The sequence below is a fragment of the Salmo salar genome, unplaced genomic scaffold (genome assembly GCF_965601325.2).
Source record: "Salmo salar unplaced genomic scaffold, fSalSal1 ptg000619l, whole genome shotgun sequence".
Taxonomy (NCBI): Eukaryota; Metazoa; Chordata; class Actinopteri; order Salmoniformes; family Salmonidae; genus Salmo; species Salmo salar.
Genome location: NW_027675443.1, coordinates 232,436 through 376,614, shown reverse-complemented (window position 1 = coordinate 376,614; position 144,179 = coordinate 232,436). Strand labels below are relative to the sequence as shown.

Below are 144,179 nucleotides of genomic sequence, written 5' to 3'. Positions count from 1 at the left end.
TTGTTGATAACACACCTTACCTACATTATTCACTGTTGTTGATAACACACCTTACCTACATTATTCACTGTTGTTGATAACTCACCTTACCTACATTATTCACTGTTATAACACACCTTACCTACATTATTCACTGTTGTTGATAACACACCTTACCTACATTATTCACTGTTGTTGATGACACACCTTACCATCATTATTCACTGTTATTACACAAATTACCAACATTATTCACTGATGTTGTTAACACACCTTACCAACATTATTCACTGTTATAACACACCTAACCTACATTATTCACTGTTGTTGAGAACACACCTTACCAACATTATTCACTGTTGTTGATAATACACCTTACCAACATTATTCACTGTTGTTGTTAACACACCTTACCAACATTATTCACTGTTATAACACACCTTACCTACATTATTCACTGTTGTTGTTAACACACCTTACCTACTTTATTCACTGTTATAACACACCTTACCTACATTATTCACTGTTGATAATAGCAAACCGTACTAACATTATTCACTGTTATAACACACCTTACCTACATTATTCACTGTTGATGATAGCAAACCGTACCAACATTATTCACTGTTATAACACACCTTAACAACATTGTTCACTGTTGATACACACATTACCAACATTATTCACTGTTGTAACACACCTTAACCAACATTATTCACTGTTATAAAACACCTTACCTACATTATTCACTGTTGTTGATAACACACCTTACCTACATTATCCACTGTTATAACACACCTTACCTACATTATTCACTGTTGATGATAACACACCTTACCAACATTATTCACTGTTATAACACACCTTACCTACATTATTAACTGTTGTTGTTAACACACCTTACCTACATTATTCACTGTTGTTGATAACACACCTTACCTACATTATTCACTGTTGTTGATAACACACCTTACCTACATTATTCACTGCTGTTGTTAACACACCTTACCTACATTATTCACTGTTATAACACACCTTACCTACATTATTCACTGTTGTTGATGACACACCTTACCTACATTATTCACTGTTATAACACACCTTAACTACATTATTCACTGTTGTTGATAACACACCTTACCTACATTATCCACTGTTATGACACACCTTACCTACAATATTCACTGTTGTTGTTAACAGACCTTACCTACATTATTCACTGTTGTTGATAACACACCTTACCTACATTATTCACTGTTGTTGATAACACACCTTACCTACATTATTCACTGTTGTTGATAACTCACCTTACCTACATTATTCACTGTTATAACACACCTTACCTACATTATTCACTGTTGTTGATAACACACCTTACCTACATTATTCACTGTTGTTGATGACACACATTACCATCATTATTCACTGTTATTACACAAATTACCAACATTATTCACTGATGTTGTTAACACACCTTACCAACATTATTCACTGTTATAACACACCTAACCTACATTATTCACTGTTGTTGAGAACACACCTTACCAACATTATTCACTGTTGTTGATAATACACCTTACCAACATTATTCACTGTTGTTGTTAACACACCTTACCAACATTATTCACTGTTATAACACACCTTACCTACATTATTCACTGTTGTTGTTAACACACCTTACCTACTTTATTCACTGTTATAACACACCTTACCTACATTATTCACTGTTGATGATAGCAAACCGTACTAACATTATTCACTGTTATAACACACCTTACCTACATTATTCACTGTTGATGATAGCAAACCGTACCAACATTATTCACTGTTATAACACACCTTAACAACATTGTTCACTGTTGATACACACATTACCAACATTATTCACTGTTGTAACACACCTTAACCAACATTATTCACTGTTATAAAACACCTTACCTACATTATTCACTGTTGTTGATAACACACCTTACCTACATTATCCACTGTTATAACACACCTTACCTACATTATTCACTGTTGATGATAACACACCTTACCAACATTATTCACTGTTATAACACACCTTACCTACATTATTAACTGTTGTTGTTAACACACCTTACCTACATTATTCACTGTTGTTGATAACACACCTTACCTACATTATTCACTGTTGTTGATAACACACCTTACCTACATTATTCACTGCTGTTGTTAACACACCTTACCTACATTATTCACTGTTATAACACACCTTACCTACATTATTCACTGTTGTTGATGACACACCTTACCTACATTATTCACTGTTATAACACACCTTAACTACATTATTCACTGTTGTTGATAACACACCTTACCTACATTATCCACTGTTATGACACACCTTACCTACAATATTCACTGTTGTTGTTAACAGACCTTACCTACATTATTCACTGTTGTTGATAACACACCTTACCTACATTATTCACTGTTGTTGATAACACACCTTACCTACATTATTCACTGTTGTTGATAACTCACCTTACCTACATTATTCACTGTTATAACACACCTTAACAACATTATTCACTGTTGTTGATAACACACCTTACCAACATTATTCACTGTTGTTGATAACACACCTTACCAACATTATTCACTGTTGTTGTTAACAAACCTTACCAACATTATTCACTGTTATAACACACCTTACCAACATTATTCATTGTTGTTGATAACACACCTTACCAACATTTTTCACTGTTATAACACACCTTACCTACATTATTCACTGTTGTTGATAACACACCTTACCTACATTATTCACTGCTGTTTTTAACACACCTTACCTACATTATACACTGATGTTGATAACACACCTTACCTACATTATTAACTGTTGTTGTTAACACACCTTACCTACATTATTCACTGATATAACACACCTTACCTACATTATTCACTGTTGTAGATAACACACCTTACCTACATTATTCACTGTTGTTCATAACACACCTTACCTACATTATTCACTGTTGTTGATAACACACCTTACCTACATTATTCACTGTTGTTGATAGCACACCTTACCTACATTATTCACTGTTGTTGATAACATACCGTACCTACATTATTCACTGTTGTTGATAACACACTTTACCTACATTATTCACTGATGTTGATAACACACCTTACCTACATTATTAACTGTTGTTGTTAACACACCTTACCTACATTATTCACTGATATAACACACCTTACCTACATTATTCACTGTTGTAGATAACACACCTTACCTACATTTTTCACTGTTGTTCATAACACACCTTACCTACATTATTAAATGTTGTTGTTAACACACCTTACCTACATTATTCACTGTTGTTGATAACACACCTTACCTACATTATTCACGGTTGTTGATAACACACATTACCTACATTATTCACTGCTGTTGTTAACACACCTTACTTACATTATTCACTGTTGTTAACACACCTTACCTACATTATTCACTGTTGTTGATGACACACCTTACCTACATTATTCACTGTTATAACAAACTTTACCAACATTATTCACTGTTGTTTATAACACACCTTAACTACATTATTCAACGTTGTTGTTAAGACACCTTACCAACATTATTCACTTTTATAACACACCTTACCTACATTATTCACTGTTGTTGTTAACACACCTTACCTACATTATTCACTGTTATAACACACCTTACCTACATTATTCACTGTTGATGATAACACACCTTACCAACATTATTCACTGTTATAACACACCTTACCAACATTATTCACTGTTATAACACACCTTAACTACATTATTCACTGTTATAACACACCTTACCTACATTATTCACTGTTGTTGATAACACACCTTACCTACATTATTCACTGTTGTTGATGACACACCTTACCATCATTATTCACTGTTATTACACAAATTACCAACATTATTCACTGATGTTGTTAACACACCTTACCAACATTATTCACTGTTATAACACACCTTACCTACATTATTCACTGTTGTTGCGAACACACCTTACCAACATTATTCACTGTTGTTGTTAACACACCTTACCAACATTATTCACTGTTATAACACACCTTACCTACATTATTCACTGTTGTTGTTAACACACCTTACCTACTTTATTCACTGTTATAACACACCTTACCTACATTATTCACTGTTGATGATAGCAAACCGTAAAAACATTATTCACTGTTATAACACACCTTAACAACATTGTTCACTGTTGATAACACACATTACCAACATTATTCACTGTTGTAACACACCTTAACCAACATTATTCACTGTTATGACACACCTTACCTACAATATTCACTGTTGTTGTTAACAGACCTTACCTACATTATTCACTGTTGTTGATAACACACCTTACCTACATTATTCACTGTTGTTGATAACACACCTTACCTACATTATTCACTGTTGTTGATAACACACCTTACCTACATTATTCACTGTTATAACACACCTTAACAACATTATTCACTGTTGTTGATAACACACCTTACCAACATTATTCACTGTTGTTGATAACACACCTTACCAACATTATTCACTGTTGTTGTTAACAAACCTTACCAACATTATTCACTGTTATAACACACCTTACCAACATTATTCATTGTTGTTGATAACACACCTTACCAACATTTTTCACTGTTATAACACACCTTACCTACATTATTCACTGCTGTTGATAACACACCGTACCTACATTATTCACTTTGGTTGTTAACACACTTTACCTACATTATTCACTGCTGTTTTTAACACACCTTACTTACATTATACACTGATGTTGATAACACACCTTACCTACATTATTAACTGTTGTTGTTAACACACCTTACCTACATTATTCACTGATATAACACACCTTACCTACATTATTCACTGTTGTAGATAACACACCTTACCTACATTATTCACTGTTGTTCATAACACACCTTACCTACATTATTCACTGTTGTTGATAACACACCTTACCTACATTATTCACTGTTGTTGATAGCACACCTTACCTACATTATTCACTGTTGTTGATAACACACCGTACCTACATTATTCACTGTTGTTGATAACACACTTTACCTACATTATTCACTGCTGTTTTTAACACACCTTACCTACATTATTCACTGATGTTGATAACACACCTTACCTACATTATTAACTGTTGTTGTTAACACACCTTACCTACATTATTCACTGATATAACACACCTTACCTACATTATTCACTGTTGTAGATAACACACCTTACCTACATTTTTCACTGTTGTTCATAACACACCTTACCTACATTATTAAATGTTGTTGTTAACACACCTTACCTACATTATTCACTGTTGTTGATAACACACCTTACCTACATTATTCACTGTTGTTGATAACACACATTACCTACATTATTCACTGCTGTTGTTAACACACCTTACCTACATTATTCACTGTTGTTAACACACCTTACCTACATTATTCACTGTTGTTGATGACACACCTTACCTACATTATTCACTGTTATAACAAACTTTACCAACATTATTCACTGTTGTTTATAACACACCTTAACTACATTATTCAATGTTGTTGTTAAGACACCTTACCAACATTATTCACTTTTATAACACACCTTACCTACATTATTCACTGTTGTTGTTAACACACCTTACCTACATTATTCACTGTTATAACACACCTTACCTACATTATTCACTGTTGATGATAACACACCTTACCAACATTATTCACTGTTATAACACACCTTAACTACATTATTCACTGTTATAACACACCTTACCTACATTATTCACTGTTGTTGATAACACACCTTACCTACATTATTCACTGTTGTTGATGACACACCTTACCATCATTATTCACTGTTATTACACAAATTACCAACATTATTCACTGATGTTGTTAACACACCTTACCAACATTATTCACTGTTATAACACACCTTACCTACATTATTCACTGTTGTTGCGAACACACCTTACCAACATTATTCACTGTTGTTGATAATACACCTTACCAACATTATTCACTGTTGTTGTTAACACACCTTACCAACATTATTCACTGTTATAACACACCTTACCTACATTATTCACTGTTGTTGTTAATACACCTTACCTACTTTATTCACTGTTATAACACACCTTACCTACATTATTCACTGTTGATGATAGCAAACCGTACCAACATTATTCACTGTTATAACACACCTTAACAACATTGTTCACTGTTGATACACACATTACCAACATTATTCACTGTTGTAACACACCTTAACCAACATTATTCACTGTTATAACACACCTTACCTACATTATTCACTGTTGTTGATAACACACCTTACCTACATTATCCACTGTTATAACACACCTTACCTACAATATTCACTGTTGTTGTTAACAGACCTTACCTACATTATTCACTGTTGTTGATAACACACCTTACCTACATTATTCTCTGTTGTTGATAACACACCTTACCTACATTATTCACTGTTATAACACACCTTACCAACATTATTCACTGTTGTTGATAACACACCTTACCAACATTATTCACTGTTATAACACACCTTAACAACATTATTAACTGTTGTTGTTAACACACCTTACCTACATTATTAACTGTTGTTGTCAACACACCTTACCTACATTATTCACTGATATAACACACCTTACCTACATTATTCACTGTTGTAGATAACACACCTTACCTACATTATTCACTGTTGTTCATAACACACCTTACCTACATTATTCACTGTTGTTGATAACACACCTTACCTACATTATTCACTGTTGTTGATAGCACACCTTACCTACATTATTCACTGTTGTTGATAACACACCGTACCTACATTATTCACTGTTGTTGATAACACACTTTACCTACATTATTCACTGCTGTTTTTAACACACCTTACCTACATTATTCACTGATGTTGATAACACACCTTACCTACATTATTAACTGTTGTTGTTAACACACCTTACCTACATTATTCACTGATATAACACACCTTACCTACATTATTCACTGTTGTAGATAACACACCTTACATACATTTTTCACTGTTGTTCATAACACACCTTACCTACATTATTAAATGTTGTTGTTAACACACCTTACCTACATTATTCACTGTTGTTGATAACACACCTTACCTACATTATTCACTGTTGTTGATAACACACATTACCTACATTATTCACAGCTGTTGTTAACACACCTTACCTACATTATTCACTGTTGTTAACACACCTTACCTACATTATTCACTGTTGTTGATGACACACCTTACCTACATTATTCACTGTTATAACACACTTTACCAACATTATTCACTGTTGTTTATAACACACCTTAACTACATTATTCAATGTTGTTGTTAAGACACCTTACCTACTTTATTCACTGTTATAACACACCTTACCTACATTATTCACTGTTGATGATAGCAAACCGTAAAAACATTATTCACTGTTATAACACACCTTAACAACATTGTTCACTGTTGATAACACACATTACCAACATTATTCACTGTTGTAACACACCTTAACCAACATTATTCACTGTTATGACACACCTTACCTACAATATTCACTGTTGTTGTTAACAGACCTTACCTACATTATTCACTGTTGTTGATAACACACCTTACCTACATTATTCACTGTTGTTGATAACACACCTTACCTACATTATTCACTGTTGTTGATAACACACCTTACCAACATTATTCACTGTTATAACACACCTTACCAACATTATTCATTGTTGTTGATAACACACCTTACCAACATTTTTCACTGTTATAACACACCTTACCTACATTATTCACTGCTGTTGATAACACACCGTACCTACATTATTCACTTTGGTTGTTAACACACTTTACCTACATTATTCACTGCTGTTTTTAACACACCTTACTTACATTATACACTGATGTTGATAACACACCTTACCTACATTATTAACTGTTGTTGTTAACACACCTTACCTACATTATTCACTGATATAACACACCTTACCTACATTATTCACTGTTGTAGATAACACACCTTACCTACATTATTCACTGTTGTTCATAACACACCTTACCTACATTATTCACTGTTGTTGATAACACACCTTACCTACATTATTCACTGTTGTTGATAGCACACCTTACCTACATTATTCACTGTTGTTGATAACACACCGTACCTACATTATTCACTGTTGTTGATAACACACTTTACCTACATTATTCACTGCTGTTTTTAACACACCTTACCTACATTATTCACTGATGTTGATAACACACCTTACCTACATTATTAACTGTTGTTGTTAACACACCTTACCTACATTATTCACTGATATAACACACCTTACCTACATTATTCACTGTTGTAGATAACACACCTTACCTACATTTTTCACTGTTGTTCATAACACACCTTACCTACATTATTAAATGTTGTTGTTAACACACCTTACCTACATTATTCACTGTTGTTGATAACACACCTTACCTACATTATTCACTGTTGTTGATAACACACATTACCTACATTATTCACTGCTGTTGTTAACACACCTTACCTACATTATTCACTGTTGTTAACACACCTTACCTACATTATTCACTGTTGTTGATGACACACCTTACCTACATTATTCACTGTTATAACAAACTTTACCAACATTATTCACTGTTGTTTATAACACACCTTAACTACATTATTCAATGTTGTTGTTAAGACACCTTACCAACATTATTCACTTTTATAACACACCTTACCTACATTATTCACTGTTGTTGTTAACACACCTTACCTACATTATTCACTGTTATAACACACCTTACCTACATTATTCACTGTTGATGATAACACACCTTACCAACATTATTCACTGTTATAACACACCTTAACTACATTATTCACTGTTATAACACACCTTACCTACATTATTCACTGTTGTTGATAACACACCTTACCTACATTATTCACTGTTGTTGATGACACACCTTACCATCATTATTCACTGTTATTACACAAATTACCAACATTATTCACTGATGTTGTTAACACACCTTACCAACATTATTCACTGTTATAACACACCTTACCTACATTATTCACTGTTGTTGCGAACACACCTTACCAACATTATTCACTGTTGTTGATAATACACCTTACCAACATTATTCACTGTTGTTGTTAACACACCTTACCAACATTATTCACTGTTATAACACACCTTACCTACATTATTCACTGTTGTTGTTAATACACCTTACCTACTTTATTCACTGTTATAACACACCTTACCTACATTATTCACTGTTGATGATAGCAAACCGTACCAACATTATTCACTGTTATAACACACCTTAACAACATTGTTCACTGTTGATACACACATTACCAACATTATTCACTGTTGTAACACACCTTAACCAACATTATTCACTGTTATAACACACCTTACCTACATTATTCACTGTTGTTGATAACACACCTTACCTACATTATCCACTGTTATAACACACCTTACCTACAATATTCACTGTTGTTGTTAACAGACCTTACCTACATTATTCACTGTTGTTGATAACACACCTTACCTACATTATTCTCTGTTGTTGATAACACACCTTACCTACATTATTCACTGTTATAACACACCTTACCAACATTATTCACTGTTGTTGATAACACACCTTACCAACATTATTCACTGTTATAACACACCTTAACAACATTATTAACTGTTGTTGTTAACACACCTTACCTACATTATTAACTGTTGTTGTCAACACACCTTACCTACATTATTCACTGATATAACACACCTTACCTACATTATTCACTGTTGTAGATAACACACCTTACCTACATTATTCACTGTTGTTCATAACACACCTTACCTACATTATTCACTGTTGTTGATAACACACCTTACCTACATTATTCACTGTTGTTGATAACACACCTTACCTACATTATTCACTGTTGTTGATAACACACCGTACCTACATTATTCACTGTTGTTGATAACACACTTTACCTACATTATTCACTGCTGTTTTTAACACACCTTACCTACATTATTCACTGATGTTGATAACACACCTTACCTACATTATTAACTGTTGTTGTTAACACACCTTACATACATTATTCACTGATATAACACACCTTACCTACATTATTCACTGTTGTAGATAACACACCTTACATACATTTTTCACTGTTGTTCATAACACACCTTACCTACATTATTAAATGTTGTTGTTAACACACCTTACCTACATTATTCACTGTTGTTGATAACACACCTTACCTACATTATTCACTGTTGTTGATAACACACATTACCTACATTATTCACAGCTGTTGTTAACACACCTTACCTACATTATTCACTGTTGTTAACACACCTTACCTACATTATTCACTGTTGTTGATGACACACCTTACCTACATTATTCACTGTTATAACACACTTTACCAACATTATTCACTGTTGTTTATAACACACCTTAACTACATTATTCAATGTTGTTGTTAAGACACCTTACCAACATTATTCACTTTTATAACACACCTTACCTACATTATTCACTCTTGTTGTTAACACACCTTACCTACATTATTCACTGTTATAACACACCTTACCTACATTATTCACTGTTGATGATAACACACCTTACCAACATTATTCACTGTTATAACACACCTTACCAACATTATTCACTGTTATAACACACCTTAACTACATTATTCACTGTTATAACACACCTTACCTACATTATTCACTGTTGTTGATAACACACCTTACCTACATTATTCAATGTTGTTGATGACACACCTTACCATCATTATTCACTGTTATTACACAAATTACCAACATTATTCACTGATGTTGTTAACACACCTTACCAACATTATTCACTGTTATAACACACCTTACCTAAATTATTCACTGTTGTTGCGAACACACCTTACCAACATTATTCACTGTTGTTGTTAACACACCTTACCAACATTATTCACTGTTATAACACACCTTACCTACATTATTCACTGTTGTTGTTAACACACCTTACCTACTTTATTCACTGTTATAACACACCTTACCTACATTATTCACTGTTGATGATAGCAAACCGTACCAACATTATTCACTGTTATAACACACCATAACAACATTGTTCACTGTTGATAACACACATTACCAACATTATTCACTGTTGTAACACACCTTAACCAACATTATTCACTGTTATGACACACCTTACCTACAATATTCACTGTTGTTGTTAACAGACCTTACCTACATTATTCACTGTTGTTGAGAACACACCTTACCTACATTATTCACTGTTGTTGATAACACACCTTACCTACATTATTCACTGTTGTTGATAACACACCTTACCTACATTATTCACTGTTATAACACACCTTAACAACATTATTCACTGTTGTTGATAACACACCTTACCAACATTATTCACTGTTGTTGATAACACACCTTACCAACATTATTCACTGTTGTTGTTAACAAACCTTACCAACATTATTCACTGTTATAACACACCTTACCAACATTATTCATTGTTGTTGATAACACACCTTACCAACATTTTTCACTGTTATAACACACCTTACCTACATTATTCACTGTTGTTGATAACACACCGTACCTACATTATTCACTTTGGTTGTTAACACACTTTACCTACATTATTCACTGCTGTTTTTAACACACCTTACCTACATTATACACTGATGTTGATAACACACCTTACCTACATTATTAACTGTTGTTGTTAACACACCTTACCTACTACATTATTCACTGATATAACACACCTTACCTACATTATTCACTGTTGTAGATAACACACCTTACCTACATTATTCACTGTTGTTCATAACACACCTTACCTACATTATTCACTGTTGTTGATAACACACCTTACCTACATTATTCACTGTTGTTGATAGCACACCTTACCTACATTATTCACTGTTGTTGATAACACACCGTACCTACATTATTCACTGTTGTTGATAACACACTTTACCTACATTATTCACTGCTGTTTTTAACACACCTTACCTACATTATTCACTGATGTTGATAACACACCTTACCTACATTATTAACTGTTGTTGTTAACACACCTTACCTACATTATTCACTGATATAACACACCTTACCTACATTATTCACTGTTGTAGATAACACACCTTACCTACATTTTTCAATGTTGTTGTTAAGACACCTTACCAACATTATTCACTTTTATAACACACCTTACCTACATTATTCACTGTTGTTGTTAACACACCTTACCTACATTATTCACTGTTATAACACACCTTACCTACATTATTCACTGTTGATGATAACACACCTTACCAACATTATTCACTGTTATAACACACCTTAACTACATTATTCACTGTTATAACACACCTTACCTACATTATTCACTGTTGTTGATAACACACCTTACCTACATTATTCACTGTTGTTGATAGCACACCTTACCTACATTATTCACTGTTGTTGATAACACACCGTACCTACATTATTCACTGTTGTTGATAACACACTTTACCTACATTATTCACTGCTGTTTTTAACACACCTTACCTACATTATTCACTGATGTTGATAACACACCTTACCTACATTATTAACTGTTGTTGTTAACACACCTTACCTACATTATTCACTGATATAACACACCTTACCTACATTATTCACTGTTGTAGATAACACACCTTACCTACATTATTCACTGTTGTTCATAACACACCTTACCTACATTATTCACTGTTGTTGATAACACACCTTACCTACATTATTCACTGTTGTTGATAGCACACCTTACCTACATTATTCACTGTTGTTGATAACACACCGTACCTACATTATTCACTGTTGTTGATAACACACTTTACCTACATTATTCACTGCTGTTTTTAACACACCTTACCTACATTATTCACTGATGTTGATAACACACCTTACCTACATTATTAACTGTTGTTGTTAACACACCTTACCTACATTATTCACTGATATAACACACCTTACCTACATTATTCACTGTTGTAGATAACACACCTTACCTACATTTTTCAATGTTGTTGTTAAGACACCTTACCAACATTATTCACTTTTATAACACACCTTACCTACATTATTCACTGTTGTTGTTAACACACCTTACCTACATTATTCACTGTTATAACACACCTTACCTACATTATTCACTGTTGATGATAACACACCTTACCAACATTATTCACTGTTATAACACACCTTAACTACATTATTCACTGTTATAACACACCTTACCTACATTATTCACTGTTGTTGATAACACACCTTACCTACATTATTCACTGTTGTTGATAGCACACCTTACCTACATTATTCACTGTTGTTGATAACACACCGTACCTACATTATTCACTGTTGTTGATAACACACTTTACCTACATTATTCACTGCTGTTTTTAACACACCTTACCTACATTATTCACTGATGTTGATAACACACCTTACCTACATTATTAACTGTTGTTGTTAACACACCTTACCTACATTATTCACTGATATAACACACCTTACCTACATTATTCACTGTTGTAGATAACACACCTTACCTACATTTTTCACTGTTGTTCATAACACACCTTACCTACATTATTAAATGTTGTTGTTAACACACCTTACCTACATTATTCACTGTTGTTGATAACACACCTTACCTACATTATTCACTGTTGTTGATTATACACATTACCTACATTATTCACTGCTGTTGTTAACACACCTTACCTACATTATTCACTGTTGTTAACACACCTTACCTACATTATTCACTGTTGTTGATGACACACCTTACCTACATTATTCACTGTTATAACAAACTTTACCAACATTATTCACTGTTGTTTATAACACACCTTAACTACATTATTCAATGTTGTTGTTAAGACACCTTACCAACATTATTCACTTTTATAACACACCTTACCTACATTATTCACTGTTGTTGTTAACACACCTTACCTACATTATTCACTGTTATAACACACCTTACCTACATTATTCACTGTTGATGATAACACACCTTACCATCATTATTCACTGTTATTACACAAATTACCAACATTATTCACTGATGTTGTTAACACACCTTACCAACATTATTCACTGTTATAACACACCTTACCTACATTATTCACTGTTGTTGCGAACACACCTTACCAACATTATTCACTGTTGTTGATAATACACCTTACCAACATTATTCACTGTTGTTGTTAACACACCTTACCAACATTATTCACTGTTATAACACACCTTACCTACATTATTCACTGTTGTTGTTAACACACCTTACCTACTTTATTCACTGTTATAACACACCTTACCTACATTATTCACTGTTGATGATAGCAAACCGTACCAACATTATTCACTGTTATAACACACCTTAACAACATTGTTCACTGTTGATACACACATTACCAACATTATTCACTGTTGTAACACACCTTAACCAACATTATTCACTGTTATAACACACCTTACCTACATTATTCACTGTTGTTGATAACACACCTTACCTACATTATCCACTGTTATAACACACCTTACCTACAATATTCACTGTTGTTGTTAACAGACCTTACCTACATTATTCACTGTTGTTGATAACACACCTTACCTACATTATTCTCTGTTGTTGATAACACACCTTACCTACATTATTCACTGTTATAACACACCTTACCAACATTATTCACTGTTGTTGATAATACACCTTACCAACATTATTCACTGTTATAACACACCTTAACAACATTATTAACTGTTGTTGTTAACACACCTTACCTACATTATTCACTGTTGTTGATAACACACCTTACCTACATTATTCACTGTTGTTGATGACACACCTTACCATCATTATTCACTGTTATTACACAACTTACCAACATTATTCACTGATGTTGTTAACACACCTTAACAACATTATTCACTGTCATAACACACATTACCTACATTATTCACTGTTGTTGCGAACACACCTTACCAACATTATTCACAGTTGTTGATAATACACCTTACCAACATTATTCACTGTTGTTGTTAACACACCTTACCAACATTATTCACTGTTATAACACACCATACCTACATTATTCACTGTTGTTGTTAACACACCTTACCTACATTATTCACTGTTATAACACACCTTACCTACATTATTCACTGTTGATGATAACAAACCGTACCAACATTATTCACTGTTATAACACACCTTAACAACATTGTTCACTGTTGATAACACACATTACCAACATTATTCACTGTTGTAACACACCTTAACCAACATTATTCACTGTTATAAAACACCTTACCTACATTATTCACTGTTGTTGATAACACACCTTACCTACATTATCCACTGTTATAACACACCTTACCTACAATATTCACTGTTGTTGTTAACAGACCTTACCTACATTATTTACTGTTGTTGATAACACACCTTACCTACATTATTCTCTGTTGTTGATAACACACCTTACATACATTATTCACTGTTATAAAACACCTTACCAACATTATTCACTGTTGTTGATAACACACCTTACCAACATTATTCACTATTGTTGATAATACACCTTACCAACATTATTCACTGTTGTTGTTAACACACCTTACCAACATTATTCACTGTTATAACACACCTTACCAACATTATTCACTGTTGTTGATAACACACCTTACCAACATTATTCACTGTTATAACACACCTTAACAACATTGTTCACTGTTGATAACACACATTACCAACATTATTCACTGTTGTAACACACCTTAACCAACATTATTCACTGTTATAAAACACCTTACCTACATTATTCACTGTTGTTGATAACACACCTTACCTACATTATCCACTGTTATAACACACCTTACCTACAATATTCACTGTTGTTGTTAACAGACCTTACCTACATTATTTACTGTTGTTGATAACACACCTTACCTACATTATTCTCTGTTGTTGATAACACACCTTACATACATTATTCACTGTTATAAAACACCTTACCAACATTATTCACTGTTGTTGATAACACACCTTACCAACATTATTCACTATTGTTGATAATACACCTTACCAACATTATTCACTGTTGTTGTTAACACACCTTACCAACATTATTCACTGTTATAACACACCTTACCAACATTATTCACTGTTGTTGATAACACACCTTACCAACATTATTCACTGTTATAACACACCTTAACAACATTATTAACTGTTGTTGTTAACACACCTTACCTACATTATTCATTGTTGTTGATAACAAACCTTACCTACATTATTCACTGTTGTTGATAACACACCTTACCTACATTATTCACTGTTATAACACACCTTACCAACATTATTCACTGTTGTTGATAACACACCGTACCTACATTATTCACTGTTGTTGATAACACACTTTACCTACATTATTCACTGCTGTTTTTAACACACCTTACCTACATTATTCACTGATGTTGATAACACACCTTACCTACATTATTAACTGTTGTTGTTAACACACCTTACCTACATTATTCACTGATATAACACACCTTACCTACATTATTCACTGTTGTAGATAACACACCTTACCTACATTTTTCACTGTTGTTCATAACACACCTTACCTACATTATTAAATGTTGTTGTTAACACACCTTACCTACATTATTCACTGTTGTTGATAACACACCTTACCTACATTATTCACTGTTGTTGATTATACACATTACCTACATTATTCACTGCTGTTGTTAACACACCTTACCTACATTATTCACTGTTGTTAACACACCTTACCTACATTATTCACTGTTGTTGATGACACACCTTACCTACATTATTCACTGTTATAACAAACTTTACCAACATTATTCACTGTTGTTTATAACACACCTTAACTACATTATTCAATGTTGTTGTTAAGACACCTTACCAACATTATTCACTTTTATAACACACCTTACCTACATTATTCACTGTTGTTGTTAACACACCTTACCTACATTATTCACTGTTATAACACACCTTACCTACATTATTCACTGTTGATGATAACACACCTTACCAACATTATTCACTGTTATAACACACCTTAACTACATTATTCACTGTTATAACACACCTTACCTACATTATTCACTGTTGTTGATAACACACCTTACCTACATTATTCACTGTTGTTGATGACACACCTTACCATCATTATTCACTGTTATTACACAAATTACCAACATTATTCACTGATGTTGTTAACACACCTTACCAACATTATTCACTGTTATAACACACCTTACCTACATTATTCACTGTTGTTGCGAACACACCTTACCAACATTATTCACTGTTGTTGATAATACACCTTACCAACATTATTCACTGTTGTTGTTAACACACCTTACCAACATTATTCACTGTTATAACACACCTTACCTACATTATTCACTGTTGTTGTTAACACACCTTACCTACTTTATTCACTGTTATAACACACCTTACCTACATTATTCACTGTTGATGATAGCAAACCGTACCAACATTATTCACTGTTATAACACACCTTAACAACATTGTTCACTGTTGATACACACATTACCAACATTATTCACTGTTGTAACACACCTTAACCAACATTATTCACTGTTATAACACACCTTACCTACATTATTCACTGTTGTTGATAACACACCTTACCTACATTATCCACTGTTATAACACACCTTACCTACAATATTCACTGTTGTTGTTAACAGACCTTACCTACATTATTCACTGTTGTTGATAACACACCTTACCTACATTATTCTCTGTTGTTGATAACACACCTTACCTACATTATTCACTGTTATAACACACCTTACCAACATTATTCACTGTTGTTGATAATACACCTTTCCAACATTATTCACTGTTATAACACACCTTAACAACATTATTAACTGTTGTTGTTAACACACCTTACCTACATTATTCACTGTTGGTGATAACACACCTTACCTACATTATTCACTGTTGTTGATGACACACCTTACCATCATTATTCACTGTTATTACACAACTTACCAACATTATTCACTGATGTTGTTAACACACCTTAACAACATTATTCACTGTCATAACACACCTTACCTACATTATTCACTGTTGTTGCGAACACACCTTACCAACATTATTCACAGTTGTTGATAATACACCTTACCAACATTATTCACTGTTGTTGTTAACACACCTTACCAACATTATTCACTGTTATAAAACACCATACCTACATTATTCACTGTTGTTGTTAACACACCTTACCTACATTATTCACTGTTATAACACACCTTACCTACATTATTCACTGTTGATGATAACAAACCGTACCAACATTATTCACTGTTATAACACACCTTAACAACATTGTTCACTGTTGATAACACACATTACCAACATTATTCACTGTTGTAACACACCTTAACCAACATTATTCACTGTTATAAAACACCTTACCTACATTATTCACTGTTGTTGATAACACACCTTACCTACATTATCCACTGTTATAACACACCTTACCTACAATATTCACTGTTGTTGTTAACAGACCTTACCTACATTATTTACTGTTGTTGATAACACACCTTACCTACATTATTCTCTGTTGTTGATAACACACCTTACCAACATTATTCACTATTGTTTATAATACACCTTACCAACATTATTCACTGTTGTTGTTAACACACCTTACCAACATTATTCACTGTTATAACACACCTTACCAACATTATTCACTGTTGTTGATAACACACCTTACCAACATTATTCACTGTTATAACACACCTTAACAACATTATTAACTGTTGTTGTTAACACACCTTACCTACATTATTCACTGTTCTTGATAACAAACCTTACCTACATTATTCACTGTTGTTGATAACACACCTTACCTACATTATTCACTGTTATAACACACCTTACCAACATTATTCACTGTTGTTGATAACACACCTTATCAACATTATTCACTGTTGTTGATAACACACCTTACCAATATTATTCACTGTTGTTGGTAACACACCTTACCAACATTATTCACTGTTATAACACACCTTAACAACATTATTCATTGTTGTTGAAAACACACCTTACCAACATTTTTCACTGTTATAACACACCTTACCTACATTATTCACTGTTGTTGATAACACACCTTACCTACATTATTCACTGTTGTTGTTAACACACCTTACCTACATTATTCACTGTTGTTGTTAATACACCTTACCTACATTATTCACTGCTGTTGTTAACACACCTTACCTACATTATTCACTGTTGTTGATAACACACCTTACCTACATTATTAACTGTTGTTGTTTACACACCTTACCTACATTATTCACTGTTGTAGATAACACACCTTACCTACATTATTCACTGTTATAACACACCTTACCTACGTTATTCACTGTTGTTGATAAGACACCTTACCTACATTATTCACTGTTATAACACACCTTACCAACATTATTCACTATGTTGATAACACACCTTACCAACATTATTCACTGTTGTTGATAACACACCTTACCAACATTATTCACTGTTATAACACACCTTACCTACATTACTCACTGTTGTTGATAACAGAACTTACCTACATTATTCACTGTTATAAAACACCTTACCTACATTATTTACTGTTGGTGATAACACACCTTACCTACATTATTCACTGTTATAACACACCTTATCTACATTATTCACTGTTGTTGATAACACACCTTACATACATTATTCACTGTTGTTGATGACACACCTTACCATCATTATTCACTGTTATTACACAACTTACCAACACTATTCACTGATGTTGTTAACACACCTTACCTACATTATTCACTGTTGTTGTTAACACACCATACCTACATTATTCACTGTTGTTGATAACACACCTTACCTACATTAATCTCTGTTGTTGATAACACACCTTACCTACATTATTCACTGTTATAACACACTTTACCAACATTATTCAATGTTGTTGCGAACACACCTTACCAACATTATTCACTGTTGTTGATAATACACCTTACTAACATTATTCACTGTTGTTGTTAACAAACCTAACCAACATTATACACTGTTGTTGATAACACACCTTACCAACATTATTCACTGTTGTTGATAACACACCTTACCTACATTATTCACTGTTATAACACACCTTACCTACATTATTAACTGTTGTTGTTAACACACCTTACCTACATTATTCACTGTTGTTGATAACACACCTTACCTACATTATTCACTGTTGTTGATAACACACCTTACCAACATTATTCACTGTTATAACACACCTTACCTACATTATTCACTGTTATAACACACCTTACCTACATTATTCACTGTTATAACACACCTTACCTACATTATTCACTGTTGTTGATAACACACCTTACCTACATTATCCACTGTTATAACACACCTTACCAACATTATTCACTGTTGTTGTTAACACACCTTACCTACATTATTCACTGTTGTTGATAACACACCTTACCTACATTATTCACTGTTGTTGATAACACATCTTACCTACATTATTCACTGTTGTTGATAACACACTTTACCTACATTATTCACTGCTGTTTTTAACACACCTTACCTACATTATTCACTGATGTTGATAACACACCTTACCTACATTATTAACTGTTGTTGTTAACACACCTTACCTACATTATTCACTGATATAACACACCTTACCTACATTATTCACTGTTGTAGATAACACACCTTACCTACATGTTTTACTGTTGTTCATAACACACCTTACCTACATTATTAAATGTTGTTGTTAACACACCTTACCTAAATTATTCACTGTTGTTGATAACACACCTTACCTACATTATTCACTGTTGTTGATAACACACATTACCTACATTATTCACTGCTGTTGTTAACACACCTTACCTACATTATTCACTGTTGTTAACACACCTTACCTACATTATTCACTGTTGTTGATGACACACCTTACCTACATTATTCACTGTTATAACACACTTTACCAACATTATTCACTGTTGTTTATAACACACCTTAACTACATTATTCAATGTTGTTGTTAAGACACCTTACCAACATTATTCACTTTTATAACACACCTTACCTACATTATTCACTGTTGTTGTTAACACACCTTACCTACATTATTCACTGTTATAACACACCTTACCTACATTATTCACTGTTGATGATAACACACCTTACCAACATTATTCACTGTTATAACACACCTTACCAACATTATTCACTGTTATAACACACCTTAACTACATTATTCACTGTTATAACACACCTTACCTACATTATTCACTGTTGTTGATAACACACCTTACCTACATTATTCACTGTTGTTGTTAACACACCTTACCAACATTATTCACTGTTATAACACACCTTACCTACATTATTCACTGTTGTTGCGAACACACCTTACCAACATTATTCACTGTTGTTGATAATACACCTTACCAACATTATTCACTGTTGTTGTTAACACACCTTACCAACATTATTTACTGTTATAACACACCTTACCTACATTATTCACTGTTGATGATAGCAAACCGTACCAACATTATTCACTGTTATAACACACCTTAACAACATTGTTCACTGTTGATAACACACATTACCAACATTATTCACTGTTGTAACACACCTTAACCAACATTATTCACTGTTATAACACACCTTACCTACATTATTCACTGTTGTTGATAACACACCTTACCTACATTATCCACTGTTATAACACACCTTACCTACAATATTCACTGTTGTTGTTAACAGACCTTACCTACATTATTCACTGTTGTTGATAACACACCTTACCTACATTATTCTCTGTTGTTGATAACACACCTTACCTACATTATTCACTGTTATAACACACCTTACCAACATTATTCACTGTTGTTGATAACACACCTTACCAACATTATTCACTATTGTTGATAATACACCTTACCAACATTATTCACTGTTGTTGTTAACACACCTTACCAACATTATTCACTGTTATAACACACCTTACCAACATTATTCACTGTTGTTGATAATACACCTTACCAACATTATTCACTGTTATAACACACCTTAACAACATTATTAACTGTTGTTGTTAACACACCTTACCTACATTATTCACTGTTGTTTATAACACACCTTACCTACATTATTCACTGTTGTTGATGACACACCTTACCATCATTATTCACTGTTATTACACAACTTACCAACATTATTCACTGATGTTGTTAACACACCTTACCAACATTATTCAATTTCATAACACACCTTACCTACATTATTCACTGTTGTTGCGAACACACCTTACCAACATTATTCACAGTTGTTGATAATACACCTTACCAACATTATTCACTGTTGTTGTTAACACACCTTACCAACATTATTCACTGTTATAACACACCATACCTACATTATTCACTGTTGTTATTAACACACCTTACCTACATTATTCACTGTTATAACACACCTTACCTACATTATTCACTGTTGATGATAACAAACCGTACCAACATTATTCACTGTTATAACACACCCTAACAACATTATTCACTGTTGTTGATAACACACCTTACCAACATTATTCACTGTTGTTGATAACACACCTTACCAATATTATTCACTGTTGTTGTTAACACACCTTACCAACATTATTCACTGTTATAACACACCTTAACAACATTATTCATTGTTGTTGAAAACACACCTTACCAACATTTTTCACTGTTATAACACACCTTACCTACATTATTCACTGTTGTTGATAACACACCTTACCTACATTATTCACTGTTGTTGTTAACACACCTTACCTACATTATTCACTGTTGTTGTTAATACACCTTACCTACATTATTCACTGCTGTTGTTAACACACCTTACCTACATTATTCACTGTTGTTGATTACACACCTTACCTACATTATTAACTGTTGTTGTTTACACACCTTACCTACATTATTCACTGTTGTAGATAACACACCTTACCTACATTATTCACTGTTATAACACACCTTACCTACGTTATTCACTGTTGTTGATAAGACACCTTACCTACATTATTCACTGTTATAACACACCTTACCAACATTATTCACTATGTTGATAACACACCTTACCAACATTATTCACTGTTGTTGATAACACACCTTACCAACATTATTCACTGTTATAACACACCTTACCTACATTACTCACTATTGTTGATAACACAACTTACCTACATTATTCACTGTTATAAAACACCTTATCTACATTATTCACTGTTGTTGATAACACACCTTACATACATTATTCACTGTTGTTGATGACACACCTTACCATCATTATTCACTGTTATTACACAACTTACCAACACTATTCACTGATGTTGTTAACACACCATACCTACATTATTCACTGTTGTTGATAACACACCTTACCTACATTAATCTCTGTTGTTGATAACACACCTTACATACATTATTCACTGTTATAACACACTTTACCAACATTATTCAATGTTGTTGCGAACACACCTTACCAACATTATTCACTGTTGTTGATAATACACCTTACCAACATTATTCACTGTTGTTGTTAACACACCTTACCAACATTATTCACTGTTATAACACACCTTACCAACATTATTCACTGTTGTTGATAATACACCTTACCAACATTATTCACTGATATAACACACCTTAACAACATTATTAACTGTTGTTGTTAACACACCCTACCTACATTATTCACTGTTGTTGATAACACACCTTACCTACATTATTCACTGTTGTTGATGACACACCTTACCATCATTATTCACTGTTATTACACAACTTACCAACATTATTCACTGATGTTGTTAACACACCTTACCAACATTATTCACTGTCATAACACACCTTACCTACATTATTCACTGTTGTTGCGAACACACCTTACCAACATTATTCACAGTTGTTGATAATACACCTTACCAACATTATTCACTGTTGTTGTTAACACACCTTACCAACATTATTCACTGTTATAACACACCATACCTACATTATTCACTGTTGTTGTTAACACACCTTACCTACATTATTCACTGTTATAACACACCTTACCTACATTATTCACTGTTGATGATAACAAACCGTACCAACATTATTCACTGTTATAACACACCTTAACAACATTGTTCACTGTTGATAACACACATTACCAACATTATTCACTGTTGTAACACACCTTAACCAACATTATTCACTGTTATAAAACACCTTACCTACATTATTCACTGTTGTTGATAACACACCTTACCTACATTATCCACTGTTATAACACACCTTACCTACAATATTCACTGTTGTTGTTAACAGACCTTACCTACATTATTCACTGTTGTTGATAACACACCTTACCTACATTATTCTATGTTGTTGATAACACACCTTACCTACATTATTCACTGTTATAACACACCTTACCAACATTATTCACTGTTGTTGATAACACACCTTACCAACATTATTCACTATTGTTGATAATACACCTTACCAACATTATTCACTGTTGTTGTTAACACACCTTACCAACATTATTCACTGTTATAACACACCTTACCAACATTATTCACTGTTGTTGATAACACACCTTACCAACATTATTCACGGTTGTTGATAACACACCTTACCAATATTATTCACTGTTGTTGTTAACACACCTTACCAACATTATTCACTGTTATAACACACCTTAACAACATTATTCATTGTTGTTGAAAACACACCTTACCAACATTTTTCACTGTTATAACACACCTTACCTACATTATTCACTGTTGTTGATAACACACCTTACCTACATTATTCACTGTTGTTGTTAAAACACAAATCATGGCACTGCCATCTGCATGATAATGAATTCAGTGTCATTGTCTACAATATCCTGAACAGACATAGGACCTATGATAATGCTCCTGTATCGTCTTTAGGGGGTTTATTAATGGCCACACATATAATATAGACTAAATATTAGTTTTATTTTGATGTTTGTTGAGGCTCTAATGTCGATGTAACTGTGGTTTTATATTTACATTTACATACTTGTTTGACCTTTTTTTCAGCTGTTGACTTCCTGAAACCCCATGTGTTTATCAACACTATTATTCAGCTGTTGACTTCCTGAAACCCCATGTGTTTATCAACACTATTATTCAGCTGTTGACTTCCTGAAACCCCATGTGTTTATCAACACTATTATTCAGCTGTTGACTTCCTGAAACCCCATGTGTTTATCAAGACTATTATTCAGCTGTTGACTTCCTGAAACCCCATGTGTTTATCAACACTATTATTCAGCTGTTGACTTCCTGAAACCCCATTTGTTTATCAACACTATTATTCAGCTGTTGACTTCCTGAAACCCCATGTGTTTATCAACACTATTATTCAGCTGTTGACTTCCTGAAACCCCATGTGTTTATCAACACTATTATTCAGCTGTTGACTTCCTGAAACCCCATGTGTTTATCAAGACTATTATTCAGCTGTTGACTTCCTGAAACCCCATGTGTTTATCAACACTATTATTCAGCTGTTGACTTCCTGAAACCCCATGTGTTTATCAACACTATTATTCAGCTGTTGACTTCCTGAAACCCCATTTGTTTATCAACACTATTATTCAGCTGTTGACTTCCTGAAACCCCACTCACTTTATATAAACAACATTGATGATGATGTCAAATATTGTAAATGTACTCTATTGCTCCAACAGCGGACCAAGCTTTAATGCAGTTGGAGTCTGATTTTAGGATACTACAGGGGTCTCTTTTACAGCTTAAACTTGTTTTAAACGCTAAGAAAACAAATGTCATGTTTTTTTCTAGGTCTAAACTCTCAGTTAGAAACACTTTTGTAATCACTAGCTTGGATGGTCCTCAAATCAAACAGGTCTCTGCATATAAATATTTAGGGGTATGGTTAGATGATAAGCTTTCTTTTAAAAAACATGTTACTGAATTGGGAAAAAAGCTCAAATTCAAGATAGGGTTCCTTTACAGAAACAGGGCTTGTCTGTCCTTTGTAAATAGAAAACACTATTATTCAGCTGTTGACTTCCTGAAACCCCATGTGTTTATAAACACTATTATTCAGCTGTTGACTTCCTGAAACCCCATGTGTTTATCAACACTATTATTCAGCTGTTGACTCCCTGAAACCCCATGTGTTTATCAAGACAGATCTGGTCATGTCTGGAACAATGGACTTTGTTGTCTTGGGGTTTGGACAAATACATCTTTGGGATGATTCTTAGATAATATTCCAACCCCATAACCCTGGTGCACATGGGGGGCTCAGTGCCCCCCCCCCCCCCCACCCCCCCAACCCCCCAAATGTCAAGTTTAACCACACTTTAACGATTTGTAAATCATGAATAGATTGACATATCATAACGTAGCTGCACATGAAGGTTCACTAAGGGACACTTATGAAATAATGTCAGCCCCACATTTGGCGCTTGAATTTTAATGACCGAAAAACACATTTAGAAAAGTGCACCACTTAAAACATTGAAATGGCATGTTCTGATGTAGTACAGATTTATTTATGTGTTAATAAAATGACATGTGATGTTACACGTGAATTGTAACGATATTGAAGAAAATATTGATATAGCAGATCAACCGAGCTAGGGTTAGGGTTAGGAAGAAAACTACAAAATTACGCCATATTTGTAGTTCACAAGTCTTCTGGTTTCTTTAACAATGTCAGTTGTTTAGCCTATTTGTTACATACATTATTTAAAACAGTCCCACGTTATATACGAAAACGTAGCTGTGATTCAAACTAAAGAACGATGGAGCAACAAGAATTGATTCATCAGAAAATTCTGAAAGATTTCCAGCTGAGACATCGGTGATAGAAATGTAAATGTGATTTCAGACTAAGCTGACATATGCAGCATTTACCGTGAATGCAGTCTCCACGACAGCGGGAACATTTCCTTTAAATTTCAACAACTTGTAGGTCTATGTATGCTGTATGTATGCTGTATATATTCTGTATGTATGCTGTATGTATGCTGTATGTATGCTGTATGTATGCTGTATATATGCTGTATGTATGCTGTATATATGCTGTATATATGCTGTATGTATGCTGTATGTATGCTGTATGTATGCTGTATATATGTTGTATGTATGCTGTATGTATGCTGTATGTATGCTGTATATATGCTGTATGTATGCTGTATGTATGCTGTATGTATGCTGTATATGAATATGTGTAGCCTGGCCTATATGATGAGTAACGTTATATTCAACCCAGCCCATGTAGTGTTTCAGGGGTTCAGATAGTGAAAACTGATGTGTTTTAAGCTCTCGCCCAAAGCCTGTTGGCTTGGCATGTGGACATAAACTTTCTGATCAATCAAATATGTTCTTATTCTTCTCATTACAAGTCTCTAGTAGAACAATCAATCTGTTTCCCTAGTTTACTGAGGAGTATATTCAACCCCAGCTAAAAGACTACAGACCTATTTATTAACATAAAGTACACCACTGTAACAGTCCTCAGTTGTAGTGAGAACATTGTGTCATATGTTTAAGGGGGGTTTCATGATTGTGATTCCAAAATGTTCCAGTGCTTAGGAACTGTAATGGTTTGAATACACCTGCTCTTTCTGGGAAGAACTACAAGTCCCTGTTTCATGTTGCATCGCGTCCAGCGGCGGCGACCGGAAATGGCGCCGAAATTGTAGTTCTAACCCCTTTGTGGTTTGTTTAGAATAATATTTATTAAATGTGCTACTTCAACCACATCATGGCCTCCAGTCTCCCCTCTCCAGCAAAGTGAATTTATCTGAAATGACGAGTCTACAAGGCTTGATCTCTAAATGTGTTTCTCTGTAGGCCACATACTGAACCCTTAAAGCTAGAATCCTTAGTTACTAAACCCATTATTGGAGGTTAAATGTTGAGGAGCCAGACAGGATCAGCTGCAGAAGTTATTATTTATTTAAAGATGACAATGGTGATCTAGATATTCACATGACAATATTTACACAATAATCTACATTGATGATGGTGATCTAGATATTCACATGACAATATTTACACAATAATCTACATTGATGATGGTGATCTAGATATTCACATGACAATATTTACACAATCATCTACATTGACTTGCCTAGGTAAATAAAGGTTAAATTAAAATATATATATATATATTTACAAACTTCACAACTAACAGAATGAAAAGACAATACTTTGGAGGAAGCAAACCTGTCTATTCCATTAGACTCTTGGGGTATATCAGGCTCAAGTCAGGTTCTCCTCACCATGACATAAATAGTGAATGACATGCAACAATGGCCTGTATCACATCTAACAATTAAACAGAAATGTGCTTCTTTTAACCCCATAAGAGCAATAAAACATAACATTATAAAGAAAGGGCAGAAATATAAAGACATTAGTTAAAACAGGATGGACATGTTAAAAAAACAACACACCCTCAGCCTCATTAATCTGTTCCTCCATCAATATCACCATTGTTGTTGTAGTCATCACCCTCAGCCTCATTAATCTATCCTCCATCAATATCACCATCGTTGTTGTAGTCATCACCCTCAGCCTCATTAATCTATCCTCCATCAATATCACCATCGTTGTTGTAGTCATCACCCTCAGCCTCATTAATCTATCCTCCATCAATATCACCATCGTTGTTGTAGTCATCACCCTCAGCCTCATTAATCTATCCTCCATCAATATCACCATCGTTGTTGTAGTCATCACCCTCAGCCTCATTAATCTATCCTCCATCAATATCACCATCGTTGTTGTAGTCATTACCCTCAGCCTCATTAATCTATTCCTCCATCAATATCACCATCGTTGTTGTAGTCATCACCATCAGCCTCATTAATCTATTCCTCCATAAATATCACCATCGTTGTTGTAGTCATCACCCTCAGCCTCATTCATCTATCCCTCCATCAATATCACCATCGTTGTTGTAGTCATTACCCTCAGCCTCATTAATCTATTCCTCCATCAATATCACCATCGTTGTTGTAGTCATCACCCTCAGCCTCATTAATCTATTCCTCCATCAACATCACCATCGTTGTTGTAGTGTCACAATTGTCGTTGAAGGGGGACCAAAACGCAGCGGGTAAAGTGCTCATCTTCTTCTTTATTAAAGACAACACTAAAGCAAAATAAACAAACAAACGACTAAACAGTCCCATCAGGTACATAGACTAAACAGGAATCAACCACCCACAAACACAAGTGAAAAACACACACACTTAAATATGGCCTCCAATTAGAGACAACAACAACCAGCTTCCACTAATTGGAGGTCATTGCCAAAACTCAACATAGAAATAGAAAAACTAGATAATTTAAACATAGCAATAGAAAACATAGAATGTAACCAGTATTTAAAAATGTAATAAAATGTATGCACTCTACTGTAAGTCGCTCTAGATAAGAGCGTCTGCTAAATGACTAAAATGTAATGTAAAAATGTAAAATGTAAACTAAAAAAACAACACACACAAAACAAACACCCTCTGCCATGCCCTGACCAACTATAATGACAAATAACCCCTTTTACTGGTCAAGACATGACATGTAGTCATCACCCTCAGCCTCATTAATCTATTCCTCCATCAATATCACCATCATCATAATAGTCATCATCCTCCTCCTCTTCATAGTTTCTGCCACTGGCCTCAATAAAAGCCCTTCTGAACAATTCACATTGTCCTTCTGCCTGCTGGAGCTCATCAAGCTTTCCAGCAAGGACAGCTCTTTCCCCAAGACAACATCCATCTTCTCTGTGTAATGTTGTAAGGCCTCCACGATCAGTTCCTGCTCATGTGAGTAGAACATCTTGGCAGTGAAGACATCATCCTCAATGTAGCGCTTCTCTTCACAAAGAGAACAAAGAGCCTTTGCTTGAGGTGAACCTTCCCAGCATCCTCTGCTCCTCCTGCTCTCCAGGACCAAGCAGTGTTGTCCACCTGCACTGCATCCTCATACATTTCTACCGCAGGCTCTGGACTTTTACACCTGGATCTTGCAGCGAGCTAGCTGCTACCTGAGTGACTACTGGCAAACGTCGGTCCTGAAGAGTTCCTTCAGCCACTCCTGGGCTATTCCGGAGCTAGCCAGCTGAAGACTTTCATCAGCCACATATCTGCCCGAGGGAATTATCCAACTGGCCCCTCCGTCACGACGTAACCTGAAAGACCATCTGCGGCCCGCTAATCGTTAGCTGTCTTGTTGGCTGCTATCTGAATAGGTCTATCGGACAATTTTTTGGGGGCCACTATAACTATAACTATTTTGCCAATTAGACTGGTCCCCCCTACCACACGGAACCCCAATAATCTACAGACGGAAACGCACGAGGTGGATAAAAACAGACCTCCCTCCATCTTCTACCAGCTTGCTACCTATGGCTCGGCTAGCTATCTAATTCTTACTGGACCCTCTGATCACTCGGCTAAGCATGCCTCTCCTTAATGTCAATATGCCTTGTCCATTGCTGTTCTGGTTAGTGTTTATTGGCTTATTTCACTGTAGAGCCTCTAGCCCTCCTCATTATACCTTATCCAACCTCTCAGTTCCTCCACCCACACATGCTATGACATCTTCTGGTTTCAATGATGTTTCTAGAGACAATATCTCTCTCATCATCACTAAATGCCTAGGTTTACCTCCACTATATTCACATCCTACCATACCTTTGTCTGTACATTATACCTTGAAGCTATTTTATCGCCCCCAGAAACCTGCTCCTTTTTCTCTCTATTCCGGACGTCACAGACGACCAATTCTTATAGCTTTTAGCCGTACCCTCATCCTCATTCTTCTCTGTTCCTCTGGTGATGTTGAGGTGAATCCAGGCCCTGCAGTGCCTAGCTCCACTCCTACTCCCCAGGTGCTCTCTTTTGATGACTTCTGTAACCGTAATAGCCTTGGTTTCATGCATGTTAACATTAGAAGCCTCCTCCCTAAATTTGTTTTATTCACTGCTTTAGCACACTCTGCCAACCCGGATGTCCTAGCCGTGTCTGAATCCTGGCTTAGGAAGTCCACCAAAAACTCTGAAATCTTCATCCCTAACTACAACGTTTTCAGACAAGATAGAACGGCCAAAGGGGGCGGTGTTGCAATCTACTGCAGAGATAGCCTGCAGAGTTCTGTCCTACTATCCAGGTCTGTACCCAAACAATTTGAACTTGCTATAGACCACCCTCGGCCCCCAGCTGTGCTCTGGACACCATATGTGAACTGATTGCCCCCCATATATCTTCAGAGCTTGTGCTACTAGGTGACCTAAACTGGGACATGCTTAACACCCCAGCCATCCTACAATCCAAGCTTGATGCCCTCAATCTCACAAAAATTATCAATGAACCCACCAGGTACAACCCTAAAGCCGTAAACACTGGCACCCTCATAGATATAATCCTAACAAACTTGCCCTCTAAATACACCTCTGCTGTTTTCAACCAAGATCTCAGCGATCACTGCCTCATTGTCTGCATCCGTAATTGGTCAGCGGTCAAACGACCTCCACTCATCACTGTCAAACGCTCCCTGAAACATTTCTGCAAGCAAGCCTTTCTAACCGACCTGGCCCTGGTATCCTGGAAGGATATTGACCTCATCCCGTCAGTAGAGGATGCCTGGTTATTTTTTTTAAATGCCTTCCTCACCATCTTAAATAAGCATGCCCCATTCAAGAAATTTAGAACCAGGAACAGATATAGCCCTTGGTTTTCCCCAGACCTGACTGCCCTTAACCAACACAAAAACATCCTGTGGCGTTCTGCATTAGCATCGAACAGCCCCCGTGATATGCAACTTTTCAGGGAAGTTAGAAACCAATATACACAGGCAGTTAGAAAAGCCAAGGCTAGTTTTTTCAAGGAGAAATTTGCTTCCTGCAACACAAATTCAAAAAAGTTATTGGACATTGTAAAGTCCATGGAGAATAAGAACACCTCCTCCCAACTGCCCACTGCACTAAGGATGGGAAACTCTGTCACCACCGATAAACCCACTATAATTGAGAATTTCAAGAAGCATTTTTCTACGGCTGGCCATGCTTTCCACTTGGCTACCCCTACTGCAGTCAACAGCACTGCACCCCCCACAGCTACTCGCCCAAGCCTTCCCCATTTCTCCTTCTCCCAAATCCATTCAGCTGATGTTCTGAAAGAGCTGCAAAATCTGGACCCCTACAAATCACCCGGGCTAGACAATCTGGACACTTTCTTTCTAAAATTAACTGCCAAAATTATTGCAACCCCTATTACTAGCCTGTTCAACCTCTCTTTTGTGTCGTCTGAGATTCCCACAGATTGGAAAGCAGCTGCTGTCATCCCCCTCTTCAAAGGAGGGGACACTCTTGACCCAAATTGCTACAGACCTATATCCATCCTACCCTGCCTTTCTAAGGTCTTCGAAAGCCAAGTCAACAAACAGATTACCGACCATTTCGAATCCCACCGCACCTTCTCCGCTATGCAATCTGGTCATGGGTGCATCTCAGCCACGCTCAAGGTCCTAAACGATATCGTAACCGCCATCGGTAAGAAACAATACTGTGCTGCCGTATTCATTGACCTGGCCAAAGCTTTCGACTCTGTCAATCACCACATCCTCATTGGTAGACTCAATAGCCTTGGTTTCTCAAATGATTGCATCGCCTGGTTCACCAACTACTTCTCAGATAGAGTTCAGTGTGTCAAATCGGAGGGCCTGTTGTCCGGACCCGTGGCAGTCTCTATGGGGGTGCCACAGGGTTCAATTCTTGGGCCAACTCTTTTCTCTGTATACATCTATGATGTCGCTCTTGCTGCTGGTGAGTCTCTGATCCACCTCTACGCAGATGACACCATTCTGTATACTTCTGGCCCTTCTTTGGACACTGTGTTAACAACCCTCCAGACGAGCTTCAATGCCATACAACTCTCCTTCCGTGGCCTCCAACTGCTCCTAAATACAAGTAAAACTAAATGCATGATCTTCAACCGATCGCTGCATGCACCTGCCCGCCTGTCCAGCATCACTACTCTGGACGGTTCTGACGGTTCTGTAAACTCTCCTTCCAGACTCACATCAAACATCTCCAATCCAAAGTTAAATCTAGAATTGGCTTCCTATTTCGCAACAAAGCATGCTTCACTCATGCTGCCAAACATACCCTCGTAAAACTGACCATCCTACCGATCCTCGACTTCGGCGATGTCATTTACAAAATAGCCTCCAATACCCTACTCAACAAATTGGATGCAGTCTATCACAGTGCCATCCGTTTTGTCACCAAAGCCCCATATACTACCCACCACTGCGACCTGTACGCTCTCGTTGGCTGGCCTTCGCTTCATAATCGTCGCCAAACCCACTGGCTCCAGGTCATCTACAAGACCCTGCTAGGTAAAGTCCCCCCTTATCTCCGCTCACTGGTCACCATAGTAGCACCCACCTGTAGCACGCGCTCCAGCAGGTATATCTCTCTGGTCACCCCCAAAGCCAATTCCTCCTTTGGCCGTCTCTCCTTCCAGTTCTCTGCTGCCAATGACTGGAACGAACTACAAAAATCTCTGAAACTGGAAACACTTATCTCCCTCACTAGCTTTAAGCACCAGCTGTCAGAGCAGCTCACAGATCACTGCACCTGTACATAGCCCATCTATAATTTAGCCCAAACAACTACCTCTTCCCCTACTGTATTTATTTATTTTATTTATTTCGCTCCTTTGCACCCAATTATTTATTTCTACTTTGCACTCTCTTCTACTACAATTCTACCATTCCAGTGTTTTACTTGCTATATTGTATTTACTTTGCCACCATGGCCTTTTTTTGCCTTTACCTCCCTTATCTCACCTCATTTGCTCACATTGTATATAGACTTATTTTTCCACTGTATTATTGACTGTATGTTTGTTTTACTCCATGTGTAACTCTGTGTTGTTGTATGTTGTTGAACTGCTTTGCTTTATCTTGGCCAGGTCGCAATTGTAAATGAGAACTTGTTCTCAACTTGCCTACCTGGTTAAATAAAGGTGAAATAAATATATATATATTTTTTTTAATCTTTATTTTAACAGGGAAAACAGACTGAGACCTGGATCTCTTTTACGGCTGTGCCCTGTGTAAACATGTTGACATGTACAGTTTTAGGCATACAGACAAGAACATTTCAAACATACAAAACAAAGACACAATTCAACAGAAACAATCACAGACAACATCATATTGATCCTCCATAACATTTTTGAAATGGGCAAGGGACACCAGAGTGTCTAACTTAAGTTGGATCTGCAGTTTGTTCCATAAATAAGGCGCAAAGGAACTAAAGGCAGTCCTACCCAACTCTGTGGAGACCGCAGGAGTCTCTAATGTAATCCACATCTGTGATCTGGTTTTAAAATGTGTATATCTAGTGGAAATTAATGATGATATATATGGAGGTAGTTTTAAAAGAAGCGCTTTATAAATAAACAAGAGAGCATGTTGCTCTCGCCTCACAGATAGAGAGGCCCAACCCACATGTTGATATAGGATACAGTGATGAGTTTTGTAACTATCACCCGTGATAAACCTGAGTGCACAATGGTAAATAGCATCCAGTGGTTTTAATGTGTTTGCCGATGCATGCATATAGATAATATCACCATAATCTAAAACGGACATAAAAGTAGCCTGCACAATTTGTTTTCTATTTACAAAGGACAGACAAGCCCTGTTTCTGTAAAGGAACCCTATCTTGAATTTGAGCTTTTTTCCCAATTCAGTAACATGTTTTTTAAAAGAAAGCTTATCATCTAACCATACCCCTACGTATTTATATGCAGAGACCTGTTTGATTTGAGTACCATCCAAGCTAGTGATTACAAAAGTGTTTCTAACTGAGAGTTTAGACCTAGAAAAAAACATTACATTTGTTTTCTTAGCGTTTAAAACAAGTTTAAGCTGTAAAAGAGACCCCTGTAGTATCCTAAAATCAGACTCCAACTGCATTAAAGCTTGGTCGGCTGTTGGAGCAATAGAGTACATCACTGTGTCATCTGCATATAAATGGAATTTACAATATTTGACATCATCACCAATGTTGTTTATATAAAGTGAGAACAATAGTGGGCCAATTATTGAACCCTTAGGCACCCCTTTAAGTAACTGTAAGGAGTCAGACTTGACCCCGTCGACCATGACGGCCTGAGTTCTATCTTTAAGATAGTCATAAAACCATCGGCAGGCATCAGTGCCCACTCCTATAGATGACAGCTTACTCAAAAGGATAGCATGGTCTACAGTGTCAAAAGCTTTTGACAAATCTACAAACAACGCAGCACTGTGCTTTCTATCATCTAAGGCATTTGCAATATCATTTACAACAAGCATAGTGGCCGATGTGGTACTGTGTTTAGATCTAAAACCAGATTGATTGGTGCTAAGAATACTGTTAGCAGAAAGAAAAGACTGTAACTGTTTGTTGACTATAGATTCTAGGATCTTTGCCAGACAAGGGAGCCTAGAGATGGGTCGATAGTTATCCAAATCACTACCGTCACCTCCCTTATGTAATGGCAGAACAAAAGCTGCTTTCCACACCTTAGGGATAATTCCTGTGCTTAATGTTAGATTAAAAATGTGTGTCACTGAACCAGCAATGATAGGTGCAGCACACTTAAGTAAGAACGGGTCTAAATTGTCAGCGCCTAAGGATTTCTTAGTATCAATGGCACACAGGGCAGCTAGAACCTCTGCTTCGGTAATTTTCGGGAAACTAAAAACAGGGTTACCATTTTTCAGAGTAACGGTTGAAAAGCAAGACGAAAAATCAACTAACTGGCTAGTGCCACAATGGCCACTTTTCCTTTCAAATAAAAAACCAGCAGAGATGAAATGCTTATTAAAAGCATCACAAATATCATTTTTTTCACTTAGGATACAGGAATCTGAGGTAATTTGCTTAGGAAGAGAAACAGCAGAATTCCCCCGTTTCAGTGAATTAACGGTTTTCCAGAATTTTGCAGGATCTCCTGCAGAATCTGTCATAGCATTAAGGAAGTAATTTGATTTTGCCTTTTTGACAGCTGCAGTACATTTATTTCTCAATTGCCTAAAAAACAGCCAATCAGCTGGAGTACCTGTTTTCCTCGCCAATGCCCAGGCCCGATTCTTTTGCAGGAAAAGACCTGACAATTCAGGAGAGAACCAAGAACTGGTTCGGTTTCTTACTCTGTGATTCTTAAGCGGGGCATGTTTATCAGACATAGAGGTAACAATAGAAGAGAAAAAAGCAAGGGCTAAAACCGGGTCCAGAAAGCAGCAAGTGGATAAAAACTCAGAGTGATATAAGTCAAGGGTAAAGCTTGCTGTGAGAAATGTTTATAATTTCTCTTAGAGATTATACAGGGATCAGAGTGTTTCAGCCTGGTATCTCTAATACAAGCAATAGGGCAGTGGTCACTGATATCATTTGCAAAAACCCCACTGGCTGTGTATTTATGGGGGGTGTTTGTTAGAATAATTTCTAGTAGAGTAGATTTTACTGGGTTCTTAAAGTTGGGACGGGTTGGTTTAGTTATCAGCTGAGTTAGATTTTGCTCAGTACAAATGTCTTTTCATTTATCGGATCTTGGTGAAAGCCAATCCAGGTTAAAATCTCCCAAAATCAGTAATTCAGAGTTTGCATGATTAGACAGTATATCAGATAATTTGCATAGAGTACAAGGAGGAGCTGAGGGGGGGCGATATACCCCTCCTAGAGTTAAACGAGCATTATTACCAAGTACCAAATTTAAAACTAGACATTCATATTGCTTTGGGACAGAGGTTGATATGGACACAGAAACTTTTAAGCAGCATTTTACATAAATCGCGATTCCACCACCTCTACCAACTCTATCAGCTCTATAAATATTGTACCCAATCATCTGAATCAGGCACAGAATCACACAGCCACGATTCAGATACAACCAATACGTCAACATTTGATTGTGAGACCAAAATTTTAAAAAAGTCCAACTTTTGTATCAGGCTTCTAGCATTCAAATGAATTATTCCAATGCCATTGCTACAGGAATTCATATCAGATGGAGTATCCAAGGTCGCACCTGAAGCTGCACTGGATGAGCAATAAACCATTTTCGAGCTATTGACAGAGCTCAATTTTATGGGGACAAGATTACTACTAACAATACCTCTCTGCATGTGAGTAGTATTCGCAATACGGTGATTGGACAATAATCTAGGAATTGCAGAAAGGTTGTTAACTGTAGTTTGTTCCATATTTGCAATTGAGGGACTAATTAATGAAACTGGGAGAGGAGCATTGAACGTAGTCTGATAGGGGAGCGTACAATCCCAAAAGTCAACCCCCGAAAATACACAACGTCAGGTATCAGAGGCTCTACATGAGGCAAGAGTAAGAGACATGTTGGTGGAGAGGATGCTGGAGCCGTACCTGTTAAGATGTAAATTGTCCCGAAGAAATAGACCTGGTCGGTCTGTAAAAGCTGCAAAGTTATCCACAAATGGAATTCCCATCGTGCAGCAGTATCCCTTAAGCCAGGTGTGTAATTGGCGTATACGACTAAAAATCATATCCGTGTAGCGTGGGGATGGAAATGGACCGGAAACAACGCACTGCTTCCCAGATTCCAGCAGCGTATTTATCAATGTTTTAAAATCGTCTCTCAATTTCTCTGACTGCTGGAGTTTAATGTCATTAGACCCAACATGGACAATGACAGTTGAAGCGGCGGAGTGCTTGCTAATAAGTAGCGGTAGCATGGAATTTAGGTCAGGGATCCTAGCGCCAGGGTAGCAGAAGGTCTCAGCTTTCCGGATGGAAACGTTTCGGACCATGGATGAACCCACCACGAGAACGGAAGGACTACAGATGGGTTTACTGGGTAAATGACAGGGCCTCTCCCGGGTGATCTGCCTCCTAGCAGGTTGAGGGGGGCTAGCAGCTGAGTCTGACGACCTAGCGGCGGGCAAGGAGCGCAGATGAGTATGCTTGGGCACTTCCACCTGAGAGTGAGACGGCAGCAGTAGAGATGTAGCGGAGGGACCCTGTACAGTATGATTGGAATGCACTTCCAGGTCTTCCAGGACCTCGAATCTTCTCCCCAATTGTAGCATCTCCGAAACATTTGATGGATTCCGTTTCCTGGAGTGCTTTACTCCCCGGACAGCAATCCAGGCATCCTGAGGCGGAGCAGAAGGGGTGGAACAGACCAGGCCCTTCGGTTTAGCTCCTAGCCTGGGCCATGGCTCGTTTAAGGGAACCGAATGGAATTTCTCCTTTACAGGCTCCCCAAAAGTTGAGGTGCCGAGCCAGGGGCAGGTGACGTCGTCGATTTTGGAGGTGGTTTGTGCAACCATGGAGTCCAGGAGTTCTTCGTCCTCCTTGATCTGGCGCAAGACAGATACTCTCTCCTCCAGCTCAGCGACTCTCTGGCTCAGATACTGGCAGGTGGTACATCCAGGGGTGAGCGAAGCCATGAGAGACAGGTGGTTTTGGGCCCGGAGGCTAGCAGTTAGCAGTTTGTTTTTAGCCTAAAGCCAGCTTTAAAATAAATCCTCAAATAACATTATAAAAATGGAAGTGTAGTAAAATAAAACGTCTAGAGCTGCCGCTTTCAATTGTTCTCTGCTTCCAATTCTTAGAATAGCCTAATTGACTTTCCAAGTGGCACAGCGGTCTAACGATGTGTGCTAAGGCGTGGAGAGTGTTGCATTCACGTGAAATAAATAAATACACCAGGGCCTGTAGGAGCTGTGAGGACAAACCTTGTCTCCTCAGGTTGTTGTCCTTCACATGTTTTTTATGTTGCTAAAACATAACAACAGTGACAGATGTGACAACATTTCTAATCAATACTGAAATTATTTGCTTACATTATTGATACAATGGTTTACCTGGAAGAGACTGCAATTTCTGCCATTTCCCTTTCTGCCTCTGTTGTAACTTCTGTTGCTGGGGAAACGTCTGTGGCAGAGAGTCCACTACAACAAAACAACAGGAAATGTTAGGAACATCACTACAGTCAACCAGCATCATGTAAATTAATAACAATTCCAAGTGTACTAAGGTAGCCTCTGGCGTTTTCCCATGGTGGAGAAGTGCATCAGTCAGGAGGTCAATACGATGGGACGGCCTCATTTCTTTGGTGACCTTCCCAAAGCGCTTCAGATACGACCACAGCCTCTCCATCTGCTCTCCATCTGCCAGTCCAGCACCTTCCACATATCGGGTGTTGAATTTCATCTAAAAATATAAAATCATGTCATACCATGGTAAAAGGGTTATTTAAAATATGAATAAATACCTACTGACAATAATAATGATCCTGTTCAAGTACCTGACATGGCAAGTCATGTCCATCAGCATGGAAAACTGGAACAACCAATTTGGTCCCATGCTTCAATTCAGGAAAGTTTCTCTAAAAAGTTATGGACAAAATGTTAATGTTAAAACTATTTTTGGAGAAAACTGCTTTTCAAATGTTAAAGTCAATGAGATCTTGAATAAAAAAGGCTCATTACTTGCAAATGTGGCTGCATCTTGCGTCAATGTCCTCCATGAAGATGAGACTGATGTTCTGGCCTCTCATCCCCTCCTTCATCTCTCAGCAGGTTCACTGCATCTGGCATCAATGTCCTCAATGAGCTGTTGCCTGAAGCAGATCACACAGTGGTACCAGGTTCAGTGTCTAAATGGATGTTGCATGAGACAACCAATAATATTACATTCAACATACACAATACCAACATACCGTCTCCAACCATCAGACCACTGAGTCAACCAATAATATTACATTCAACATACACAATACCAACATACCGTCTCCAACCATCAGACCACTGAGTCAACCAATAATATTACATTCAACATACACAATACCAACATACTGTCTCCAACCATCAGACCACTGAGTCAACCAGATGAAGTGGAGGGACAACTGCATCATTTAAATATGAATTAGTGGCCAGGTTTGATATCATCAGTTCAAATAACTCTAGATTTTGTTCACATTCACTTCCAGTCGTCCATAAGGTAACAATGGAAGGTATCCTTAAAATGCAGCGCATATTACATTCAGGCATTACCCCTGTCGGTGATATGGGCTTACAAACGAATCAATCCACATCAGCTTGGTTTGCAAAGTACTTTCTCCCATGTTTTGGTGGCTCAGAACTTGAACCAGACGGCTGTTTCCAAACCAAAAAGTCCATCCACTGCTACCACCACTGTTCCATTGTCCTGTAAAGAGATGTCTAATATACCTGGATACAACTTTATAGTTGTTGGACTCCAGGAAGAGTAGCTGCTGCTACCACCACTGTTCCATTGTCCTGTAAAGAGATGTCTAATATACCTGGATACAACTTTATAGTTGTTGGACTCCAGGAAGAGTAGCTGCTGCTACCACCACTGTTCCATTGTCCTGTAAAGAGATGTCTAATATACCTGGATACAACTTTGTAGTTGGTGGACTCCAGGAGGAGTAGCTGCTGCTACCACCACTGTTCCATTGTCCTGTAAAGAGATGTCTAATATACCTGGATACAACTTTATAGTTGTTGGACCCCAGGAAGAGTAGCTGCTGCTTTGTAACAGATCATGGGGATCCCAATAAACAAATAAAATGAAAGACTATAAGTCTATTAGTCTGTACAATTGTTTGACAAAAAATGGAACAGATGTTTGTAATAGATCATTTGTGTTTATAAAAGAGGTAGACATCACAATTGATATGTTATGCTTTGAAGTGTTTTTTAGGGGTGATAAAACATTTAATAGGTCAAAAAAATACAACCAACCTTGGGACAGAGCGGGCACTTTGTTCAATCTGCAGTTTCTGGGGCCAGACGGTGCAACATATCAAGTTACAATATAGCACGTCAGAACTCCTCATAGGACTCATTTGTCAGGCCAGTATACAAGCCTCTTCCCTGACATGAATGAACAGAGTCACTTAAAGCCACTCTGATTCATTACTGCATTCCATCAGAGTAGGACATCAATACTCTGATTCATTACTACATTCCATCAGAGTAGGACATCAACACTCTGATTCATTACTACATTCCATCAGAGTAGGACATCAACACTCTGATTCAGTACTACATTCCATCAGAGTAGGACATCAACACTGATTCATTACTACATTCCATCAGAGTAGGACATCATCTCAATCAGCAAATTCATATTCACATAGAAGTATCAAATGGTTTCTATGACACATCTTTTCATCAAAACAGTAATTTGGTTCTCAACTTTTGCAGACAAAGGAGACATAGTATAGAATCAGATTATAAAAGTGATGACTTACTGTCCTATGAGGAAAACATAATAACAGGCATATGGCCCTCAGTGAAACACCACTCTCAAGCTGCAGGCTGGTTATCCTCTTGAGTAGTGAGCAGACCACTGCAGTCTGAGGCTGGCGGGGTGTGCAAGGCCAGAGCATTTACCTGACCAATGACACTGCTTCTGTCTCATGTACCTGACCAATGACACTGCTTCTGTCTCATGTACGTGACCAATGACACTGCTTCCTGCTCATGTACCTGACCAATGACACTGCTTCCTGCTCATGTACCTGACCAATGACACTGCTTCTGGCTCATGTACCTGACCAATGACACTGCTTCTGTCTCACCCTATAAGAGCTCTATTCTCACATTATGTACCTGACCAATGACACTGCTTTTGTCTCACCCTATAAGAGCTCTATTCTCACATCATGTACCTGACCAATGACACTGCTTCTGTCTCACCCTATCAGAGCTCTATTCTCACATCATGTACCTGACCAATGACACTGCTTCTGGCTCATGTACCTGACCAATGACACTGCTTCTGTCTCACCCTATCAGAGCTCTATTCTCACATCATGTACCTGACCAATGACACTGCTTCTGTCACCCTATCAGAGCTCTACTCTCACATCATGTACCTGACCAATGATACTGCTTCTGTCACCCTATCAGAGCTCTACTCTCACATCATGTACCTGACCAATGACACTGCTTCTGTCTCACCCTATCAGAGCTCTACTCTCACATCATGTACCTGACCAATGACACTGCTTCTGTCACACCCTATCAGAGCTCTCCTCTCGTCTAGTTCGTCATGAAAAGTTCCATTAAAAGAAAGGAGCAAAAACATGTTTTTGTCCCTCAATGCAAATATAAATCGTTTTCTATGACATATCTGTGGTGTGTAACTGTACAATCCACAGTCAGGAATTCAGTTTTTACCATCATTCGGGGTTAACAACATAGAAAACATTGCATTTCACACAGTAAACATAACCAACAAGTGTAAGAAGTTTAGGTTTGGTGAAAAATGTATGGTAAATAACGTTACCTCTGGGTTCATTATAATTAGTCTTGTCCCAGCCATGAGAGCCCATAGGGCAGAGACTATCTCCTGTTTCAGTAGTGTGAGGTAACTTGATATACCAGTATACCCCTTGGACAGGATGCTAGTCTGTCACAATGCCTTACCCCAAATCCACTAGCTTAATGCGGAGAGCCAAGCAGAGACACATCAGGTCTCACTTTTTAGAGTCTTTGGTCTGACTGAACTGGGGATGGCACCCAACCTTCTAATCTCAGGGCCGACACGAACCCCAAGGCCACTGAGTTGATGGAGGCATTCTGCTCTAAATAAACAACATCCTCTGCAGATTGTCAGCTGTTGGAACCTAAAACCTCAGTTTTGAGGGCAGTCACTTACCGAAACTGTCTTGTTCACTTTTACTATCTGCAAAGCCATGCCTTCTGAGTTGTAAAGGGGTGGCCAGCCACATAATTAGTTTATAAAGTCTACCATGACAACAGGGATGCTAACTGGTGACCATGACAACAACAACTATCCCATTGACTATATCCAGTAATAGTTTCTCATTGTTCTAGTTATGACATCACAACACAGTTAGCTACTACTATTAATCCATAAGCAGGGAACCATGACAACAGGGATGCTAACTAATGACCATGACAACAGGGATGCCAACTGGTCACCATGACAACAGGGATGCTAACTGGTGACCATGACAACAGGGATGCAAACTGGTGAGGACACCTTTTTTTGCACAGAAACATCCCTGCTAACCTCCCTGCTAAAAATAAAATAATATCAGCTTTAAAATGCTAATTTCTAGTGGTTTAGGCTGGATCCCTTCTTGAAATTCAGGTTTTAACTAATGAAACAACATAGAATATGATCTACATCAGGTATTCACAAACTGGGGAATGCCGTCGGGGGTACGCCAAATAAAATATATATATATATCATTTTTTATTTTTTTTATTTTATTCACATTTTCAAACAGTCCATTTATATTTTCCAACATGGCTATACATTTCAGTGAGATTTATTCTCACCTGAGTATCCTCACTTCACTGCCAAATATACAATTTAACCATCTATTGTTCAGCGAAATAACAACACAATTTCAAATACATGTACCCTAGTAATTTCTTTATAGATCCAATCACAATAACCGTTACTGTCTCGCGGGAATTCCACTAACGGTCAGTATGTAGCCAAACGTAGCTGGTGCTCATTCCATTTGCAAAAAAATTGATAAATGGTTAAAAAAAGTAAGGCCCGCGTCCATAGACAAACATACCAGCTCTACTGGTAGTACTGCTACTACCAGCAGTACTACACCTGCACCTGTCGACGACACAAGTTGTTCTGCTTCCACGAGCACATCCAATGTTAGCCCAGCTAGCATGGACACCAGCATGGACACTGACAGTTGTGAATCTGATGCAGCTGAAGAGCTACTGCCCCCTTACCCGGGAAAGCACCGAACAACAGACAGGGACGTTGGACCTTCGAAGAGGTGCAAATATGATGAGAACTACATTGATTTGGGGTTCACTTATATTGTGAGTAGTGCCTTTCTTTAGCCACAGTGTGTTATATGTGCTAAATAACTATCTCACGACTCAAGGAAACCTTCACACTTGTGCAAACAAAACATGCCAATTTGAAAAATAAGCCACAAAATTCTCGTTTTTTTAACGAGAATTAAGACGACTTTTGAGTAGTAAGACATGCATAAAAGCAACAAATACCATTAATAAGAAGGGCCTAGAAGCATCTTATATGGTGAGCTACAGAGAGGATAGGACAGGCAAGCCCCATACTATTGTGGAGGACTTAAATCTGCCGCGGATATGGCTGGGACAATGCTGGGGGAAAAGGCCAAAGAAACTATACAGACAATGCGTGTGTGTCCAGTGTGTGTGTGTGTGTGTGTGTGTCCAGTGTGTGTGTGTGTGTCCAGTGCATGTGTGAGTCCAGTGCATGTGTGTGTTCAGAATGTGTGTGAGTGTCCAGTGTGTGTGTATGTCCAGCGTGTGTGTGTGTGTCAGTGTCTGTGTCCAGTGTGTGTGTCCAGTGTGTGTGGGTGTGTGTGTGTGGTTAAGGTATTTTTCACAGGGACACGGAGACGTCACCCCAAACCCCAAAGTAGTCTTCCCAAAGCCTAAACCCTGGATAGAGGGGCTCAGTGAATGTGGAGGTGAATGTGATCAGGTGGGTCAGTGTGTCAGAGGAGGCTCTATAGAAGGACAGAGTGCCGGCTGGCCAGTCCAGATACACTCCTACTCTGTGGGAGCTGGAGGAGGGGACGTATATGGTAGTGGCATTATTATTGTGCCAGACAGTGTAACGGTTGTCAGAGCAGTCCAGACTCCAGGACTTGTCATTGTATCCAAGACAGCAGTCATCACACCCTCCTCTCCTGTTGATTCCTTTATATGTCACTCCTATTCCAGCCTCTCTCCCACTCCACTCTACCTCCCAGTAACAGCGCCCAGTCAGACCCTCTCTACACAGCACCTGTCCACAGTCCTCAAATCTCTCTGGGTGATCAGGATACGGCTGCTCCTCTATCCTCCATGTCACCTTTCTGTTCTCCTCAGACAGAGAGAGGTGTCGGTTTACTGTGTTTAGGTCCAGTGTGAGATCACAGACATCTGATGGATGAAACCAGACACAATATTAGAAATCATCATCATTCACATTAGAATGTGTCACGTCCTGACCAGTAAAGGGGGTATTTGTTTAGCGTGTTTCGGTGTTTATTAGATTATGTGTTTATGTAGAGGGTTGTTTGGTTAGAGTGTTCCGGGGTTTTGGGGGTATTGTCTATGTTATGTATTTCTATGGTCTAGTCTAGTTTCTTTAGTTCTATGTTCAGTTTCTTGATTTGACCTTCAATTGGAGGCAGCTGTTCCTCGTTGCCTCTGATTGAAGGTCCTATGTATAGGGGTGTTTTTGTATGGGGAATTGTGGGTAATTGTTTCTTGTTTCTGCATAGGTGTGTATAGCCTGCAAGACGGTTTGTCGCGCGTTTGTTTTTCTTGGTTTTGTGAAGTGTTCGTGTTTATTTAAATACAACGTTAAAATGAGCACTCAACCCACTGCACCTTGGTCCAGTATATACGACGATCGTGACAGAATGTTAACTCACTTTTCACAAATTCTTTTAATGTAGATGTTTCTAGGTATCAAAAGAAGACTTGTAACTTGAGACTTGTTGAATGATCATATGTTATACTGTATGGTAATATAAAACACACTTATTCCCATTAATTACACACACACACCTGTATGCATGCATGAACACAAACACACATTTCTAATTTAACATGAACGCACCACACACACACACATTGTCAAAGCAACTGTTTGTAAACATTGGTGTCCCTGATTTCTGCTTCTGTAGAAGTACAGCTGATATTTAATATGACCAAGTCAGTAATGATGGTTGTCTTTGACTTTGACTTAACTTGAATTAAGACTTATTCTTAGTTATATTCTTCACATCAGTCAACACTCACATTTTCTAAGCCCAGGTTTCATTGTGCTCTCTCCACCATGTTCCACACTGTAGCGGTAAGCAGAAGAACAGACAGTCATTGAGGGACACACACACACACACACACACACACACACACACACACACACACACACACACACACACACACACACACACACACACACACACACACACACACACACACACACACACACACACACACACACACACACACACACAGTCAGCATATAACTTTGTCCAAGTGGTGGTAAGAATGTTTGTCTTAACTAGCCTGATAAGTCAAACATGTCTGATATGAACATTGACATAAACCCTCTACATACTTGAGTTTCTCCAGTCTGCATTGTGGATCCTCCAGTCCAGCAGAGAGCAGTCTGACTCCTGAGTCTCCTGGGTGATTGTAGCTCAGGTCCAGCTCACTCAGGTGTGAGGGGTTTGATCTCAGAGCTGAGACCAAAATCATGTTAAAATCACACTGCTATTCTCTGGTGGTGAAAATGGTGGCAGTATATATTTTTCAACATATTCAGATATATCAGTGTCCTTACAACATCTCACCATTACCAATAACAGAGGCTACAACAAAACATGCTAACCTCTCACCATTACCAATAACAGAGGCTACAACAAAACATGTTAACCTCTCCCCATTACCAATAACAGAGGCTACAACAAAACATGCTAACCTCTCACCATTACCAATAACAGAGGCTACAACAAAACATGCTAACCCCTCACCATTACCAATAACAGAGGCTACAACAAAACATGCTAACCCCTCACCATTACCAATAACAGAGACTACAACAAAACATGCTAACCTCTCACCATTACGAATAACAGAGGCTACAACAAAACATGCTAACCTCTCACCATTACCAATAACAGAGGCTACAACAAAACATGCTAACCTCTCACCATTACGAATAACAGAGGCTACAACAAAACATGCTAACCTCTCACCATTACCAATAACAGAGGCTACAACAAAACATACTAACCTCTCACCATTAACCTCAAATTAAAGGTGACATTCTATACTGTCACCTAATATTAAACATTCTATCTCAAATTCAAAATGCTGGAGCATAGCACCAAATGTAAAACTGTAAGCTTCACTGTCCAAACACATATGGTGTGGACTATGTTTGTCTGGTAAACACATGTGGATCTGGTGAACAGTTATCACTTGTTGACCAACTACAGGAATACTGACCTCAGAGTCTCCAGTTTACAGTGGGGATTCCCCAGTCCAGCAGAGAGCAGCTTCACTCCTGAATCCTTCAGGTCATTATTACTCAGATCCAGCTCTCTCAGGTGTGAGGGTTTTGATCTCAGAGCTGAGACCAGAGTAGCACAGCCTTCCTCTGTGACTAGACAGCCTGACAGCCTGCAAAAAGTAAAATCATGTTAAAATCACACTGCTATTCTCTGGTGGTGAAAATGGTGGCAGTATATATTTTTCAACATATTCAGATATATCAGTGTCCTGAAACATGCCATATCTATTCATAAATGAAGGAATTAATCATTATTATAAATTATCATAATATTACTTGTAGAGAAAAAAATGTATAGTACAAATATTTGAGTAGACTGACCAGATCAGTATAAAAGCAGTATCAGTCAAAAGACAGACATTGAGGTATCAGATTTAGATTGTATTGAGTAAACAGTCCACACCATATCTATTTTGACAGTGAAGCTAACATTTTAAATGGGTCTCTATACGCCAACATTTTGGATTTCAGATCAAATGTGTCATATAAGTTGACAGTATATAATGTTACCTTTTATTTGAGGATATTTTAATACATATCTGTTTCACCATTTGAAAAACAAAATCACTTTATGTATCTAGTCCCCCTATTTGAAGAAGTCATAAGTATTCTGACCAATTCACTTAAAGTGTATTAAAGTAGTCAAAAGTATAGTATTTGGTCCCATATTCTTTGAACGCAATGACAACATCAAGCCTGTGACTGCCATGATTGAGAAAGATCATGAATGAATCATGAATAATATTAAGTGAGAGAGTTACAGAGGCCACAACAAAACATACTAACCTCTCACCATTAACCTTAAATAATAGGTGACATTCTATACTGTCACCTAGTATGAAACATTCTATCTCAAATCCAACATGCTGGAGCATAGCACCAAATTTAAAACTGTAAGCTTCTCTGTCCAAACACATATGGTGTGGACAATGTGTGCCTGGTAAACACATGTGGATCTGGTGAACAGTTATCACTTGTTGACCAACTACAGGAATACTGACCTCAGAGTCTCCAGTTTACAGTAGGGATTCCCCAGTCCAGCAGAGAGCAGCTTCACTCCTGAATCCTTCAGGTCATTGTTACTCAGATCCAGCTCTCTCAGTTGTGAGGTGTTTGACCTCATAGCTGAGACCAGAGAAGCACAGCCTTCCTCTGTGACTCCACAGCCTGACAGCCTGACAAAGAGATAATCATGATTTCACAAACACACACAATTTCAGATGCATTTGGTTAATTCTCCCAAACAAAATATAGATTCATCTTCCGTCTCCTAGAATTGTATGGTAAAAATGTTATACTAATGTGAAAATCAATGCATTGATTCAATATTTGTTTTAATATAATATTATATTAGTATTATAATACATATATACATTTCTCTAAACTGAACATTTCTTCCTGATGATTAGTTTGTATATGTCATTGTATTTACTCACAGAACAATTCTGTAGGCTTTGACCACTGGCAGCAGCCTCAGAAGACCTTCCTCTGATCTGGAGTATTTCTTCAGGTCAAACACATCCAGCTCCTTTTCTGAAGTCAGCAACACAAAGACCAGAGCTGACCACTGTGCAGGTGACAGGTTGGCTCTAGAGAGACTTCCTGATCTCAGGTAGCTTTGGATCTCCTTCACCAGAGAATGGTCATTCAGTTCATTCAGACAGTGGAACAGATTGATGCACCTCTCTGGAGAGGGATTCTCCCTGATTTTCTTCTTGATGTACTTGACTGTTTCTTCATGGCTCTGTGAGCTGCTTCTTGTCTTTGTCAGAAGACCTCGTAAGTTCTTCTGATTGGACTCCAGTGAGAGGCCCAGAAGGAAGCGGAGGAAAAGGTCCAGGTTTCCTGTCTCACTTTGTAAGGCTTTATCCACAGCACTCTTGTAGACAGTAACTTCATAAACTTGCGGTTCGGCCATTAGATTCTCATTGTTTTTGATGAATGAGAGGAACACATATACAGCAGCCAGAAACTCCTGAATGCTCAGATGAACAAAGCAGTACACCTTGTCCTGGTACAGCCCACATTCCTCTTTAAAGAGCTGTGTGCACAATCCTGAGTACACTGAGGCTTCATTGACATCAATGCCAGCCTCTTTCAGGTCTTCTTCATAGAAAATCAGATCGCCCTTCACAAGATGTTGAAAATCCAGTTTTCCCAGTGACAGAATGCTCTCTTCATTCCAGTGTGGACCTGTCTCTTCTTTCCCAAGATACTTTTCATTCTTCTGTTTGGTATGAAACACCACAAGGTGTGTGTACATCTCAGTCAGAGTCTTGGGCATCTCTTCTCTCTTATGTTTCAGCATGTGTTCAAGGACTATTGCAGAAATCCAACAGAAGACTGGAATGTGGCACATGATGTGGAGGCTCCTTGATTTCTTTATGTGTGAGATGATTCTGCTGGCCAGGTCCTCATCACTGAATCTCTTCCTGAAGTACTCCTCCTTCTGGGGTCATTGAACCCTCGTACCTCTGTCACCTGGTCAACACACCCTGAAGGGATCTTATTGGCTGCTGCAGGTCGGGTAGTTATCCAGAGGAGAGCAGAGGGAAGCAGATTTCCCTTGATGAGATTTGTCAGCAGAACATCCACTGAGGTTGACTCTGTGACGTCACAGTCTTCTGGAAGTCTAGGGGCAGTCGGCACTCATCCAGACCATCAAAGATGAACAGAACTTTGTACTTGTCGTAGTTGGAGATTCTTGATTCTTTGCTTTCCATTGAGAAGTGATTAAGAAGTTCAATGAAAGTGTTTTTGTACTCTTTCATCAAATTCAGCTCCCTAAAAGGGAATGAAAATACAAATTGGATATCCTGATTTGCTTTTCCTTCAGCCCAGTCCAGAATGAACTTCTGCACAGAGACTGTTTTTCCAATGCCAGCGACTCCCTTTGTCAGCACAGTTCTGATAAGTTTGTCTTGTCCAGTTATGGGTTTGAACATGTCGTTACATTTGATTATAGTCTCTGGTCTTGCTTGTTTCCTGGTTGTTGTCTCAATCTGTCTCAGCTCATGTTCATTATTGACCTCTCCTGTTCCACCCTCTGTGATGTAGAGCTCTGTGTAGATCTTATTGAGAAGTGTTGGGTTTCCTTGTTCAGCGATCCCCTCAAATACACATTGAAACTTCTTCTTTAGATTAGATTTGAGTTCACGTTGGCAAATCACAGCAGGATCACCTGAATCTAGAAATAACAAAGAGGATATTAATATTACTCCTGTTTTAATGCATACAGTATTGTAGGACTGTTATAAAGTTTTAAATTATAATAATTTCTTCTCTTAACTGACTGTATAAACGTGTAAATGTTTTCATAATGCATTACAGACTGGTGAGACTGATTATATTATTATTGGTATTGTTGATGTTATTATTAATGTTGTCTCTCTCTCTCTCTCTCTCTCTCTCTAAATTAATCACCACAACACATCCCTGCTGCTACTTGATGAGGTCACTAGGTGTTGTGTTAAGGCTGCTACAATATCATTGAGTTACACAGCTACTTTAGCTGTACTTTAGCTACAGCTTTTAAAGGTTATAAAACAACATTCAACATGAGGCAGACAGATCTTACTTTTCTCCAGTGTGTCAGCAAGCTCCTTCTGGTTCATTTTCCTCAGGACATGCATATGAGCACCACTGAATATGGAGAGTGCACACACAGGGAGGGAATGTTGTGTTTGTTTAATATTGTTTAAGGACTATGAAAATGTAAAAAAAGGATTAGCCTATGGATTATGAATACAACAAAAATAAATGGGAAAATGGGAGAGGAGAAATGACTAGAGGAAGTGTTGTTTAACTCACTGACCATGACCCATGAGTTCTTCTTACCTTTGTTCAGTAGAAAAGTCTCCCTCTCTAAACTGTATAGGTAGACCCATAGACTGGTCACTCTTCATGGACACACAGCTGGGAACAGGGGAGGCTGGTCTCTTCTGCTTGATTGGGCTTCAACACAACAGAAGAAAACATTTGATTGCTCATCTACTCTGAGCTCAGATGGGGAAACATAAGAAGAGTTTTATTACAAAACGCTGTATATTCATTTTCAGAAATGTTGGTAAATTAGATTTTATTGTTTAAAGAAATTATTTAACCACTACAAGGCTTTACAAAAGGATTCTAAAGTGGGTAATATACACTTCAAAATGTCAACGCTAATGAAAAAAGGATCAGCCACTACAAAAAATGTCTCTTAATTATAATCCACATAAAAATGCACATTTGCAATTCTTTTCCTGCTGTGAGAAACTGGTTCAAATTAAGATATGGCATCTGTAAATGTCTGTATATACATTGATGTTGACACGGACACGGTGACTGAGTTCATCAGGAAGTATAGGGGATGTTGTTCCCACTGTGACTATCAAAACCTACCTAAACCAGAAACCGTGGATAGAGGGCCGCATTCGCGCTAAACTGAAGGCGTGAAACACCGCATTTAACCGTGGCAAGGTGACTGGGAATATGGTTGAATACAAACAGTGTAGTTATTCCTTCCGTAAGGCAATCAAACAGGCAGAACGTCAGTAGAAGAACCCTGCCCTAGATCCATTCCAATTTGATTACCGCCCCAATACATTTCTGCCCCCACAGACAATGCAATCGCCACTGCACTGCAGACTGCCCTATCAAACCTGTACAAGATGAATACCTATGTAAGAATGCTGATCATTGACTATAGCTCAGCATTCAGTCTGAACCCAGCCCTGTACAAGTGGGTCCTGGACTTCCTGACGGGCCGCCAACAGGTGGTGAAGGTAGGAAACAACACCTCCACTTCACTGATCCTCAACACTGGGTCATCACAAGTCTGCATGCTCAGTCCCCTCCTGTACTCCCTGTTCACCCATGATTGCGTGGCCACACACGCCTCCAACTCAATCATCAAGTTTGCAGACGACAACCATAGTAGGCCTGATTACCAACAATGACGAGAGGAGGTGAGGGCACTGGCGGAGTTGTGCCGGGGAAATAACCTCAACCTCAATGTCAACAAAACGAAGGAGCTGATCGTGGAATGAGGGAGCACCCCCTATCCACAGAGGGATCACCTCCTATCCACATTGACGGGACCGCAGTGGAGAATGTGGAAAGCTTCAAGTTCCTCGGCGTACACATCACTGACGATCTGAAATGGTCCACCCACACGGAGTGTGGTGAAGAAGATGCAACAGCGCCTCTTCAACTTCAGGAGGCTGAAGAAATTTGGCTTGGCCCCTAAAACCCTCACAAACTTTTACAGATGCACAATTGAGAGCATCCTGTTGGGCTGTATCACCGTCTGGTACGGCAACTGCACCGCCCACAACCGCAGGGCTCTCCAGAGGGTGGTGTGATCTGTCCAACGCATCACCGGGGGCATATTGCCTGCCCTCCAGGACACCTACACCACCCGATGTCACAGGAAGGCCAAAAAGAAAATCAAGGACTACATCCACCCAAGCCACTGCCTGTTCCCCCGGTATCATCCAGAAGGCGAGGTCAGTACAGGTACATCAAAGCTGGGAATGAGAGACTGAAAAACAGCCTCTATCTCAAGGCCCTCAGACTGTTAAATAGCCATCACTAGCCGGCTACCACCCAGTTACTCAACCCTGCACCTTAGAAGCTTCTGCCCTAAATACATAGACAGGGAATCACTGGCCACTTTAATAATGGAACACTAGTCACTTTAACCTCTATGGGCTAGGTGGGACGCTAGCGTCCCCCCCGTGGTGCACTCCATCAACAGCAGGTGCATTTCAAGAGCGGCAAATTTGAAACCAAATAAATGTCAAAATTCAAATTTTTCAAACATACAACTATCTTACACCCTTTGAAAGATAAACATCTCCTTAATCTAACCACGTTTTACGATTTCAAAAAGGTTTTACGGCGAAAGCATAAAGTTAGATTATGTTAGGAGAGTACATTGACAATAGCTGTGTGTAATGTTTTGTCAATTCAAAGACAGGGTCACCAAAACCATAAAACCAGCTAAAATGATGCACTAACCTTTTACAATCTCCATCAGATGACACTCCTAGGACATTATGTTAGACAATGCATGCATTTTTAGTTCTATCAAGTTCATATTTATATCCAAAAACAGCGTTTTACTATGGCATTGATGTTGAGGAAATCGTTTCCCTCCAATAACCGGCAGTCAAGTCAGCACCACAAATTAAATAATTAAAATTAGAAAACATTGGTAAAATATTATATTGTCATTTAAAGAATTATAGATTTACATCTCTTGAACGCAATCAACTTGCCAGATTTAAAAATAACCTTACTGGGAAATCACACTTTGCAATAATCTGAGCACTGCGCCCAGAAAAATACGCGTTGCGATACAGACTAGCCGCCATGTTGGGGAGATCTAAAATCGAAAATACTATGGAAATAATCCATTACCTTTGATTCTCTTCATCAGATGTCACTTCCAGGTATCACAGGTCCATAACGAATGTAGTTTTGTTCAAAAAAGCTCATCATTTATGTCCAAAAATCTCCGTCTTATTAGCACATGATCTAAGCCCGCCGGACTTCACTTCATGAACGAGGGGAAAAAATATATTTACGTTCGTTCAAACATGTCAAACGTTGTATAGCATAAATCATTAGGGCCTTTTTTAACCAGAACATGAATAATATTCAAGGTGGACGAATGCATTCTCTTTTATAACGTATTGGAACGAGGGTACCCAACATGAACTCGCGCGCCAGAGTCTAATCGGCCATCACCGTTCCATGGCACTTGTTCGGTCAGATCTCACAGTAAAAGACTCAAAACATTTTGTAAAGGCTGGTGACATCTAGTGGAAGCAATAGGAAGTGCCAAAACATTAATCAACCCCTGTGTGTTTCAATGGCATAGGCTTAAAGGTAATTCAACACATCAGGTATCCACTTCCTGTCAGAAAATGTCTCAGGGTTTTGCCTGCCAAATGAGTTCTGTTATACTCACAGACACCATTCAAACAGTTTTAGAAACTTTAGGGTGTTTTCTATCCATATATAATAAGTATATGCATATTCTAGTTACTGGGTAGGATTAGTAACCAGATTAAATCGGGTACGTTTTTTTATCCAGCCGTGAAAATACTGCCCCCTAGCCCCAACAGGTTAATAATGTTTAAATACTGCTTTACTCATTTCATATGTATATACTGTGTTCTATTCTACTGTATTTTAGTCAATGCCACTCCAACATTGCTCATCCAAATATTTATATATTTCTTAAATCCATTATTTTACTTTTGGATTCGTGTGTATTTTTTTTTGAATGGTTAGATATTACTGCACTGTTGGAGCTAGGAACACAAGCATTTCGCTACAGCCGCATTAACATCTGCTAAACATGTGTATGTGACCAGTAACATTTGATTTGATTTAATTAATCTTGAGGTAGCTAGGTGAGACAACCACATATCACAGTCAAGTATAAAGGATACAAACATTCCATTCCAGCTAAACAACGGATAAATAGCATTTTGCAAAAAAACTAACATTTTCATACACATCTACAATCTGGTACAGAACTATTGAAGGTACCAATAAGCAATCATGTCTGATGAAAAAAGACAAATGTGAATTTTCTTTGTATATCGTTTTGGTGTATAAATTCTTAAACAATATTGTCAGCTCACCTCTTAGTTTTGGTGTCACGTCCCTCAGAGATACTCATTTTAGAGGCAGGGCCCCCCTCCTCTCTCTCCCCAGAGAGACTCATTTTAGTGGCAGGGACCCCCTCATCTCTCTCCCCAGAGAGACTCATTTTAGAGACAGGACCCCCCTCCTCTCTCTCCCCAGAGAGACTCATTTTAGAGACAGGACCCCCCTCCTCTCTCTCCCCAGAGAGACTCATTTTAGAGACAGGACCCCCCTCCTCTCTCTCCTCAGAGAGACTCATTTTAGAGCACTGACCCCTAAACAGAGATCCAACATGTTGGTTGTGGTTAACACAGTGACAACTAAACAGAGATCCAACATGTTGGTTGTGGTTAACACAGTGACAACTAATTATTGAAGGTCAATTGTTCTCTTTTATTCATTATTCATTCATTATCTCTTAGAAATAAAAAATGTACTAACAGACAAATCCAAACAGTCAGGTGATTTAATTACTTTTTGTTGCCCAATGACTACTCAAAACCTGAAAACTAGGCCAAAAAGTGTGCCCCTGATGGGCCTACATGTTATTTCAGATAGCCTACAGTAGTCTGGGCAAGAAGTAGGCAAGATGTAAGCTGAATGATTTAGCAGCTTGCTTAATTCAAATTGACAGATTCATTTATTTAACATGAATAGCAAGGTGATTTTGAGGTAAGAAGTGCTTCTGTTGCCCAGTAGCCTGCTGCAATAGGCTACTGAGGATGGGGTCATAATTTCAATCAATTAATCTAATATTAATACTATGGTAATGAACTGAACAGGTCTATGAATCTAATATTAATACTATGGTAATGAACTGAACAGGTCTATGAATCTAATATTAATACTATGGTAATGAACTGAACAGGTCTATGAATCTAATATTAATACTATGGTAATGAACTGAACAGGTCTATGAATCTAATATTAATACTATGGTAATGAACTGAACAGGTCTATGCATCTAATATTAATACTATGGTAATGAACTGAACAGGTCTATGAATCTAATATTAATACTATGGTAATGAACTGAACAGGTCTATGAATCTAATATTAATACTATGGTAATGAACTGAACAGGTCTATGAATCTAATATTAATACTATGGTAATGAACTGAACAGGTCTATGAATCTAATATTAATCCTATGGTAATGAACTGAACAGGTTTATGAATCTAATATTAATACTATGGTAATGCACTGAACAGATCTATGAATCTAATATTAATACTATGGTAATAAACTGAACAGGTCTATGAATCTAAAATTAATACTATGGTAATGAACTGAACAGGTCTATGAATCTAATATTAATACTATGGTAATGAACTGAACAGGTCGATGCTTGTCAACAACAGCCAGTGTTTTATTACCTGTAACCTGATCTGACTGTTACCTTCAATCTAATGTATTCTAACATCTGATCAGCCATTGAGACAGAACTGTTACCTTCAATCTAATTCATTCTAACATCTGATCAGCCATTGAGATAGAACTGTTACCTTCAATCTAATGCATTCTAACATCTGATCAGCCATTGAGATAGAACTGTTACCTTCAATCTAATGCATTCTAACATCTGATCAGCCATTGAGATAGAACTGTTACCTTCAATCTAATGCATTCTAACATCTGATCAGCCATTGAGATAGAACTGTTACCATGGTCACACCTGATAACTTCCAATTGAATTAACTCAACATGGACATTAATGGTTGCATAATAACACAAGGCTACAACAACAATAAACTAAAGTTACAGGCTTACTTTAATGACAATCTAAATAGTCTACCTTACAACATGTAGGCCTACTGATTAGTTTCCACTTTGAAAACTGCTGTCTGTCAGCAACTCAGTTCACGTAGTTGTTGTATTAACTAGTTATATATCATTCCAGTTATTCATTCACATACTCTGTCCTTTAGAATAGATTATTGTTCAGAAATACTTAGAAATACTTACTTTATTTTTTAGTTCTCTCCATATAGTGTTTTCAGCTCTGTCGTTTCAAAATGGATCCTGTACAAAATAACAACTTTACTTTCTGTTTCATTCAGGCATCTCTCCACGCTGATAATAAAACGTTTTATTGGCATGTTCCACTAGATGGCAGTAAACACCTGCTGTAACTAGACTTCACGTTACAACGGTGTTTAGTTTATTGGTCCTGGTGACTCCTGGGAAGTGTCTCAGAGGAGGAGTGCTGATCTAGGATCAGGCCCCCCCTCTCCATGTAATCTGATTCATTATGATCTAGGATCAGGTCCCCCCTCTCTGTGTAATCTGATTCATTATGATCTAGGATCAGGTCCCCCTCTCCATGTAATCTGATTCATTTAATCTAGGATCAGGTCCCCCTCTCCATGTAATCTGATTCATTATGATCTAGGATCAGGCCCCCCCTCTCCGTGTAATCTGATTCATTATGATCTAGGATCAGGTCCCCCTCTCCATGTAATCTGATTCATTATGATCTAGGATCAGGTCCCTCCTCTCCATGTAATCTGATTCATTATGATCTAGGATCAGGTCCTCCTCTCCATGTAATCTGAATCATTATGTTCATGGATCAGGTCCTCTTCTCCATGTAATCTGATTAATTATGATCTAGGATCATGTCCTCCTCCATGTCATCTGATTCATTATAATCTAGGATCAGGACCCTCCTCTCCATGTAATCTGATTCATTATGATCTAGGATCAGGTCCCTCCTCTCCATGTAATCTGATTCATTATGATCTAGGATCAGGTCCCCCTCTCCATATAATCTGATTCATTATGATCTACAAGGCTAAACTGATCCTAGATCAGCTCTCCTACTCTTATGAATACTGTCACAAGTGACTCCTCAAGATGAGGTTCATGATTTAGAAGTTATATTCTTTAAGAATCAATTAGTATCACTCATTGAACTGCTTTTCCATGAACTGATCTGTGAGGTCTTAATTTAAAGGTACTATATAGACCTTATGGTGATTTTAATGTGGTTGAACATCCATCCCATCAGATTGTATCAAGGATTTTATGAGTTCAGAAAAATACTGACTTTTAGTCTGATGGGCCACAGTGTCTCCTGACCCCTCCTGTCTCAGCCTCCAGTATTTATGCTGCAGTAGTTTATGTGTTGGGGGGCTAGGGTCAGTCTGTTACATCTGGAGTATTTCTCTTGTCTTATCCGGTGTCCTGTGTGAATTTAAATATGCTCTCTCTAATTCTCTCTTTCTTTCTTTCTCTCTCTCGGAGGACCTGAGCCCTAGGACCATGCCTCAGGACTACCTGGCATGATGACTCCTTGCTGTCCCCAGTCCACCTGGCCGTGCTGCTGCTCCAGTTTCGACTGTTCTGCCTGCGGCTATGGAACCCTGACCTGTTCACCGGACGTGCTACCTGTCCCAGACCTGCTGTTTTCAACTCTCTAGAGACAGCAGGAGCGGTAGAGATACTCTCAAAGATCGGCTATGAAAAAGCCAACTGACACTTACTATTGAGTTGCTGACTTGTTGCACCCTCGACAACTACTATGATTATCATTATTTGACCATGCTGGTCATTTATGAACATTTGAACATCTTGGCCATGTTCTGTTATAATCTCCACCTGGCACAGCCAGAAGAGGACTGGCCACCCCTCATAGCCTGGTTCCTCTCTAGGTTTCTTCCTAGGTTTTGGCCTTTCTAGGGAGTTTATCATAGCCACCGTGCTTCTACACCTGCATTGCTTGCTGTTTGGGGTTTTAGGCTGGGTTTCTGTAAAGCACTTTGAGATATCAGCTGATGTAAGAAGGGCTATATAAATACATTGGATTTGATTTGATTTGAATGAAGAGGTCTTATAACTTATTCCATTCAACAGGTCCATTGTTTTGTCTCATGTCTTTATATTCATATAGTCTGGGGGCTATGTAGCTGTATTGAAATGACCTTGTTTTATAACCTTCTTTGTTGCTCAGGGGTACTTCAGTTGTCCTGACCGTGCCCAATTCTTTCACACAGTAATGCTCCAGCATCCACTCAGAGCTGATCCATCTAATGCATTCCTCAAATACTGCAGAGTTGTTCAGCAAGTCCCTGAGATTGTTATGTTCAACCACATTTATTTGCTTATTTGTCAGATGGAACCTGAGGGGATCACTGTAGTGGGTCATAATGCATCAACAATGGTTCTGAAGTCCTCAACAATGTTATTCTGTACCGTAGCTGGGATTCTTTATTTTATTTATTTTATTTCACCTTTATTTAACCACGTAGGCAAGTTGAGAACAAGTTCTCATTTGCAACTGTGACCTGGCCAAGATAAAGCAAAGCAGTTCGACACATACAACAACACAGAGTTACACATGGAATAAACAAACATACAGTCAATAATACAGTAGGAGAAGTCTATATACAGTATCTGCAAATGAGGTAGGATAAGGGAGGTAAGGCAATAAATAGGCCATGGGGGTGAAGTAATTACAAAATAGCAATTAAACACTGGAATGGTAAATGTGCAGAAGATGAATGTGCAAGTAGATATACTGGGGTGCAAAGGAGAAAGATAAGTAAGTAAATACAGTATGGGGATGAGGTAGATTGGATGGGCTATTTACAGATGGGTTATGTACAGGTGCAGTGATCTGTGAGCTGCTCTGACAGCTGGTGCTTAAAGCTAGTGAGGGAGATATGAGTCTCCAGCTTCAGTGATTTTTGCAGTTCGTTCCAGTCATTGGCAGCAGAGAACTGGAAGGAAAGGCGGCCAAAGGAAGAATTGGCTTTGAGGGTGACCAGTGAGATATACCTGCTGGAGCGCGTGCTACGGGTGGGTGCTGCTATGGTGACCAGTGAGATATACCTGCTGGAGCGCGTGCTACAGGTGGGTGCAGCTATGGTGACCAGTGAGCTGAGATAACGCAGGGCTTTACCTAGCAGAGACTTGTAAATGACCTGGAGCCAGTGGGATTGGCGACGAGTATGAAGCAAGGGCCAGCCAACGAGAGCGTACAGGTCGCAGTGGTGGGTAGTATATGGGGCTTTGGTGACAAAACGGATGGCACTGTGATTGACTGCATCCAATTTGTTGAGTAGGGTGCTGGAGGCTATTTTGTAAATGACATTGCCGAAGTCGAGGATCGGTAGGATGGTCAGTTTTACGGGGGTATGTTTGGCGGCATGAGTGAAGGATGCTTTGTTGCGAAATAGGAAGCCGATTCTAGATTTAATTTTGGATTGGAGATGCTTAATGTGACTCTGGAAGGAAAGTTTACAGTCTAACCAGACACCTAGGTATTTGTAGATATCCACATATTCTAAGTCAGAACCATCCAGAGTAGTGATGCTGGACAGGCGGGACGGTGCGTGCAGCGATCGGTTGAAGAGCATGCATTTAGTTTTACTTGCATTTAAGAGCAGCTGGAGGCCACGGAAGGAGAGTTGTATGGCATTGAAGCTCGTCTGGAGGTTAGTTAACACAGTGTCCAAAGAAGGGCCAGATGTATACAGAATGGTGTCGTCTGTGTGGAGGTGGATCAGAAAATCACCAGCAGCAAGAGCGACATCATTGATGTATACAGAGAAGAGAGTCGGCCCGAGAATTGAACCCTGTTGCACCCCCATAGAGACTGCCAGAGGTCCGGACAACAGGCCCTCCGATTTGACACACTGAACTCTATCAGAGAAGTAGTTGGTGAACCAGGCAAGGCAGTCATTAGAGAAACCAAGGCTGTTGACCAGGGATGCAGTGAAACCAGGGAAAACAGGGATGCAGTGTTCTTTCCTGATTTTCTAAATAAAAATATATTGTTTTAGTGACCTTCAATTAGCTGCTCAGTGTTGATCTCTGTGGCTTGAACATATTCAGCCTCTGGCAGACTCTCTACATCACTCATGTCATCTTCAATGGGATCAGTCCCAGTCTCAAATTCATCATGAGGGCAATTCTCATCTAAGTTGTCTCTTAAAAGCTCTGTGTGGTTTTGGTAGATGTGTGACATGTAATCTTTATAACATGTGGTCTACTCCAGTTTACGAGCTTTAACCATCTTTATAAAAAAAATACTATTCAACCTGCTAAAATTGCGGGAATAAGTCAATTATAAGAAATGCATGGCATACACTTGACAACAGTTAGTAAAATAATGCATTAATATTAACCATCTTTATAACATGTGTCCGTCATTCAGTTTAGGAGCTGTAACGATCTTTATAGCATGTGTCCGTCATTCAGTTTAGGAGTTGTAACCATCTTTATAACATGTGTCTGTCATTCAGTTTAGGAGCTTTAACCATCTTTACAACATGTGTCTTGCATTCAGTTTAGGAGCTTTTGTCATAATCGTCGTAATGGACTGACCAAGGCACAGCGGGTAAAGTGCTCATCTTCTTAATTTAAAGAAAACACTTAAACAAAATAAACAAACGACGAAAACCAGTTCCATAAGGCTCCCAGGCTGCACAGAAAATAACCACCCACAAAACACAAGTGAAATTAACACAACTAAATATGGCCTCCAATTAGAGACAACGACAACCAGCTGCCTCTAATTGGAGGTCCTACCAAAAACCCAACATAGAAATAGAAAACTAGACTAAAACATAGAAATAGAAAACATAGAACCTAAACAAAAAACACACAAACAAACACCCCCTGCCACGCCCTGACCATACTACAATGACAAATAACCCCTTTTACTGATCAGGACATGACAGCTTTAACCATCTTTATAACATGTGTCCGTCATTCAGTTTAGGATCTTTAACCATCTTTATAACATGTGGTCTTCATTCAGTTTAGGAGCTTTAACCATCTTTATTACATGTGGCCTTCATTCAGTTTAGGAGCTTTAACCATCTTTATAACATGTGGTCTTCATTCAGTTTAGGAGTTTTAACCATCTTTATAACATGTGGTCTTCATTCAGTTTAGGAGCTTTAACCATCTTTATAACATGTGGCCTTCATTCAGTTTAGGAGCTTTAACCATCTTAATAACATCTGTCTGTCATTCAGTTTAGGCGCTTTAACCATCTTTATAACATGTGGCCGTCATTCAGTTTAGGAGCTTTAACCATCTTTATAACATGTGTCCTTCATTCAGTTTAGGAGCTTTAACCATCTTTATAACATGTGTCCGTCATTCAGTTTAGGAGCTTTAACCATCTTTGTAACATGTGTCCGTCATTCAGTTTAGGAGCTTTAACCATCTTTATAACATGTGTCCGTCATTCAGTTTAGGAGCTTTAACCATCTTTATAACATGTGTCCGTCATTCAGTTTAGGAGCTTTAATTAACCATCTTTATAACATGTGGCCGTCATTCAGTTTAGGAGCTTTAACCATCTTTATAACATGTGGCCGTCATTCAGTTTAGGAGCTGTAACCATCTTTATAACATGTGTCCGTCATTCAGTTTAGGAGCTTTAACCATCTTTATAACATGTGGCCGTCATTCAGTTTAGGAGCTGTAACCATCTTTATAACATGTGTCCTTCATTCAGTTTAGGAGCTTTAACCATCTTTATAACATGTGTCCTTCATTCAGTTTAGGAGATTTAACCATCTTTATAACATGTGTCCGTCATTCAGTTTAGGAGCTTTAACCATCTTTATAACATGTGTCCGTCGTTCAGTTTAGGAGCTTTAACCATCTTTATAACATGTGTCCGTCATTCAGTTTAGGAGCTTTAACCATCTTTATAACATGTGTCCTACCCCACTATGAGATTTGTAGTTCATCCCAGTTCTTCAACTGGAGTTGAATTTTGTTCCTCCTTGAGGACTGTCATAGACTGTTATTGTTATTATTGACATACCTAGATAGTTATCTTTGTTATGCTACACTATTCTCACTCAATCATTTAAATCTATATGGAGGTCTGGCAGTTATCTTTGTTATGCTACACTATTCTCACTGAATCATTTAAATCTATATGGAGGTCTGACAGTTATCTTTGTTATGCTACACTATTCTCACTCAATCATTTAAATCTATATGGAGGTCTGGCAGTTATCTTTGTTATGCTACACTATTCTCACTGAATCATTTAAATCTATATGGAGGTCTGGCAGTTATCTTTGAGTGAGAATAGTGTCAGCATAACAATAATTTAAATCTATATGGAGGTCTGGCAGTTATCTTTGAGTGAGAATAGTGTCAGCATAACAATCATTTTAATCTATATGATGTCCAGCTCTGGTTTCTTCTCAGCTTTACTGGAGGTTGTAATTGTTGTTTAGCTCGTAGTACTTTCTGTTCTATATTCCACTTTGTCGTTGTCTATAGTTTCACTCAATGCTAGGGGGTTAAGAAATAATGTATAGCGCAATGACTTATTTTTATATTGCCAAACAGATTTACGTCAACTTCTGCAGATGTCAGTGGGGAAATGATTTCTGTCTCATGGTTCTGAACTCTCTGCTGGAGTCACCACTCTAAAAATAATACAATTCAGTAATGAAATATGACCGGTCTCATCAGAGATGATCCCACATTAACTGGAAGAACCTAGAAAGGTATGTTCGACAATTTAACTAAATAAATTGAATGAGGCAATGATACCCAAGCAATTCAGATTGCGGGGTTATCATAACAGTAATGTAGTTTAAATGTTTAGGGTACATTCACCACTATACTTTCCCTTAAGGCTGAAGCCACATGGGATTCACTCCCGTCAGTAATGGGTTTTACTGAATGTGCTTTGCTAAAGCAGATTTTACTGATTAATCTATTTATGATAAATCAAACCTGTATAGGCTATCTGGGAATTAACTTTCAATTAACCTGAGAGCATTGCTTCATCTAAGTTAAGTTTGGAAAAAGTTAATCATGTCTCATTGTAGATGCCCAATCAATTTGGGATATTATTTAAAAGATCCACTTGAAAAGGTAAATCTGGCAATTTCACTTGTTAGTTAAATTGAATGAGACGTCATATCCAGTCAATTGCGATTGTCTGGATATCTTACCGTGATCCACGTTTGGATTTCCCCTAGAGATGTACTGGCAATTCTTCACCACCAGGGTATAGAATGCTGGAATTAAACGGAAGTACAAAGGTCGGGACTTCCGTCGCGCTAGCGGAGGAATTTTAAACGTGGCACAGGGAGGGTAAAATGTTCCCTCTCTGTTAGCTTGCAGTAATGCTAAGCTCTTCCTAACTTTGTTCAGGAGTATCACTTCCAAGCACCAAAATAGGGTCCTCTCACAATGGAAAGGGTGGGTTTTCTAGTGACGTCTCACCTTAACCCCATTCAGCATATTCTGCTAGCGTTTATGTTGACCGGAGCGACACGGTACTTAAATACAGATACGCATATACGGTCTGTCCACACTGCCTTAGTGCGGTAGACAAATTTTTCGGCTCGGTCACCGGACAGTTATCTTCTAATTTCTAACCTTACTCTAGAAGTTAATATTGACCGACAGAAATAGTACCGTTTGGCCTAACGGACTAAATCTGGAATTTATCCCTCACTGCTATCGACGTACGACCGGAGCCACTCTAAATAGCTTCTCCCAATGGAAAATACACAATCACTTTGTTTAGATAGCAGGCTGTTTGTACAATTTTGTTCGCACAATTGATATATAGAATTTCACAGCAAAGTCCAATTCTATCTTAGATTCCTCACACGGGGGCTCCATAAATGTCGTGTCTTTGGGATACCATTAAACTGAAGACATGTTTATCAATTAACTCCCTGCAATTATTATCATGCGATTAAACTGATTAATCGTTTAATTGTAATTAACTAGGAGATCGGGGCACCAAGGAAAATATTCAGATTACAAAGTTATAATTTTCCTAATATAACTTTCCTATATTATAACATTATATATTATATTCTATTATAGTATAGGCCGATTATCTTCTGGTTTAAATGATGTATTTTACCTCGCGTCCAGTCTCATTCCAAACGTCGTAAATTGTTGTATCTGCACGAACCCAGTCTTTACTAAAGTCATCCATACATCAATTGTCTTAAAATCATTTATTTACTAAACTAAGTAATTCACAGAAAGCATACAAACAGTAATTATCATCACAAAGAATCGGTAGAGTAATGTGCCCTAGTGGGCTAAACAGGCATGGCGGCCTGTTGAACAAAGGGTCATAAACGGTCAGCTGAGGAGGCACACAGAGTTCATTAATATTAACAATTGATATGCTAATCCTTTGTACATGAACGCTCACTCATTCGGGAACAACTGCAATCAATATATATTTACGCTCAGTGTGTCGTCGGGATCCTTGTTGGAGCGTCGTTCTGCTGGAGAGTTCTCTCTCTCTCTCTCTCGGTTAGAATGGATCTTTCAAAGCGACATTCATTAATGTCGTTATAGATGGATGTTTCGTCGGTCTTCGCGTTCAATGATATAATTTCTAGCTGCAGACTATTAATTCATATCAAAGACTTGTTCTTATTCTGTCGGTATCGATAGTCTAAAAGTTAACCTGTTAGGGCTAGGGGGCAGTATTGACACGGCCGGATAAAAAATGTACCCGATTTAATCTGGTTACTACTCCTGCCCAGTAACTAGAATATGCATATAATTATTGGCTTTGGATAGAAAACACCCTAAAGTTTCTAAAACTGTTTGAATGGTGTCTGTGAGTATAACAGAACTCATATGGCAGGCCAAAACCTGAGAAGATTCCATGCAGGAAGTGGCCTGTCTGACAAGTTGTGTTTCATCTTGGCTCTTTTTATTGATGACTGAGGATCTTTGCTATAACGTGACACTTCCTACGGCTCCCATAGGCTCTCAGAGCACGGGAAAAAGCTGAACAATATCGAGGCAGCCTCTGGCTGAAACACATTATCACTTTTGGCAAGTGGCCGTGCCCGAGTCGACCCCATGCTTTATTTTCTTTCGTCTGTTTACCTAAACCCAGATTCCCGGTCGGAATATTATCGCTTTTTTATGAGAAAAATGGCATAAAAATTGATTTTAAACAGCGGTTGACATGCTTCGAAGTACGGTAATGGAATATTTAGATTTTTTTTGTCACGAATTGCGCCATGCTCGTCACCCTTATTTACCCTTTCGGATAGTGTTTTGAACGCACGAACAAAACGCCGCTATTTGGATATAACGATGGATTATTTGGGACCAAACCAACATTTGTTATTGAAGTAGAAGTCCTGGGAGTGCATTCTGACGAAGACAGCAAAGGTAATAACATTTTTCTTATAGTAAATCTGACTTTGGTGAGTGCTAAACTTGCTGGGTGTCTAAATAGCTAGCCCTGTGATGCCGGGCTATCTACTGAGAATATTGCAAAATGTTCTTTCACCGAAAAGCTATTTTAAAATCGGACATATCAAGTGCATAGAGGAGTTCTGTATCTATAATTCTTAAAATAATTGTTATTCTTTTTGTGAACGTTTATCGTGAGTAATTTAGTAAATTCACCGGCAGTGTTCGGTGGGAATGCTAGTCACATGCTAGTCACATGCTAGTCACATGCTAATGTAAAAAGCTGGTTTTTGATATAAATATGAACTTGACATAATCTAATGTTTTGCTTTCGTTGTAAAGCCTTTTTGAAATCGGACAGTGTGGTTAGATTAACGCGAGTCTTGTCTTTAAAATGCTGTAAAGTAGTCATATGTTTGAGAAATTGAAGTAATAGCATTTCTAAGGTATTTTATAACGCACCACAGGATTCCACTGGCTGTTACGTAGGTGGGACGATTTGGTGCCACCTACCATAGAGAGGTTAACCACGTGATATAGTTCACTTTCAGTAGAGGAATTGGATGGTCAAACCTATTGGCCAACTCGCAAACCTTCGGCCTGGTCCGAAGAAAGTAAATCAGGGTGGGGTTTTATAGTGAACACAGAACAGGCTTGTCACATGACGCCTGGTCCTGTCTGTGTCCCTGGGGGCGTGCCGATGACTGATTTAATCTTTGAACATAAATACATTCTATCACATTAACATCAGTACACAGCATCTCAATGTATAACAAAATAGCTTTATCCTTATTAACCTCTATGGGACCGGCGGGACGAATTCGTCCCACCTACGTAACAGCCACTGCCAGCCTGTGGCGCGATTTTCAAAATCTTCAAAATCCTATTACTTCAATTTCTCAAACATATGACTATTTTACAGCCATTTAAAGATAAGACTCTCGTTAATCTAACCACACTGTCCGATTTCAAAAAGGCTTTACAACGAAAGCAAAACATTAGATTATGTCAGCAGAGTACCAAGCCAGAAATAATCAGACACCCATTTTTCAAGCCAGCATATAATGTCACCAAAACCCAGAAGACAGCTAAATGCAGCACTCACCTTTGATGATCTTCATCAGATGACAACCCTAGGACATTATGTTATACAATACATGCATGTTTTGTTCAATCAAGTTCATATTTATATCAAAAACCAGCTTTTTACATTAGCATGTGACGTTCAGAACTAGCATACCCCCCGCAAACTTACGGGGAATTCGCTAACATTTTACTAAATTACTCACGATAAACGTTCACAAAAAGCATAACAATTATTTTAAGAATTATAGATACAGACCTCCTCTATGCACTCGATATGTCCGATTTTAAAATAGCTTTTTGGTGAAAGCACATTTTGCAATATTCTAAGTACATAGCCCAGGCATCACGGGCTCGCTATTTAGACACCCGGCAAGTTTAGCACTCACCATAATCATATTTACTATTATAAAAATGTCATTACCTTTTGTTGTCTTCGTCAGAATGCACACCCAGGACGTCTACTTCAATAACAAATGTTGGTTTGGTCCAAAATAATCCATCGTTATATCCGAATAGCGGCGTTTTGTTCGTGCGTTCCAGACACTATCCGAAATAGTAAAGAAGTGTCGCGCGCTTGGCGCAATTCCTGACAATAAAATTCAAAGTATTCCATTGCCGTACGTCGAAGCATGTCAACCGCTGTTTAAAATCAATTTTTACGTCATTTTTCTCGTAGAAAAGCGATAATATTCCGACAGGGAATCTCCTTTTCGGCAAACAGAGGAAAAAATCCCAAAGGCGGGGGCGGTCGGGGTCACGCGCATAAGCTAGTGTCTCTTGATGGGCCACTTGAGAAAGGCGATAATGTGTTTCAGCCTGGGGCTGGAATGACGACATTCTCTTTTTTCCCGGGCTCTGAGAGCCTATGGACGACGTGGGAAGTGTCACGTTAGAGCAGAGATCCTTAGTAAATGATAGAGATGGCAAAGAAGTTCCAGAAATGGTCAGACAGGCCACTTCCTGTAAAGGAATCTCTCAGGTTTTGACCTGCCATTTGAGTTCTGTTATACTCACAGACACCATTCAAACAGTTTTAGAAAATTTAGGGTGTTTTCTATCCATATGTAATAAGTATATGCATATTCTAGTTACTGAGTAGGAGTGGTAACCAGATTAAATCGGGTATGTTTTTTATCCAGCCGTGTCAATGCTGCCCCCTAGCCCTAACAGGTTAATACATTCTATACAACCATTTGGATGCCAGTCCCACAGCTGAGGCTCTTATATCAACAGTTTTATGGTAATATTGCAATATTGTCTCTTCTGAGTATCACAAAGTTGTATCAAGCGGACCAGTTCGTAGCTGGATTCTTCACCAATCTTCCATACCTTCTCCAGAACATAAATGTTGTTTGGTTCCCCAATTCTGTGAGTTGGAAGAATTTCATGTGTGTCTCTATGGGCCATGTGGCAAGAGATTATCCTCTGGAATTTTACCACCCCTTCACACAGGGACTGGGTGGGGGGAGGTAGGTTGGGGGATGGTGCAAGGGGGAGGGGGAGGGGGTCAACTGTCCTCCCTGTACTCAAAGAGGCCAACGTCATGACACCATGTGCAGTTGCAAACTGTAGTCCAGCTTTTTAATGGCGGTTTTGGAGCAGTGGCTTCTTCCTTGCTGAGCGGCCTTTCAGGTTGTGTTGATATAGGACTCGTTTTACTGTGGAAATACATACTTCTGTACCTGTTTCCTCCAGCATCTTCACAAGGTCCTTTGCTGTTGTTCTGGGATTGATTTGCACTTTCCGCACCAAAGTACCTTCATCTCTAGGAGACAAAACGCGTCTCCTTCTTGAGCGGTATGACGGCTGCGTGGTCCCATGGTGTTTGGAAATTGCTTCGAAGGATGACCAGACTTAGGGAGGTCTACATTTTTTTCTGAGGTCTTGGCTGATTAATTTGATTTTCCCATGTGTCAAGCAAAGAGAGTTTGCAGGTAGGCCTTGAAATACATCCACAGGTACACCTCCAATTCACTCAAATTATGTCCATTAGCCTATCAGAAGCTTCTAAAGCCATTACATAATTTCTGTAATTCTCAAAGCTGTTTAAAGGCACAGTCAACTTAGTGTATGTAAACTTCTGACCCACTGGAGTTGTGATACAGTGAATTATAAGTGAAATAATCTGTTTGTAAACAATTGTTGGAAAAATTACTTGTGTCATGCACAAAGTAGATGTCTTAAACAACTTGCCAAAACTATAGTTTGTTAACAAGAAATTTGTGGACTGGTTGAAAAACGAGTTTTAATGACTCCAACCTTAGTGTATGTAAACTTCTGAGATCAACTGTATCTGTTTGACAGTAACCCTGGATGATGAATGTGTGAACGATCTTGACATCTTTTTGGGTGACCACATTGGAACATTCTAGTCTTTAAGGACACGAACTGGCAGAACAGGTTTCAGCGAAGTATGGTGTCATTGTTTTCAGGAAGGTGTACCCATGACGATAGGAGTGACTGGTGGCAGACTAAGTGCAAGGGCTGGAATGTTGTATTGTAGTATCCCTCAAATGTTGTGAATGTTGTATTGTAGTAACCAACTGTTTTTAATGGTGTTACGTAGTTGTGTTGTCATGTTGTGAATGTTGTATTGTCGTAACCAACTGTATTTAATGGTGTTACGTAGTTCTGTTGTCATGTTTTGAATGTTGCATCGTAGTAGACCTTACCCTCACCTATTTTTCAGGTGACGGAGAGACACCAGACAAGACAGAGAGACAGCAACAGAAGAAAAGGATATGATGGAGAGACACCAGACAAGACACAGAGACAGCAACAGAAGAATAGGATATGATGGAGAGAGACACCAATCAAGACACAGAGACAGCAACAGAAGAAAATAAAATGATGGAGAGAGACACCAGACAAGACACAGTGACAGCAACAGAAGAATATGATATGATGGAGAGACACCAGACAAGACACGGAGACAGCAACAGAAGAATAGGATATGATGGAGAGAGACACCAATCAAGACACAGAGACAGCAACAGAAGAATAGGATATGATGGAGAGACACCAGACAAGACACAGAGACAGCAACAGAATAATAGGATATGATGGAGAGACACCAGACAAGACACGGAGACAGCAACAGAAGAATAGGATATGATGGAGAGAGACACCAGACAAGACACGGCGACAGCAACAGACGACACAGAGAAAGTGATGGAGAGAGGCAGAGGAGGGGAGAGCACACAGCAGACTGTATCAGTAAGCTGCTATAGGGATTCTAATTACTGCATTGTGTGTGTGTGTGTGTGTGTGTGTGTGTGTGTGTGTGTGTGTGTGTGTGTGTGTGTGTGTGTGTGTGTGTGTGTGTGTGTGTGTGTGTGTGTGTGTGTGTGTGTGTGTGTGAGTGTGAGTGTGTGAGAGAGAGAGAGAGAGAGAGAGAGAGAGAGAGAGGGTGGTTAGGTACTGTGGGATTCTTTCATCAGTTTGGTTCATTGGACAGGTCAGAGTCTATGTTTGAAGTGGTGGAGTGGGTTTTGGCAATACAATTTAGATGTATTCATGGATTTAGCTGTTGAAATTTCGTCCCAGACCCCCCTACTGGCTGTAGGCTAAGCCACCAATGTCTTCAAATCCTGGGGGAGAGAGGAGCTACTACCCCTGGGGAGAGAGGAGCTGCTACCCCTGGGGAGAGAGGAGGTGCTACCCCTGGGGAGAGAGGAGCTGCTACCCCTGGGGAGAGAGGAGGTGCTACCCCTGGGGAGAGAGGAGCTGCAACCAGGAGAGACTGCGACCATGCTCTATAAGAGCTTAACGTTTGTTGATTGTTGTGGAACGTTTGTCAGGAGCTTCAGTGATGAAGACTGCTGAACTTGCTGATGTTTCACAATATGCCATGGCCGTCTCAGTCACCAGGTCTCAACCTAATTGAACACTTACCACCAACAAAACACCAAATGATGGAATTTCTTGTGGAAGAATGTGTCACATCCCTCCAATAGAGTTCCAGACAGTTGTAGAATGTATGCCAAGGCACATTGTAAGAGCTGTTAAGAGAGAGGGAGTGGAGAGAGAACAGGCAGAACCTGATATGTAAATGAGCAGAGTAAACGAAAGCAACTTCGACGACCTAATGATCATTCCAGACTCTGTTTCTATTGAGAGATAAAAGGTAAGACAACGAATGTGTATTCATGTAGTTGATGATATTGTTATGTGTATTCATATAGTTGATGATATTGTTATGTGTATTCATATAGTTGATGATATTGTTATGTGTATTAATATAGTTGATGATATTGTTATGTGTATTAATATAGTTGATGATATTGTTATGTGTATTCATATAGTTGATGATATTGTTATGTGTATTAATATAGTTGATGATATTGTTATGTGTATTCATATAGTTGATGATATTGTTATGTGTATTAATATAGTTGATGATATTGTTATGTGTATTCATATAGTTGATGATATTGTTATGTGTATTCATATAGTTGATGATATTGTTATGTCTGTTCAAATAGTTGATGATATTTTTGATATAAATTAGATGTGTGGGGTGAATTCGTTCTGTGCCCATCTGTGTGCCCCAGGGTGATCGCTCCTACACTATCGAGAATCTAAAAAGGTTATTTGGCTGTCCCCATAGGAGAACCCTTTGTAGAACCCTTTTTGGTACTAGGTAGAACCCTTTTGGGTTCCATGAAGAACCCTTTCCACAGAGGGTTCTACATGGAAGCCAGAAGGGTTCTACCTGGAACCCCAAATAATCTCTTATGGGGACAGCCGGAGGACCCGTTTGGAACCCTTTATTCTAAGTGTGTACTGTATCATAGGTCTATAGACTTGTCTTCTCAAAACAGGCTTAAAACACAACAAGCAACAAACATTTTCTCTTTCTAGTCTAAAGTTTATGCTTTTCACTCAGGAAGGTATGTTGTGTGAAAGAGAGACAGATAAATATTGTGGAAAGACTAACAACAAATTACACTTCCTCAAAACAGATTGTGTGTATTCATTAGTGCCCACCGTAGCAAAACGTTTGGCAACAGAAACCGTTTAGTCCACATTGTACAGTGTTTGGAGTAAACTGTTAATTTAAGTAACATTTAAAACTGCTGGCTGTGGAGTAAACTAATGAATACAACCCAGGTTGTAGCCAACAACTTGGCTGTTGATGCCTACCTGATGCTGAAACCTGAACGTAGCCTGAGGGGTATATATGATGCAAGCTAGATATACTGGTTTTCTAAAGTTAGCCAGCTTCAGTTAGCTTCACATTCCAGCTCAGGCCTCATCCATCAGAATATACAGAGCTCTAGTCATCAGGAAGCTGCTCTCTCAGCAGAACAGAAAATATCTCAATGACTTGACATGTTCTGGTTGTGAATTCAGGCTACAAGGTGAGAATCCTGATACTAATACTGGGTTAACCTTGTTAATACTGATACTGGGTTAACACTATTTATACTGATACTGGGTTAACCCTATTGATACTGATACTGGGTTAACACTATTTATACTGATTTCTGGGTTAACACTATTTATACTGATACTGGGTTAACACTATTTATACTGATACTGGGGTAACCCTATTGATACTAATACTGGGTTAACCCTATTTATACTGATACTGGGGTAACCCTATTGATACTGATACTGGGTTAACCCTATTTATACTGATACTGGGTTAACACTATTTATACTGATATTGGGTTAACCCTATTGATACAGATACTGGGTTAACACTATTTATACTGATTTCTGGGTTAACACTATTTATACTGATACTGGGTTAACACTATTTATACTGATACTGGGGTAACCCTATTGATACTAATACTGGGTTAACCCTATTTATACTGATACTGGGGTAACTCTATTGATACTGATACTGGGTTAACCCTATTTCTACTGATACTGGGTTAACACTATTTATACTGATACTGGGTTAACACTATTTGTACTGATGCTGGGGTAACACTACTGATACTGATACTGGGTTAACACTATTGATACTGATACTGGGTTAAAACTATTTATACTGATACTGGGTTAACACTATTTATACTGATACTGGGTTAATACTATTGATACTGATACTGGGTTAACCCTATTTATACTGATACTGGGTTAACCCTATTTATACTGATACTGGGTTATGTGGTGGCTAATTTAGGAACGGCTCACAAAGAAAGACTGTTTACTTTAGAAAGGAGTATCTACAGCCAGATAGCTTTCGCTATAAATTATCGTTCAGTTTGATCCCTAATGACGAGGTTCTAATCTCGTCCCTGGTACTTCATAGAACAAAAACACAACTTCATCCAATGGCATATATCAATTGTCAACTCTAGATACTTCCATCTCAAGCAAACCCCCTCTTGACCCCACTCCTGGACAAGCTCACTGAGGGGAGTGACCTGTGCATAGACATTGTAGAGACAAATAATTGGTTCCCCATTAATCACGCCATCCCTTCACATGGTTTAAGAATAGGTAAAGACATTCACATATGAAGACAGTTTCATTCTGTCCTCCTCTCTTGCTGATATTCAGCATAGCAACAGAGACATGTAAAAAACAAGTCTGACCTCTCCCCTCTCTGGGCCCCAGGTGATTGAGCCCCAGCTTAGGGAAACGTGCAACTGAAAGACACCAGAGTCCAAAGGACACTTTCTAATGACAAGTATCTCACATAAGCATATTATAATAATAAAACATCTTAATTATCTATGTTACCCAACTAATTCTGATTCATCCACCACAGTTAACACTATTGTTGCGATGCATAGGGTGTTTGCCTTTTTCACCAGCAACCTGGGTTCACTGCCCTGCCCCACTGTTTTCTACAATGTTAATAGCATAGGCTACCTGTTGAACAAAGAGACACAATAATATGAGGGAAAGTATTTTAGGATAATATTGGTAAGTTTTGATTAAGACTTGTCTTCTGTGTTCAGAATTTGGAGATAACCAGTCCCAGTTTAAATCACCATGAGAACCATTTCATTATTTCTCCAGAGCAGCAAGGGAATCTAGAGACTCAACCTTTGGAGAATTAGAATCACCTTTATTCACAAAGTACATTTTCACATACATATGTTGGATCTTAATTTGAGTCAGTTTGCTACAGCAGGAAAATGTGAATTATTATGTGAATTATAATTAATGGACGTTATTGTAGGGGTTGATACAAGTCTGAAGTCTGAAATTTCTAAGTGAGAATTACAAACTTCAGAAGCCTTTTTAAACCTCAAATACACTACAAGTGTATATGCTGCTGCTATTGACAGACAACATTTATAGAGAGAATACAGGCAGAAGAGTTTACTCAACGTTTCCATACTACATTATAAACAACTATGTAGAGTGAGCATAGAGCTATAAGAGAATGAACAGTGGATATACACATATACAGTAAAGTGGCTATACAGTGGATATACAGTAAAGTGGATATACAGTTGATATACAGTACAGTGGCTATACAGTTGATATACAGTACAGTGGATATACAGTTGATATACAGTACAGTGGCTATACAGTTGATATACAGTACAGTGGATATACAGTTGACATACAGTACAGTGGCTATACAGTTGATAAACAGTGGCTATAGACTTGATATATATATATGCATGTTAACATTAGAAGCCTCCTCCCTAAGTTTGTTTTATTCACTGCCCTAGCACACTCTGCCAACCCGGATGTCGTAGCCGTGTCTGAATCCTGGCTCAGGAAGACTACCAAAAACGTTGAAATTTCCATCCCTAACTATAACATTTTCCGACAAGATAGAACTGCCAAAGGGGGCGGTGTTGCAATCTACTGCAGAGATAGTAAGACAGAACTCTGCAGGCTATCCAGGTCTGTACCCAAACAATTCGAGCTTCTACTTTTAAAAATCCACCTTTCCAGAAACAAGTCTCTCACCGTTGCCGCTTGCTATACACCACCCTCGGCCCCCAGCTGTGACCTGGACACCATATGTGAACAGATTGCCCCCCATCTATCCTCAGAGCTCGCGCTGCTAGGTGACCTAAACTGGGACATGCTTAACACCCCAGCCATCCTACAATCTAAGCTTGATGCCCTCAATCTCTCACAAATTATCAATGAACCCAACAGGTACAACCCCAAATCCGTAAACACGGGCACCCTCATAGATATCATCCTAACCAACTTGCCCTCCATATATACCTCTGCTGTTTTCAACCAAGATCTCAGCAATCACTGCCTCATTGCCTGCATCCGTAACGGGTCTGTGGTCAAATGACCACCCCTCATCACTATCAAATGCTCCCTGAAACACTTCAGCAACCAGGTCTTCCTAATCGACCTGGCCCGGGTATCCTGGAAGGATATTGACCTCATCCTGTCAGTAGAGGATGCCTGGTCATTCTTTAAAAGTGTCTTCCCCAACATCTTCAATAAGCATGCCCATTTCAAAAAATGTAGAACCAGGAACAGATATAGCCCTTGGTTCTCTCCAGACCTGACTGCCCTTGACCAGCACAAAAACATCCTGTGGCGTTCTGCATTAGCATCGAATAGCCCCCGTGAAATGCAATTTTTCAGGGAAGTTAGAAACAAATATACACAGGCAGTTAGAAAAGCTAAGGCTAGCTTTTTCAAGCAGAAACTTGCATCCTGTAGCACAAACTCAAAAAAGTTCTGGGACACTGTTAAAGTCCATGGAGAATAAGAGCACATCCTCCCACCTGACCACTGCACTGAGGCTAGGAAACACTGTCACCACCGATAAATCCACTATGATTGAGAATTTCAATAAGCCTTTTTCTACGGCTGGCCATGCTTTCCACATTGCAAACCCTACCCCGGTCAACAGCCCTGCACTCCCCACAGCAACTCGCCCAAGCCTCCCCCATTTCACCCAAATCCAGATAGCTGATGTTCTTAAAGAACTGCAAAACCTGGACCCCTACAAATCAGCCGGGCTAGACAATCTGGACCCTCTCTTTTTAAATTATCTGCCGAAATTGTATCAACCCCTATTACTAGCCTGTTCAACCTCTCTTTCGTATCGTCTGAGATTCCCAAAGATTGGAAAGCTGCCGCGATCATCCCCCTCTTCAAAGGGGGAGACACTCTAGACCCAAATTGCTACAGACCTATATCTATCCTACCCTGGATTTCTAAGGTCTTTGAAAGCCAAGTCAACAAACAGATTACCGACCATTTCGAATCATTTCGAATCCTTGCAGTCTCTATGTGGGTGCTACAGGGTTCAATTCTCGGGCCGACTCTCTTCTCTGTATACATCAATGATGTCGCTCTCGCTGCTGGTGATTCTCTGATGCACCTCTACGCAAACGACACCATTCTGTACACTTCTGGCCTTTCTTTGGACACTGTGTTAACTAACCTCCAGATGAGCTTCAATGCCATACAACTCGCCTTCCGTGGCCTCCAACTGCTCTTAAATGCAAGTAAAACTAAATGCATGCTCTTCAACCGATCACTGCCCGCACCTGCCCGTCCATCCAGCATCACTACTCTGGACGGTTCTGACTTAGAATATGTGGACAACTACAAATACCTAGGTTTCTGGTAAGACTGTTAACTCTCCTTCCAGACTCACATTAAGCATCTCCAATCCAAAATTAAATCTAGAATCGGCTTCCTATTTTGCAACAAAGCATCCTTCACTCATTCTGCCAAACATACCCTTGTAAAACTGACCATCCTACCGATCCTCGACTTCGGCGATTTCATCTATAAAATAGCCTCCAACACCCTACTCAACAAATTGGATGCATTCTGTCACAGTGCCATCCGTTTTGTCACCAAAGCCCCATATATCACCCACCACTGCAACCTGTACGCTCTCGTTGGCTGGCCATCGCTTCATACTCGTCGCCAAACCCACTGGCTCCAGGTCATCTACAAGTCTCTGCTAGGTAAAGCCACACCTTATCTCGTCTCACTGGTAACCATAGCAGCACCCACCCGTAGCACCCGCTCCAGCAGGTATATCTCACTGGTCACCCCCAAAGCCAATTCCTCCTTTGGCCGCCTTTCCTTCCAGTTCTCTGCTGCCAATGACTGGAATGAACTGCAAAAATCACTGAAGCTGGAGACCCATTTCTCCCTCACTAGCTTTAAGCACCAGCTGTCAGAGCAGCTCACAGATCACTGCACCTGTACATAACCCATCTGTAAACAGCCCATCCAACTACCTCATCCCCATACTGTATTTATTTATTTATCTTGCTCTTTTGCATCCCAGTATCTATACTTGCACATTCATCTTCTGCACATCTACCATTCCAGTGTCAAATTGATATATTGTAATTACTTCGCCACCATGGCCTATATATTGCTTTACATCCCTTATCTTACCTCATTTGTACTCACTGTAAATAGATTTTTCTTTTTTCTACTGTATTATTGACTGTATGTTTGTTTATTCCATGTGTAACTCTGTGTTGTTGTATGTGTCAAACTGCTGTGCCTTATCTTGGCCAGGTCGCAGTTGTAAATGAGAACTTCCCTGGAGTGCCTACCTGGTTAAATAAAGGTGAAATAAAAATACAAATAATAATAAATACAGAACCGTGGATATACAGTTGATATATATTATAGTGGATATACAGTTGATAAACAGTACAGTGACTATAGAGTTGATATACAGTACAGTGGCTATGCAGTTCATAAACAGTACAGTGGCTATACAGTTGATATACAGTACAGTGGCTATACAGTTGATAAACAGTGAATGTCCACATTTACAGTATCAGTATAAATATATCTAAGAGAGATGAACAGAGATTTAATGCAGTATAGTTCAGTTATTTAGTGTCCAGTTGGCTTGATGTGGTGTGCATTGTAGAGTGCATAGTCCTTTAGTCTCTATGGGCCAGATGGCCAGTTGGTGAGGGCCACATCATAGTCCTTTAGTCTCTATGGACCAGATGGCCAGTTGGTGAGGGCCACAGCATAGTGCTTTAGTCTCTATGGGCCAGATGGCCAGTTGGTGAGGGCCACAGCATGGGGAAAGAAACTGTTCAGATGGGGGTCTATAACATCCAATCACAGAGGTTTACATTATTGCTAATAACTCAAACTGACTTATTCAGATAAAGACATAATCTCTATACCGATGTAGGATCTAAGTTTGATCACCCTGTTGCAGGAAAACGAAAATGTGTAGTGCGTTTGAGTGTATTTAAGCTTTAAAAAAAAAATCTGAAGATGATAAATTCCACTTTTCCATTTTAAAATGTTTAATTATAATCCACATAATATTTAAAAGGTCTTGTTGCTGTAGGATTATTTTCCTGCTGTAGCAAACTGGCTCAAACTAAGATCCAACGTCTTTAACCTGTTAGGGTTACACGGCTGGATAAAAAACGTACCCGGTTTAATCTGGTTATTACTACTGCCCAGAAACAAGAATATGCATATAATTATTGGCTTTGGATAGAAAACACCCTAAAGTTTCTAAAACTGTTTGAATGGTGTCTGTGAGTATAACAGAACTCATATGGCAGGCAAAAACCTGAGAAGATTCTGTACAGGAAGTGCCCTCTCTGACCATTCCTTGGGCTTCTTGGCTCTGTTTATTGAAAACTTAGGATCTTTGCTGTAACGTGACACTTCCTACGGCTCCCATAGGCTCTCAGAACCCGTGAAAAAGCTGAATGATGTAATTCCAGCCCCTGGCTGAAAAACATTAGCGCCTTTGGTAAGTGGTCTATCAGAGGGCCATCAGACTGAGGCGCGTGCACGGGGCGACACCATGTTTTTATTTTCTCTCTCTTTGTACTAAAACACGATTTCCCGGTTGGAATATTATCGCTTTTTTACGAGAAAAATGGCATAAAAATTGATTTTAAACAGCGGTTGACATGCTTCGAAGTACGGTAATGGAATATTTAGAATTTGTTTGTCACGAAACGCATCGGGCGCGTCACCCTTCTTTACCCTTTCGGATAGTGTCTTGAACGCACGAACAAAACGCCGCTATTTGGATATAACTATGGATTATTTTGAACCAAACCAACATTTGTTATTGAAGTGGAAGTCCTGGGAGTGCATTCTGATGAAGAACAGCAAAGGTAATAACATTTTCTTATAGTAAATCTGACTTTGGTGAGGGCTAAACTTGCTGGGTGTCTAAATAGCTAGCCCTGTGATGCCGGGCTATCTACTTAGAATATTGCAAAATGTGCTTTCACCGAAAACCTATTTTAAAATCGGACATAGCGAGTGCATAGAGGAGTTCTGTATCTATAATTCTTAAAATAATTGTTATGTTTTTTGTGAACGTTTATCGTGAGTAATTTAGTAAATTCACCGGAAGTTTGTGGGGGGTATGCTAGTTCTGAACATCACATGCTAATGTAAAAAGCTGGTTTTTGATATAAATATGAATTTGATTGAACAAAACATGCATGTATTGAATAACATAATGTCCTAACATTGTCATCTGATGAAGATCATCAAAGGTTAGTGCTGCATTTAGCTGTGATTTGGGTTTATGTGACATTCTATGCTAGCTTGAAAAATGGGTGTCTGATTATTTCTGGCTGGGTATTCTGCTGACATAATCTAATGTTTTGCTTTCGTTGTAAAGCCTTTTTGAAATCGGACAGTGTGGTTAGATTAACGAGAGTCTTGTCTTTAAAATGGTGTAAAATAGTCATATGTTTGAGAAATTTAAGTAATAGCATTTCTAAGGTATTTGAATAACGCGCCACGGGATTCCACTGGCTGTTCCGTAGGTGGGACGAAATCGTCCCACTGGCCCTAGAGAAGTTAACAATATACCTCTCTCTAATGTATATGGCTATATCAGGATTCACTTTTGACCATTTGACATCTTTTATTTAATGAGTTGCCTGTGAAAGATACTTCATCTGCAAGAAAACAGGCAGCTGCAACAGTGACTTTCAGAAGTTATATGATTTCCTCACATGAATGTGAAAGGAAGTGTGTAGCCTACGCAGTTACAAAACGGCTGTTGAAACTGTGTAGCACATGTCTCGGATGATGGCTAGATGCGTTGATATGTAGGAAAGACGGGCAGACTCTCGTACTGTAGGTCTAGGCTACCTACAAACTATTATAAGGTTAGGTCGACGTCAGGCATTCAAAAGTCAGAGTAGGTTTGAGCTATGATCACTTACCATGCCGACCGACCTGATGGCCTCCATTGAAAATGTAAAACATATCAGGTCTAGCCTCTTAGTGACCCTTTAACACGCGAATCCCGTTAGCGGGATTGGTTTGACAACAGCCAGTGAAATAGCACAGCGCCAAATTCAAAAAACAAAAATCTCATAATTCAAATTTCTCACACATACAAGTATTATACATCATTTTAAAGATAAGATTCTCGTTAATCTAACCACAGTGTCCGATTTCAAAAAGGCTTTATGGCAAAAGCAAAACATTAGATTACGTTAGCACATCATTGAGCAGGCTTTCTTTCATGATTTGTTTTATTTTGACTGGAGCAAGATTGAGCTTATCCCTGATGTGGAAACTGCCTGGAAATTCTTTCATGATGGTTTTCTCCAAATAGTAAACAGACATGCTCCATTCCGCAGGTTCAGGGTTAAAGGGAGGGATAATCCATGGTTTTCGTCTGAGCTTTCTTGCATTGTTCACGACCGTAATCTAGCCTGGGCTAAAGCAAGGAAATCGTGTTCTGATGCTGGTTGGCTTGTTTTTAGGCAGTTACGAAACAAGTGTTCTTTTCTTCTTAGGAAGGCCAAGTCTGAATATTTTATGTCTGTTACCACTGATAACCTGAATGACCCTACAAAGTTTTGGAAGGCTATTAAGTCTATGTCTGGTAACAGTAATGTTAATGAATTACCGTCATGTGTATTGAAGGACTCTGTTGCTATATATGACAAAACTGAAATGCTGAATTGTTTCAATGAGCACTTTGTATCATCTGGTAGGCTGTTTGATTCAGTGTCCTCTGTCTCTGTACAACCTTGTGTGGATGAACCAGTGAGAGCTGGTCAAACTTTTAGCTTTTTGCCATTCTCAGTGCAGGTGGTACATAAAGCCCTGAAATCCTTAGATCAGAGAAAGCCTGCAGGTCCTGATCTTTTGGATCCCTGCTTTTTAAATCTGGCAGCTGATTTCATAGCTGAACCACTTACATATCTGTTTAATCTAACCCTGGAATGTAATGAAATACCAAAGATCTGGAAATCAGCATTTGTCCTGCCACTTTTAAAAGGGGGAGATCCAACTCTTTTAAATAATTATAGGCCAATCTCAAAGCTGTCACCCCTGGTGAAAATACTTGAAACCCTTGTGAGTGAACAGCTAAAATATTTTTTATTTACTAACTCTATTTTGTCAATGTACCAATCGGGTTTCAGGAAGAAGCATATCACAATTACAGCAGCCATAAAGGTTTTAAATGGTATCACTGAAGCTCTTGACAAAAAACAGCATTGTGTCTCACTTTTTATTGATCTCTCTAAGGCTTTTGATACAGTTGATCATGCTATACTAAGGCAGAGATTGTCGAGTGTAGGTCTTTCAGAGCATACAGTTGCATGGTTTGTTAACTATCTGTCTGATAGAACTCAGTGCACTCAATTTGATGGGCTTAGGTCTGTTAAATTGTCTGTCTTAAATTGTGTGCCCCAAGGCTCTGTACTTGGTCCTCTCTTATTCACTATTTATATAAATAATTTAGACAAAAATGTCCAAAATGCACAACTTCATTTTTATGCTGATGATACTGTTATTTACTGTTGTGCTTCATCTCTTACAAAAGCTTTCCAGAACTTGCAAACTGCTTTTAATACTGTTCAACATACCTTGTCTCGATTGAAGCTTATCCTCAATACTGACAAAACTAAACTACTGGTGTTTTCTAAAGCAAGAAATAGACCTCTGAACCTTTCACCTATTACTACCTGTCAGGGCAAGGAGATTGAGATTGTAACCTCATATAAATATCTTGGAATTTTGATTGATGATGGCCTCTCTTTTAAAATGCATATTCAACAACTTAGAAAAAAATTGAAGCTGAAATTAGGATTTTATTTTAGGAATAAGGCTTGTTTTTCTTTAAAAGCCAGAAGGAGGCTAGTATCAGCTACATTTATGCCTTTACTAGACTATGGGGATATTTTATATATGAATGCTTCCGCTCAGTGTTTGAGATCAATTGACACCCTTTACCATGGCACTCTGAGATTTATTTTAAATTGCAAAACCCTTACGCACCACTGCACTTTGTATACCAGGGTTGGCTGGCCTTCTCTAGTCTCTCATAGGCTCATTCACTGGTATACTTTTATTTACAAAGCCATTTTGGGTTTACTACCTTTTTATTTGGGCATTTTTATTGTTCAGAAATGTGGTGGGTACTCTCTTCGTTCGCGGGACTTTATCCTGCTAACTGTTCCAAATGTCCAAACTGAATTTGGTAAAAGGGCTTTTATGTTCTCTGCGCCATCGTCTTGGAACGCTTTACAAAATACTTTTAAACTGGAAGAACTTGTCCCGATTGGTATTTTGAAATCACTGATGAATGATCTTGAGACTGATTCCCTGACATGTCAATGTTTTTAATTTGCTGTTTTTGACTTTAGTTATATTCTTTGTGAATTCTATGGTTTTTACTAGATTACTTGTAGTTTTTCATTAGGTTTTTCTGTAATTTTTGTAATGACTTGGCGCTGCCTATCTTGGCCAGGACGCTCTTGAAAAATAGATTTTAAATCTCAATGAGCCCTTCCTGGTTAAATAAAGGTTAAATAAAATAAATAAAATAAAAACATCACCTAAACAAGAAAAGCCAAACAGCCATTTTGCAAGTAAGGAGAGGCGTCACATAAACCACAAATACAGCTAAAATGAATTACTAACCTTTGACGATCTTCATCAGATGACACTCCCAGGACTCAATGTTAGACAATACATGTATGTTTTGTTAGATAAAGTTCATATTTATATCCAAAAACCCCATTTTACATTGGTGGGTGAAGTTCAGAAAATGTATTGCCACCCAAAACGTACGGTGAATGAGCACATCAATTTACAAAAATACTCATCATAAACGTTGATAAACTTTACAACAGTTATTGAAAGAATTATAAATATACTACTCCTTAATGCAACCGCTGTCTCAGATTTTAAAATAGCTTTTCGGCAAAAGCACATTTGTCAATATTCTGATTACATAGATCAACCATCAAAGGAAGCTATACAGTTACCGGCAAGTCATGGCATCAATAAAACTCAGAATTAGTATTATAAATCTTCCCTTAGCTTTGCTGATCTTCATCAAAATGCACTCCCATGGCTCCTAATTCCACAAGAAATTTTTGTTTTGTTTGAAATACTCCATATTTATGTCCAAATACCTCCGTTTTGTTCGTGCGTTCAGATCACTATCCAAAGGCATAACGTGCGAGTGTAAATCCAGACACGAAACGTTAAAGTGTTCCATTACCGTTCGTAGAAACATGACAAATGTTGTTTACAATCAATCCTTAGGGTCTTTTTAACATAAAACGTTGATAATATTCCAACCGGACAATAGCGTATTCATTCAAGAAGAAAAAGAAGGAACGGCGCCCTCGCGGGCTCGCTCATAACCAAGTCCTTTGTCCTCAAACAGGCCACTGATTGACTGAGCTCCTATTTTCTGCCCAGTAACAGGAGACGGATGAAACAAGTTTCTAAAGGCTGTTGACAGCCAATGGAAGCCTTAGGAAGTGCAACGTGACCCCACAGACACTGTAGTTTCGATAGGGATTCAAAAGAAGAACTACAATTCTCAGATTTCCCACTTCCTGGTTGGATTTGTCTCAGGTTTTTGCCTGCCATATGAGTTCTGTTATACTCACAGACATCATTCAAACAGTTTTAGAAACTTCAGAGTGTTTTCCATCCAAATCCACTAATAATATGCATATCCTACCTTCTGAGTCTGAGTAGGAGGCAGTTTAATTTGGGCACGTTTTTCATCCAAACGTGAAAATACTGCCCCCTATCTTTAACAGGCTCCATTCTCTGTCCTGCTACTGGTAGTCCTATAACATTATGTTGATCTGAACAGGTTTAGGCTGGTCATCTATGATATGTAGGTTATATACAGTACATTCTCTGTCCTGCTACTGGTAGGACTATAACATTATGTTGATCTGAACAGGTTTAGGCTGGTCATCTATGATATGTAGGTTATATTCAGTACATTCTCTGTCCTGCTACTGGTAGGACTATAACATTATGTTGATCTGAACAGGTTTAGACTGGTCATCTATGATATGTAGGTTATATACAGTATATTCTCTGTCCTGCTACTGGTAGTGCTATAACGTTATGTGAACTGATCTGAACAGGTTTAGACTGGTCATCTATGATATGTAGGTTATATACAGTACATTCTCTGTCCTGCTACTGGTAGGACTATAACATTATGTAAACTGATCTGAACAGGTTTAGACTGGTCATCTATGATATGTAGGCTAAAGCCAAGGTATAGACCTCGATCTGCATATCACTAACAAACCTCTATTATACATTATAACCTAGTCTACTTTACATAATATAAAATCTCTTACTTGTTGCAAAAAAACTTTCTGAATGGATCAATGATTTCCCCCTCAGATCAATTAGCCCTTCTGACTATATTCTCAGATATGTTTAAAAAATAACAGATTGAAAGACAATAAATAGTCTACTGTTAATGAATACAAATAATTGTGAGACATGGCCTTGTGTTGCTGTACTGTCTATAACTACCTTAACAAACAGTGACTTATTATTATTATTATTATTATTATTATTATTGTTGCCGTACTGTCTAGAACTACCTTAACAAACAGTGACTTACTATTATTATTATTATTATTATTATTATTTTTATTATTATTATTGTTGTTGCTGTACTGTCTATAACTACCTTAAAGTGACTTATTAATATTATTGACAGTTACCATGGAGATGAAATGTCACAACTACATGTTCACGTGATTGCATTAAATCACCTGACTGCTTCTATGTCTGTTAGTAAATGTTTTATAAGAGATAATTAATAAATGATAACAATTGACATTCAAGAATAACTGTGTTAACCACAACCAACATGTTGGATCTCTGTTTAGTTGTCACTGTGTTAACCACAACCAACATGTTGGATCTCTGTTTAGTTGTCACTGTGTTAACCACAACCAACATGCTGGATCTCTGTTTAGTTGTCACTGTGTTAACCACAACCAACATGTTGGATCTCTGTTTAGTTGTCACTGTGTTAACCACAACCAACATGCTGGATCTCTGTTTAGTTGTCACTGTGTTAACCACAACCAACATGCTGGATCTCTGTTTAGTTGTCACTGTGTTAACCACAACCAACATGCTGGATCTCTGTTTAGTTGTCACTGTGTTAACCACAACCAACATGCTGGATCTCTGTTTAGTTGTCACTGTGTTAACCACAACCAACATGCTGGATCTCTGTTTAGTTGTCACTGTGTTAACCACAACCAACATGCTGGATCTCTGTTTAGTTGTCACTGTGTTAACCACAACCAACATGCTGGATCTCTGTTTAGTTGTCACTGTGTTAACCACAACCAACATGTTGGATCTCTGTTTAGGGGTCCGTTCTCTAAAATGAGTCTCTCTGGGGAGAGAGAGGAGGTTGGGGAACATGACACCAAAGCTAAGAGGTGAGATTACAATTTTGTTTTGGAATTATTAAGAATTTATTTCAAAAATGCTATTTATAAAAATGTTCACATTTGTTTTTTAATCAGACATGGTTGCTCTTGGCTACCTTCAATATTAGTGTCCTCAGATTATTTATTAATAGATTTTAGATGTATATAATTTATTTTTTTTCTTCTTCAAAACGCTATATATCAATTGTTTAGCTGGAATGGAATATTCGTATCTGTATTTTTGACTGTATTATGTGGTTGTCTCAGCTAGCTATCTTAAGATGAATGTACTTACTGTAAATCGCTCTGGATAAGAGCATCTGCTAAATCAGGGGTTCTCAATCCGGGGTCTGTGGAGGTACTGCAGGGGTTCCACGGCACCCTGACTGTACTCGTTGCAATGTAAGACATTAGATAGAATTTTCACATGACACGACCACTTTGCCTACTCCTAAATATTGACTAATAGGTTGGCATGCATGTATTTTTTTTACCAGTTCTGATGGTTCTTACAAGCGGAATTTTGACCATATTACCGCTATATCAAAATACTCTTCACTCCCATTTAACAACTCTAAATAGCTTTGGCATAGTAGGCATCAAGTCCCTTGCCAATAAGGTTGCCTACAACGTTGCATACAATGTTCATTTTCATCTAACACATATTACGCCCTAGATGCCTGCAATTGCCCAATTTATAGCCATGTCCAATTTAGGAATATTTTTTTAACAACGTGATGTTCCGCTCCACTCTACACGCAGAGTGGCTTGAGGTGATCTTGGGGAATAACGACGGAATTTGTTACAGTGTTGAGACGCCAAAGTTTATTGTTCAATTTGCTTTTTGCTTTACGGTCAGGGACAGTATGTGTAGCCAGATCCTTTTCACTCTCTATCCTTGTTGCATTTTGTGGTTAACCAGATTCGTCATTATCCTCGAGACGAGGGACAGATGAACGAGCTGCTAGCTAACCAAGCTAGTCAGTACAGCTAGGTAATTTTTTACTATTTTTTACATTTATTTAACCTTAACCAGGCAAGTCAGTTAAGAACAATTTGTTATTTACAATGACGGCCTACCAAAAGGCAAAAGGCTTCCTGCATGGACAGGGGGCTGGGATTATAAATAAATAAAATATAAATATAGGTTTCACGGCTGTCTGAAGAATGGGACCAAAGCACAGCGTGTGTATCGTTCCACATTTTATTATAACTGTGAAAGTATGCAAGACATACAAATAAACTCATAAACAAAACAACAAACCGTGACGAAAAGGTGCAACATACACTACTCAAAATACAATCTCCCACAAACCCAGGTGGGAAAAACACCTACTTAAGTATGATCTCCAATTAGAGACAATGATGACCAGCTGCCTCTAATTGGAGATCATCCCCCCAAAAAACAAGAAATACAGAAACAAGAACATGACAACATAGAAAATCTAAACTAGACACAACCCCGTCACACCCTGACCTACTCTACCATAGAAAATAAAAGCTTCTGTTGTCAGGACGTGACAATAGGACAAAACACACATCACAACAAGAGAGACAACAGTACATACATGTTAAGCTAGCTACTCTACCAGCAGCATCCTAGTTATTCTAGCTAGTCGGTACAGCTAGGTAAGCTAGCTAGCTACTCTACCAGCAGCATCCTAGTTAACCTAGCTACCACTACATCATCACCGGCTGCCTGCATTTCTTGTGGACCGATGGAGCTCCCCGGTTGTTTCTTCCACCTGTTAAATCCCGTGGAGGGCTTCTCCCTCTCTCATTGACGGATGCTGGCTACCTCTGTCCGGTTCTCCTCTCTTCACTAGATGGACGGTAACTTTAGTATTTAACCCTTCTATGTCCAAGGACCGAACTTTTGAATATTATTTTTGTGGTGCCTCAAGTAGGCTGGACACATTCCATTTTTAACAAAGTTTTTTTTTCTGATAAAAACTACTTAATTGCATCCACCATGGAGCCCAGTTTCATAACACTAACTTATGTCTCTAGTTGTGAAGTAATCGCGAAACAACATGCCATATTTTAGGTGATTTTTCAACCTGCCATCTCCTATTAGTTCTATTGAGCACCGTGGCACCAACTCACCTTCTGAACGTTCTATTCCCAGCCCATTGTTCTGCATCACAATGGCAGCATCGCTATTGGCATCAACGAGAACTGCCTGCATTCACATTGTAGGCTTACCTCAGGTAACTTATTATTAACAGGTTTACGGCTACTTTGTGAGGATGCTCCCTGTTCTCCTCAGTACAAGTTTTTATGACCTACAGTGCTAGGGATGGCTTAATAGCCATCAAACATTAAACATTTTCTGGTCATGGTTAACCATATTTGTTTTCAGAAAAAGGTATACAACCTAAACAAAACCCATGTCCCTGTCCTCTTTTTCAAGATGTGGCCGATTTAAACGGCGAAGAATAGCTTTTTTTATTAAGAAATAATTTTGACGACTTGTTGTTTCTAAATGGCTGCTGGGTAATTTGATATCCATCAAAATCTTTGTTCGTAGACATCGAATTGAGTGAATAATGAAAAAAAACTAAAAACTGTTCATTATACCACTTACAACCATAAAATAACAATTTATTACATAACAAACAATGAAACTGACATAAATCAAAAACAACATACATTTAGTTAATTATATAAAGTAAAATAGATATTTAGAAGGGTGACATTATCTGCCAAAGTAACACCCCTGTAGACAAATAAGAGCTCTCCAGTAGGTGCCAAAAAATTCAAAGGCCATTTTCTCAAAAGTGAGGGTACAAGTTCATCAAAGTTTATTAAAGCAGATTTACTTTCCCACTGATCCTCAACTGTAGTGTATGCTATACAATTTCTAGCGCTGAGTATCTGCATATATCCAAAGTGAAAACACTATTTCGAATTTTGCTACATAAGACCGAATCGAGCCGGTCGATCACATTTCACTGTATAAAACCTAGCAGTAATACTGATTTCTCTGAGAGTAAGGCAGATATATAGCATTTAGCAAGAAAACATGATTATTTGTCTCTCTGAAATGAAACCATCAAGTGATAGATTTTAAACAAATACATGTCTGTCATTGAACAACCCCATGCCATGATTAGATAGTGAAAAAACACACCAATCTCTTTCAAAATGTCTTTAAGAAATAAAAGCTTATTAACAAACATTTCTGAAAAGTGATATATAGCGTTTTGGAATGAAACTCTTGTTTCCCCATCTGAGCTCAGAGTAGATGAGAGATGTAATGTTTTTCTCTGTTGTGTTGAAGACCAATAAAGCGGAAGAGACCAGCCTCCCCTGTTCCCAGCTGTGTGTCCATGAAGAGTGACTGCTCTATGGAACCTCCTATATTCTTTAGAGAGGGAGACTTTTCTACTGAACAAAGGTAAGAAGAACTCATGGGTCATGGTCAGTGAGTTAAACACCACTGTCTCTAGTCATTTCTCCTCTCCCATTTTCCCATTTATTTTGTTGTTTTCATAATCCATAGGCTAATCCTTTTTCCCATTTTCATAGTCCTAAAACAATGTTAAAGAAACACAACATTTCCTCCCTGTGTGTGTGTGTGTGTGTGTGTGTGTGTGTGTGTGTGTGTGTGTGTGTGTGTGTGTGTGTGTGTGTGTGTGTGTGTGTGTGTGTGTGTGTGTGTGTGTGTGTGTTTTGTCCACAGAAACCAACAGGAGAGATCCGAGTCAGATATTGTCAGTGGTCAGTCTCCCCCAAGTCATCAAACAGACCTGGACTCCATATTCAGTGTATGTGGTCCTGTTACGTACATTTGTTTTTGTTTACCTCAAGTAAAGTTGATCTGTCAATTATTCATTAATGTGTTAATGAGAAATCAAATAAAATTTATTTATATAGCCCTTCTTACATCAGCTGATATCTCAAAGTGCTGTAGAGAAACCCAGCCTAAAACCCCAAACAGCAAGCAATGCAGGTGTAGAAGCACGGTGGCTAGGAAAAACTCCCTAGAAAGGACAAAACCTAGGAAGAAACCTAGAGAGGAACCAGGCTATGAGGGGTGGCCAGTCCTCTTCTGGCTGTGCCGGGTGGAGAGTATAACAGAACATGGCCAAGATGTTCAAATGTTCATAAATGACCAGCATGGTCAAATAATAATAATCATAGTAGTTGTCGAGGGTGCAACAAGTCAGCAAATCAAGAGTAAGTGTCAGTTGGCTTTTTCATAGCCGATCTTTGAGAGTATCTCTACCGCTCCTGCTGTCTCTGGAGAGTTGAAAACAGCAGGTATGGGACAGGTAGCATGTCCGGTGAACAGGTCAGGGTTCCATAGCCGCAGGCAGAACAGTTGAAACTGGAGCAGCAGCACGGCCAGGTGGACTGGGGACAGCAAGGAGTCATCATGCCAGGTAGTCCTGAGGCATGGTCCTAGGGCTCAGGTCCTCCGAGAGAGAGAAAGAAAGAAAGAGAGGAAGAGAGAATTAGAGAGAGCATATTTAAATTCACACAGGACACCGGATAAGACAAGAGAAATACTCCAGATGTAACAGACTGACCCTAGCCCCCCGACACATAAACTACTGCAGCATAAATACTGGAGGCTGAGACAGGAGGGGTCAGGAGACACTGTGGCCCCATCTGATGATACCCCCGGACAGGGCCAAACAGGCAGGATATAACCCCACCCACTTTGCCAAAGCACAGCCCCCACACCACTAGAGGGATATCTCCAACCACCAACTTACCATCCTGAGACAAGGCTGAGTATAGCCCACATAGATATCCGCCACGGCACAACCCAAGGGGGGTGCCAATTCAGACAGGAAGACCACGTCAGTGACTCAACCCACTCAAGTGACGCACCCCTCCAAGGGACGGCATGGAAGAACACCAGTAAGCCAGTGACTCAGCCCCTGTAATAGGGTTAGAGGCAGAGAATCCCAGTGGAGAGAGGGGAACCGGCCAGGCAGAGACAGCAAGGGCGGTTCGTTGCTCCAGAGCCTTTCCGTTCACCTTCACACTCCTGGGCCAGACTACACTTAATCATAGGACCTACTGAAGAGATGAGTTTTCAGTGAAGACTTAAAGGTTGAGACTGAGTCTGCGTCTCTCACATGGGTAGGCAGACCATTCCATAAAAATGGAGCTCTATAGGAGAAAGCCCTGTCTCAAGCTGTTTGCTTAGAAATTCTAGGGACAATTAGGAGGCCTGCGTCTTGTGACCGTAGCGTACGTGTAGGTATGTACGGCAGGACCAAATTGGAAAGATAGGTAGGAGCAAGCCCATGTAATGCTTTGTAGGTTAGCAGTAAAACCTTGAAATCAGCCCTTGCCTTAACAGGAAGCCAGTGTAGGGAGGCTAGCACTGGAGTAATGTGATCAAATTTTTTGGTTCTAGTCAGGATTCTAGCAGCCATATTTAGCACTAACTGAAGTTTATTTAGTGCTTTATCCGGGTAGCCGGAAAGTAGAGCATTGCAGTAGTCCAACCTAGAAGTAACAAAAGCATGGATACATTTTAATGCATCATTTTTGGACAGAAAGTTTCTGATTTTTGCAATGTTACATAGATGGAAAAATCTGTCCTTGAAACAGTCTTGATATGTTCTTCAAAAGAGAGATCAGGGTCCAGAGTAACGCCGAGGTCCTTCACAGTTTTGTTTGAGATGACTGTACAACCATCCAGATTAATTGTCAGATTCAACAGAAGATCTCTTTGTTTCTTGGGACCTAGAACAAGCATCTCTGTTTTGTCCGAGTTTAAAAGTAGAAAGTTTGCAGCCATCCACTTCCTTATGTCTGAAACACAGGCTTCTAGCAAGGGCAATTTTGGGGCTTTACCATGTTTCATTGAAATGTACAGCTGTGTGTCATCCGCATAGCAGTGAAATTTAACATTATGTTTTCGAATGTCATCCCCAAGAGGTAAAATACATAGTGAAAACAATAGTGGTCCTAAAACGGAACTTTGAGGAACACCGAAATTTACAGTTGAATTAAAAATGTATTTTAAACAGCGTTTGACATGCTTCGAAGTACGGTAATGGAATATTTAGAATTTTTTTGTCACGATATGCGCCGGCGCATCACCCTTCGGATAGTGTCTTGAACGCAAGAACAAAACGAAGCTATTTGGATATAACTATGGATTATTTGTAACAAAAACAACATTGGGTGTTGAAGTAGAAGTCCTGGGAGTGCATTCTGACGAAGAACAGCAAAGGTAATCCAATTTTTCTTATAGTAAATCTGAGTTTGGTGAGTGCCAAACTTGGTGGGTGTCAAAATAGCTAGCCATGATGGCCGGGCTATCTACTCAGAATATTGCAAAATGTGCTTTAACTGAAAAGCTATTTTAAAATCGGACACCGCGATTGCATAACGGGAGGAGAAGAGACCAGAGAAGTCTCGGCCTCTGACTCCGACTCACTGCTTAATGGGGAGAACCAATTGAAAGTTTCTGTCGGCTGAATAAGCGACACCGGTTGAGCATTCCTACAGCGTTTCCCTCCAGAAGCCATGAGAAAGTTGTCCGGCAGCAGGGACCATGCGAGGGGGTTTATACTAACGTTACTATCTGTACTTACTGGTGGCACAGACGCTGTTTCATCCTTTCCTACACTGAAATTACCCTTGCCTAACGATTGCGTCTGAAGCTGGGCTTGCAGCACAGCTATCCTCGACGTAAGGCGATCGTTCTCCTGTATATTATGAGTACAACAACTGCAATTAGAAGGCATCATGTTAATGTTACTACTTAGCTTCGGCTGTTGGAACTCCTGATGAACCATGTCCAGATAAAACCTCTGGAGTGAAAAAGTTGAATGAAAAAAGTTGAGTGAGGAAAAAACAAAAAATATAAATGGTAATCAAAAAGTAAAAACCGTAAAGTTGTCAGGTAGCAAAGTAGATTGGCAACAAAACGCACAGCAGCACGTAAACAAGTCTGCAAGTTGTGACCGGAAACAGGAAATTAGAAAGCATTTCTTCTCTTGCTTATCTTATTTACTTGATTTATTTCAGTTGCTTGAAGAGAATATTATGACATTTATGAAGAACGAGCTGAAGATGTTCAAGAGGATTCTTAGTCCAGAACTCCCAGAAGGCTTTGAGAGTCAGAAGCAGGATAAGGAAGTGGTGGATGCTGAAGATGAGAAGCAGGAGAGCAGTGCCAGAGAGGGGGCTCTGAAGATCACACTGCACGTCCTGAGGAAAATGAACCAGAAGGAGCTTGCTGACACACTGGAGAAAAGTAAGAGCTGTCTGTCTCATTTTGAATGCTGTTTTATAACATTTAAAAGCTGAAGCTAATGTACAGCTAAAGTAGCTGTGTAACTCAATGATATTGTAGCAGCCTTAACACAACACCTAGTGACCTCATCAAGTAGCAGCAGGGATGTGTTGTGTTGATTCATTTTTTGAGACAGAGAGAGGGAGAGAGAGAGAGAGACAACATTAATAATACCATCAGTAATACCAATAATAATATAATCAGTCACACCAGTCTGTAATGCATTATGAAAACATTTACACATTTATACAGTCAGTTAATAGAATAAATGATTATAATTTAAACTTCATAACAGTCCTACAATACTGTAGGCATTAAAACAGACCTAATATTAATATCCTCTGTGTTATTTCTAGAGCCAGATGAGCTTGTTGTGATTTGCCAACGTGAACTAAAATCTAATCTAAAGAAGAAGTTTCAATGTGTATTTGAGGGGATCGCTGAACAAGGAAACCCAACACTTCTCAATAAGATCTACACAGAGCTCTACATCACATTTTTTTTACATTTTAGTCATTTAGCAGACGCTCTTATCCAGAGCGACTTACAAATTGGTGCATTCACCTATAATATCCAGTGGAACAAACACTTTACAATAGTGCATCTAAATCTTTTAAGGGGGGGGTTAGAAGGATTACTTTATCCTATCCCAGGTATTCCTTGAAGAGGTGGGGTTTCAGGTGTCTCCGGAAGGTGGTGATTGACTCCGCTGTCCTGGCGTCGTGAGGGAGCTTGTTCCACCATTGGGGTGCCAGAGCAGCGAACAGTTTTGACTGGGCTGAGCGGGAACTGTGCTTCCTCAGAGGTAGGGAGGCGAGCAGGCCAGAGGTGGATGAACGGAGTGCCCTTGTTTGGGTGTAGGGCCTGATCAGAGCCTGAAGGTACGGAGGTGCCGTTCCCCTCACAGCTCCGTAGGCAAGCACCATGGTCTTGTAGCGGATGCGAGCTTCGACTGGAAGCCAGTGGAGAGAGCGGAGGAGCGGGGTGACGTGAGAGAACTTGGGAAGGTTGAACACCAGACGGGCTGCGGCGTTCTGGATGAGTTGTAGGGGTTTAATGGCACAGGCAGGGAGCCCAGCCAACAGCGAGTTGCAGTAATCCAGACGGGAGATGACAAGTGCCTGGATTAGGACCTGCGCCGCTTCCTGTGTGAGGCAGGGTCGTACTCTGCGAATGTTGTAGAGCATGAACCTACAGGATCGGGTCACCGCCTTGATGTTGGTGGAGAACGACAGGGTGTTGTCCAGGGTCACGCCAAGGCTCTTAGCACTCTGGGAGGAGGACACAAGGGAGTTGTCAACCGTGATGGCGAGATCATGGAACGGGCAGTCCTTCCCCGGGAGGAAGAGCAGCTCCGTCTTGCCGAGGTTCAGCTTGAGGTGGTGATCCGTCATCCACACTGATATGTCTGCCAGACATGCAGAGATGCGATTCGCCACCTGGTTGTCAGAAGGGGGAAAGGAGAAGATTAATTGTGTGTCATCTGCATAGCAATGATATGAGAGACCATGTGAGGATATGACAGAGCCAAGTGACTTGGTGTATAGCGAGAATAGGAGTGGGCCAAGAACAGAGCCCTGGGGGACACCAGTGGTGAGAGCACGTGGTGCGGAGACAGATTCTCGCCACGCCACCTGGTAGGAGCGACCTGTCAGGTAGGACGCAATCCAAGCGTGCGCGGTGCCGGAGATGCCCAGCTCGGAGAGGGTGGAGAGGAGGATCTGATGGTTCACGGTATCAAAGGCAGCAGATAGGTCTAGAAGGATGAGAGCAGAGGAGAGAGAGTTAGCTTTAGCAGTGCGGAGAGCCTCCGTGACACAGAGAAGAGCAGTCTCAGTTGAATGCCCAGTCTTGAAACCTGACTGATTAGGATCAAGAAGGTCATTCTGAGAGAGATAGCAAGAGAGCTGGCCAAGCACGGCGCGTTCAAGAGTTTTGGAGAGAAAGGAAAGAAGGGATACTGGCCTGTAGTTGTTGACATCGGAGGGATCGAGTGTAGGTTTTTTCAGAAGGGGTGCAACTCTCGCTCTCTTGAAGACGGAAGGGACGTAGCCAGCGGTCAAGGATGCGTTGATGAGCGAGGTGAGGTAGGGGAGAAGGTCTCCGGAAATGGTCTGGAGAAGAGAGGAGGGGATAGGGTCAAGTGGGCAGGTTGTTGGGCGGCCGGCCGTCACAAGACGCGAGAGTTCATCTGGAGAGAGAGGGGAGAAAGAGGTCAAAGCACAGGGTAGGGCAGTGTGAGCAGGACCAGCAGTGTCGTTTGACTTAGCAAACGAGGATCGGATGTCGTCAACCTTCTTTTCAAAATGGTTGACGAAGTCATCCGCAGAGAGGGAGGAGGGGGGGGGAGGGGGAGGAGGATTAAGGAGGGAGGAGAAGGTAGCAAAGAGCTTCCTAGGGTTAGAGGCAGATGCTTGGAGTTTAGAGTGGTAGAAAGTGGCTTTAGCAGCAGAGACAGAAGAGGAAAATGTAGAGAGGAGGGAGTGAAAGGATGCCAGGTCCGCAGGGAGGCGAGTTTTCCTCCATTTCCGCTCGGCTGCCCGGAGCCCTGTTCTGTGAGCTCGCAGTGAGTTGTCGAGCCACGGAGCAGGAGGGGAGGACCGAGCCGGCCTGGAGGATAGGGGACAGAGGAAATCAAAGGATGCAGAGAGGGAGGAGAGGAGGGTTGAGGAGGCAGAATCAGGAGATAGGTTGGAGAAGGTTTGAGCAGAGGGAAGAGATGATAGGATGGAAGAGGAGAGAGTAGCGGGAGAGAGAGAGCGAAGGTTGGGACGGCGCAATACCATCCGAGTAGGGGGAGAGTGAGAAGTGTTGGATGAGAGCGAGAGGGAAAAGGATACAAGGTAGTGGTCGGAGACTTGGAGGGGAGTTGCAATGAGATTAGTGGAAGAACAGCATCTAGTAAAGATGAGGTCAAGCGTATTGCCTGCCTTGTGAGTAGGGGGGGAAGGTGAGAGGGTGAGGTCGAAAGAGGAGAGGAGTGGAAAGAAGGAGGCAGAGAGGAATGAGTCGAAGGTAGATGTGGGGAGGTTAAAGTCACCCAGAACTGTGAGAGGTGAGCCATCCTCAGGAAAGGAACTTATCAAGGCGTCAAGCTCATTGATGAACTCTCCAAGGGAACCTGGAGGGCGATAAATGATAAGGATGTTAAGCTTGAAAGGGCTGGTAACTGTGACAGCATGGAATTCAAATGAGGAGATAGACAGATGGGTCAGGGGAGAAAGAGAGAATGTCCACTTGGGAGAGATGAGGATTCCAGTGCCACCACCCCGCTGGCTCGATGCTCTAGGGGTATGCGAGAACACGTAGTCAGACGAGGAGAGAGCAGTAGGAGTAGCAGTGTTATCTGTGGTGATCCATGTTTCCGTCAGCGCCAGGAAGTCTAGGGACTGGAGGGTAGCATAGGCTGAGATGAACTCAGCCTTGTTGGCCGCAGACCGGCAGTTCCAGAGGCTGCCGGAGACCTGGAACTCCACGTGGGTCGTGCGCGCTGGGACCACCAGGTTAGAGCGGCAGCGGCCACGCGGTGTGGAGCGTTTGTATGGCCTGTGCAGAGGAGAGAGAACAGGGATAGGCAGACACATAGTAGACAAGCTACAGAAGAGGCTACGCTAATGCAAATGAGATTGGAGTGACAAGTGGACTACACGTCTCGAATGTTCAGGAAGTTAAGCTTACGTTGCAAAAATGTTATTGACTAAAATGATACAGTACTGCTGGCTGGTGGAGTAGGCTAGCTAGCAGTGGCTGCGTTGTTGACTTTGAACGTGTAGCTGGCTAGGTAACCTCGGTAGTTTCAGTACTACACCTTGTCATGATACAAAGCAACTTTGTAGCTAGCTAGCTAACATAACACTAATCAAGACGTTCCTTGTAGTGTATTTAGTTTCAACAATGCTGCTCGTCGGTAATAGTTGGCTAGGTTAGGAAAAATGGCGTCGCGGGGGACGGAAATAGCTGGCTAGCTAACCTCGATGGCTGGCTAGCTAACAATTATCAATTAACAATTATCAAGATATGACAAAGACAACTAGGTAGCTCGCTAGGTAACACTGCACTAGTCAAATCGTTCCGTTGTGAAGTATTAGTAACTACAGCGCTGCTAGTCGGTAACGGATGGCTATCTGGCAGTGGGTTAATGATGACTAGGTGTGTTGAGTAAGTCTGGCGCCGCGTCGCGGCTGGCTAGCACACCTCGATAATACTCAAACTCAAACTACACAATTATCTTAGATACAGAGACAGCACAGACAACTATGTAGCTGGCTAACTAACACTAACACCACACTAATCAAGTCGTTGCGTTGTAATGTAATAGTTTCTGCGGTGCTGTTAGTCGGTAGAAGTTGGCTAGCTAACAGTGATGACTAGCTAGCTAGCAGCTAGCAGTGTTGACTACGTTAGGAGGACGAAGATAGCTAGCCTCGATAATTACTCAGTTACTCTAAACTACACAATTATCTTTGATACAAAGACGGCTATGTAGCTAGCTAAGAAGAATTGCTCAGATCAAACAAATCAAGCCGTTGTAATGTAGCGAAGTGGAATATTACCTGTGGAGCGAAGCGTGGTGCGACTGCTCGCTCCAAACCAGTCCTGAAACCACAGAGGGTGGAAAAGGAGAGGTCAATAATGAACATGAGCTGAGACAGATTGAGACAACAACCAGGAAACAAGCAAGACCAGAGACTGCAATCAAATGTAACGACATCTTCAAACCCTTAACTGGACAAGACAAGCATATCAGAACTGTGCTGACAAAGGGAGTCGCTGGCATTGGAAAAACAGTCTCTGTGCAGAAGTTCATTCTGGACTGGGCTGAAGGAAAAGCAAATCAAGATGTCCAGTTTGTATTTTCATTCCCTTTTCGGGAGCTGAATTTGATGAAAGGGGAAAAACACACTTTGGTTAATCTTCTCAATCACTTCTCAATGGAAACCAAACAATCAAGAATCTCCAACTACGACAAGTACAAAGTTCTGTTCATCTTTGATGGTCTGGATGAGTGCCGACTGCCCCTAGACTTCCAGAAGAACAAGATCTGTTGGGACGTCACAGAGTCAACCTCAGTAGATGTTCTGCTGACAAATCTCATCAAGGGAAATCTTCTTCCCTCTGCTCTCCTCTGGATAACTACCCGACCTGCAGCAGCCAATAAGATCCCTTCATGGTATGTTGACCAGGTGACAGAGGTACGAGGGTTCAATGACCCACAGAAGGAGGAGTACTTCAGGAAGAGATTCAGTGATGAGGACCTGGCCAGCAGAATCATCTCACACATAAACACATCAAGGAGCCTCCACATCATGTGCCACATTCCAGTCTTCTGTTGGATTTCTGCAACAGTCCTTGAACACATGCTGAAACATAAGAGAGAAGAGATGCCCAAGACTCTGACTGAGATGTACACACACCTTGTGGTGTTTCATACCAAACAGAAGAATGAAAAGTATCTTGGGAAAGAAGAGACAGGTCCACACTGGAATATGGAGAGCATTCTGTCAATGGGAAAACTGGCTTTTCAACCGCTTGTCAAGGGCAACCTGATTTTCTATGAAGAAGACCTTAATGAAGCTGGCATTGATGTCAATGAAGCCTCGGTGTACTCAGGATTGTGCACACAGCTCTTCAAAGAGGAACGTGGGCTGTACCAGGTCAAGGTGTATTGCTTCGTGCATCTGAGCATTCAGGAGTTTCTGGCTGCTGTATATGTGTTCCTCTCATTCATCAACAACAATGAGAATCTAATGGCCGAACTGCAAATAAAGTCGAGTAACTTTTCTTTGCAGTTCAGAGACGAGCCTGAAGTTACTTTCTACAAGAGTGCTGTGGATAAAGCCTTACAAAGTGAGACAGGAAACCTGGACCTGTTCCTCCGCTTCCTTCTGGGCCTCTCAATGGAGTCCAATCAGAAGCACTTACGAGGTCTACTGACAAAGACAAGAATCAGCTCACAGAGCCATGAAGAAACAGTCAAGTACATCAAGGAGAAGATCAGGGAGAATCCCTCTCCAGAGAGGTGCATCAATCTGTTCCACTGTCTGAATGAACTGAATGACCATTCTCTAGTGGAGGAGATCCAAAGCTACCTGAGATCAGGAAGTGTCTCTAGAGCCGGCCAATCACCTGCACAGTGGTCAGCTCTGGTCTTTGTGTTGCTGACTTCAGAAAAGGAGCTAGATGTGTTTGACCTGAAGAAATACTCCAGATCAGATGAAGGTCTTCTGAGGCTGCTACCAGTGGTCAAAGCCTCCAGAGCTGTTCTGTGAGTACATAAAATGACATATAAGAATTAATCATCACAACAAAATATTCAGTTTAAAGAAAAGTATGTATTATAATATGTATATAATATTATATTGAAAAACATATTGAATCAATGCATTGATTTTCACATTGGTATAACATTGTGACCATACAATTCTAGGAGACAGAAGGTGAATCTATATGTTGTTTGAGAGAATAAACCAAATGCATCTGCCATTGTCCATCTACACTACTCGTTAAATTAACAGTTGTTAAATTTTTTATTTCACCTTTATTTAACCAGGTAGGCTAGTTGAGAACAAGTTGTCATTTACAACTGTGACCTGGCCAAGATAAAGCAAAGCAGTGCGACAAAAAGACAACAACACAGAGTTACACATGGTATAAACAAGCGTACAGTCAATAGCACAATAGAATAATCTATATACAGTGTAAGCAAATGAAATAAGATTTGGGAGGTAAGGCAATAGATAGGTCATAGTGGCGGAATAATTACAATTTAGCAATAACACTGGAGTGATTAGATGTGCAGATGATGATGTGCAAGTTGAAATACTGGGGTGCAAAAGAGCGAAAAAAACAATATGGGAATGAGGTAGGTTGTTGGATGGGCTATTTACAGATAGGCTGTGTACAGCTGCAGCGATCGGTAAACTGCTCTGATAGCTGATATTTAAAGTTAGTGAGGGAGATATGTCTCCAACTTCAGTGATTTTTGCAATTCGTTCCAGTCATTGGCAGCAGAGAACTGGAAGGAAAGGCGGCCAAAGCCCGTGTTGACTTTGGGGATGACCAGTGAAATATACTTGCTGAAGTGCGTGCTATGGGTGGGTGTTGTTATGGTGACCAGTGAGCTGAGACAATGTGGAGCTTTACCTAGCAAAGACTTATAGATGACCTGGAGCCAGTGGCTTCAACGAATATGTAGCGAGGGCCAGCCGATGATAGCATATAGATCGCAGTGGTGGGTAGTATATGGGGCTTCGGTGACAAAACGGATGGCACTGTGATAGACTACATACAGTTTGCTGAGTAGAGTGTTGGAGGCTATTTTGTAAATGACATCATTGATATATACAGAGAAAAGAGTCGGCCCGAGAATTGAACTCTGTGGAACCCCATATAGACTGCCAGAGGTTTGGACAGCAGGCCCTCCGATTTGACACACTGAACTCTGTCTGAGAAGTAGTTGGTGAACCAGGTGAGGCAGTCATTTCAGAAACCAAGGCTGTTGAGTCTGCCGATAAGAATACGGTGATTGACAGAGTCAAAAGCTTTGGCCAGGTCGATGAAGACGGCTGCGCAGTACTGTCTTTTATTGATGGGGGTTATGATTTAATTTAGGACCATGAGCGTGGCTGAGGTGCACCCATGACCAGTTCTGAAACCAGATTGCATAGCGGAGAAAGTATGGTGGTTTTCGAAATGGTCAGTGATCTGTTTGTTAACTTGGCTTTCGAAGACTTTAGAAAGGCAAGGCAGGATGGATATACAGTTGAAGTCGAAAGATAAAATATACTTAGGTTGGAGTCATTAAAACTCCTTTTTCAACCACTCCACAAATGTATTGTTAACAAACTATAGTTTTGGCAAGTCGGTTCCTTTTAGGGCTGGGCGTCCCGCTTGCTCGTTCAAACTGCAGAGAAAGGAATCCTAAAATCTACTCCTAAACTTTGTTTCAACAAGTCAAAACAAGTTTCTATTTACTCCTCAGATACCCTAAAATGTAATCAAACTATAATATTTCTTCAGATAGAAGTATGTTCAATAGGAAACCGATTTTAGCAGGTGAGTCCTGCCTTTATAGTGCGCGCAAACACGAATTTCCAAGACTGTGTCCCTGTACTAAAAGTGATATTTCTTATTCGTACTTTTTGGAGAAATGTCCTCTGGCCTGATTAAACAAAAATAGAACTATTTGGCCATAATGACCATCGTTATGTTTGGAGGAAAAAGGGGGAGGCTTGCAAGCCGAAGAACACCATCCCAACCATGAAGAACGGCGCTGGCAGCACCATGTTGGGGGGGTGCTTTGCTGCAGGAGGGACTGGTGCACTTCACACAATAGACAGCACCATGAGGCAGGAAAATTATGTGGAAATATTGAAGCAACATCTCAAGACATCAGTCAGGAAGTTAAAGCTTGGTCGCAAATGGGTCTTCCAAATGGACAATGACCCCAAGCATACAGTACTTCCAAAGTTGTGGCAAAATGACTTAAGGACAACAAGGTCAAGGTATTGGAGTGGCCATCACAAAGCCCTGACCTTAATCCCATAGAAAATGTGTGGGCGGAACTGAAAAAGCATGTGTGAGCAAGTAGGCCTACAAACCTGACTCATTTACACCAGCTCTGTCAGGAGGAATGGGCCAAAATTCACCCAACTTATTGTGGGAAGCTTGTGGAAATCTACCCGAAACATTTCGTGATACGAATAAGAGGTTGAACAGACTAGTAATAAGGGTTGCAAAATTGCGGTGGATAATTTTAGAAAGAGAGGGTCCAGATTGTCTAGCCCAGCTCATTTATAGGGGTCCAGATTTTGCAGCTCTTTCAGAACATCAGCTATCTGGATGTGGGTGAAGGAGAAGCTGGGGGGGGCTTGGGAAAGTTTCTGCGGGGGGTGCAGAGCTGTTGGCCGGGGTAGGGGTAGCCAGGTGGAAAGCAAGGCCAGCCGTTGAAAAATGCTTATTGAAATTCTCGATTATCGTAGATTTATTGGTGGTGACAATGTTTCCTAGCCTAAGTGCAGCGGGCAGCTGGGAGGAGGTGCTGTTATTCTCCATGAACTTTACAGTCTTTTGGAGTTAGTGCTACAGGATGAAAAATTTAGTTTGAAAAAGCTAGCCTTTGCTTTCCTAACTGACTGTGTATATTGGTTCCTGACTTCCCTGAAAAGTTGCAAATCGCGGGGGCTATTCTATGCTAGTGCAGTACGCAACATGATGTTTTTGTGCTGGTCAAGGGCAGTCAAGTCTGGAGTGAATCAAGGGCTATATCTGTTCTTAGTTCAATTTTTTTTGAATGGGGCATGCTTATTTAAGATGGTGAGGAAAGCACTTTTAAAGAACAACCAGTCATCCTCTACTGACGGGATGAGGTCAATATCATTCCAGGAAACCCGGGCCAGGTCGATTAGAAAGGTCCTGCTCGCTGAAGTGTTTTAGTTTGACAGTGATGAGGGGTGGTCGTTTGACGGTGGACCCATTACGGATGCAGGCAATAAGGCAGTGATCGCTGAGATCCTGGTTGGAGACAGCAAAAGTGTATTTAGAGGGCAAGTTGGTCAGGATGATATCTATGAGTGTCACGTCCTGACCAGTAAAGGGGTCATTTGTAATTGTAGTATGGTCAGGGCATGGCAGGGGGTGTTTGTTTTTTGGGTTTTTTGGGGGTTTTTTGGTTCTAGGGGATTTTGGTTCTAGTTTTCTATTTCTATGTTTCTTTTTCTATGTGTGGCCAAGTATGGCTTCCAATCAGAGGCAAGTGTCTTTCATTGTCTCTGATTGAAAGCCATACTTAGGCAGCCTGTTTTTCCTGTGCTTTTGTGGGTGGTTGTTTTCTGTATAGTCTATGTACCTTACAGAACTGTTGATTGTCGTTTGTGATTTTGTTTAAGTGTTCACTCTCTTTAAATAAATACACGAAGATGAGCACTATACCCGCTGCATTTTGGTCCCCTTTTATCGACGCCTGTGACAATGAGGGTGTCCATGTTTACGAATTTAGGCTTGTACCTGGTAGGTTTCTTGATAATTTGTGTGAGATTGAGGGCATCTATCTTAGATTGTAGGACGGCCGGGGTGTTAAGCATATCCCAGTTTAGGTCACCTAACAGTACGAACTCTGAAGATAGATGGTGGGAAATCAACTCACATATGGTGTCCAGGGCACAGCTGGGAGCTGAGGGGGGTCTATAACAAGCGGCAACAATGAGAAACTTGTTTCTGGAAAGATACATTTTTAAAAGCTCGAACTGTTTGGGCACAGACCTGGATAGTATGACAGAATTCTGCAGGCTATCTCTACAGTAGATTGCAACTCCGCCCCCTTTGGCAGTTCTATCTTGACGGAAAATGTTGTAGTTGGGGATGGAAATTTCTGAATTTTTGGTGGCCTTCCTAAGCCAGGATTCAGACACGGCTAGGACATCAGGGTTGGCGGAGTGTGCTAAAGCAGTGAATAAAACGAACTTAGGGAGGAGGCTTCTGATGTTAACATGCATGAATCCAAGGCTTTTCCGGTTACAGAAGTCAACAAATGAGAGCGCCTGGGGAATGGGTGTAGTACTCGGGGGTAACCTCTACATTACCAGAGGAACAGAGGAGGAGTAGGATAAGGGTGCGGCTAAAGGCTATAAGGACTGGTCGTCCAGTACGTTGGGAACAGAGAATAAAAGGAGCAGATTTATGGCCGTGGTAGAATAGATTCAGGGCATGATGTACAGACAAGGGTATGGTAGGATGCGAGTACAGTGGAGGTAAGCCTAGGCATAGAGTGACAATGAGAGAGGTTGCATCTCTGGAGGCCCCAGTTAAGCTAGTTAAGGTCTCCGCATGTGTGGGGGGTGGGACAAAAGAGCTATCTAAGGCATGTTGAGCGGGACTGGGGGCTCCACAGTAAAATAAAACAATAACAATAAACAGCAGTAGACAAGGCATATTGACATTAGAGAGAGGCATAAAGCAAACACAGGTGTTGATTTGGAGAGCTAAGACAACTGCGGGTAAGACAACAACAACAATGGGTAAACAGCTAAGGCAACAACAATGGGTAAAAGGCGATGAATGGGCAGAGAGGGTCAGTTAGGTACACACAGGACCTGAGTTTGAGGCTGGGGCCGACAGTTAAACAAAATGAAGTACCGTGTTAGTGAACAGTCCAGGAGGCATCAGCTGTGTAGCCGAGTGATCATAGGGTCCACTGAGCAGCAATAGGTGAGAAAGGGAGCCGTTCAGTAGTCGCTACTACGGTAGGCGAGCAGTAAACACTGTGTTCAGAAAGCTAGCGGGCCGGGAGACACGGCGTTCAGAAAGCTAGCGGGCCAGGGCTAGCGGATGGCTCTTCTGCAACATCGCAATGGAAAAGCATGTTGAAAACCATCGGACGATTACGCCGGCAGACCAGTCGTGATGGATCGGCTGGGCTCCGTGTCGACAATAAAGGGTCCAGGCCAATTGGCAAAAGAGGTATTGTAGCCCAAAAGTTAGCTGGTATACTTCGTTGGCTAGCCGGGAGATGGGCCTAGCTTGAGGCTAGCTGGTGCTAGCTTCGGGGCAGAGCCACTCGGTAGCAGCTAGCTAGCTGTGATGATCCGGTATAATGGTCCAGAGCTTGCGGAAGGAATCCGGTTATGTAGTGGAGAAAAGCAGTCCGATATGCTCAGAGGTGATATCGCGCTGTGCAGACTAGCAGGTATTATCCGGGATAAAAGCAGCTGGAGTTTGAGCTAAAGGTAATTGGGTGAGGCTGGTTGCAGGAACGTATATTTAATTTGAAAAATGAAAAAGAGATTGAAATAAATAGAAATATATGCAAAAAAAAACGAACAAGTCATGATGATCTCTTTGTCAGAATGTCAGGCTGTGGAGTCACAGAGGAAGGCTGTGCTTCTCTGGTCTCAGCTCTGAGGTCAAACCCCTCACACCTGAGAGAGCTGGATCTGAGTAACAATGACCTGAAGGATTCAGGAGTGAAGCTGCTCTCTGCTGGACTGGGGAATCCCCACTGTAAACTGGAGACTCTGAGGTCAGTATTCCTGTAGTTGGTCAACAAGTGATAACTGTTCACCAGATCCACATGTGTTTACCAGGCGCACATAGTCCACACCATATGTGTTTGGACAGAGAAGATTACAGTTTTAAATGTGGTGCTATACTCCAGCATTTTAGATTTGAGATAGAATGTTTCATATTAGGTGACAGTACAGAATGTTAGCTTTAATTTAAAGGTATTCATACATATCTGTTTTACCGTTTAGATATAAAAGTACTTTATGTATGTAGTTCTCCCATTTGAAGAAGTCCTAATTATTTGTACAAATCATTTAGTCAAAAGTTTAGTGTTTGGTCCAATATTTTTTTCCTGCAGTGATTATATCAAGCTTGTGATTCCACAAACTTGTTGAATGCATTTGCAGGTTGTCTTACTTGTGTTTTGGATGATATTTTTCCTAATAGAAACTGAATGTTGAATAATGTCCTGTCACTTTAGTCCGCTCACTTGAAGAAGTCATAAGTATTTTGACCAGTTCACTCATAGTATATTAAAGTAGTCAAAGTAGTCAAAATCTTATTAAAATATCCTAAAATAAAAACATTTGAAACATCCACAATGTTGGAGTATAGAGCCACATTTAAAACGTTAGCTTCACTGTCCAAATAGATATGGTGTGGACTGTATACTCAATACAATCTAAATCTTATACCTCACTGTCTGTCTTTTGACTGATACTGCTTTTTAAACTGGTCTGGTCAGTCTACTCAAATATTTGTAATATGCATTTTTCTCTCTACAAGCAATACCTTGATAATATGTAGTTTATAATAATGATACATTCATTTATGAATAGATATGGAATGTTTCAGGACACTGATATCTGAATATGTTGAAAAAATATACTGCCACTATTTTCACCACCAAAGAATAGCAGTGTGATTTTAATATGATTTGACTCCTTTGCAGGCTGTCAGACTGTCTAGTCACAGAGGAAGGCTGTGTTTCTCTGGTCTCAGCTCTGAGGTCAAACCCCTCACACCTGAGAGAGTTGGACCTGAGTAACAATGACCTGAAGGATTCAGGAGTGAAGCTGCTCTCTGCTGGACTGGGGAATCCCCACTGTAAACTGGAGACTCTGAGGTCAGTATTCCTGTAGTTGGTCAACTAGTGATAACTGTTCACCAGATCCACATGTGTTTACCAGGCACACATAGTCCACACCATATGTGTTTGGACCGTGAAGATTACAGTTTTAAATGTGGTGCTATGCTCCAGCATTTTGGATTTCAGATCGAATGTTTCATATTAAGTGACAGTACAGAATGTCACCCTTTATTTGAGGGTTTTCATACATATCTGTGCTACCGTTTAGAAATGAAAGCATTTTCTATATCTAGATCTCCCATTTGAAGAAGTCTTAATTATTTGGATAAATTCACTTATATTGTATTAAAGTAGTCATCATTTAAGTATTTGGTCCCATATTCCATTCCTGCAGTGATTACATTGAGCTTGTGATTCTACAAACTTGTTAAATGTATTTGCAGTTTGTCTTGGTTGTGTTTTGGATGATGTTTTTCCTAATAGAAACTGAATGGTGAATAATGTCCTGTCATTTTGGAGTCACTTCACTTGTATTGTCAGTAAGAATAGAAGATGTTTCTGAACACTTCTACATTCATGTGGATGCTACCATGATTATGAATAATCATGAATGAATCGTGAATGATGATCAATGAGAAAGTTACAGAGGCACAAAGATCAGAATAAATGCTAACCTCTCATGTTATTGGTAATGGTGAGAGGTTAGCATGTTTTGGTGTAGCCTCTGTTGTTGGTAATGGTGAGAGGTTATCATGTTTTGTTGTAGTCTCTGTTATTGGTAATGGTGAGAGGTTAGCATGTTTTGTTGTAGTCTCTGTTATTGGTAATGGTGAGAGGTTAGCATGTTTTGTTGTAGCCTCTGTTATTGGTAATGGTGAGAGGTTAGCTGTTTTGTTGTAGCCTCTGTAACTTTCTCACTCATCATTTTTCATGATTGATTTATGATTTGTATTAATCATGGCATCATCACGATTAATTTAGTAGTGTTTAGAAACATGTTATCTACACACTTAAACAGACAATTACCCCAGTCATCATCCAGCATTCAGTTACTTTTGGGCAAAACATAACCCAAAACAAACTGCAAATTCAACCATATTTACAACCAAATACTCATCTGTTGACTACTTTAATACACTATAAGAAAATGTTTCAGAATACCTATGACTTCTGCAAATGGGCGGACTAAATCAAATCAAATATAACAATTGCGCCTAATACAACAGGTGCAGACCTTACAGTGAAATGCTTACTTACAAGCATTAAGGATACTCCCCTTTTTTTAAATGTTGCCTAAAACGACACATCTAACTGCCTGTAGCTCAGGACCTGAAGCAAGGATATGCATATTCTTGATACCATTTGAAAGGAAACACTTTGAAGTTTGTGGAAATGTGAAATGAATGGAAGAAAATATAACACATTAGATCTGGTAAAAGATAATACAAAGATAAACCAAGCGTTTTTTTTGTACCATCATCTTTGAAATACAAGAGAAAGGCCATACTGTATTATTCCAGCCCAGGCGCAATTTAGATTTTGGCCACTAGATGACAGCAGTGTATGTGCAAACTTTTAGGCCGATCCAATGAACCATTACATTTCTGTTCAAAATGTGTGTGTCAAGACTGCCAAATGTGCCTAATTGGTTTATTAATAACTTTTCAAGTTCATAACTGTGCACTCTCCTCAAACAACAGAATGGTATTATTTCACTGTAATAGCTACTGTACATTGGACAGTACAGTTAGATTAACAAGAATTTAAGCTTTCTGCCAATATCAGATATGTCTATGTTCTGGGAAATTGTCTTGTTACTTACATCCTCATGCTAATCACATTAGCCTACAACAATTAATTCGTATTTTTTATTTAACCTTTATTTGACTTGGCAAGTCAGTTAAGAACAAATTGTTATTTACAATGACGGCCTACCCCAGCCAAATGCAGACGACGTTGGGCCAATTGTGCGCTGCCCTATGGGACTCCCAGTCACTGCTGGATGTGATGCAGCCTGGATTCGAACCAGGGACTGCATTGACACCTCTTGCACTGAGATGCAGTGCCTTAGACCGATGCGGCACTGGGAAGCCCTAACAATGCAGTTTTAAGAAAAAATAGATACGTAAGTAAAAATAACAAATAATTAAAGAGCAGCAGTAAAATAACAGCAGCGAGGCTATATACAGGGGCTACCGGTACAGAGTCAATGTACCGGTACCAGAGTCAATGAGCACAGGTTGGTTGAGATAATTGAGGTAATATGCGCATGTAGGTAGAGTTAAAGTGACTACGCATGGATAATAAAAAGAGAGTAGCAGCAGCATAAGAGTAGCAGTAGCCATTTGATTAGCTGTTCAGGAGTCTTATGGCTTGGGGGTAGAAGCTGTTTAGAACCCTCTTGGACCTAGACTTGGCGCTCCAGTACCGCTTGCCGTGCGGTAGCAGAGAGAACAGTCTATGACTAGGGTGGCTGGAGTCTTTGACAATTTTAGGCCTTCCTCTGACACCGCCTGGTATAGAGGTCCTGGATGGCAGTAAGCTTGGCCCCAGTGGTGTATTGGGCCATTCGCACTACCCTCTGTAGTGCCTTGCAGTCGGAGGCCGAGCAGTTGCCCTACCAGGCAGTGATGCAACCAATCAGAATGCTCTCGATGGTGCAGCTGTAGAACGTTTTGAGGATCTGAGGACCCATCCTAAATCTTTTCAGTCTCCTGAGGGGGAATAGGCTTTGTCATGCCCTCTTCACGACTGTCTTGGTCTGTTTGGACCATGATAGTTTGTTGGTGATGTGGACACCAAGGAACTTGAAGCTCTCAACCTGCTCCACTACAACACCATCGATGAGAATGGGGGCGTGCTCGGTCCTCCTTTTCCTGTAGTCCACAATCATCTCCTTTGTCTTGATCATGTTGAGGGAGAGGTTGTTATCCTGGCAACACATGGCCAGGTCTCTGACCAACTCCCTATAGGCTGTTTCATCGTTTTCTGTGATCAGGCCTACCACTGTCGTGTCGTCGGCAAACTTAATGATGGTGTTGGAGTCATGCCTGGCCATGAAGTCATTGGTGAACAGGGAGTACAGGAGGGAACTAAGCACGCACCCCTGAGGGGCCCCCGTGCTGAGGATCAGCATGGCAGATGTGTTGTTACCTACCCTTACCTCCTGGGGGCGGCCCGTCAGGTAGTCCAGGATCCAGTTGCAGAGGGAGGTGTTTAGTCCCAGGGTCCTTAGCTTAGTGATGAGCTCTGAGGGCACTATGATGTTAAACGCTGAGCTGCAGTCAATGAATAGCATTCTCACATAGGTGTTCCTTTTGTCCAGGTGGGAAAGGGCAGTGTGGAGTGCAATAGAGATTGCGTCATCTGTGGATCTGTTGGGGTGGTATGCAAATTGGAGTGGGTCTAGGGTTTCTGGGATAATGGTGTTGATGTGAGCCATGACCAGCCTTTCAATGCACTTTATGGCTACAGATGTGAGTGCTACGGGTCGGTAGTCATTTAGGCAGGCTACCTTACTGTTCTTTGGCGCAGGGACTATGATGGTCTGCTTGAAACATGTTGGTATTACAGACTCAGTCAGGGACAGGTTGAAAATGTCAGTGAAGACACTTGTCAGTTGGTTAGCACATGCTCGGAGTACACGTCCTGGTAATCCATCTGGCTCTGCGGCCTTGTGAATGTTGACCTAATTAAAGTTGTACTCACAACGGCTACGGAGAGCGTGATCCCACAGTTGTCCAGAACAGCTGATGCTCTCATGCATGCTTCAGTGTTGCTTGCCTTGAAGCGAGCATGGAAGTAACTTAACTCATCTGGTAGGCTCGTGTCACTGGGCAGCTAGCGTCTGTGCTTCCCTTTGTCTGTAATAGTTTGCAAGCCCTGCCACATCCGACGAGCATCGGAGCCGGTGTAGTATGACTCGATTTTAGTCCTGTATTGAGGCTTTGCCTGTTTGATGGTTCGTCGGAGGGCATAGCGGGATTTCCTATAAGCTTCCGTGTTAGAGTCCCGCTCCTTGAAAGAGGCAGCTCTTTAACTCAGTGCGGATGTTGCCTGTAATCCTTGGCTTCTGGTTGGGGTATGTACGTACGGTCACTGTGGGGACGACGTCATCGATGCATTTATTGATGAAGCCAATGACTGATGTGGTGTACTCCTCAATGCCATCGGAAGAATCCCGGAACATATTCCAGTCTGTGATATCAAAACAGTCCTGTAGTTTAGCATCTGCTTCATCTGACCACTTTTTTATTGATCTAGTCACTTGTGCTTCCTGCTTTAGATTTTGCTTGTAAGCAGGAATCAGGAGGATGGAATTATGGACAGATTTGCCAAATGGAGGGAGAGGGAGAGCTTTGTATGCATCTCTGTGTGTGGAGTAAAGGTGATGTAGAGTTTTTTTTTCTGTGTGTCCTGTTAGGTTATGGCCGTATACAGCTCATTGAGTGCGGTCTTAGTGCCAGCATCGATTTTTGGTGGTAAATAGACAGCTACAAAGAATATAAATGAAAACTCTCTTGGTAAATAGTGTGGTCGATAGCTTATCATGAGATACTCTACCTCAGGCGAGAAACACCTCAAGACTTCCATACTATTAGATTCTGTTCACCAGCTGTTGTTTACAAATATACACAGACCGTCATTCCTTGTCTTACCGGAGGCGGCTGTTCTACCTTGCCAATGCAGCGTAAAACCCGCCAGCTGTATTTTATCCATGTCATCGTTCAGCCACGACTCGGTGAAACAATAGATATTCGTGATCGTAGTTCGTCTATTTTGTTATCCAATGATTGTACGTTGGCTAATAGGACTGATGCTAGAGGCAGATTACTCACTCACCGTCGGATCCCCGACCTACGTCCCCGATATCTCTGTCTCTTTCTCATGTGAATCACGGGGATTTGGGCCTTGTCGGGTGTCAAAAGTACATCCTTCGCGTCCGACTTGTTAAAGAAAAAATCTTTGTCCAGCACGAGGTGAGTAATTGCTGTCCTGACATCTAGAAGCTATTTTTGGTCATAAGAGACAGTGGCAGAAACATTTACAAAATAAGTTACGAATAAAAAAAAATGTACTGCAGCTATTTTCACCACAAAGAATAGCAGTGTGATTTTAATATGATTTGACTCTTTGAAGGCTGTCAGGCTGTCTAGTCACAGAGGAAGGCTGTGCTTCTCTGGTCTCAGCTCTGAGGTCAAACCCCTCACACCTGAGAGAGCTGGACCTGAGCTACAATCACCCAGGAGACTCAGGAGTCAGACTGCTCTCTGCTGGACTGGAGGATCCACACTGCAGACTGGAGAAACTCAAGTATTTATAGGGTTTATGTCAATGTTCATATCAGACATGTTTGACTTATCAGGCTAGTTAAGACAAACATTCTGACCACCACTTGGACAAAGTTATATGCTGACTGTGTGTGTGTGTGTGTGTGTGTGTGTGTGTGTGTGTGTGTGTGTGTGTGTGTGTGTGTGTGTGTGTGTGTGTGTGTGTGTGTGTCCTGTGTGTGTGTGTGTGTGTGTCCTGTGTGAGTGTGTGAGTTTAGGTGTATCACTCAATGACTGTCTGTTCTTCTGCTTACCGCTACAGTGTGGAACATGGTGGAGAGAACACAATGAAACCTGGGCTTAGAAAATGTGAGTGTTGACTGCTGTTAAGAATAAGTCTTAATTCAAGTTAAGTCAAAGACCACCATCATTACTTACTTGGTCATATTAAATATCAGCTGTAGTTCTACAGAAGCAGGAATCAGGGACATCAAAGTTTACAAAGAGTTGCTTTGTGTGTGTGTGTGTGTGTGTGTGTGTGTGTGTGTGTGTGTGTGTGTGTGTGTGTGTGTGTGTGTGTGTGTGTGTGTGTGTGTGTGTGTGTGTGTGTGTGTGTGTGTGTGTGTGTGTGTGTGTGTGTGTGTGTGAATGATGATTTCTAATATTGTGTCTGGTTTCATCCATCAGATGTCTGTGATCTCACACTGGACCCAAACACAGTAAACAGACTCCTCTCTCTGTCTGAGGAGAACAGAAAGGTGACATGTAGGAGAGAGGAGCAGCCGTATCCTGATCACCCAGAGAGATTTGAGGACTGTAGACAGGTGCTGTGTAGAGAGGGTCTGACTGGGCGCTGTTACTGGGAGGTAGAGTGGAGTGTGAGAAGGTCTGATATAGGAGTGACATATAAAGGAATCAACAGGAGAGGAGGGGTTGAGGAATGTGGTCTTGGATACAATGACAAGTCCTGGAGTCTGGACTGCTCTGACAACAGTTACATTGCCTGTCACAATAATAATGACACTACCATAGACGTCCCCTCCTCCAGCTCCCACAGAGTAGGAGTGTATCTGGACTGGCCAGCCGGAACTCTGTCCTTCTATAGAGCTTCCTCTGACACACTGACCCACCTGTACACATTCCACACCACATTCACTGAGCCCCTCTATCCAGGGTTTAGGGTTTATGATGACACCTCAGTGTCTCTGTGTCAGGTGGTCCCTGTGTCAAACACAACGTGATGTTTCACTCTAATCATGGTCATGTTCAGTAAGACACACTGGAGCAACAATGTAGAATATCTCTCTAGTCATGTTCAGTAAGACACACTGGAGCAACAATGTAGATTATCTCTCTAGTCATGTTCAGTAAGACACACTGGAGCAACAATGTAGAATAACTCTCTAGTCATGTTCAGTAAGACACACTGGAGCAACAATGTAGAATAACTCTCTAGTCATGTTCAGTAAGACACACTGGAGCAACAATGTAGAATAACTCTCTAGTCATGTTCAGTAAGACACACTGGAGCAACAATGTAGAATAACTCTCTAGTCATGTTCAGTAAGACACACTGGAGCAACAATGTAGAATATCTCTCTAGTCATGTTCAGTAAGACACACTGGAGCAACAATGTAGATTATCTCTCTAGTCATGTTCAGTAAGACACACTGGAGCAACAATGTAGAATAACTCTCTAGTCATGTTCAGTAAGACACACTGGAGCAACAATGTAGAATAACTCTCTAGTCATGTTCAGTAAGACACACTGGAGCAACAATGTAGAATAACTCTCTAGTCATGTTCAGTAAGACACACTGGAGCAACAATGTAGAATAACTCTCTAGTCATGTTCAGTAAGACACACTGGAGCAACAATGTAGAATATCTCTCTAGTCATGTTCAGTAAGACACACTGGAGCAACAATGTAGAATATCTCTCTAGTCATGTTCAGTAAGACACACTGGAGCAACAATGTAGAATATCTCTCTAGTCATGTTCAGTAAGACACACTGGAGCAACAATGTAGATTATCTCTCTAGTCATGTTCAGTAAGACACACTGGAGCAACAATGTAGAATATCTCTCTAGTCATGTTCAGTAAGACACACTGGAGCAACAATGTAGAATAGCTCTCTAGTCATGTTCAGTCAGACACACTGGAGCAACAATGTAGAATATCTCTCTAGCGTGTAAACCCCTCTATCCAGGGTGTTTGGTATGAACAATGTAGAATATCTCTCTAGTGTGTAAACATATGATTGTAAATATTCATGAATAAACACCATTGAAGTTGACAGACATTGTCATCTAGAGTCATTCATTAATATAATGAATCACCCCACTGTGTTGTTAAACTGGTTTCATTTACAAATCACTGATCTGGTTGTTATTGGGTTTGTAAATATTGTAGCGTCCCAGGTTCCCAGACAGGTTAATATAATGAATCACCCCACTGTGTTGTTAAACTGGTTTCATTTACACATCACTGATCTGGTTGTTATTGGGCTTCTTGGTGTTTGTAAATATTGTACAATGTTTATTTGTCAAATTCTTGACACAACAATCTGGTTTCTGTATGAACTCAATTCAACTGAATGAAATGTACATGTGACAGATGTGACTAATAAAGGATCATCAACCAGATGGAAGAAGAGAGGTGTAAATATTTTAATATTGATCAGAATATGACAGTACAGTAATAGATGGAAGAAGAGAGGTGGAAATGTTTTAATATTGATCACAATATGACAGTACAGTTCAGTTGAACAGGAAGCTTTTATGATCACACACACACTCACTAATCATTCTGTTTCTACTACTGTATGATGCTGTACACACACACTCACTAATCATTCTGTTGCTACTACTGTATGATGCTGTACACACACACTCACTAATCATTCTGTTTCTACTACTGTATGATGCTGTACACACACACTCACTAATCATTCTGTTTCTACTACTGTATGATGCTGTACACACACACTCACTAATCATTCTGTTTCTACTACTGTATGATGCTGTACACACTCACTAATCATTCTGTTACTACTACTGTATGATGCTGTAAACACACAAGTACACATGGATTTAGTGTTGTAGATACAGTTGAAGTCGGAAGTTTACATACACCTTAGCCAAATACATTTAAACTCCGTTTTTCACAATTCCTCACATTTAATCCTAGTCTTAGGTCAGTTAGGATCACCACTTTATTTTATGAATGTGAAATGTCAGAGTGATGGTAGAGAGAAGGATTTATTTCAGCTTTTATTTCTTTCATCACATTCCCAGTGGGTCAGAAGTTTACATACACTCAATTAGATTTGGTAGCATTGCCTTTACATTTTTTTACTTGGGTTTCATATTTTGGGTAGCCTTCCACAAGCTTCCCACAATAAGTTGGGTGAATTTCGGCCCATTCCTCTCGACAGAGCTGGTGTAACTGAGTCAGGTTTGTAGGCCTCCTTGCTCGCACACGCTTTTTCAGTTCTGACCACAATTTTTCTATAGGCTTGAGGTCAGTGCTTTGTGATGGCCACTCCAATATCTTGACATTGTTGTCAAACTTTGGAAGTATGCTTGGGGTCATTGTCCATTTGGAAGACCCATTTGTGACCAAGCTTTAACTTCCTGACTGATGTCTTGACATGTTGTTTCAATATATCCACATCATTTTCCTGCCTCATGATGCCATCTATTTTGTGAAGTGCACCAGTCCCTCCTGCAAAGCACCGCCACAACATGATGCTGCCACCCCCGGGCTTCACGGTTGGGATGGTGTTCTTTGGCTTGCAAGCCTCCCCCTTTTTCCTCCAAACATAACGATGGTCATTATGGCCAAACAGTTATATTTTTGTTTCATCAGACCAGAGGACATTTTTCCAAAAAGTACGATCTTTGTCCCCATGTGCAGTTGCAAACCGTATTCTGTTTTTTATATGGCATTTTGGAGCAGTGGCTTCTTCCTTGCTGAGCGGCCTTTCAGGTTATGTCGATATTAGACTCGTTTTACAGTGGATATAGATACTTTTGTACCTGTTTCCTCCAGCATCTTCACAATGTCCTTTGCTGTTGCTCTGGGATTGATTTGCACTTCTTGCACCAAAGTACGTTCATCTCCAGGAGACAGAACACGTCTCCTTCCTGAGCGGTATGACGGCTACGTGGTCCCATGGTGTTTATACTTGAGTACTATTGTTTGTACAGATGAACGTGGTACCTTCAGGCATTTGGAAATTGCTCCCAAGGATGAACCAGACTTGTAGAGGTCTATCAGAAGCTTCTAAAGCCATGACATAATTTTCGGGAATTTCCAAGCTGTTTAATGGCACAGTCTACTTACTGGATGTAAACCTCTGACCCACTGGAATTGTGATACAGTGAATTATAAGTGAAATAATCTGTCTGTAAATAATTGTTGGAAAAATGACTTGTGTCATGCACAAAGTAGATGTCCTAACCGACTTGCCAAAACGATAGTTTGTTAACAAGAAATTTGTGGAGTGGTTGAAAAACTAGTTTTAATGACTCCAACCTAAGTGTATGTAAACTTCCGATTTCAACTGTATGTGGTAGTGGAGTAGGGGCCTGAAGGCACACATTGTGTGTTGTGAAATATGTTGTGAATGTATTGTAATGTTTTTAAAATGTTGTCGAACCCCAGGAAGAGTAGCTCCTGCAGTAGCTAATGGGGATCCATAAATAAATATATCATAAATACAATTACTTCTAATACCTCTGGGATGTTGTCCTCTTTTTTCTCTGACTCTGATCACGGACTTCTAATACCTCTTGGATGTTGTCCTCTTTTTACAGACTTCTAATACCTCTTGGATGAAGTCTTCTTTGCAGGCGAGGACCATGTACTTCTTCATGTGACCTCATCAAAAACCTGAAAGAGTGGAGGTATTAGTTTCCATCCTAGCCAGGGGACCAGACCCATAGACTGGAGGTATTGGTTTCCATCCTGGCCAGGGAACCAGACCCATAGACTGGAGGTATTAGTTTCCATCCTAGCCAGGGGACCAGACCCATAGACTGGAGGTATTAGTTTCCATCCTAGCCAGGGGACCAGACCCATAGACTGGAGGTATTAGTTTCCATCCTAGCCAGGGGACCAGACCCATAGACTGGAGGTATTAGTTTCCATCCTAGCCAGGGGACCAGACCCATAGACTGGAGGTATTAGTTTCCATCCTGGCCAGGGGACCAGACCCATAGACTGGAGGTATTAGTTTCCATCCTAGCCAGGGGACCAGACCCATAGACTGGAGGTATTAGTTTCCATCCTAGCCAGGGGACCAGACCCATAGACTGGAGGTATTAGTTTCCATCCTAGCCAGGGACCAGACCCATAGACTGGAGGTATTAGTTTCCATCCTAGCCAGGGGACCAGACCCATAGACTGGAGGTATTGGTTTCCATCCTGGCAATGGGACCAGACTCATAGACTGGAGGTTTTAGTTTCCATCCCAGTGTTGCTGTGGACACTGGGTAATCTGACTAACACACACAACAGTTTGACCTCTCTGTGATACTGTAGGATTACTTATGTTACTATTCTGAGTCAATTCAGGTAGCACTTAATGTCCTGTGTTTGTGTTAACCATGGCAACCAGCATTGTAAATAAAGAGATGTGCAGAAAGATAATCAGACTCTGTGTCTGTGGATCCTGTCCCCTTGTATGTATGTTTCATATCAGACTCAGTGTCTGTGGATCCTTTCCCCTTGTATGTTTGTTTCATATCAGACTCAGTGTCTGTGGATCCTTTCCCCTTGTATGTATGTTTCATATCAGACTCTGTGGATCCTTTCCCCTTGTATGTATGTTTCATATCAGACTCTGTGGATCCTTTCCCCTTGTATGTATGTTTCATATCAGACTCTGTGTCTGTGGATCCTTTCCCCTTGTATGTATGTTTCATATCAGACTCTGTGGATCCTTTCCCCTTGTATGTATGTTTCATATCAGACTCTGTGTGGATCCTTTCCCCTTGTATGTATGTTTCATATCAGACTCTGTGGATCCTTTCCCCTTGTATGTATGTTTCATATCAGACTCTGTGTCTGTGGATCCTTTACCCTTGTATGTATGTTTCATATCAGATTGTGTCTGTGGATTCTTTACCCTTGTATGTATGTTTCATATCAGACACGCCCATCTTTTCAAAGAAACACCATTTCATTCAGTCGCTAGTTGACTAAAATAAGGAGTGCTTCAGTCCTTGTTTCGTTTTCACTTGTTATTACCAGGTAAAAAACCAACAACCATGGATAACCACAAGGAGAATAAGGTGAGGTAACAGTCCATTTCAGCCAGGTCCATCTTTTTAAAGAAACACCATTTATTTAGTGGCGCAGTGGTCTATGGCGCTGCATCTCAGTGCTAGAGGTGTCACTACAGACACCCTGGTTCGAATCCAGGCTGTATCACAACAGGGGCGGAGCCAGAGGGGTGTCCGGGGTGGCATTCAGATGCAAGGGGTGTCCAGTGCCACCCCAGACACCCCTCGGGCTAGGTGCTGATTTGCCACCCTGGGTGCAACCCCAAAATGTAATTTGCTACTGGCAGTTGATCTCATTTCACCTCTTGTTGAAATAAGCATTTACAGTGTTGTAAGTTACAGTATACGAATGTTTAGCTAATGTGGGGTAGCTAGTAGGCTACAGCTGTCAGTGTTCAGCAAGTTAACATTCAGCAATTTGAAATCCATTAACTCAGTTAGATTTTCGTACTTGACCTCAAAACGAACAATTATTATTATCAATCTGGTAACGTTACTCAACAGATTACCACAATATGCAGATAGCTTGTTTGCTATCGGAAAGGTGTAAGACATTATAGCTAGCTAAGTTACTTACTGCAGAGTAGGGCCATGATCTAACAAGTAACTTAGGCTGGTAGTTGATTTTAAGGTACAGTTATGATAATGGGGATTTGTAACTAAGATTGAGATTGGACCAAAATGTGGGTAATTGGATGCTTAGATGTAACCACAGACTGACGTATTTATGCATAGGGTCAATTAAACATGAAAAGAAAGGGAGAGATATCAGACTTCTTTTTAAAGAAGCACAAACAGGCAGATCAGGTGCAAACAGACCCAGTCTAGCATCACCAGGGGATCCCAGAGCAGCTCCCTACCTGAGGCTAGTCAGAGTCAGTGTGGTCAGACTTCACAAGGACCCAGTCTACCACCACCAGGTCAGAGCAGCTCCCTACCTGAGGCTAGTCAGAGTCAGTGTGGTCAGACTTCACAAGGACCCAGTCTACCACCACCAGGTCAGAGCATCTACCAGGCAGTCAGTCACATGCCCAGTTCAGAATTTAAGTTGAGCTTCAGCTTGTAATAGATGATTTTGTCAGATTAAGCCTCACTTTAAAATGTTGGTTGTTGATTCATGTGTGTTCTTGTTCTGATAGCTGTGTAATTTTTATTGTGATTATACACTAATGGTTGTTGTGTTATTGTAATGTAATAGATGTATCAAGGGATGACACAGAGACCTCTGGCTCTGAGCAAGACAGTGAGCCAGAGCTGCCAGGAGATGTCATCGAGCCCCTCCCAACTGCATCAAGCACCAGATATGCTGCTCCAAAAGGACCCAATGGTAGGCCAGGCCTATACTTTAAACTACACATTTTAGTTAGCAGCTGTTAGTATCTAATCTTGTGGATCCCTTAATGATACATTTCCATAGAGATATGACACATTATTTAACCTCTATGGGCTAGGTGGGACGCTAGCGTCCCACCCGTGGTGCACTCCATCAACAGCAGGTGCATTTCAAGAGCGGCAAATTTGAATCCAAATAAATGTCAAAATTCAAATTTTTCAAACATACAACTATTTTACACCCTTTGAAAGATAAACATCTCCTTAATCTAACCACGTTTTACGATTTCAAAAAGGTTTTACGGCGAAAGCATAAATTTAGAGTATGTTAGGACAGTACATTTACAAGAGTTGTGTGTAATGTTTTGTCAATTCAAAGACAGGGTCACCAAAACCATAAAACCAGCTAAAATGATGCACTAACCTTTTACAATCTCCATCAGATGACACTCCTAGGACATTATGTTAGACAATGCATGCATTTTTAGTTCTATCAAGTTCATATTTATATCCAAAAACAGCGTTTTACTATGGCATTGATGTTGAGGAAATCGTTTCCCTCCAATAACCGGCAGTCAAGTCAACACCACAAATTAAATAATTAAAATTAGAAAACATTGGTAAAATATTATATTGTCATTTAAAGAATTATAGATTTACATCTCTTGAACGCAATCAACTTGCCAGATTTAAAAATAACCTTACTGGGAAATCACACTTTGCAATAATCTGAGCACTGCGCCCAGAAAAATACGCGTTGCGATACAGACTAGACGTCATGTTGGGGAGATCTAAAATCGAAAATACTATGTAAATAATCCATTACCTTTGATTCTCTTCATCAGATGTCACTTCCAGGTATCACAGGTCCATAATGAATGTAGTTTTGTTCAAAAAAGCTCATCATTTATGTCCAAAAATCTCCGTCTTGTTAGCACATGATCTAAGCCAGCCGGACTTCTTGTCATGAACGAGGGGAAAAAATATATTTACGTTCGTTCAAACATGTCAAACGTTGTATAGCATAAATCATTAGGGCCTTTTTTAACCAGAACATGAATAATATTCAAGGTGGACGAATGCATACTCTTTTATAACGTATTGGAACGAGGGTACCCAACATGAACTCGCGCGCCAGGTGTCTAATGGGCCATCATCGTTCCATGGCTCTTGTTCGGTCAGATCTCCCTCCAGAAGACTCAAAACACTTTGTAAAGGCTGGTGACATCTAGTGGAAGCAATAGGAAGTGCCAAAATATTCCTCAGCCCCTGTGTTTTTCAATGGGATAGGTTTAAAGGTAATACAACACATCAGGTATCCACTTCCTGTCAGAAAATGTCTCAGGGTTTTGCCTGCCAAATGAGTTCTGTTATACTCACAGACACCATTCAAACAGTTTTAGAAAGTTTAGAGTGTTTTCTATCCATATATAATAAGTATATGCATATTCTAGTTACTGGGTAGGATTAGTAACCAGATTAAATCGGGTACATTTTTTTTTATCCAGCCGTGCAAATACTGCCCCCTAGCCCTAACAGGTTAAACCAACCTATCTTGCTTAAAAACACCCTAAAGCTGTTATAATATAACCAACCTGCAGATTGTGAAAAACACGCAAATCAACCCTGTGTCAGTCAGTCAATTCTTAAGGTAAAGACTTAAAACTCAGGATTCTGTTTAAGCCTACCCCAATGACAAAGTGTTTAGATTCTAAGCTTCCTGTGCCAACCAGAAGTGCTTTAAATTGGGTCACAGCAGCTGTTTTGAAGGGTAAAAAAAGGCACATCTTTCCAAAACTTCATATGTGTGACTAGGTAACCCTCATGAACTGTAAATCAGTAATTTATCCCATCAGATGTCAAAGAAAAGCTCTCACACACACACACACACACACACACACACACACACACACACACACACACACACACACACACACACACACACACACACACACACACACACACAGCAAGGATGGCGTGACAGAGTGCGGTGCTTAAGGGGGTGATAAGTTTTCGAAAATTCTTTCATTTTTTCAAAATTTGACTCTTGGGTGTTGACTTGTGTTACATTTGCAATAAGAAAAATCACTGTGGAGAGCGCTCGCCATCTGTTGGATATTTGCTGTGATTTGGCACATTCAATACTTTCATACATGTATAATTGCCAAAAAAATAATTGGACATTTCATTTGGACATATCTTATGGCATTTGGAAAATAAAATAAAAAATAATGTCGCTTTTGACTTCCTGTGAAATCATATTCCAAATGCACAAAACATATGCCTTATGCAAAATGTCAAAAGTATGTTCATACAGCTCTTATACATGTGTAATTGACAAAGAAAGCGAAAGAATTTTGAAAAACGGTCCAGAAAGCACTTATTTAATAAGGGGGTGATAAGTTTTCAAAAAAAATCATCTTTTTCTCAAAATTTGACCCTTGGGTGTTGACGTGTGTAAATGTAGCAATATGAAAATCCACGGTGGAGCGCGCCCGCCACCTATAGGATTATTGGGGTTTTACACTTGACATTTGCCATATGAAATTTGCAATATGATTTGGATGAATGTGAACCGCTTTGGGTGGTATTGGCATTAGCGTGATGATTCGTGCGGTGCCAATATGTTGCCATGTTATTTTGTCAATTTCAGGGGGGTGTTCCCTTACACCCCCTGAAATGAGTCGCTCTGAATAAGAGAGTCTGCTAAATGACTAAAATGTAATGTAAATGTCTCTTTGTGCGCATGACCGAGGGCGTGCTCTGCGTTCTTTTCCTTTCCTATTGAAAATAGTTTGCTCCGTATGAAATATTATCGTTAACCTGTTATGGCTAGGGGGCAGTATTTTCACGACTGGATAAAAAACGTACCCCATTTAATCTGGTTACTACTCCTGCCCAGTAACTAGAATATGCATATAATTATTGGCTTTGGATAGAAAACACCCTAAAGTTTCTAAAACTGTTTGAATGGTGTCTGTGAGTATAACAGATCTCATATGGCAGGCAAAAACCTGAGAAGATTTCATGCAGGAAGTGGCCTGTCTGACAAGGTGTCGTTCTTCTTGTCCATGTTTATTGAAGAGTGAGGATCTTAGCTGTCCCGTGACACTTCCTACGGCTGCCATAGGTTCTCAGAAGGCGGCAAAAAGTGGAATCTTGGCTTTGCAGGCTCTGGCTGAAACAAAGTAGCGCGTTTGGGTAGTGGCTGGTTACAGTACTGTGAGACTCAGGCTCGTGCCCGCGTCGACCAAAAGCTTTGTTTTCATTCCTCTGTTTAGCTAAATGGACATTCCCGGTCAGAATATTATCGCTTTTTTACGAGAAAAATGGCATAAAAATGGATTTTAAACAGCGGTTGACATGCTTCGAAGTACGGTAATGGAATATTTAGATTTTTTTTGTCACGAATTGCGCCATGCGCGCGACTCTGATTTACCATTTCGGATAGTGTCTGGGACGCAGGAACAAAACGCCGCTATTCGGATATAACGATGGATTATTTTGGACAAAACCAATATTTGTTATTGAAGTAGCAGTCCTGGGAGTGCATTCTGACGAAGACAACAAAAGGTAATCAAACTTTTATAATAGTAAATCTGATATTGGTGAGTGCTAAACTTGCCGGGTGTCTAAATAGCTAGCCCGTGATGGCTGGGCTATGTACTTAGAATATTGCAAAATGTGCTTTCACCAAAAAGCTATTTTAAAATCGGACATATCGAGTGCATACAGGAGTTCTGTATCTATAATTCTTAAAATAATTGTTATGCTTTTTGTGAACGTTTATCGTGAGTAATTTAGTAAATTGTTAGCAAATTCCCCGGAAGTTTGCGGGGGGTATGCTAGTTCTGAACGTCACATGCTAATGTAAAAAGCTGTTTTTTGATATAAATATGAACTTGATTGAACAAAACATGCATGTACTGTATAACATAATGTCCTAGGTGTGTCATCTGATGAAGATCATCAAAGGTTAGTGCTGCATTTAGCTGTCTTCTGGGTTTTTGTGACATTATATGCTAGCTTGAAAAATGGGTGTCTGATTATTTCTGGCTGGGTACTCTGCTGACATAATCTAATGTTTTGCTTTCGCTGTAAAGCCTTTTTGAAATCGGACAGTGTGGTTAGATAAAGGAGAGTCTTGTCTTTAAAATGCTGTGAAATAGTCATATGTTTGAAAAATGGACGTTTTTGTATTTTTGAGGAATTTGTAATTCGCGCCACGCCTATCATTGGATATTGGAGCAGGTGTTCCGCTAGCGGAACGTCTAGATGTAAGAGGTTAATTTAGATATTAGAGTACCTAATAATGAATTAGAAATGTCGTTTGATTTGTTTGGACAAACTTTACTGGTAACTTTGGAACTCCTAAGTCTGCATTCTGAACGGGTTGATTACTGAACTCAATGACGCCTACTAAATGGACTATTTGGGATATAAAGAAGGACTTTATCGAACAAAACGACCATTCATTGTGTTCCTGGGACGCTTGTGATTGCAATCAGAAGAAGATCTTCAACTATTTTAGTAATAATATTATGTTAGAAAATACAATTATATTTTATTTTTTTAATTATTTTTTTATTTCACCTTTATTTAACCAGGTAAGCTAGTTGAGAACAAGTTCTAATTTACACCTGCTCCCTGTCCAAGATAAAGCAAAGCAGTGTGACACAAACAACACAGAGTTACACATTGAAAAAACAAGCGTACAGTCAAAAACACAATAGAAAAAAAAGTCTATATACAGTGTGTGCAAATGGTGTGAGGAGGTAAGGCAATAAATAGGCCATAGTAGCGAAGTAATTACAATTTTAGCAAATTAACAATGGGGCAATAGATGAGCAGATGGTGATGTGCAAGTAGAAATACTGGTGTGCAAAAGGGCAGAAAAGTAAATAAAAACAATATGGGGATGAGGTAGGTAGAATGGGTGGGCTATTTACAGATGGGCTATGTACAGCTGCAGCGATCGGTTAGCTGTTCAGATAGCTGATGTTTAAAGTTAGTGAGGGAATATAAGTCTCCAGCTTCAGCGTTATTTGCAATTTGTTCCAGTCATTGGCAGCACAGAACTGGAAGGAGAGGCAGCCAAAAGAGGTGTTGGCTTTGGGGATGACCAATGAGATATACCTGCTGGAGCATGTGCTACTGGTGGGTGTTGTTATCGTGACCAGTGAGCTGAGATAAGGCGGCACTTTACCTAGCATAGACTTATAGATGACCTGGAGCCAGTGGGTCTGGCGACGAATATGTAGCAAGGGCCAGCCGGCCAGAGCATACCGGTCGCAGTGGTGGGTGGTATAAGGGGCTTTGGTGACAAAACGGATGGCACTGTGATAGACTGCATCCAGTTTGCTGAGTAGAGTATTGGAAGCAATTTTGGAAATGACATCGCCGAAGTCGAGGATCGGTAGGATGGTCAGTTTTACGAGGGTATGTTTGGCGGCGTGACTGAAGGAGGCTTTGTTACGAAATAGGAAGCCGATTCTAGATTTAATTTTGGATTGGAGATGTTAAATATGAGTCTGGAAGGAGAGTTCACAGTCTAGCCAGACACCTAGCTATTTGTAGTTGTCCACATTTTCTAAGTCAGAACTGTCCAGATTAGTGATAATAGTCGGGTGCGGGCTGCAAATGGTTGAAAAGCATGCATTTGGTTTTACTAGCGTTTAAGAGCAGTTGGAGGCCACGGAAGGAGTGTTGTATGGCATTGAAGCTCGTTTGGAGGATAGTTAACACAGTGTCCAAAGAAGGGCCAGATGTATAGAGAATGCTGTCGTCTGCATAGAGGTGGATCAGGGAATCACCCGCAGCAAGAGCGACATCATTGATATATACAGAGAAAATTATCGGCCCATTAATTGAACCCTGTGGTACCCCCATAGAGGTACTAAATATCATTTTGATTATTTTATTAATCAAAACCTGTCTACGCATTTCACTTTTTTGTTTTGTTATTTTATTATATTTATTCTGTCAATGCGGAACACTTGATAAACAAGCCACATTAGTTTTATTTTTCAAATGTGGTTTGAACTGTGTGACCTAGTAACCTCTATGTGAAAGTCCAGGAATTGGCATGGGATAGGTGGGGCAGGTTTGAGTCTGGCCTAAAGAATTTACAAAAAAATACACTTTCTTTCTCAGCTGCCTCACCAATGTCTATACATGATTAAATACCTTTTAATTGCTAAATATTTCCAATAGATGGCAGCATAAGACCACGAAGCATCAGTAATAGGCAACTAGCAGCAATAGGATTGACATAAAATAAAATGCAACCACAGACTATATGTCCCATGATTTTCTAAAACAGTCACTCATTGCTCTAGTTAGCTATATATCTCGTATTAGGGCTGGGTTGCTTTTGGGGAAGCAAATAAATAGTTACCATAGCAGGTATTGAACCCCGGGTAAAATATCACTAGTCAGAAGCTCAAACTTAGTACATGGCCGCTGTTTTACGGTCTCCTAACCAATTGTGCTAATATGTGTTTTTTTCGCGATATTTGTAAATTATTTTGTACATAATGTTTCTGCAACCATATGTTACGGCAGAAAATTATTTAGCAACTGCAGTAGTATTGAATAATGTGTAATTCCTTACTAAAGTAGTAATTATATAACATTTCCTAGAATATTTTACCACTTACAACCATAAATCAACAATTTATAGCATAATAAACAATGAAACTGACATAACCCAAAAACACCATACATTAATTTAATTGTATTAAAAACGATTTTTTTGAATGGGTGACAATATCTGCCAAAGTAACAGCCCTGTAAACAAACGAGAGCTCTACAGTAGGTAGCAAAACAATCAAAGGCCATTTTCTCAAAAGTAAGGTTACAAGTTTATCAACGTTCAAAGCAGAATGACTTTCCCATTGTTCCTCAACTGTAGTGTATGATATACAAATGTTCTAGCCCTGAGTCTCTACTTTTATCCAACATAAGAAACACCATTTCAAATTTGCTATATAAAACCGAATCGAGCCGGTCGGTCACATTTGAGGAAGATATATATTATTACTGTGTAAAACCTAGCAGTACTATTGATTTCTCTGAGAGTGAGGGAGATATATAAATGTAGCATTTAGAAAAAAAACATGATTATTTGTCTCTCTGAAATGAAACCATCAAGTGATAGATAAAAAAAATCATATATGTCATTGAACAACCCAATGCCATGATTAGATAGTGAACAAACAAACCAATCTCTTTAAGAAATAAAAGCCAATTTACAAACGTTTCAGAAAATGGATAGATTGCGTTTTGGAATGAAACTCTTCTTATGTTTCCCCATCTGAGCTCAGAGTAGATGAGAGATGTAATGTTTGTCTCTGTTGTGTTGAAGACCAATCAAGAGGAAGAGACCATCCTCCCCTGTACTCAGCTGTTTGTCCATGAAGAGTGACTGGTCTATGGGTCAACCTATAAACTTTAGAGAGGGAGACTTTTCTACTGAACAAAGGTAAGAAGAACTCATGGGTCATGGTCTGTGAGTTAAACAACACTGTCTCTAGTCATTTCTCCTCTCCCATTTTACCATTTCTTTTGTTGTTTTCATAATCCATAGGCTAATCCTTTTGTCCATGTCATAGTTCTAAAACAATATTAAACAAACACAACATTCCATCCGTGTCTGTGTGTGTGTGTGTGTGTGTGTGTGTGTGTGTGTGTGTGTGTGTGTGTGTGTGTGTGTGTGTGTTTGCACTCCCTGGATGAGGTGATGTGGCGCCAAGGATATTGTCCAGTTACGCGCAAAGTGGGCTGAGGTGATCTTGGGGAAAAATGAGTTTTCTAGTGTTGAAACACCAAAGTTTATTGTTCAATTTGCTTTTTGCTTTACGGTCAGGGACAGTATGAGTGTAGACAGATCCTTTTCACTCTCTATCCTTGTTTCATTTTGTGGTTCACCGGATTCGTCATCATCATCGAGATGAGGGACAGACGAACGTCCTGCTAGCTAGCCAAGCTAGTCGGTACAGCTCGGTAAGCTAGCTAGCTAGTTACTAATTAGTAGCATCGTAGTTATCCTTTTCTCTCGTTGACGGATGCTAGCTACCTCTGCCCGGTTCTCCTCTCTTCACTAGATGGACAGTAACTTTAGTGTTTAACACCTCTGTGTCCAAGGACCAAACTTTTGAATATTATTTTTGCGGTGCCTCAATTAGGTTGGACACTTTCCATTTTTAACAACGTTTCTTTCTGATTAAAGCTAGTTCATTGCATCCGCCAAGAAGCCCAGTTTCATAACATTACCAATATGCCCCTAGTTATGAAGTAATCATGAAAAAATAGACCTTGTTTTAGGGCATTTTTCACCCTGCCAGCTCCTGTTAGTTCTATTGAGCACCGTGGCACCAACTCACCTTCTGAACGTTCTATTCCCAGCTCATTGTTCTGCGTCACAATGTCAGCTTCGCTATTGTTATCAATGATATCTGCCTGCGTTAACATTGCAGGCTTACCCCTGAAAGCTTATTATTATCAGGGTTATGGCTACTTGGTGAGTGATATCACTGTTGACCTGTGTACACGTAGTGGTGACCCACAGTCCTAAACGTTAAACATTTTCTTGTTATGGTTAACCATATTTGTTTTCAGAAAAAGGTATACAGCCTAAACAAAACGCATTTCCCTGTCCTATTTTTCAAGATGTGGCCAATTTAAACAGCCAGAAGACATTGTTTAATGAACAAATAACACTTTTTTTTACAACTTGTTGTTTCTAAATGGCTGATGTGTAATTTGACATGCATCGAAATCTTCATTTGTAGGCATCGAATTGAGCGAATGCTGCGCAGATACACTGAGTTGCAAACCAAATAGACAGGTCTAGCTCATTGATTTGTAGATCTGACACAGTTGCTACCTCAGATTATGAGCCTAGCAGGTGTAGTGAATGAGTTATGTAGTACCCACAGAAGGCCACAGGGAGGACTAAGAGAGCTATAAACCCACACTGATTTTTACCTTAAAAACCCTAAACCTAACAATCAATCAAATGTATTTATAAAGCCCTTTTTACATCAGCAGGTGTCGAAATGTGCTATACAGGAACTCTAAACCTACGAATTATGTATTTGATCCTTAACCCCTAACCCCTAACCCTAATTCTAGGGTAGGGGCGCCTAGAAAACTTTTAGAAACTATTTTAGTAATAAAATTATGTTAGTAAATACAATTGTATCTGTTTTTAATTTATTTTTAATTTCACCTTTATTTAACCAGGTAAGCTACTTGAGAACAAGCTCTCATTTACGTACAACTGCGACCTGGCCAAGATAAAGCAAATTAGTGCGACACAAACAACAACACAGAGTAACACATGGAATAAACAAGTGTATAGTCAATAACACAATAGAAAAAAAGAAAGTCTATATACAGTGTGTGAAAATGGCGTGAGAAGGTAAGGCAATAAATAGGCCATAGTTGTTAAGTAATTACAATTTAAGCAAATTAACACTGGGGCAATAGATGAGCAGATGGTGATGTGCAAGTAGAAATACTGGTGTGCAAAAGAGCAGAAAAGTAAATAAAAACAATATGGGGATGAGGTAGGTAGATTGGGTGGGTTATTTACAGATGGGCTATGTACAGCTGCAGCGATCGGTTAGCTGTTCAGATAGCTGATGTTTAAAGTTAGTGAGGGAATATAAGTCTCCAGCTTCAGCGTTATTTGCAATTTGTTCCAGTCATTGGCAGCACAGAACTGGAAGGAGAGGCAGCCAAAAGACTTTGGGGATGACCAGTGAGATATACCTGCTGGAGAGAGTGCTACGGGTGGGTGTTGTTATTGTGACCAGTGAGCTGAGATAAGGCGGTGGTGGGTGGTATAAGGAGCTTTGGTGACAAAACGGATGGCACTGTGATAAACTGCATCCAGTTTGCTGAGTAGAGTATTGGAAGCTATTTTGTAAATGACATCGCCGAAGTCGAGGATCGGTAGGATGGTCAGTTTTACGAGGGTATGTTTGGCGGCGTGACTGAAGGAGGCTTTGTTGCGAAATAGGAAGCCGATTCTAGATTTAATTTTGGATTGGAGATGTTAAATATGAGTCTGGAAGGAGAGTTCACAGTCTAGACAGACACCTAGGTATTTGTAGTTGCCCACATTTTCTAAGTCAGAACCGTCCAGAGTAGTGATGCTAGTCGGGTGGGCGGGTGCGGGCAGCGAATGGTTGAAAAGCATGCATTTGGTTTTACTAGTGTTTAAGAGCAGTTGGAGGCCACGGAAGGAGTGTTGTATGGCATTGAAGCTCGTCTGGAGGTTAGTTAACACAGTGTCCAAAGAAGGGCCAGATGTATACAGAATGGTGTCGTCTGCGTAGAGGTGGATCAGGGAATCACCAGCAGCAAGAGCGACATCGTTGATATATACAGAGAAAAGAGTCAGCCCGATAATTGAACCCTGTGGTACCCCCATAGAGACTGCCAGAGGTAGTAAATATAATTTTGATTATTTTGTTAATCAAAACCTGTCTGCGCATTTCACTTTTGGCGTCGGATATATGGGGCAGGTTTGAGACTGGTCTAAGGAATTTACAAACAAAATACACTTTCTTTCTCAGCTGCCTTACCAATGTCTGTACGTGATTTACATTTACATTTTACATTTTAGTAATTTAGCAGACGCTCTTATCCAGAGCGACTTACAGTAGTGAATGCATACATTTCATACATGTCTTTTTTTTCTGTGCTGTACTACTGATTTCTCTGAGAGTGAGGCAGATAAAAAATACCTTTTAATTGCTAAATATTTCCAATAGATGGTAGCATAATACCATGAAGCGTCAGTTATAGGCTACTAGCAGCAATATGACTGACATAAAATAACATGCAACCACAGTCTATATGTCCCATGATTTTCTAAAATGGTCACTCATTGCTCTTGTTAGCTATATATCTCGTATTAGGGCTGTGTTGCTTTTGGGAGAGAAACAAAAATATTGACCATAGAAGGTATTGAACCCCGGGTAAATTATCACCAGTCAGAACCTCAACCTTAGTATACATTACATGCATTATAAAAAATCATCTTAATATCTGATATTGTGAGAAAACAATCTCAGAATAGAGTAGACAAGAGTGCATCTTCCAAACCGCCAATAAATTACATCATGCAACCCTCGCGGTTGTCAAATTTACCTCAACATGCCCCTTGCATGCGTGAGAAGGCAGAGTGACGACACAATCTTTTTAGCGGGGCTGAGTTGACTACTTGTGCGAGAAGGCAGAGTGGGTCGATGAAAGAAGCGCACACAGGAGTTTTCCTGTGAGGGGGAGTGGTGGTGTATCCAGGGAGAAAACTAAACTGATCTTCTGAAATGTCATTTGTGGTCTTATGCTGACATCTATTGGAATTTTGTAGCAACTGAAGTAGTACTGAATAATGTGTAATTCCTTACTAAAGTAGTAATTATATAACATTTTCAAGTTCATTTTATCACTTACAACCATGAAATAACCATTTATATCATAACAAACAATGAAACTGACATAAACTAAAAACAACACATATTTAGTTAATTGTATTAAAAACTATTTATTTAGATGGGTGACATTATCTGCCAAAGTAACAGCCCTGTAGACAAATGAGAGCTCTAGGTACCAAAACATTCAAAGACCATTTTCTCAAAAGTGAGGTTACAAGTTTATCAACGTCCAAAGCAGAATGACTTTCCCATTGTTCCTGAACTGTAGTGTATGATATACCATTTTCTAGCTCTGAGTCTCTACTTTTATTCAATGTAAAAAACACCATTTCAAATTTTGCTATATAAAACCGAATCGAGCCGGTCGGTCACATTTGACTGAATAAAACCTAGCAGTACTACTGATTTCTCTGAGAGTGAGACAGATATATATATTATTACTGTATAAAACCTAGTAGTACTACTGATATCTCTGAGAGTGAGGCAGATATATATTATTACTGTGTAAAACCTAGCAGTACTACTGATTTCTCTGAGAGTGAGACAGATATATATTATTACTGTGTAAAACCTAGCAGTACTACTGATTTCTCTGAGAGTGAGGCAGATATATACCATTTAGCAAAAAAACATGATTATTTGTCTCTCTGAAATGAAACCATCAAATGATAGATTTTAAACAATTACATGTATGTCATTGAACAACCCCATGTCATGATTAGATAGTGAAAAAACACCAATCTCTTTAATAATTTAACTAAACAATAAAAGCAAATTCATGAATGTTTCTGAAAATGGATATACAGCATTTTGGAATGAAACTTTTCTTATGTTTCCCATCTGAGCTCAGAGTAGATGAGAGATGTAATGTTTGTCTCTGTTGTGTTGAATCCCAATCAAGCAGGAGAGACCAGCCTCCCCTGTACCCAGCTGTGTGTCCATGAAGAGTTACCAGTCAATGGGTAGACCTATAATGTTTAGAGAGGGAGACTTTTCTACTGAACAAAGGTAAGAAGAACTCATGGGTCATGGTCTGTGAGTTAAACAACACTGTCTCTAGTCATTTCTCCTCTCCCATTTTACCATTTCTTTTGTTGTTTTCATAATCCATAGGCTAATCCTTTTGTCCATGTCATAGTTCTAAAACAATATTAAACAAACACAACATTCCATCCGTGTCTGTGTGTGTGTGTGTGTGTGTGTGTGTGTGTGTGTGTGTGTGTGTGTGTGTGTGTGTGTGTGTTTGCACTCCCTGGATGAGGTGATGTGGCGCCAAGGATATTGTCCAGTTACGCGCAAAGTGGGCTGAGGTGATCTTGGGGAAAAATGAGTTTTCTAGTGTTGAAACACCAAAGTTTATTGTTCAATTTGCTTTTTGCTTTACGGTCAGGGACAGTATGAGTGTAGACAGATCCTTTTCACTCTCTATCCTTGTTTCATTTTGTGGTTCACCGGATTCGTCATCATCATCGAGATGAGGGACAGACGAACGTCCTGCTAGCTAGCCAAGCTAGTCGGTACAGCTCGGTAAGCTAGCTAGCTAGTTACTAATTAGTAGCATCGTAGTTATCCTTTTCTCTCGTTGACGGATGCTAGCTACCTCTGCCCGGTTCTCCTCTCTTCACTAGATGGACAGTAACTTTAGTGTTTAACACCTCTGTGTCCAAGGACCAAACTTTTGAATATTATTTTTGCGGTGCCTCAATTAGGTTGGACACTTTCCATTTTTAACAACGTTTCTTTCTGATTAAAGCTAGTTCATTGCATCCGCCAAGAAGCCCAGTTTCATAACATTACCAATATGCCCCTAGTTATGAAGTAATCATGAAAAAATAGACCTTGTTTTAGGGCATTTTTCACCCTGCCAGCTCCTGTTAGTTCTATTGAGCACCGTGGCACCAACTCACCTTCTGAACGTTCTATTCCCAGCTCATTGTTCTGCGTCACAATGTCAGCTTCGCTATTGTTATCAATGATATCTGCCTGCGTTAACATTGCAGGCTTACCCCTGAAAGCTTATTATTATCAGGGTTATGGCTACTTGGTGAGTGATATCACTGTTGACCTGTGTACACGTAGTGGTGACCCACAGTCCTAAACGTTAAACATTTTCTTGTTATGGTTAACCATATTTGTTTTCAGAAAAAGGTATACAGCCTAAACAAAACGCATTTCCCTGTCCTATTTTTCAAGATGTGGCCAATTTAAACAGCCAGAAGACATTGTTTAATGAACAAATAACACTTTTTTTTACAACTTGTTGTTTCTAAATGGCTGATGTGTAATTTGACATGCATCGAAATCTTCATTTGTAGGCATCGAATTGAGCGAATGCTGCGCAGATACACTGAGTTGCAAACCAAATAGACAAGTCTAGCTCATTGATTTGTAGATCTGACACAGTTGCTACCTCAGATTATGAGCCTAGCAGGTGTAGTGAATGAGTTATGTAGTACCCACAGAAGGCCACAGGGAGGACTAAGAGAGCTATAAACCCACACTGATTTTTACCTTAAAAACCCTAAACCTAACAATCAATCAAATGTATTTATAAAGCCCTTTTTACATCAGCAGGTGTCGAAATGTGCTATACAGGAACTCTAAACCTACGAATTATGTATTTGATCCTTAACCCCTAACCCCTAACCCTAATTCTAGGGTAGGGGCGCCTAGAAAACTTTTAGAAACTATTTTAGTAATAAAATTATGTTAGTAAATACAATTGTATCTGTTTTTAATTTATTTTTAATTTCACCTTTATTTAACCAGGTAAGCTACTTGAGAACAAGCTCTCATTTACGTACAACTGCGACCTGGCCAAGATAAAGCAAATTAGTGCGACACAAACAACAACACAGAGTAACACATGGAATAAACAAGTGTATAGTCAATAACACAATAGAAAAAAAGAAAGTCTATATACAGTGTGTGAAAATGGCGTGAGAAGGTAAGGCAATAAATAGGCCATAGTTGTTAAGTAATTACAATTTAAGCAAATTAACACTGGGGCAATAGATGAGCAGATGGTGATGTGCAAGTAGAAATACTGGTGTGCAAAAGAGCAGAAAAGTAAATAAAAACAATATGGGGATGAGGTAGGTAGATTGGGTGGGTTATTTACAGATGGGCTATGTACAGCTGCAGCGATCGGTTAGCTGTTCAGATAGCTGATGTTTAAAGTTAGTGAGGGAATATAAGTCTCCAGCTTCAGCGTTATTTGCAATTTGTTCCAGTCATTGGCAGCACAGAACTGGAAGGAGAGGCAGCCAAAAGACTTTGGGGATGACCAGTGAGATATACCTGCTGGAGAGAGTGCTACGGGTGGGTGTTGTTATTGTGACCAGTGAGCTGAGATAAGGCGGTGGTGGGTGGTATAAGGAGCTTTGGTGACAAAACGGATGGCACTGTGATAAACTGCATCCAGTTTGCTGAGTAGAGTATTGGAAGCTATTTTGTAAATGACATCGCCGAAGTCGAGGATCGGTAGGATGGTCAGTTTTACGAGGGTATGTTTGGCGGCGTGACTGAAGGAGGCTTTGTTGCGAAATAGGAAGCCGATTCTAGATTTAATTTTGGATTGGAGATGTTAAATATGAGTCTGGAAGGAGAGTTCACAGTCTAGACAGACACCTAGGTATTTGTAGTTGCCCACATTTTCTAAGTCAGAACCGTCCAGAGTAGTGATGCTAGTCGGGTGGGCGGGTGCGGGCAGCGAATGGTTGAAAAGCATGCATTTGGTTTTACTAGTGTTTAAGAGCAGTTGGAGGCCACGGAAGGAGTGTTGTATGGCATTGAAGCTCGTCTGGAGGTTAGTTAACACAGTGTCCAAAGAAGGGCCAGATGTATACAGAATGGTGTCGTCTGCGTAGAGGTGGATCAGGGAATCACCAGCAGCAAGAGCGACATCGTTGATATATACAGAGAAAAGAGTCAGCCCGATAATTGAACCCTGTGGTACCCCCATAGAGACTGCCAGAGGTAGTAAATATAATTTTGATTATTTTGTTAATCAAAACCTGTCTGCGCATTTCACTTTTGGCGTCGGATATATGGGGCAGGTTTGAGACTGGTCTAAGGAATTTACAAACAAAATACACTTTCTTTCTCAGCTGCCTTACCAATGTCTGTACGTGATTTACATTTACATTTTACATTTTAGTAATTTAGCAGACGCTCTTATCCAGAGCGACTTACAGTAGTGAATGCATACATTTCATACATGTCTTTTTTTTCTGTGCTGTACTACTGATTTCTCTGAGAGTGAGGCAGATAAAAAATACCTTTTAATTGCTAAATATTTCCAATAGATGGTAGCATAATACCATGAAGCGTCAGTTATAGGCTACTAGCAGCAATATGACTGACATAAAATAACATGCAACCACAGTCTATATGTCCCATGATTTTCTAAAATGGTCACTCATTGCTCTTGTTAGCTATATATCTCGTATTAGGGCTGTGTTGCTTTTGGGAGAGAAACAAAAATATTGACCATAGAAGGTATTGAACCCCGGGTAAATTATCACCAGTCAGAACCTCAACCTTAGTATACATTACATGCATTATAAAAAATCATCTTAATATCTGATATTGTGAGAAAACAATCTCAGAATAGAGTAGACAAGAGTGCATCTTCCAAACCGCCAATAAATTACATCATGCAACCCTCGCGGTTGTCAAATTTACCTCAACATGCCCCTTGCATGCGTGAGAAGGCAGAGTGACGACACAATCTTTTTAGCGGGGCTGAGTTGACTACTTGTGCGAGAAGGCAGAGTGGGTCGATGAAAGAAGCGCACACAGGAGTTTTCCTGTGAGGGGGAGTGGTGGTGTATCCAGGGAGAAAACTAAACTGATCTTCTGAAATGTCATTTGTGGTCTTATGCTGACATCTATTGGAATTTTGTAGCAACTGAAGTAGTACTGAATAATGTGTAATTCCTTACTAAAGTAGTAATTATATAACATTTTCAAGTTCATTTTATCACTTACAACCATGAAATAACCATTTATATCATAACAAACAATGAAACTGACATAAACTAAAAACAACACATATTTAGTTAATTGTATTAAAAACTATTTATTTAGATGGGTGACATTATCTGCCAAAGTAACAGCCCTGTAGACAAATGAGAGCTCTAGGTACCAAAACATTCAAAGACCATTTTCTCAAAAGTGAGGTTACAAGTTTATCAACGTCCAAAGCAGAATGACTTTCCCATTGTTCCTGAACTGTAGTGTATGATATACCATTTTCTAGCTCTGAGTCTCTACTTTTATTCAATGTAAAAAACACCATTTCAAATTTTGCTATATAAAACCGAATCGAGCCGGTCGGTCACATTTGACTGAATAAAACCTAGCAGTACTACTGATTTCTCTGAGAGTGAGACAGATATATATATTATTACTGTATAAAACCTAGTAGTACTACTGATATCTCTGAGAGTGAGGCAGATATATATTATTACTGTGTAAAACCTAGCAGTACTACTGATTTCTCTGAGAGTGAGACAGATATATATTATTACTGTGTAAAACCTAGCAGTACTACTGATTTCTCTGAGAGTGAGGCAGATATATACCATTTAGCAAAAAAACATGATTATTTGTCTCTCTGAAATGAAACCATCAAATGATAGATTTTAAACAATTACATGTATGTCATTGAACAACCCCATGTCATGATTAGATAGTGAAAAAACACCAATCTCTTTAATAATTTAACTAAACAATAAAAGCAAATTCATGAATGTTTCTGAAAATGGATATACAGCATTTTGGAATGAAACTTTTCTTATGTTTCCCATCTGAGCTCAGAGTAGATGAGAGATGTAATGTTTGTCTCTGTTGTGTTGAATCCCAATCAAGCAGGAGAGACCAGCCTCCCCTGTACCCAGCTGTGTGTCCATGAAGAGTTACCAGTCAATGGGTAGACCTATAATGTTTAGAGAGGGAGACTTTTCTACTGAACAAAGGTAAGAAGAACTCATGGGTCATGGTCAGTGAGTTAAACAACACTTCCTCTAGTCATTTCTCCTCTCCCATTTTCCCATTTATTTTTGTTGTATTCATAATCCATAGGCTAATCCTTTTTTTACATTTTCATAGTCCTTAAACAATATTAAACAAACACAACATTCCCTCCCTGTGTGTGCACTCTCCATATTCAGTGGTGCTCATATGCATGTCCTGAGGAAAATGAACCAGAAGGAGCTTGCTGACACACTGGAGAAAAGTAAGATCTGTCTGCCTCATGTTGAATGTTGTTTTATAACCTTTAAAAGCTGTAGCTAAAGTACAGCTAAAGTAGCTGTGTAACTCAATGATATTGTAGCAGCCTTAACACAACACCTAGTGACCTCATCAAGTAGCAGCAGGGATGTGTTGTGGTGATTAATTTAGAGAGAGAGAGAGAGAGAGAGAGAGACAACATTAATAATAACATCAACAATACCAATAATAATATAATCAGTCTCACCAGTCTGTAATGCATTATGAAAACATTTACACGTTTATACAGTCAGTTAAGAGAAGAAATTATTATAATTTAAAACTTTATAACAGTCCTACAATACTGTATGCATTAAAACAGGAGTAATATTAATATCCTCTTTGTTATTTCTAGATTCAGGTGATCCTGCTGTGATTTGCCAACGTGAACTCAAATCTAATCTAAAGAAGAAGTTTCAATGTGTATTTGAGGGGATCGCTGAACAAGGAAACCCAACACTTCTCAATAAGATCTACACAGAGCTCTACATCACAGAGGGTGGAACAGGAGAGGTCAATAATGAACATGAGCTGAGACAGATTGAGACAACAACCAGGAAACAAGCAAGACCAGAGACTATAATCAAATGTAACGACATGTTCAAACCCATAACTGGACAAGACAAACTTATCAGAACTGTGCTGACAAAGGGAGTCGCTGGCATTGGAAAAACAGTCTCTGTGCAGAAGTTCATTCTGGACTGGGCTGAAGGAAAAGCAAATCAGGATATCCAATTTGTATTTTCATTCCCTTTTAGGGAGCTGAATTTGATGAAAGAGTACAAAAACACTTTCATTGAACTTCTTAATCACTTCTCAATGGAAAGCAAAGAATCAAGAATCTCCAACTACGACAAGTACAAAGTTCTGTTCATCTTTGATGGTCTGGATGAGTGCCGACTGCCCCTAGACTTCCAGAAGACTGTGACGTCACAGAGTCAACCTCAGTGGATGTTCTGCTGACAAATCTCATCAAGGGAAATCTGCTTCCCTCTGCTCTCCTCTGGATAACTACCCGACCTGCAGCAGCCAATAAGATCCCTTCAGGGTGTGTTGACCAGGTGACAGAGGTACGAGGGTTCAATGACCCCAGAAGGAGGAGTACTTCAGGAAGAGATTCAGTGATGAGGACCTGGCCAGCAGAATCATCTCACACATAAAGAAATCAAGGAGCCTCCACATCATGTGCCACATTCCAGTCTTCTGTTGGATTTCTGCAATAGTCCTTGAACACATGCTGAAACATAAGAGAGAAGAGATGCCCAAAAATCTGACTGAGATGTACACACACCTTGTGGTGTTTCTTACAAAACAGAATAATGAAAAGTATCTTGGGAAAGAAGATACAGGTACACACTTGAATAAAGAGAGCATTCTGTCTCTGGGAAAACTGGCTTTTCAACAGCTTGTGAATGGCAATCTGATTTTCTATGAAGAAGACCTGAAAGATGCTGGCATTGATGTCAATGAAGCCTCAGTGTACTCAGGATTGTGCACACAGCTCTTTAAAGAGGAATGCGGGCTGTACCAGTCCAAGGTGTACTGCTTTGTTCATCTGAGCATTCAGGAGTTTCTGGCTGCTGTATATGTGTTCCTCTCATTCATCAACAACAAGGAGAATCTAATGGACAAACTGCAAACAAAAGACGAGCCTGAAGTTACTATCTACAAGAGTGCTGTGGATAAAGCCTTACAAAGTGAGACGGGAAACCTGGACCTTTTCCTCCGCTTCCTTCTGGGCCTCTCAATGGAGTCCAATCAGAAGCACTTACGAGTACTACTGACAAAGACAAGAAGCAGCTCACAGAGCCATGAAGAAACAGTCAAGTACATCAAGGAGAAGATCAGGGAGAATCCCTCTCCAGAGCGGTGCATCAATCTGTTCCACTGTCTGAATGAACTGAATGACCATTCTCTAGTGGAGGAGATCCAAAGCTACCTGAGATCAGGAAGTGTCTCTAGAGACAACCGGTCACCTGCACAGTGGTCAGCTCTGGTCTTTGTGTTGTTGACTTCAGAAAAGGAGCTAGATGTGTTTGACCTGAAGAAATACTCCAGATCAGAGGAAGGTCTTCTGAGGCTGCTGCCAGTGGTCAAAGCCTCCAGAGCTGTTCTGTGAGTAAATAAAATGACATTTAAGAAGTAATCATCAGGAAGAAATATTCAGTTTAAAGAAAAATATGTATTAAAATATGTATATTATATTGAAAAACATTGATTTTCACATTAGTATAACATTACGCCTATTAAATTCTAGGAGACGGAAGATGAATCTGTATGTTGTTTGGGAGAATAAACCAAATGCATCTGCCATTGTCCTTCTACACTACTCGTTAAATTAACAGTATGTTTGTGAAGTCATGATGATCTCTTTGTCAGGCTGTCAGGCTGTGGAGTCACAGAGGAAGGCTGTGCTTCTCTGCTCTCAGCTCTGAGGTCAAACCCCTCACACCTGAGAGAGCTGGATCTGAGTAACAATGACCTGAAGGATTCAGGAGTGAAGCTGCTCTCTGCTCTACTGGGGAATCCACACTGTAAACTGGAGACTCTGAGGTCAGTATTCCTGTAGTTGGTCAACAAGTGATAACTGTTCACCAGATCCACATGTGTTTACCAGACACACATAGTCCACACCATATGTGTTTGGACAGTGAAGCTTACAGTTTTAAATGTGGTGCTATGCTGCAGCATATTGGATTTGAGATAGAATGTTTCATATTAGGTGACAATACAGAATGTCACCTTTATTTGAGGGTAATGGTGAGAGGTTTGCATGTTTTGTTGTAACCTCTGTTATTGGTAATGGTGAGAGGTTACTATGTTTTGTTGTATCAACTGTAACTCTCACTCATTATTGTTCATGATTCATTCATGATTTTTCTCAATCATGGCAGTCACTGGCTTGATGTAGTAATTGCGTTCAAAGAATATGGGACCAAATACTAAACCTTTGACTACTTTAATACGCTATAAGTTAATTGGTCAGAATAATTATGACTTCTTCAAATAGGGGGACTTGACACATAAAGTGCTTTTATTTTTCTAAATGGTGAAACAGATTTGTATGAAAATACCCTCAACTAAAAAAGGTGACATTATACACTGTCACCTCATATGAAACATTTGATATGAAATCCAAAATGCTGAAGTATAGAGCCACATTTAAAATGTTAGCTTCACTGTCAAAATAGATATGGTGTGGACTGTATATTCAATACAATCTAAATCTGATACCTCACTGTCTGTCTTCTGACTGATTGCCACGCTCTGACCTAGGAGAGCTGTGTTTTCTCTGTTTAGTTACACTGATACTGATTTTTAAACTGGTCTGGTCAGTCTACTCAAATATTTTTACTATACATGTTTCTATATAGCAACACTGATAAGTAGTAATTTCTAGTAATGTTACATTCATTTATGAATTCATACGGGGCGGCAGGGTATCCTAGTGGTTACAGTGTTGGTCTTGTAACCGGAAGGTTGCAAGATTGACTTCCTGAGCTGACAAGGTAAAAATATGTCGCTCTGCCCCTGAACAAGGCAGTTAACCCACTGTTCCTAGGCCGTCATTGAAAATAATAATTTGTTCTTAACTGACTGGGCTAGTTAAATAAATGTAAAAAAATATATATGTTAGGTTTCAGGACACTGATGTATCTGAATATGTTGAAAAATATCTTCTGCCACTATTTTCACCATAAAGAATAGCAGTGTGATTTTAATATGATTTGACTCTTTGCAGGCTGTCAGGCTGTGGAGTCACAGAGGAAGGCTGTGCTTCTCTGGTCTCAGCTCTGAGGTCAAACCCCTCACACCTGAGAGAGCTGGATCTGAGTAACAATGACCTGAAGGATTCAGGAGTGAAGCTGCTCTCTGCTGGAATGGGGAATCCCCACTGTAAACTGGAGACTCTGAGGTCAGTATTCCTGTAGTTGGTCAACAAGTGATAACTCTTCACCAGATCCACATGTGTTTACCAGGCACACGTAGTCCACACCATATGTGTTTGGACAGTGAAGCTTACAGTTTTAAATTTGGGGCTATGCTCAAGCATTTTCTATTTCAGATATAATGTTACATATTAGTACAGAATGTCACCTTTTATTTGAAGGTATTTATACATTTTACATTCTACAGTTTAGAATTGGAAGCACTTTATGTATGTAGTTCCCATTTGAAAAGTCGAAATTATCTGGACAAATTCATTGTCACAAAAAATGTCATACTCGTCACAGAAAATGTCGTACTGGAGAGAAGAGGACCAAGGCGCAGCGGGAATGTGAATACTCATACTTTAATAGACTCAAGTAAGGCATCCACAGGAAAACAATAACACGACAGCAACAGTTTGCAGGCTAACAAACGCAGTGCAAAACAACTACCCACAACCCCAAAGAAAAACACACACACCTATATAGGACTTCCAATCAAAGGCAACTCAACCCACCTGCCTTCAATTGGAAGTCCCAATCACCAACACAAACATTCCCACATACAAAACTGCCACGTCCTGACCCCAAAACTAATACAATAGCTCCATCTGCTGGTCAGGACGTGACATTCATTTAGTAAAAAGTTTAGTATTTGGTCCCATATTCCCTCCTGCAGTGATTACATCAATCTTGTGATTCTACAAACTTGTTGAATTAATATGCAGTTTGTCTTGGTTGTGTTTCAGATTATGTTTTTCCTAATAGAAACTGAATGGTGAATAATGTCCTGTCATTTTGGAGTCACTTCACTTGTATTGTCAGTAAGAATAGAAGATGTTTCTGAACACTTCTACATTCATGTGGATGCTACCATGATTATGAATATTCATGAATGAATCGTGAATAATGATGAATAACAAAGTTATAGAGGCACAAGGATCAGAATAAATGTTAACCTCCTCTGTTATTGGTAATGGTGAGAGTTTAGCATGTTTTGTTGTAGCCTCTGTTATTGGTAATGGTGAGAGTTTAGCATGTTTTGTTGTAGCCTCTGTTATTGGTAATGGTGAGAGGTTAACATGTTTTGTTGTAGCCTCTGTAACTTTCTCAATCATTATTATTCATGATTCATTCATGATTTGTATTAATCATGGCATCATCAGGATTAATTTATTAGTGTTTGGAAACATGTTATCTACTCACTTAGAAAGAAAATTACGCAAGTCATCATCCACCATTCAGTTACTATTGGGCAAAACACAACCAAAACACAACCAAAACAAACTGCAAATGCTTCAATGTCACCTCATATCAAATGTGTGATCTCAAATCTAAAATGTTGGAGTATAGAGCCACATTTAAAATGTTAGCTTCACTGTCAAAATGGATATAGTGTGGACTGTATACTAAATACAATCTAAATCTGATACCTCACTGTCTGTCTTTTGACTGATACTGCTTTTTAAACTGGTCTGGTCAGTCTACACAAGTTTTTGTACTATACATTTTGCTCTCTTCAAGCAAAACTTTGATAATTTGTCCTTTCTAATAATGAAACATTAATTTATGAATATACATGGCAGGTTTCAGGACACTGATGTATCTGAACATTTTGAAAAAATATACTACCACTATTTTCCCCACCAAAGAATAGCAGTGTGATTTTAATTTGATTTTACTCTTTGCAGGCTGTCAGGCTGTCTAGTCACAGAGGAAGGCTGTGCTTCTCTGGTCTCAGCTCTGAGGTCAAACCCCTCACACCTGAGAGAGCTGGATCTGAGTAACAATGACCTGAAGGATTCAGGAGTGAAGCTGCTCTCTGCTCTACTGGGGAATCCCCACTGTGAACTGGAGACAGTATTCCTGTAGTTGGTCAACAAGTGATAACTGTTCACCAGATCCACATGTGTTTACCAGGCACATATAGTCCACACCATATGTGTTTGGGTAACAGTTTAGCTTCCGTCCCTCTCCTCGCCCCAACCTGGGCTTGAACCAGGGACCCTCTGCACACATCGACAACTGACACCCACGAAGCATCGTTACCTGCGCCACAAAAGGGGAACAACTACTTCAGGTCTCAGAGCGAGTGACGTCACCCGATTGAAATGCTATTAGCGCGCACCACCGCTAACTAACTAGCCATTTCACATCGGTTACATTTGGACAGTGAAGCTTACAGTTTAAAATTTGGTGCTATGCTCCAACATTTAGGATTTGAGATAGAATGTTTCATATTAGGTGTCTGTACAGAATGTCACCTTTTATTTGAGGGTGTTTTCATACATATCTGTTTTACAGTTTAGATATGAAAATACTTCATGTATGTGGTTCTCCCATTTCAAGAAGTCTTAATTATTTGGACATATTAATTTGTATTGTATTAAAGTAGTCATAAGTTTAGTATTTAGTCCCATGTTCCATGCCTGCAGTGATTACATCAAGCTTGTGATTCTACTAACTTGTTGAATGTATTTGCAGTTTGTCTTGGTTGTGTTTTGGATGATGTTTTTCCTAATAGAAACTGAATGGTGAATAATGTCCTGTCATTTTGGAGTCACTTCACTTGTATTGTCAGTAAGAATAGAATATGTTTCTGAACACTTCTACATTCATGTGGATGCTACCATGATTATGAATAATCAGTAATTAATTGTGAATGATGATGAATGAGAAAGTTATAGAGGCACAAAGATCAGAACCCCTCTGTTATTGGTAATGGTGAGAGGTTAGCATGTTTTGTTGTAGCCTCTGTTATTGCTAATGGTGAGAGGTTAGCATGTTTTGTTGTAGCCTCTGTAATTGGTAATGGTGAGAGGTTAGCATGTTTTGTTGTATCCTCTGTTATTGGTAATGGTGAGAGGTTAGCATGTTTTGTTGTAGCCTCTGTAACTTTCTCATTCATAATTGTTCATGATTCGTTCATGATTTTTATTAATCGTGACATCATCAGGATTAATTTAGTAGTGTTTTGAAACGTATCTACTCACTTAGAAAGAAAATGAATCCAGTCATCGTCCACCTTTCATTTACCATTGGGCAAATCAACTCAAAACAAACTTAAAATACAACCAACGAGTTTACAACCAAATACTCAACTTTTGACTACTTTAATACACATTAAAGGAATTTGTCAAAATACTAATGACTTCTTCAAATAGGGGGACTAGATACATAAAGTGCTTTCATTTCTAAACGGTGAAACAGATATGTATTAAAATACCCTCAAATAAAAGGTGACATTATATACTGTCACCTCATATGAAACATTTGATCTGAAATCCAAAATGCTG

The 144,179-nt window shown here is 39.6% G+C and overlaps 5 protein-coding genes across 6 annotated transcripts; 2 read left to right on the top strand and 3 right to left on the bottom strand.

The window, feature by feature from the left end:
• Positions 1-37,666: 37,666 nt before the first annotated feature.
• On the bottom strand, positions 37,667-43,067 carry LOC145876899 (uncharacterized). The gene is made up of 4 exons (XM_082972244.1): positions 43,029-43,067; positions 39,369-39,548; positions 39,200-39,286; positions 37,667-38,746 (listed from the first exon to the last, which is right to left on the bottom strand). The coding sequence occupies exons 1-4, from the start codon at positions 43,065-43,067 to the stop codon at positions 37,667-37,669; spliced, it is 1,386 nt and encodes a 461-aa protein (XP_082828370.1).
• A 572-nt stretch (positions 43,068-43,639) lies between these two features.
• Positions 43,640-46,599, bottom strand: LOC123743543 (stonustoxin subunit beta-like). The gene is made up of 2 exons (XM_082972276.1): positions 46,154-46,599; positions 43,640-45,286 (listed from the first exon to the last, which is right to left on the bottom strand). The coding sequence occupies exons 1-2, from the start codon at positions 46,377-46,379 to the stop codon at positions 44,742-44,744; spliced, it is 771 nt and encodes a 256-aa protein (XP_082828402.1). The 5' UTR covers positions 46,380-46,599; the 3' UTR covers positions 43,640-44,741.
• Positions 46,600-48,864: 2,265 nt separating this feature from the next.
• LOC145876898 (NLR family CARD domain-containing protein 3-like) lies at positions 48,865-51,134 on the bottom strand. Its single transcript, XM_082972243.1, has 2 exons — positions 51,010-51,134; positions 48,865-50,619 (listed from the first exon to the last, which is right to left on the bottom strand). Exon 2 carries the CDS (start codon positions 49,789-49,791, stop codon positions 48,865-48,867), a length of 927 nt encoding a protein of 308 aa, XP_082828369.1. The 5' UTR covers positions 49,792-50,619; positions 51,010-51,134.
• Positions 51,135-70,882: 19,748 nt separating this feature from the next.
• On the top strand, positions 70,883-113,902 carry LOC145876906 (E3 ubiquitin-protein ligase TRIM69). The gene is made up of 8 exons (XM_082972283.1): positions 70,883-71,467; positions 85,911-85,982; positions 89,257-89,373; positions 89,659-89,743; positions 92,976-93,217; positions 111,473-111,646; positions 111,926-111,972; positions 112,291-113,902. Exons 2-8 carry the CDS (start codon positions 85,927-85,929, stop codon positions 112,842-112,844), a joined length of 1,275 nt encoding a protein of 424 aa, XP_082828409.1. The 5' UTR covers positions 70,883-71,467; positions 85,911-85,926; the 3' UTR covers positions 112,845-113,902.
• Positions 113,903-136,548: 22,646 nt separating this feature from the next.
• Positions 136,549-139,582, top strand: LOC145876895 (NLR family CARD domain-containing protein 3-like). 2 transcript variants are annotated; one of them, XM_082972233.1, is made up of 4 exons: positions 136,549-136,659; positions 136,855-136,919; positions 137,310-139,069; positions 139,334-139,582. In XM_082972233.1, the coding sequence occupies exons 3-4, from the start codon at positions 138,138-138,140 to the stop codon at positions 139,521-139,523; spliced, it is 1,122 nt and encodes a 373-aa protein (XP_082828359.1). In that variant the 5' UTR covers positions 136,549-136,659; positions 136,855-136,919; positions 137,310-138,137; the 3' UTR covers positions 139,524-139,582. The 2 variants fall into 2 exon arrangements, with proteins under 2 accessions (XP_082828359.1, XP_082828360.1); XM_082972234.1 differs by lacking the exon at positions 139,334-139,582 and having other exon boundaries at positions 137,310-139,101.
• The last annotated feature ends 4,597 nt before the right edge of the window (positions 139,583-144,179 follow it).

Bases quoted from the DNA above. Each gene is read 5' to 3' on its own strand.
- LOC145876899 (XM_082972244.1), bottom strand. From the start codon at position 43,067: ATGGCTTTGCAGATAGTAAAAGTGAACAAGACAGTTTCG. The intron at 39,287-39,368 runs GTACACTTGGAA...GTTTTGTTGTAG, and splicing joins AAACGCCAGAGGCTACCTTA to TGGACTCTCTGCCACAGACG. The intron at 38,747-39,199 runs GTAAACCATTGT...ACCACCTGCCAG, and splicing joins GAAATTGCAGTCTCTTCCAG to TATCTGAGCCAGAGAGTCGC.
- LOC145876898 (XM_082972243.1), bottom strand. From the start codon at position 49,791: ATGTGCCACATTCCAGTCTTCTGTTGGATTTCTGCAATAGTCCTTGAA.
- LOC145876895 (XM_082972233.1), top strand. From the start codon at position 138,138: ATGTGCCACATTCCAGTCTTCTGTTGGATTTCTGCAATAGTCCTTGAA. The intron at 139,070-139,333 runs GTGAGTAAATAA...TCTCTTTGTCAG, and splicing joins AAAGCCTCCAGAGCTGTTCT to GCTGTCAGGCTGTGGAGTCA.
- LOC123743543 (XM_082972276.1), bottom strand. From the start codon at position 46,379: ATGCTGACTGTGTGTGTGTGTGTGTGTGTGTGTGTGTGTGTGTGTGTG. The intron at 45,287-46,153 runs GTGAGTGTTGAC...TTCATCCATCAG, and splicing joins GAAACCTGGGCTTAGAAAAT to ATGTCTGTGATCTCACACTG.
- LOC145876906 (XM_082972283.1), top strand. From the start codon at position 85,927: ATGAGTCTCTCTGGGGAGAGAGAGGAGGTTGGGGAACATGACACCAAA. The intron at 89,744-92,975 runs GTATGTGGTCCT...GATTTATTTCAG, and splicing joins ACCTGGACTCCATATTCAGT to TTGCTTGAAGAGAATATTAT. The intron at 111,973-112,290 runs GTGAGTGTTGAC...TTCATCCATCAG, and splicing joins GAAACCTGGGCTTAGAAAAT to ATGTCTGTGATCTCACACTG.